Source organism: Cucurbita pepo, chromosome 5 (genome assembly GCF_057944985.1).
Source record: "Cucurbita pepo subsp. pepo isolate OVF chromosome 5, ASM5794498v1, whole genome shotgun sequence".
In the NCBI taxonomy this organism is placed as follows: domain Eukaryota; kingdom Viridiplantae; phylum Streptophyta; class Magnoliopsida; order Cucurbitales; family Cucurbitaceae; genus Cucurbita; species Cucurbita pepo.
Window position 1 is genome coordinate 15,252,151 of NC_141802.1, and position 118,487 is coordinate 15,370,637.

The following is a 118,487-nucleotide window of genomic DNA, read 5'->3' on the forward strand; positions in this document are numbered from 1 at the left end:
CTTATTGGGATCGTCCTTGCTTAACGAATTCTCTTGTATCATCGAGTTGGAATTTTGAATTTTTCTTGAAGCTCTTCAATGGCAGATTGGATTGGGGGAATGGTTTCAGGGCACTTTCAACACTCTATTCATTCATAGAATTTGTGAGTAATCTTGTTTAGAAGTTGTAGGAACAAGTTTAAAAGGAAATGGTGGAGAACTACTCTCGAATTTGAAAAAAATCCGAGAGTAGGAGACTCAAAATCTAAACGCCTATAACTTACGATTGGGAGCTCAACCTTGCTTGTTTCTTGTTCCAAACTATTGCCTCAACTTCAGACTTGAGAAGCTTAAACCGACATTGAGAGCTCCAGAATCGTCGTGATTTGGAGATTGAACTTTCTGGATAATCTGTCGAAAATATCTACTCCGATCAGAGCCTTACTGACCTTGGTTTTGAATCCTAGCCGTTGGATGTGATGATCTGTGAGTGTTCTAAAATATATCCAATTTTGGAGGAGATCCAATGGTTGAGAGTCGAGATTAGATGGATTTTGTGAAGATGGTCACCGTTGATCATCTTATTCTTGCTAGAATGGCAGTTTCGTAATTATTCATATCTTCAGGGGTAATGTGGCAATTTGTCACTTTCTGAATATTTTATTATTATTTTTCTTGAAAAATCCATCTACACAAGGAATTAAAAATCCGGAAAGATTCTTGATAATTAGAAAAATGACATTTTTGTCCTTTTAGCTTACTTTTTCCTTTCCAATCAAAGACCTTAAATCCTTCCATCTTCGGGTATAGAAATGACTTCTTAAGACCCTGTACTTACTTAATCCTCTTAATTTCTTTTCTTGGATCCTTTGAGTCTTACATGGGTGACTTATTCTTATTGGAGCTAATTTCCTTCGTTTTTGGGGTGTTACAATTGTACTAAAGTGGAGGATGGGAATTTGTGTATGTGTTTTAAGTACTTAATGGATGTTATCGCCCCGTAGAGCATGTGTACCATATGCATGATTTTACTGTACAATAAACCCAAATGATTGATGTATGATTCTCCCTTTAGACTGTAAGTAGTTTGGCTAGACAATGACCTAGGATGGAAAGCTCTAGTAGTTCGAGCACATTAGAATCTTAAGAGACGATCAAAGGATGTAGCCATAGTGCTTCGAATCGAACCAGACTTGAGGATTAAAAACTGAGAAACCTGAAGACGTGAATCCATGTCAAGACCATCAAATTGCCCTAGGATTCTAGAAGACCACAACAGCAACCCTATTAGATAAAGGTAGTTGCCTAGGTTGATAGCAACCGGTGCAGTGTTGCATAGCTTCCACTTTTCTTTCCACTCCAGTATGGTATCATTGAGCTAGACATGAGGCTAATTAGAAATGTGTGACTTGATAGTTCGCTTGGATTACCCAACATGGTGGATCCTTTCTATGGGTGGGCGTTGATCATGTAGGTAATCAGGCTAGCACGTGTAAGGGGGTAGTTCCCCTCAACCTTGGGCAACTACATGGCCTGTGGGACAGGTTCGCCAACTAACCTCTTATGGATGAGGAGCAGGCTAGCACACACCATGCTATCTCAACTTGATAGAGAGAGTTCTTCGAGGTAGCATCTCAACACTAGATATCGGTTACTACTACGCATAGGTTAAGCTAACGACCCAAGTCTGCGAACATAGGAGCTCTCCACCTAGAGCCTAGAGTAAAGTTTGTGGTCACCTGCTATGTCAAGGATGGGTGAGAACCTACAAGTAGGTTGTTTACTCGGTATATTTATATTCTCATCTTCTGGTCAAGGTGGAAGAACGTTTAAGAGCTGTGTGGTCATAGGGTAAGTCGTTTTGGAGCGTTAGTCCATTTTTTGTATTTATTATTATTTTTTTGTACTGGTTTTGTAATTGAATCTCGAACCTTTTTACCTCGTTTCTATAAATTTGAAAGGACCCCCTGTAATTGGATTTTATTTTGATTTAAATTTTTAGTAGTGTCTATTTTGATTTGAATTTTATTAATTTCTCATCTTTTATTTTATTTTGATTTAAATTTTATTAATTTTTCATCTTTTATTTTATTTTACTTTTTTTTCTAATTACTTTTGATCTTTGTCTTTTTAATGAGTTCGAGATTTGAAGTCTAAATAACTTGAATGACTATAAAAAATTCTTAAATATCTAAAAAGTGTTGCAGATTTGATTTAATTTGTCGCTCTTTATTATGATAATAATGATGCAAAGATTAATATTAAGGAGATTATAAAATATCAATGTATAGGAATGATATCGAAAGAAAAAGTATACTATTTTGAGTGCATGCTTTACTCAAAGAAATTCATAGTTAAGCGTGTTTTACTTAGAGAAATTCTATGTGGGTGACCAAATGAGACGTCCTTGAAAGTCAGAACCACGAAACTAAAGACTTAAGCTGGTCCCATAAATACACAACGAAGACCGTAAACTTAATATGACACTCATACAGATGAACACGATTTTCCACAATGGTATGATACTGTCCACTCCGAGCATAAGCTCTCTTGGCTTTGCTCTGGGTTTCCTCAAAAGCCCTCGTACCAATGGAGAGAGTAGTATTCGTTGATTATAAACCCATGATCATTCCATAAGTCACTTTAGATCTCACATTATGCAGAATATCATAATAACATGTATTTTCTCACCTAGATGGGGCCTCCGTGGGATGCAGACTCATGCTATGTAGCACAGGGGACGCGGAGAAATGGTAGAGCCACGATATCACATTTCAAATCTTAGTCGAAATTCTAATAAATATATGTTTTATAATTTGTTGAATGCTCAACATTATTATTACTATTTTAACGATTCTTCAAGAATCTATGATAAAGTAAAATAAAAAATACAATTAGTTGAATATTGGAACATATATTCTCAAATTTATTGGTCGAACTAAAATCTGATTTCTTTTTCTAGAAATTAATTAGGCGGCGGCGAGGACTTGGTCTTTGAACTACTAGTGAGTGACAAGTTCGAAGAAATTTCGAGGAAGAGTCCTTAGAATTCCAAGGTGGGCGTGCTTGAAACCCCGCCAACAACAAAATCCACGGAAAATAAAATTCAACACCGCGTATGTGGAAGACTATGATTCCAATTTAGATAATTGTTTATAAGCGACTATTGACCACTCGCCCCATTTTGATTAGGTTTCCTTTTCTTTCTTCACCCATGTTGTTCGCCGAGATCCCCTCCTGCTCCTCCATCTTCTGCTTCTTCACGATTTTTTTATAGTCTCTTTGCGGCGGCTGACTTCCGATCCTCCAGATCATTCTCTTTCTTGGGATTTCATTGGATTTCGTTGGATTTCATCTGGGTTTCGTTGGATTTCATCTGGGTTTCGTTGGATTTCATCTGGGTTTTGTTGGATCTTCTCGATTCTTCTCTCAATTTGAGGTACCTTGTTCATTTTGATTTGAAGTCGACTGCTCTTTTTACTTCTAAGATAGGGATTTTTGTGTTTTAATAATCCTTCTGCTTGACTGAAAACTTGTGACGGGATTTCGGAATTGCTTGTTCTTTTAGATCTTGTAAACTTGATTGCTCGATTCTAGTTCTGTTTTTGAGTTTCGAGCTTATTCTTGTGTTAGCTGAAGGATAGAGTAGTGGAATTGAGAGATTTGTTGTGGTCAATTATTGTCTGGAAATGATGGGAGGACAATCTAGCAAGAACAGATCAGGTGGCGGTGTTGCTTCTTCAGCTCCTTCCGTTCTCATCAATGTTGATTCTCACTATGCAGCTGCACTTAGTTCATATGAAACCGAGTGTGAAAATAATCCAGATTTGCAGGCCTTCGATGATAAAGTGCACGAACGGACGAACCGGGCTCTCAATTCGCTAGCCACTGGAATTGGGCCGAGTTCTCTGTCGTTGGATGTGCTCATGGAGATCCCTGAATTTTTACTGGAAATGAATGAAGATGCGGTTAAGTTGATCCTTGCAAGTAAAGAGGATGTATGGAGCAACAAGGAGTTGTTTGAGCTTGTGGATGCATTCTTCGATAACAGTCTCAAAACATTGCGTTTCTGTACGGCGTTGGAGAATTGTCTACGACGCACTCGGGATAGCGAACTCATCATTAAAGTTGCTATCAATCAATTTGAAAGTGGTGAGAATGGAGATGATGAGAGATATGTAAAGACAATTGAAGAGTTGAAGAAGTTTCAGGAGGTTGGGAATCCCTTTGCTCAGGAATTTGTTCAGCTGTTTGTGCCATTATACAAACAGCATTTGTCCATGTTAAAGAAGTTGCAACATCAGAAGAAGAAGCTTGATAAGAAATATCGCACCATGAAAACATGGAAGAAACTTACAAATGTCTTTCTGGTTACTCTATTTGCATCCGTTCTCGTTTTCTCTGTTGTAGCAGCTGCAATGTCTGCACCTCCCGTAGTGATTGCGTTAACTGCTGCACTGGTTGTTCCGATGGGCCCGGTCGGGAAATGGTGTAACACGCTCTGGAATCGGTACTTGAGCCACATCAAAGCAGAGAAGCAAGTTATCAACTCTGTGCAAGCTCACACTTCCATAGTTCTAACGGACTTTGAGAACATTCGATTGCTTGTGCAAAAGTTATCGATTCAGTTAGGTTTGTTGTTGCAGAATACCGATCTCGGCATCAGGGAACAGGGTGCTATGCAACTTGTAATAGATGAGATCAAGAAAAACCTTCAAGGGTTTGATGAGACCATAGAGAAGTTGAGTGTACATGCTTCTAAATGCAGCACAGACGTAACAAAAGCAAGAACAGTAATTATTCAGAAAATAGCAATGCATCATAACAGCTGATAGCTCGATCGGATTTCGTTTCTGAGTCTCATCAGATGCTCGTATGCTACTCGATCAGCATATAACAATAGGGAAGGAAGAGTGAGACGGGCCATAAACGAATGATACACTACTCATCTTATACTTGAAAGATCGAGTCTCGTCGAAGTGAGCTCACTCGTTTGATCGAGTATTTATTTAGGTACGCTTTGAACATGTGATTCAGAGAGATTAGTTACTTATTTATGTCCTTTCTATATGGATGTTGGTTGATGCATGTAACTGTGACCAAGGCACCAAGAGGTGTGGGAATGTATAATAACTTCATCTCTTTGTTCTTCCGTATTCAGAAATATTCGAGTAATATGGTACTGTTGACTGCTTTTGAGATTATGATTATCGCTCGATGTTTTGAGAACTTTATGGATTGAGTTGATTGGAACGATATAGAGACCCTGATGGTTGGCTACATCGAATCAAGCAAATATTTAGAAGGAGATGCTCTCTCGTGGCATCGATGGGTTCGGGACGGCAAAACATCGATGGGTTCGGGATGGTAAAGACTAATTCAAAGTCATTGGTCTTCAATTTTTAGGACTTTTAAATAGTCTTCGGTCTAGCTTTTGAAGTCTCCAAATCTTTGAGGGATCTACCAAAGATAGTTCTAACTTCCTCCATCTCTGCAATGGTAAGCATTTTCTCGCACATTCGATTTTCGTTCGACTGTTTTTTTCATTCGATTTTGATGTGAAACCTAATGACTTGAACCAAGGTTAGTTTGTGAAATTTTTTTAACTTTGGAACATCAAATGAATAAAAACAGGAGCGATCAAGGTACACACTACTAAGTAGCCATTTGAAATTCTCACGAGCAATACTTGTAGAGATTGCTAGCATATGAGCATGAATTGTCTTATATAGCTAAAAATACATGTGTTTGCATGAATTGTCTTATATAACTAAAAATACATGTGTTCATGAGATTTTAGAATTTTATGCTATATAAGATGAATTTTGCTACGCTAGGAACTCTGGATTAAGATTGAGAAATGATTTATATATTTGTCAGAACATACATGAAAAAATTGAGATACGATTCAAGACGGTCACAAACCAATTTTTGAGCTATTCAGAGCATGGATCGTGACATAGGTTGGCTCAATGGAGTAAAAACATGGTAAAAAATTTCACTTTTAGAATAAGAGAGTAAAAAATTTTAAGTTTAAATACTTCAAAAGGAACAAAATTCAAAATAGAATTGGGACAAAATTGACATGAAACCGGTAGAGGCTTTGATCGGCTCTCTATGGCACCATCTTCAAATCTGCTCCCGTCCTCGACTACATCTAGTTATTACCAAAAAAAATGGGTAAAAACTAGAGTAAGTACCTTGCTTGAAGTCTCTTGATCGTGTCCATAATGGATGCTAAGGTACTATACTCTATACGGACCTTGGTCCTAAGTCATGGGTTTTGAGCTCATAATGTTTGATGAGTCTAGTGCTTAGCCTTGAGTTATGCACTTATATATTCCTTCGTCTTTGGATAGGTTTACATAGAATGTATCTCATTGAGCGGTAACACCTAAGAATTTAAAGGTTTTCAAAGGAGGTACATTACGCGGGAAACCAGAAATAATAATAAATAGAAAAATAATAATAAAAAACAAATTGGAAAAGGAAAATGAGAAATCCAATTTTTACCAAACTTTCCCCATTTTTTAACATTTTATGAAGTAAAATTTTGAAGGTGCTCAAGAACATAAAAATGGTCAAGAAGGGTAGATAATTTTTGGAAAAATTTTGGATTTTTCAAGTAAAATAATATTTAAATAATAAAAATGGCAAATTATCAAAATGCCTCTGAAAGATTGGATAATTACAGAAATGCCACTCTGAACAAAATCAGGATGTCTACGGTGGCCTCTTGCACAAAACGCTTCAAAGCTCAAATTTCAGCTGTTGGATCTCCTCCAAAATTGAGGAAGATCTAGAACACTCACAGATCATCACATCCAACAGTTAGAATTCAAAATATAGGTCGATAAAGCTTGGTCGGAGGATATAATTCCGACGAATGATCCAAAAAACTCAAGGATGAAATTGTGATGATTCTCTAAATTATGAAGTGGGGGCAACTAATAGGAACAAGAAACGAGCTCAATTGAGACCTTAGTCGAGTGTTAAGAGCGTTTAGATTTTGGGTATAGTATTCCCGAAATTATTCCAAATTCAGAAGCTTGCTCCTACACGTTCTAAAGAGGATTGCCCAGAGGTTTGGTAAAGGAAGGAAGCTTTGAAAGTGCCCCTATCCTATTCCCCCAACTCTATCCGCCATTGCAGGAACTCCAAGGAATACTTAAAATCCAATCTAAGGCTATAGGCATATTCGTTGGACAAATCATATACCGAGTGATTTCTGCACACTTAAGGATCATTTTTGAAGAAGGTCGCGAGGGAGACGACCTTAGGAACAAGTGTAATCGAAGAAATTCGATATCGGTTAAGTTTTGGGAAAGAAATTCAAATTGTTGCTTACGGCCCTTAATGCCCAAAATTGATGTTTCCAATAATTTGAGGGGACTAAATGGAGCATGTTTGATGAAGGAGTGAAGGACTAATATGATCTAGTTCGAGTTGCTCAATAGAAGGAAAAATGGTTGAGTTGCAAACTGAGGGAAGGAACTCAAAATTTGCCTCAACTACGCCTAGACAGCTTCTAAGAATTATCCCCTTAGTTTAAGAAAGTATAAGGAAGATCTTTGGTGAAGGAGGTGTGGCTTGATAGTGCCTACATTGTCGTAACTAATAAAAAAAAACCTCCTGGGTTTACTCCAACGACAAAACGAGTTTTCCCCTGGTTTTGGACGTTTGTAACTTACACTGTAATTCACGAGTAGGTGAGATATCTATCTCAAACTCTTCCTTGACAGTTTATCTTTAAGTTTCATGAAGGAATCGAGGGGAGAAATGCTTTGAAATGGGTTGGTAGACTCCATTTTCAGACGGAGGAGCAACGCCACGCAACGTCTTCTTCCCCTGTGGGAGGAAGAAGACGATGATGTGGCTAGTTCAACTGAACCGGCCGCATCAACCCTAAAACCAACCCCCTTTAGTTTTTCATCAAATTAAACCCCATTCTAGTCAGTTCTCACAAAAGTCTCAATGGTTCAAGAAACTAGACTCATTAAGGAAGCTACTATAGAAAATTCGGAGGAAAACGAGTACTGGAAGCTCAAGAAACAGGATCCCGAACACCGGACAAGAGGTAAGTAGCCACCTTGAACTTTTCTCAAGAAATACTTGTAGAAATCACATGGATTTATATATTAACCCTAAAAAAAGTATGAATTAAGGTTACATGAAAGAAAAATCGAAAAACCGTGAGTCAAGACCCCAAACCAGTCAAATTGCTCGTGATTTAGGTAATGCTAAAATAACCCGCTAAATGAACCCCACTGCTTACGAAATTTTAATGTTGTGCATATTATGACATGTTGAGATTATGTATGAAATTTGGTGGTCATTTGATAAAGTTAAGTAGGAAAACCAAGTAACGGTAAAAAAAAATGACCATAATGCCCATAAGGAAGACTACCTATGGTTTAAGCCCTAAACGCCCTCCTAATATTATGAAATATTGCACGAATCCTTATCTCTGGAGGTTGTATAAGGTAGTGAAATCATTATGTAGCTAAACCAAGATATGGAAAAAAAAAAAAGAAAAAAACGTTCATCACGATCCATACGACTTTACGCTCTATGACGACTAACGAGGTATCCATGAAACGAGAGATTTCTCACATGTACCCTTGGTCGCTAATAAGATTCTACGTGCACAAGATCTCGTTGGGCTATTCCTAAGAAGAACTCTTAAGTTCCAAGCTCGACCCAAGACATTATGCATAAAACCTAGGATCACCAAGAACCCAAGAAAAACACATAGGTGAATGAAAATAACGTACTTAACAAGTTGCTTGGATCCATGCCCGAAGTAACCATTATCTCCTATTCCTCTTTAGGTTGGATGCCCAGCTATATGTACCATGAGTAGGATGCCATGATGGGCCTAATATTTCTCGAGATGCCCTGCGTCACAATTTGCCGGCAGGTGCACTCATGGGAGCAAATTAGGGGTTACTTTGGAAAAATACTTTCAGGGCTAGTATATGATGCATGCTATGATAACCCTCTAAAGTTTAGTTCTGGAAAACGGAACAAGAAGTAAAATCCTAGCACAAGGTCACAATTAAGAGCCTACAATAGGCTACTTACTGAGTTTTAATCACTCCATGTTTATCATTTTTGTCAGGTAACTAGGAGCTCGTCGTGGATGGGAGCAGACTTTGGAGTGAGGGTCATGGATCAACCCTGTCTTTTAACTTACTATATTTTGTGTTAACCTTTTGTGTCTGCTTTTTATTTTGTGTTTTCGAACTAGCCTATATGTTTACTACTTTATTATATTTATTATATTACTAGTATGTATGTAAAAACTTATGTTTAACTATGTTTTTAAATAAATAAATAATTCCGGTCTTTACATGAGTTATTCACTTCCACTCCATACTCAATGCATAACACTAGTTTTAGTCCTAAAACAAACACCGGGAGGACCTACTAGGTCACATGGTTGATAAACAAAATGAACCCAAGCATAAAAGGTATGTGTGTAAGATTTAGATTAAGATTCAAAATCTAAATTTGGCACATAGTTGCCCCAACATTCCCTTGCCTTCTTTGGAGTCTGCATTCTAACATCCTATAATAGCACGGCATCCTCCTGCTATCCTACAAATGAATCTTAGCACATCCGACCAAAGTGAAAGAACATATGATCATGATATACCATGTATAAGACGAGTCTATGTAGCAAGGTGACTTACAAAATAAGATGAGAGTCTAAGTAGAGTTGTATCTCGGGTTTAGGGTTTAGGGTTTTAAAAAAAAAAATCCCCCTCTATCTCATAGTATAGGCCTTATAGAACGAATTTTGGTCAAGTTCTTCAATTTGGTAGTTAAAGCCCTAGGTCTATGGGTCTCTTTTAACGCCAAAAGTCAACTTATTGGATAGAACAATATAGATACCCTACTCAAACTCAAGGATGTCTTGCTTTGCACGATTTCATATCCTAGACTATCTTGATGGAGACGCAGGAAAATGTCAAGCTAACTATATCAGTCCTCGTCACGACTCATTCTCCAAACAATTTGAAGATTGGGTTGTGCCAGAAAACCTTTAGGAAGTTTCCCGTATTTTTTTTCATTGATACATTTTACATTAGGGAGTCATTGAAAACGTATTTTTTAGGTTAGTTTTCAAGTCGTTAAGATTCAAAACTTGCCCTTTTTGTCTTCAAATTTAAAAAATAAAGCATGTTATATCAGTATCTTTTGGAATATAAGCAACATACGGAAAGAAAAATAGGAAAGAAGAGTAACACAACGCTCTACGAATAGTTACCTATTAGAGACGTCCACAGGGAGGGATAGGGATAGAGAAGCCTTTGCCATCTCATCTCCGCCACCTATTTCATTCTCATCTCCGTGCAATTCTCCATTTATTTTTACGGGAATCAAGGCAGAATTGTTTATAATTCTCGTTGGTTAAAAAAAATGAATTAATAATAGTTTATAATTGAACCAAAATTCAACGATATGTGTAACCAAAAGGCAATTGTATTAATTGGATAATTGAATCATACTCTCCACTCCTTTATTAAACCTAAATTATATAGTCTCTCATCTCATTATTGATTTCATTTCAGCCGTGGATTTCCAAACCAAGTTTGTTAAAGTACCCACGTGACACTGTCAGAGCTTTGTGTGTTGAATGCTATTTGAAGACAGAAGCGCAGAGGATCTAGGGGTGGGGGAAAGCCAACAGTGAAGAGATCATGAAGCTCCCAAATTTAGGCTTCTGCTGCTTCTTCTTCTTCTTCTTCATCTTGTTTGCGTTCCAAACAGCTTCTCCCACATTCCCGGAAGCCTCCACCATACCACTGCCTAACTGCTTTGCCTTTTTCTTGTTCGGAGATTCCTATGTCGACGCCGGAAATAACAACTACATCAACACCACTGCTGACTTTCAGGCCAACTTTCCGCCCTACGGCGAAACCTTCTTCCACCTCCCCACCGGCAGGTTTACCGATGGCCGTACTATTCCAGATTTTTTAGGTATACATTCCCCGATCGATATATTTCTCAAAATAAACGAAAGACGAAACATAAATCTTCTTTTTTTATGAGCTTCTAAACTTCACTTACTAGAATAAGTCACGGATAAATGTGTTACTAATTGTCAGTATACTCGGTAGAATAAGTTATAACTTATGGATCAGTACGATGGATAATAGTTTAGACCAAATTTTGTGGTTGTGGACTAAGATCGTTAGTAATTCTTGATTTAGTAGAAAGTTTAGAGAGCTAGTAAAATACTCATCAGATGTATGTTTTTTTACAACAATAAAAAGAATTGAAGAGCTAAAGCTTTGTTTGCTCCAAAAGATCTTTATTACCTTTGTTACTTTGTCTCTTTTATTTGTTTGGACGTAATTATGATCGGGTCACATCCAATACTCAAACCTTTTAATTTGTGTTATATTATTTTAGAATACATTTTCGAAAAATGAGAATCAAATAAAGACAATATGAAATAATTGATTTGACATATGGTTATAATGTGTGTGTTTTTTTTTTTTTTTTTTTTTTTTTGTAGCCGAGTATGCAGGCTTGCCTTTGATTCCGCCATATTTAGATCCTCACAACGATTTCTATGACAACGGCGTGAATTTTGCATCGAGTGGAAGTGGTGCTTTAGCTGAGAGTCACGAGGGATCGGTTCGAATAACTTCATCAAACTTGTGATTGATTTGGTTTTAAATTGAATTGAATAGAATAGAATATTTCTTAGTATTGAATCAATGGTTTTTTCAGGCCATAGGACTTCAAACTCAGATGAAGTTTTTCAAAAACGTGATGAAATCACTACGAAAGAAGCTGGGGAATGCCTCAGCTCAAACCCTCATCTCAAACTCGGTTTTTCTCTTCAACTTTGGAGGAAATGATTATCTAAATCCTTTCGACATAAGTTACGACATATTTAACACCTCAAGCGCTCAAGAACAGTTCGTGAATATGGTGGTAGGAAATATAACGATAGCGCTTAAGGTAAGCTTACATGTCTTGATATGTCTTGATATGCAGTGATTTAATGATACATCAACTGCTCTTAAATAGGAAGTATACAAGTACGGAGGAAGGAAATTTGGGTTTATGACAGTGCCTCCGTTAGGTCATATGCCAAGTTCGAGAATAAAAAGGAGTGTCCAATTTTTCGAAGAGGCTTCTTCAATAACAAGGCTACACAACCAGCTTCTTCCCGATGCCTTACAAAAACTTGGCATCCAACTCGAAGGATTTAAATACGCTTTTGCAGATACCCACACTCTACTTCTTCAAAGAATTTTAAATCCTATCAAATACGGTAACTAATTTTTGGTTATCTATTAGACGTTTTTTGAAATTTAGACACTAAATAGGTATAAATTGGATGAAGGTTTCAAGGTAGCGGAGACAGCATGTTGTGGGAGCGGGGCGTTCAGAGGGTTTTATAATTGTGGAAGAAACGTTGAAGGTTTACCATTTACGCATTGTGACAATCTGGAAGATTATATATTCTTTGATTCCTTTCATCCTACTGAAAAACTGTTCAAGCAGCTCGCGGAACTTATATGGAGCGGAGATGCTCAAATTGTTAAGCCCTACAACTTCAAACAACTCTTTGAGTGTGATTCAATGTTGGCTTCTTATTGAGATTCTTACGATGACTTGTCTTTTTTTTTTATTTGTTTAAGGTGTCTAGTCCCAATGGTTGAGATTGTCTAGTCGAATAAAGACGTTTCTTTTAGGATGGTTAGAGTATTCTTAGCTCTTTCTTTTAACTAGCAATATTTATGGTTTGTTTCTATTTCTCTTATTATTGTCTATGAAACTCGATTTTTCAATTAGTTTTCCTCATTTTTATCATTTTCATAACTTAAGATTTTGGGGTCAAAATGAATTGTTTTCTTTGGTAAAGTTATAGATTGAAGATGCATCTACACCCTAGTATTTTTCTTGAATTTTAAACATCATAAGAGACTAAGTTATGAGCGTCGGAAGTAGGTACGTTACCTCTTTCTTCTGTTCTTGAATGGATTGTGGAGGCTCTATTTTCAGTTCGCGTTTTTCAGCCAAGTTTTTTCACAGATCTTGTGGAGAATCCTACCTAGAAGAACACATTGAAATCTTAGGCCTCGATTGGTAAGAGAGATCTCGAATTTGAGGAAGAAGTCGGTAAAATTACCAAACACTTTTGTTTCGTTGAGAATCCTCGGTTCTTGGTGGAAGAATGAGTTTTGGTCGCTCCAATCTTCTTCTTCCTTTCAAAAAGGGCCTCTTGCGTCAAGATCTTGGTCGGAAATAGACTCCGGTGGTAGTTTCGAAGGTGTTCTCTAGTGGTCGATTTTTGCTTCCGACTTTCTCTCTCTTTCTTTTTTTCTTTGCACGTGCTAGCTTCCATTTGGACTCCTATACTGACTGGAGAGTCAAAATGACCTATTTTTCTCTTGGTTGACTTTGATCGATTTTTTTTTTAAAGTGTTACAAACTCTCCCCTCCTTAGAAACTTTCGTCCTCGAAAGTAGGCATCTCTTGAAAGAGGTCAGGATAGGCAATCCTCACGTCTTCTTCTCATCCCAGGTTGCTTCCTTATTACGATGGTTCCCACAAGACTTTTACCAAGGGAATGACCTTGCTGCACAATCTCCTAGTAAGTCAGATCTTTCCGAATGGGAAGATTTTCATGTCCTATCACATGGGTAGGGTTGGCGTGTACTTTCGTAGCATGAATACGTGAAACCCATTGTGCACGACGATGAAGTTCGGTGGAAATGCAAAATGGCCTATAAATCTTGGGGTCAACTTGCCCTCCTCCCCAAACTTCAACACCCTCTCATGGGTTTTACTTTTAGGTAAACATGATCACTAGGTCTTCTATACGCGAATCTGCATAGCTCTTCTATCGATTCTGTGCAATAAGTATCCTCTGCTTAATTTTTTGTACCGCTACGTTGGTGACCTGAACCAACTCTGGTCCCAACAATTGCTGCATGCCTACCTCTTCCCAAAATACCAGTGTTCGACACCTACACTCATAGAGTGCCTCGAATGGGACCATTTGAATGGTCACTTGATAACTTTTATTGTAGGCAAATTCCATCGAAGGTAGGTGTTTGTCCTAGCATCAAGAGAAATCCATGACACATGCTCGCAACATGTTCTCTAAGATCTAATTTAGTCTTCGAGTCTGTCCATCCCTCTAAGGGTGAAATGTTGTGCTAAACCTTAACTGCATTCTCAACGCCTTCTGAAGACTTCCAAAACTGTACGGTGAACCTGGTGTCCCAATCTAGCACAATAGAAACTGGTACTCCATGCAGGAAAACTACTTCTCTGACATATAACTGAACCCATCAATCCACTCTATATGTGGTCTGGCTTGAAATGAAGTGAGTTGTCTTGGTTAGCCTGTCTATAACCAACTAGATTAAGTTAAAACTCTGCTTGGTCTTTAGCAAACTCGAAATAAAATCTATACATACTACTTCCCTTTCTATTGGACCTTCACATGTTGGCAAGTCAAGCATTGACTTATGAAATCTACTATATCCTTCTTCATCCCTAGCCACCAATAACATCCTTTCAGGTCCTGGTACATCTTCGTACTCCCAACGTGGAACATATAAGTTGTATCATGAGCTTCAATCATAATCTCTTTTAGAATTTTCTCATCTCAGGTTACACATATGCGCTTTTGCCACAGCAAGCCCCTATCTGAGAAGATTGAAAACCCGCTTGACAAGATTGGAAACCCGTTGGTCTCTCTGTATGTCTCATTTCACACTTTGCTGAGGTGCTCGTCATTTTTTTGGACGTCAATGATTTATTCTCGTAAGGTGGGTTGCACGGTCATCTGTGCTATGAGAGCGGTACCACCTCTGGCTACAACCTCGATTTCAGCCCTCTTCATCTTGTAACTTTCTCTTGCTTGGTAATCATTGCAAAAATATAGAATCTCAACATCATAATCCTTTACCAATTTCAACCCCTGCTCAATGCATCAGCTACAACGTTAGCTTTATTTGGATGGTATAAAATCTCAACATCGTAATCTTTTACCAATTCCAACCTTTTTTTTTTTTTTTTTTTTGTCTCATATTAAGTTCCTTCTGCCTAAAGGTACTTGAGGCTCTTATGATCAGTGTATACTTGCACTTTCGCTCCATATAGGTAATGTGGCAACGTCTTTAATGCAAACACTACTACTGCTAATTTCAGATCATGAGTAGGGTAATTTCGTTCATACTCCTTCAGTTGTCTTGAAGCATAAGCTATCATCTTACCCTTTTGCATAAGCATGCACCCTAGACCTTTATTTGAGGTGTCCCTGTACACTGTGAGGTTGTCTGACCCATTTGGTATTGTGAGAACTATTGTTGTCACCTACTTTTCCTTAAGCTCCCGGAAATTCTGTTCACATGCTAGTGTCCATATGAAGGCTTGCCCTTCTTAGTTAACTGTGTAAGTGCTTCAGAGATCTTGAAAAAATCCTATATAAATCTTTTATAATATTCAGCTAGTCCCACAAAACTTCAACTTTAGTGACTATGGTCAGTCTTGAGCAATGCCCTAGAGAGTTTTCGTGCATCGCTAATAACTTTGAAAAAGTAGAGTTATATCAAGTCTTTTTGTAATTAATTTTACTCTCATATTCACAATTTGCTCATTAATTGCTCCATTTATTCTAATAGTATACATGAAATAGTCCATTGAGGTTTAATATAAAAAGAAATCAATTTGCATAAATCGAGTTTAATTTTACATTTCATTGAGTTATTGGGTAAAATTCCAGAACATTTATGTTGAACCATGATGTTGTAGCAAATCGAGAAACAACACTGTTGGCAAATCTGGAACAAATTGCTAACTCTGATGCTGAAGCAATTCGGAAATCAAATTTTCGGGGATGACATGGAAATTTTAATCCACATCAGCCGTCCACATGGATCTTTGACAACCCAATTAGAAACATCCTTACATGGAAACTTTTATCCTTTCTCAGCCCTAAATGAGAAGGAGCAAACATCATAAAAGAAAAAGGATACCTAGAAAACAGATTTTCAGATTAGACAGCCGCTAAGAAAACCCAGCAACGGTTGATAACAAAAGGAGAAGAAGGCCAAGAAGAATTGATTTGGGCAAAGAGGTGGACGTGAGAGAAGTGAAGAGAATTTCCATTGAAGAACACCAACAAAACTAGATGACTCTCTATTTTTCTTACCCTAATAAGTACCCGTGTTTTATCATATTCTTCGAATTATTATTATTATTATTATTATTATTTGGAACACATCTATTAATTTGTTTTAGGGTTTTTTAAAAAAGAGATTAGAAATAGAGGATGAGATAAGAATTAACAAGTTTTGGCTCATTTCTTACTCTGTTTTTGCATAAATATTCAATATTTCCTTCATTATTTACCTTCCTTCTGCTGCATAATAAGATTTGCAGAGATGGAACTTCGCGTATGTTCTTATCTTTAGGTATGAAACTGTTTGTATGTGCCCAACTCTGTTCTTCCCTAAAATACTTCGCATAACTCTTCCAATTGTGTATATCAATTGCGACTTGAAGAAATGGCGACTTCGCTATCTGCAACGGCGCTCACTCTGAATCTCGCCCACAATAATATCTGTACTGGATTCAGAGCACGAACACGTCCTCCTTTATTTCCAGGTACGTTCACCCTTCCCCTCATTTTCCCTTGCATTTTGATTCATTGAGTAAACGAAAACCCTGTTTTCATAGGCTTCATTAGAGAAGGAATTGCTCACGAAAATCAAGTTCCAGTAGTTAGGTTAGCTGTGAAATCTCAATTAAGTGTTCATACAACCAGTACTAAGATTCAGGGTAAAGGAAGAACGAAAAATCCACTTCTGAGTGAGGGACGAGATGAGGATGAGAAAATGGGAGACATATGTCCTGGTTGTGGAGTTTTTATGCAAGATGAGGATCCAAACCTTCCTGGATATTATCAGAAAAGGAAGGTTTCAGTCACGGAACCAATAGAAGATGATTTCTATGGAATTATAGAGAATGAGGATGATGCCATGTTTGAAGAAGAAGACAGTGATGGAGAAGAAATTGTTGATGAATTTGATTGGGATTCAGATGAATGGGAGGCTAAAATCATGGAGGAAGAAGAAAGTGATTTGGATTTGGATGGTTTTGCTCCTGCTGATGTGGGATATGGAAACATTACAGAGGAAACGGTGAAGCGAGCCGAGAAGAAGAGGATATCTAAGTCAGAAAAGAAGAAGAGAGCTAGAGAGGCTGAGAAAGAGAGAGAAGAGGTAACAGTTTGTGCAAGGTGCCATTCATTGAGGAATTATGGGCAGGTAAAGAACCAAGCTGCTGAGAATTTGATACCTGATTTTGATTTTGATAGATTGATAGCCAATCGTTTGATGAAATCCACATCAAATTTGAATAATGTTGTTGTTATGGTTGTTGATTGTGTTGATTTCGATGGTTCTTTCCCAAAGAGGGCAGCAAAATCGTTGTTTAAGGCTCTGGAAGGGAATAAGAACAACCCAAAGATTAGTAAAAAGCTGCCAAAGCTTGTTCTTGTGGCTACAAAGGTTGACCTCCTCCCCTCACAGATTTCACCCACAAGGCTTGATAGATGGGTTAGGCACCGTGCTAAGGCTGCAGGGGCTCCTAAATTGGCTGGAGTCTATTTGGTTAGTGCTCGTAAAGATGTTGGTGTGAGAAATCTATTGTCCTTCATCAAAGAATTGGCTGGTCCACGAGGCAATGTGTGGGTTATTGGTGCTCAGAATGCAGGGAAGTCTACTCTCATTAACACATTTGCAAAGAAAGAAGGGGCTAAAGTGACAAAGCTTACAGAAGCTCCAATTCCGGGGACGACCCTCGGGATTTTGAGAATTGCGGGGATTTTGTCAGCCAAGGCAAAGTTGTTTGACACTCCTGGTCTTCTACATCCTTATCTAGCGTCCATGAGATTGGATAGGGAAGAACAAAAGATGGTCGAAATCCGAAAGGAGCTCCAACCGAGGACTTATCGAGTGAAGGCAAGTATATACCTCTTCTAAATGAAAACATGGATTTATTCTATCATCTACATGACCATATCCATTTAGTACTTTCACTAGTGAAAATTTATGACTCTACAATGGCTTATTAACCCATATTTGACAGAGATTTTGAGTCCACGTTATGTTCTAAATGATAGCATGTTAGATATTCAAAATTCCTCTCCATTATACCGTAGCTATTTCAGTTACTGCTTCAAAATAGTTGGATAGGCCCGAGTTTGTATGCAAATTTAGCATGTTTTCAGGTTTATGGCATGTTAGTTTGAACTATTCATTTGAGTTGTCTATAATGTTATATGCAAATGGTAGACAAGTATCAAATTATAGAATGACTTGGTAGTGGTTGTTCACTAGATTTGAGGATGCTTGAGTATTGATTATAATGTTGTGCAGGTAGGACAGGCCGTGCATGTTGGTGGTTTGGTAAGACTTGACCTCAGCCAAGCTTCAGTACAGACAATTTATGTTACAGTTTGGGCATCACCAAATGTTTCTCTTCACTTGGGGAAGATTGAAAATGCCGATGAGATATGGAAGAAACATGCAGGTGTAAGGTTGCAGGTAATCTAAATGCCTTTATTTCACTCCAATTCCATGCACTTATTCCCGCTGGCACTCGTTCCCTTCTCTAAACGATGTGGGACTCCACCAAATCCACCCCCTTCGGGGTCCAGCACCTTTGCTGGCACATCGCCTCATGTTCACCCCCTTCGAGGCTCAACCTCCTTGCTGGCACATCGCCCGGTGTCTGGCTCTAATAACATTTATAACATCCCAGACCCACCGCTAGCAGATATTGTCCTCTTTGGGCTTTCCCTCAAGGTTTTTAAAAGGCATTTGCTAGGGATGGGTTTCCACACTCTTGTAAAGAATGTTTCGTTCTCCTCCCTAACCAATGTGGGATCTCACACTTCATTTCTCTAGCCATTTCTCTAGCCATGTCTGTTGCTCTGCTGAAGTATTGTTTTGGCACCATCACTCGTAAACATAGCCATATTAGTGAAAGAGAAACCAAGTCTTGTCTATTTGATGATTGCAGTTTGAATATTTTCGTTTTGTTTTTCCCTGTCAGCCACCCATCGGCGTAGACCGTGCTTCTGAAATTGGCAAATGGGATGAGAGAGAGATAAAAGTGTGTGGCAGCAGTTGGGACGTCAATAGCATTGATATTTCAATAGCAGGTTTAGGCTGGTTTTCTTTGGGTCTCAAAGGTGAAGCAACCTTGACATTGTGGATAGATAATGGGATAGAAGTAAGTTTGAGAGAACCATTGGTTCTTGATCGAGCACCGTTCCTCGAGAGGCCCGGTTTCTGGCTACCAAAAGCCATATCCAATAGCATTGGCAATGAAACAAAACTTGATGCACAGAGGAGAAAAGCCTTAGAGGAGGAGGAGAGTGTGGAGGTTTCTACATGAGAGAAGGTACGCGTGTTCGAGCTCGAGGCTCCGAGGAGGTTGTTTGAGATTTTGAACTTGAAGTTTGTTCAATCAATGAGCTTTTATATACCTAGGAGAAGATGATAGTGTAAAATCGTCAAAAAAAGTGTATGAGTAGCATAGAAAAGTTGCCTTTGATTTTGCCAGATTTGCATCCTCACAACAATCTCTACTTCCAACACAGTTTGTCAATATGGTGTAGAGAGAACGATTGTTATTTTATTAGCGTGATGCAACAAATTACCTAATTGATAGCGTTTTGAGCTCTACAAATTATACAAACTTTATATTGAATACAAAATAAACAATTCAACTCCCAACAAAAAAAGTCTTATGAGTAAATTTGTTTTTCAAGGCCTAAACATGAACGCAAGAAAGAGGAGGGAAGTGGAAGCCCTATAGAAATTCATTATTTAAAAGATTCATTATTTAAACTTTTTAACTCTGAAATTGGTTGAAAGAATTTTTCCTTTAAAAAAACAATATTTGAGGCTAAACAAATTCGAACCACTCCCCTCTTGATTAATAATATATATGCTATGCTCACTTTCACTCCATTAACCAATTTACCTAATAGAAATTGACAAAGAATAGGTACAATTTTGTACCTTTGGGAAAATTTTAAAATTAAAAATGAAACTTCTCCGTACAATAGAGCCAACTAAAGTGTAATCTGTTAGTTGAACATGATTCTCCACAATAGCATGATATTGTCCACTTTGAGCATAAGCTCTCTCTCTCTCTTTCGTGGTTTTACTTTGTGCTTCCCCAAAAAGCCTCATACCAATGGAGAGTATTCTTTGATTATAAACTCATGATCATTTCCTAAATTAGCCAAGGTGACAACCATATTTATAAGAAACATGGAACTAAGAAACGTGATACATTTTCTATGATTCACTACACTAAATGATCATACCCTTTTGCGAGATTAAGAAATATGGGTCAAGACTTGGGATGAATCAAGCTTTGATAGAGAATATTCTCCATAAATAATGAAAAAATCGAATTTGTAATTGCACCTGAAAACAGAAGAAAAATGCTCAACTTTTATAAGGAAAAAATGAAACGAAAATATCAGCTTCTTCACTTCATTGCTGCCATGAAAGTAGTAAAGCTTCTATTATACCTGAATACCTATTGTTTTTGTGGTTGTCAAAATGCACAAGAACCATTTTCTCTCTCCAAAAAGATGCTGATTTGTTCCAGTACCTGAGAGTACATAGTAGTATAAACGTGTACGAGTTAAAAATTGTTAGGAATAAAAATAGGACTCATAGTCAAAATGCTCGAGTTAGTTGCAGCGTAAACTATAATGTTTATGCAGAGAGAGAGAGAGAGAGAGAGAGAGAGAGACCTCGATTGCTATGGCCATAGGTGTGACATTACATACATCTTTAGTGCCCAGTTTCGCTGCAAGTTCTGCACAACTCAAGCACTCAGCTTATGTTCGGAATGGCTTTTGGAAAAAATAACTTTTAAATGAAAGCAGCAGTTCTTCTGTGCGAAAGAAAAACTAAAGAGATTACTTTTTGATATTGCAAACCCAAAACCATTGAGCTGTTGACATTAAGCTTAGAAAGAATAAGACATTATTTTAGTTCTTTTTTGTACTTCCACAGGTCATGATGAATAAAAACATCAAGGAAAGATGTCTTACTTCGGCAGCAAACTCTCACTTCAGCTTTGGCATATGCTTCACCCCTCTCTTCTAGGAGAGTAGATAAACGGACGACGGTCTGTAGATGACAGGAATTAAATAACAAATTTATTCGAGACTGAATTTTAAAACTAATCTCAAGAGATTCTTCTCAAGAGAAAACAGAAACAAGCACTGAAAAGCATACTTTTGAGTATGCATCAGTTGAATCATGATGCAAAAGGGGGCGAGAACGGGTTCCTACAGCTGAAATCCTCTTAACCAAGGCTTCCAAAGGCACATCCAACCAGACACTGATCCCTTTATTCATATGTTTCCTGGAAATTTAAGAACAAAGGTTCGGCCAGATGATACTGAAAACTTAAGTACAACTGAAAAGATGTAACCACTTGTATCTAACTAGTCTCTCTTCTTTACCAGTTTATCGTTCTTGTAACGACACCTCCGCCTGTGGAAATAACAAACTGATGCATCAAAGATAACTTCCTCAATGCCTCCGTCTGCAGGAATCAAGATAAGTTAGATTCACTGTTATGTCAATAAGCTAAGATTTTGTTTTGGAGTTCATAAATGCATAGAATAGAGCATCCCTTGTGGCAACAATGTTTCAATGGTGAGAAATTCAAGTATTACACATTCCGGGTCTATCAAAATGTAATGGCCAAGTGGCAATGACCTTTTCGTGGTATAACTTTAAAATGAAAGAATAGAAAACAAAGTAATGATAGTTATCATAGAGCATTATGGCCATCATATTTACTTTGACCTTCGAGGCTAGTATGAGGTTTAGTTTAAGCAAGAACTAAAAAGAAATTCTTGAATGATTAAGATCACTTTCATCAATTCTAGATACTACATAACACTTCAAAAGTAGTCTGAAGTACAAATCCAAGTGTACCACGGGACAAACAATTGAGATAACCTCATCAGTCAAGAGAGAAAGAAAATCTCGATCAGAATCCATGTTTGGAGATGAACCTAACAGCTAAAAACCTTTACAAGATAATCGATGGGTGCATTTGAGAGAGAGGCAGAGAGAGGTAAAATAATGAATAAACAGCATAAACTTTGAGCATAGTAGTTAACAGACAACATAAATTATGTCAAAATGTAACAAATGATTTGGCAGTTATGCGTCTATACTGACCTCTTTTTCTCTAAAGAAGTCTTCCCCATAGACATTGAAAATTTCAGCTACAGAAATTCCAACGTCTTCTTCAACCAATGAATCACTGTGGCATCCAAAATATAAAATATCACAAGTGATCAGTAAGGAAATATATCGTCATAGTATGTGGTTACGCATGGACAAGAAAAATTAATCACAGAAGCCAGAAACTAGCATAAAAATCCAAGATCCACAGTTCTTTCTTTCATTAATGGAGGAAATAAAATTAAAACAGGGTCCAGTGATTTTTCTGCATCTGTTGCATCTTCAATGATATTGTAATTTTACAGCTGCATTTTACTCAGCTTCACTTGTCAATAAAACTTGGAAGATAAATTTAATTATAAAATTTAAAGAACGTAAATCTTTCGCTTGCTATGAAATCAAGATGCAAAGAAGAATAACAGATTTTGACAGAAAGTTTGTAAAAACTGCACAAACAGCTTTAAGACAAACCTATCAGCAAAGGAGTAACCGAGTGCATTGGACAGGACATTCCCCACAGTCGTTTTTCCCGAGCCCATCATTCCTGCACTTCATAGATACAATTTTGAACATCTAATTTCATAAGCTCAAACGTAATGAAGTGCTCCAAGAAAGAAACTCACCAACAAGATATATACAGCGCCCATCTAAATATGACTCAATCTCCCGGCACTTCCTCTGCAATTTTGAATATGACTCAATCACACAATGCAAGAAAGCAGTGAAAACCTCTAGCAAAATAAGAATGAAAAAGAGGAAACCCATACCTGTATAGCCAAAGATTCATCAAAAGAAGCAAAATGGTTTCCAGATTCCAACACTGAAAAAACGCAAAATCGAAAATCTTATTAGAAATGTAGTCCCTGACTATATTCAAGTTTCCATGTATATGTATGTATGTATGTATGCCACAAATTACAGGCTAATCCTTCTAATGAGAGCTTAAAACATTGTGTAAAAAATACTTCACAGTGGGAGCAAATGGGAAAAATGTAATCAAGTTGAAATGAAATTGTCATTTTATAACACACTTAATAAAGGTGCTCCAAGTTTCTCAAGTACACCGTGCAAATTTTATCAATCGGAGAAACATTAATTGTATCACGGGTAAAGATGAGGAACTTCATGTGTTTTTGGAGATTCCATACGCATATATATATATATACCAAGTAAATGCTAATCAAAATTCTAGGAGCTAAGCTATAATTGGCTTTTACCGACTTCTACAGAATACCATCGAATTAACAGATACACGTTTCTTTAGCTTTAAGATGAGAAAATTGAATATATGGGCTATAGATTGCAAACAGAAAACCTGTAGAGTTCTCGTAAGAGCAGGCAATGTTCAAAGCAACTGTTCTGCGACGAGCTGAAGGTCTCGACAATTGTAAATTGAATGAAAATGGCACCCGCAAGATGTGCTGCTCCGCGAATCGCCGAGAAGATTGTAGCGAACCCTTGGGCTTTGCAACAATACTGCTGGAATGGATCCATGGAGAAAACTGGAAGTGCTGCGTAACCGTGGCCTCCATTCTTGTTGACATGAGAGGTTGATTTACCAAATTACAACAACAATGAGTAGCAGTTGGAAAATGATACAAGAATAGAGTCGCTGCAAGGCCGGAGGAAGTCAGGTTAGATTCTCAATCCATTCATCTCCAAAACAAAACCACAACCAAAAAAAGTGGCGTAAAACAAACAATAACTATTTCCTACAGAAATCGCAGAAAGCAGTTCGTAAGATGAAACAAATTCAAAAACCGAAAGAAACAACTCAGAAAACGAAATCAAACGGAAAAACAAACACACGCACACAAAAACAAATAAACTGAGTTCATTTTTTAAAACTTCGGATTATAGCGGTGAAATGAACGTACCGAAGTTGAAACAATGATTTGAACAGGTTGAACGCAGAGAAGATGGTGGAGGTCGGATATCTGTGACGACACTCCTCTGGTTCAGAACGACTGGGTGGCTCAGCCGCAAGGCCAGAAACTTGGTTTATATGTGGTGCTACTTCGTATATTGAACGTGGGACCATGCGGTTGAGAGAGAAGAGTTTTATAATAAAATTATAATTTTGTTTGAATTTTGGAATTTTTAGATTAATTTATCTCGACTTAAATTAATAAAAATATCTCCAAAAATGTTTTAATACTACTTATAAATTTTTTTTAAAACTACCTCGCTGCAATGGTAGAAGCAATGACATTGAGCTCTTACGTGTTCTTACTATTGGGGTTAGGTAAAACAAAACACACATACGTGATGACACATATCTTTCAAAACAACATAGCATAGCACGTCAAAGCAATTAAGTGTTGTAACTAAACCTCTGTGCTGTAAATCCGTCATTAGAGGGAGTGTGGGACCACGTAGATAACCTAGTAGTTGACAAGCACACAGGGTCGCACCCTCACACCTAGAATGAGTTTATGGCTGAGTTAACCTTCCATGGATTACATTTAGAGCAACTAGACGTCATACTGTCTTAACAGATTTGATGAGGTAGCACATCAACCCAAGATATTGGTCATTCACGGTTGTGGCTATGCAAGCTGACTAAGTCTAACAATAGTAAACTAGTTCACCCGATGAATGAGATTTACCGCCTAGTATATCTACGGTGCTAGAAATGGATGAACAACCTTCAAACCTAGCGTGGGTTTGTGCTAGACATGAAATATGCTCAAAACTTCAAAGTCATCCCAAAAGTTCAGTAGAAGTAGAACTAGGTGTGAAATCCCTAAAGCCCAAAGAAAAGCCTTGGGTAACTTACTAGCTAGCAACAGAGCTGATGACAGCCTACAAATAGGTTGATTACTTAATATTTTTATACTCGCCCCTTTCCTCACTTTTTTCAAGTGTTCGCTAACTACTGGTCGAGGTGGAGGAGTATTCAGAAACTACGTGGTCAAAGAGGGGTGGTCCGAGGGTGTTAGTAAAGTTGGTTTATTTTTGGTCTTTTATATTTTTCTTGAAATTGTATCCAAACCCATTTTTCATTTGTAATAAACTTGAACAACACGATTCTATAATTAGATTTTGATTTGTTTTTATTTTTTATGTTAGTCTAGTCCCGTTTGCAAGTTACTGCCCATGGAGGAGCCACAGAGCACGTCATAACATAATTTCCCATATGCCATATTTTATGATTGTTATGACGTGAATTATATTATGTAATGTTATGATTTATGTTATGTTATGTTGTCATGACTACGTGATCGTTTATTATAACTTATGTTATGCTATGATATGTCATGCATACCATATTAGCTTGATTGTTTTCGAGAATGTGAAATGTTGATATACCAAGAATGTACAATTTGCAATTTGCATGTTATATAATTTCAAGCTACGGGTACCTCGTGCATTTTTTGTGTCATATGCATCGAAATATTTTTTCGTTATGACTATTACGAATGCGTACCTTACGATATTTATATTCGTCATGATGTTATGATACGATTTGTGTACACCATAATACTATGCAGGCTCCTTTTCCTCTGTGGCTCGAGCAATGTGAGTGTGCGCTAGCTGAAGGGCAACCCCAAGGGTATGTATATGCTAGCTTGGTGGGTCCATGTGCACATAATGTGGGTTATGTGTAGAGAAGTACTACACATCCTTAACCCGAATTAGAAAGCATAGTTCAAGTCTATAAAATAATTTTTATGAAAGAATAGGTCCCCATGATTGCTTGTGTATGCATTTTTTGACCCAACGGTGGAGTCACTTATTGAGTATTTCTCAGGATACTCAATTCGTGTGCTAATCTTATTTTTCAGGTAAAGGTAAGACATCTCTCTACAGTTGACGACTTTGCGATGACGGCTATGTGATCAAAGATAAGGTAATTACATGCGTGTTGTTTTCTTTGTAGCCCTTAGGGTAGACCGGGACAATTAATTTTAATTTTTATTGTTTTATTAAAATATTTGTTCATTGATTATGAACGTGTAAGTCAATGACTTCGTAATAAAATATTTTTAATGAATTTTTCGTGCATTATAGATATGTTATGCATGTAGTGGCAACCTTAATCTCAATAGAAAATTAGAGTCGTTATAGTTAGCATCATAACTCTAGCCTTATAAATTCACTAGACTAGCCGACGACAAAGGCTCATCATGCTTCCATGGTCCCACTGTAGACTTGCTTCAAATGAGAATGACCAAGTAGGCTTGGAAGACTGCAAGATCCTATGCTACATAAATATGAAATTAAAGTATTGTTATGATTAAAAAAAGATTTACGAGCTATACCATGAAATTCGAACATTGTATACTTGATTGACATGAACTGTGATATGTAATATTATGACTGCTACGTTATGTTATGTCATGTCATGTCATAACTACGTGATGATGTATTATGACCTATTTTATGCTATGATATGTCATGCACACCATGCTAGTATGATTATTTTCGAGACTGTGAAATGTTGATATGCCAAGAATATATTCATGAAAATGTCTCTGAAAAAACAAACCTATGATCGGCATGTTATATGATTTGAAGCTACGAAGACCTTATACATCTTTGTTTGTTATATGCATCATAATCTTTTTCCATCATGATTAGTATGGATGCGTACCTTCCAACATTTATTTCCACCATGATGCTATGAAACAGTATTGTGTACACTACAATATTATGCGAGCTTCTTTCCCTCGGAGGCTCAGATAGTGTGAGTGCACTAGTTGAAGGATGCTATGCATGTAGTGACAATCTTGATTAAAAAAACTTGACCAAAGTGGGACAATGACATGAAATAAAGAGGGACAATGACCAAAGTGGATATGTTTGGGTAATAGGTTTGCAATAATGTTCATGTTCCTCCAAAAATGGTAATGGAGAAGCTTCTACGTAGCCCCTACTTTTCAACATCTACGCTCAATTATTTAGATCAATAGTTCTCGAATTGGAGAGAATAGACACGAAAGGTGAATAAGGCTACTTTTTCGTCCATTTAAAATATGGAAGCCAATTGTTGAGAATTATTGGGAGTGAGTCCCACATTGATTAATTTAGTGGAAGATAGCTATCTCCATTGGTACGGGAAACCCAAAACAAAACTATGAGTGACTTAATAATATTATACCATGGTAGAGGGTCTGTTTATTTAGTAATTATTTAAAAGTTATAATTTTATTTTTAAATTTTTTTTTTGTTAGTTATTTAACAACTCTTAAAATGTATATTTCATGTCCCGTCAAACTATATATATTATATATATTTAATTATTTATTCTATCATAACTCTTAAAAATAATTTTTCAAAATATATATAGAAATTAAGTTAAAATTTAATTTTTAATATCTAAATTTCTTAAATGTTAATTCTTTATATTTTTAATATCTAAATTTCTAATATTTTTTAAAATTAAAATTAGTTAAAAATTGTGAATATTTCCACATTGGCAACACTACCAACTACACATAGGCACATGGTCTGAATTAATAATAATAAATAATAAATAAATGTTGAGCTTGTTATTTAATTATTTCTAAAAATAGGGTGGGTCAAGAGTATTTATTTGAATTTTGTAGTGTTATCAGCCAGCCTGGCATCCTGTCCATTTGGCGGCCACGTGGAAATATCTCCTCCTCAATCTTTTTTTTTTTTTTCATTTAATGCAATGGTAATTTTAATGTAGAAGTAGACATCAATATCGTTTCCTGGTTGTCGAGGGCCAGAAATCAATAATTTCAATATTATATTATATATTTTCATACACGACCAAGGAGACACTATACACTGACTGGCCAACAACTATATTGACTGCTCATGTTGGAGAATGTATTAAAACCATTTATAGCATTTGGGAAGACCTTGAAGATTTGAGCAATTCTCTAACTTGTCATAGATCCTATCGAGGTTTTGAATTTGTTCACCATGAAGGGTGTCTCGTTTATGTGGATTGAAGCATGAAGCGAGTTTCCAAGATTTGAAACACAACTTAGTGTCGTCTAGTGCTCACGTTTCAGAGGGTTCATGAGGTTTTGTAATTTATAGTGACACTCCCAAAAAAGAGTTGGGGTGTGTATTGATGCGGCATGGGAAGGTGGCCTATGCATCGCATGAGTTGAAGGATTACGAGCTAAATTGCCTCACTTGTGACTTGGAATTAGCTGCGGTAGTTTTTGCACTAAAGATTTGGTGACACTACCCATATAGAGACAAGACTTGGATATGTACCGACCAAAAGAGTTTGAAGTACTTCTTCATCCAATAAAGAGTTGAACATGAGATAACGAAGGTGGCTAGAATTGGTCAAGGATTATGTCAATGGTGATTGTGTGTGTCAGCGGTTGAAAAACCGAAACAAGAGATACTAACGGAGACCTATAACTCCTTGTTCTCCATGCATCCAGGTAGCACAAATGTACTAGGATCTTAAACCGTATTTTTGGTAGCGCAACATGAAGGAGGACATAGCAGAGTTTGTAAGTAAATGTCTTGTATACAGGCAAGTGAAAGCATCAAAACAAAGAACGACAGGACTATTGCAATTCCTAAGCATGCCGAAATGAAAATGGGAGAATATAGCTATGAATTTTATCGCAGATCAACCCAAGACATTGAAAGAGTATACAGTATCACCTACAACAATAATTTTCAAGCTACTATCGAAATAGCACGGTTCGAAGTTTTATATGAAAAATGGTGTAGGTCTCCATTGTGTTAGGACGAGGTAGGTGAACGAAAATTGCTAGGACCAGATTTAGTATAAGCTAATGATGCAAAAGATCATAGCAAGGATGCGTGCAACTCGAAGTAGATATAAGAGTTATGTCAATGTGAGGGTAGGAACTTGAAATTTAAGGTAGGTGGCAAAGTGTTCTTGAAGGTGGCTTCGATGAAAGGTATCTTGAGGTTCAAATAGAAAGGCAAGTTGAGCTTACACTTCACTATGCGGAACTGCTACCGGGAAAATCATGAAAACTCACCCAACCTCACACCCATAATTGAGCATTTTTCTATATTCTCCCACTCAATACTTTGCAGCATACACACTCCCGACAAAGAGAGAAAACTCCACGCACTCAGAGCGTACAGATCATCGTCACAAGACCCGTCGACGCGTCCCCATTTCTTGAGTCAGTTATTGTAAAGTGACCGAAAACGATTTGCTATGTCATGTATCGACATGTTCTTCCAGTGCGTCTTCGATCTAGAAAATTAGGATTTTATCCCTAGGTTTTTAGATTATGTAGACCGATCTACGATCTTGGTCTAGCATACTTTCATGATCCATCAACAAACATACCATTAATGTAAGGTATGCATTTTAAAGATAATAACTGGTTTTGTTAGATGATGTATGTTGTTGATCGATTAGAATAATGCAAAGTTTAGCATGCTATGTTTGTTATGTTTGTATGTTGAAATGAGGGGTATATAATATATGTTAAGATATAGACTTAGTATGTTATGTGTTGAATATAGATTATATCACCTAGAAGTCGAGGAAGAGGGCGTAAAGGACGACCCCCTGCCAGGGGTAGAAGAAGTCTCATCCGCGAGAGATCAGTAAATCGACTTGATGAAGTAGTGCCACCTCCACTGCCAGTGAAGCCTCATGTCGCACGTGATCATACAACTGCTCTAATGTGTGATCATACAACTGCTCTAACGTTTCTTCATCAATCAGTGAGGCAAGAAACGTGTGAGACTTCAAAAGATATGACCCTTGTACCTTTAATGGGACCGCGTTGGATCCAACAGTAGTACATATGTGATTAACCTCAATAGAAACAGTGTTCAGGTTCACTAATTTCTCAGACGATCAAAAGTCATGTGCATTGTTTATGCTGCAAGACTATATAGAGTTATGGTAGGAGTCCAAACTTAAAACATTAGATAAAATTGAGAATATCTGTTGGTAGATAAAATTGAATCTCAAACAAACTTAAAACATTAGATAGTATAATATATTTTCTCCTATTTTTAGAGTTAGTAGTACTTGTATTCTATTTAATTATTGTGAACATTAATGAAAATACCTCCGATCCCACCTATTTCTAATTCTTAACGTGATATCAAAGCCTCATTTTTAACAATCCGGAACTAAGAGACCGATAATGGGGTGTATCAAAGCTATGCGGCTACCGAGAGACCACTGTATCAAGTTGGGAGTTGTTTTTTTATTATTATCATCATTGTATTATGATTTTACTTAGTTTCTATCTAAAACTAAAAGGCTAGAGCATCATACTAAATAAATCATCACCATGAGTATCTCACATTTTAATTAGATGATATAAATCAATGTCTACTAATAAGAAATTAGAAAATAAAAACATCATCAAATTAATTAACAGTTTCTTTTCTAAATAAATATTATATTCCTATGCAATTCATTGCAAAAAAAATTAATATATTTGTAATTACATTCTATTAAGAATGCATATTACATACCCACAAGAAAAGGTTCAACATTTTCTTATTTTTTTCTCCTTTTTTTTTTTTTCAGTGAAAAGTAGGTTAGGAGCAAGAAATAAAGAAATACAAAAGAAGAATTATATATCTATCTAGCTTCAATTAAAGGAGTTCCTTGTTCATATAGTAACTCACAAACCAAATGTGAAAACAAAAAAACCTGAGAGAAACCAACACAGCATTAGTCAAGATTGGTGAACTTCGAGCTTGTGGTCATGCTTTCACACAACAGTTGAAGTAGCTTAGTATGCTCTTCCTTGTCTGATAGGAAACACCATAAAACAAAAGTTGTAAGACAGAATAAAGTTTGTGATCATGCTTTGACACAAACAGTTCAACCATATGTTGTCTGCAAACCAAATCACATGCATTCTATGTATTCAACTATCAGTATCCACAAGTTGTATAATAAATGTAAAGGTAGAAATACAAAATTGCAATTAGAAAAGGATGCAAAATCGCTCCACAATGTTGAGGATTGTTGGGAGGGGAGTCCCACGTTGGCTAATTTAGGAAATTGTCATTGATTTATAAGTAAGGAATACATCCCCATTGGTACAAGGCCTTTTAGAGAAGCTCAAATCAAAGTCATGAGAGCTTATGCTCAAAGTGGACAATATCCTACCTTCGTGGTTTGAGATTCCTAACATGAACACTATGGGGCTCAACTTCCTCTTCACTCATTAGTCGAACATTTCCTAACTTTATGTCAACCTATCATGAGTACTACATCATACTGTACCAACCAACTAGGGGGTTTTGCCAAGATGGAGGAGGTTCGAGACTTCATGATTTAACATTGTTTGAACAAGATGTTACCAACTGTTTCAATTAATTGTGTGATTAACTATGATTATTAAAAAAAGATTTCTATTAAATTTTCTAATGAAATAATTTTAATCTGTTTTATTATTAGCTGATTAACAAATTGTTTTTAAAAGGAGTTCTTGATATTTTAACTTAATATAATTGTGAACTGGTTAGTAATTACAATGAAACAATAAATTATATTAATATTAAATATTATACTACACACAATTAAACAACTAATAAACCCACACCCACAGTTAATCTACTACAATTAAACTAACTTAATTATAGCACAACTACTTAATCAAAAAGCTAGGTTCTATTTTCCATCTCAGTTGACTTTTAAAAGAAATTATTTTTTAAATTCATTTAATGGTAATTTAACAGCTACTAAGCCTTGGGCAGGGTGGTAATCTTTATTAAAAAAAGAAAAAAGAAAAAAGAAAAAAAAGGCTTTTAGATCAAGTGACATTAGGGATTGAGCTTTATTTTTTCTAACAATAGCATATTGAATAAATTATTGAGGGGGGCGGAGTATGCGCTATCACGAGGAAAAAGGAGATGCTTAAAGTAGAAAGCTGCAAAAGAAGGGGAAAAAAAGCAAGTAATGAGCGAAGGAATCTTACCGTTGGGGAGTTGGTGTTTGAATGATTCAATTGATGATTCTCATGAGCATGAAAATGAGATGCGTTTGTGGTGGTGGTGGTGGTGGTGGAAGTGGCTGATGAGGCCATCAGTTGCTCCTCATTGCCAATGCTTGCCCTTGACAAATCCCTTTTGTGCTGTTTCCTATTTTCCCTTATTTTTGAGAAATCAACCGAATAATCAGGCACCTCTCTCTTTTGCTCCCAATCTCCAAATTGTGGAACACTCAGCCATGGAGCCACTTTCTGCATCCAAATTTAAACCACTCAAAATCATACCTAACAACAACCATCCAATATCAAATTCATAATATCAAAACTATTGCACTTTGCTACAAGACAATCCAGAACCAAACAGCCAAAACAATGCCAAATCTAACCTCAATAAAGGGATTTCCAACACGCCATAAATCTACTTATAAATGGTGTTCTTTAACTTGTAGAAAATTTTACATTAAGGGGATATTCAATTTCATAGCTCAATTTAATAAGACTAGAGTTTTAAGGTTAAATTCTGACACAATAGTGAAGTATGGAGGTAACTAGTTAGTGATATGTTTACGCGTTTCGGTACAGGCCCACTATCAATAATGTAACCCACTAGTTTGTTATCAGTTTGATTTCATGTGATTGGACGGACTATTGCTTCGACTTGCCCCACTTTCTCTCTTCTCTGCGCCAAAATCGAGCAGTTCTTAGGATCAAAAGCTCAGGCAAACAAGCTTTTATTTCATGTTTTTTATCCAGAAACTCCTTCCTATCCATTAAACATACTGAAATTGCTTTCAATAACTAATTATTCAAGTCTTAGATGGACTCCAGAATTCGTCGATTTTGATGTGTGAGAGCGGAGTAACATCAGAAATGAATCAAACAAATCATGGAGAAACGGAAGGGGAAAGTTCACAGAGGAAAGATTCTGAGCACGAAAGGCACACGAATTTCGCTGGAGGAGAAAGTAATTGAAATTTGAAGTAGAGAAATCGGAAGCAGCAGAAACTGCAGAGCTTCAATAATGCATTTGGGGAAAAGGTAATATTCAATATCGAGTCTCAGAAATTTGAATTAAAAACAGAGAACACAATAAACTTTACCAAGAGCTCAACCATTCTATGGAAGCCGATGTTTTCGTATGGTACAAAATCAAGGAATACGCTCTGTTTCGTTTCCAAGAAAGTGCATCAAAATGACTATATAAAGAGTCTCCAATGTGTTCTAAATAACTAAGAGCGGAGTGAACTGTGCAATTAAGTGACAATAAAATCCTTCTACTCATAAACTGAATTCATCAAATCCTCTAAGATTTTCTTAATCTGCACACTCAAGAAGAAGGAGAAGAGATCAACATCATCGTCGTTCACTTCCACAATCTTTTCGCGCAACAGAGAAACCAAAAATGAGTGAAATCATAAGCATGAGTTCAAGAATTACCTCTTTGCGATCCTCCATGAGATTGATCTCAAAACCTTGGGGAATTTGTTTGTATGATTGAAGAAAACAACCGAGAGAGAGAGAGAGAGAGAGAGAGAGAGAGAGAGAGAGCGGTAATCTAAAATGAAAACTGAGAGAGTAATGAACTGAAAAACACACCGAAAGCTGTATGGACCTACGTTCCGTACATTTGAGACAGATGACCAATATTTAATTTCAACGAAATGTTAACCACAAACAATGAAAAACTATTATATGTATGTTTGGTATTTTAAAATTTTAAAAAATAAATAAATAAATCAGGTGAATTCATAGTAAATAAAATAATATAGAACACAAAATGAAATAGGTATATCGCGACCAAGTGGTACAATTCTTAAGGTCATAATGTATAATAAGAGAGGAAACGCTCGGGGAGGAGGGAATTATGCCAAAGGGGGGAAACACTCATCTCTTCCTTAGAGCGTTTTGGCTTAGGTTGGTCTAACCTCGTGCTTGAGGACCTTGGAAGAGTTTTGGTGGGGGAACCACGATGAGTTTAGTTTGCGTGTAGATTCAACCATATGTATCATCCTTTCTTAACAGTTTTGCCCAAATTCTTCAACTTTGCTTAATAATTCTAGAGGAAGACGCTCTATGGAGAGATATCAAAGTAGGACTAGAAGGTATGATTCATTAGTATTTTTTTTTTAATTTATTATGCTCATATCTTCCTCCCTCTATAATTTTCTATAATTCTTATAAAATTGCCTTTAACTTGAAGAATATTAGAAGATTGGACAATAGAGAGTGTGTCAAGTTGCTATTGCAAGAATTCAATGGGCGAAACAGAACGGGTAAGTGCGAACGGAAGAAGACCCACTGTCTCGAGATAAGGGACGATCGGTCGAAGTGGATTCGATCTAACTCGGTTTGACTGGACACACTCATTTTGATTGGTTTGACCATTTTTTAACGCACTTTGAGGCTCACCTTTTCTTTTAATTTCGGATTGATTTGAGAAGTTTAAACAATTAGTATTTTAAGGACTCAGAAAATTATCCAAAAGAGATTGCACCTCATGACTTTAGGTTAAGTTATGCTTGCAGTATGTTTGAATGCATGTTGTTAAGATGCTTGGTTTTTCTGAAGGTAAAACGAACTCTAAACTGAATGAAAATGAAAACATAACTATATATCCATCTTTAAGCCACTATAGTCTGTACCTTAGGATGATAAATTCATCTATGAGATGCTCAATACTATTATACAAGGATAATTAGGAGTTTTAAGAGTTCACCCACTAACCCTAATCGTGAACTCAACTCAGTTGCCGAAAGCTCGGATGACATTTTAGAACTGGCTATGATTTATATGTGCTCTTCGGAGACGAGTAGAATCACCCATGATCTAGTAAAAAATCATGTTTAAGATAACGAAGTAGTTGGTTAAGGGAATCACGCATGTGTATAATGAACATAGGATAGACTTAAGTGGCATATTAAGATCACATAAAGTGTCCTAACACCCAATAATTCCAGTGGTAACCTAAGAATTTTTCAAAAAACATCTTTTAAATGGAATAGAAATGGTACCAAAAATAGGTTCATTCCAAAACCTTCTAAGCCATCATTCACAAAGTAACTCTCAATTTAAGGGTTAGGATCAATCTAAATATTATGAAGGAAAAGAACTAAGAATCTGAAGCTGGAGAAACCTCCACTACTTACATCATGACACTCTACCCAGTTCTAGTACAACAACACGTCTCCACTGTATAATAAGCCAATTCAGGTGAATGTCAGTTCTTGACTTGTTCTATTCCTACACCCATGAGACGTGAACTTCAAAAAAGGAATATCTATTCACCAGCAAATGCTGAAACAGTCAGATCCAAGACACCAGAAATATGTTAGCAACGACGAATGCATTTGAACGTCAAAAGTGACTCGAATGAGGTTTAAGCTGATATGCAATATAACCATGCTCTTGAAATATCTACAACTCAAAGCAATCCTCAATTCTAAAACAGTGATTGAATCAGAAATGCAAAAGGGGTCAATATAACAGATCAATATAAAAGGTTGTAGAATAATACAAAAGGGAAATGGAAACAAGATCCTAGATGATGTAACATGAAAATTGTGAGTTCTGAAAGGGTCAATATAACCAGATCAATACAAAAGGGAAATGGAAACAAATTAGTCATGCAAACCATTATTCCTTCACAAAAACGACCTTATTTCACGAGTAGCTTTTACAAACTGCAAGCCAACAAGATACTGAACTACCTACAATTACATTCTATTCCAAGATAATCATAGGTTATAGGTTATAAAGAAAATATTGAACTCAACAAACTCATTAGATAAACAATCTATGTCAGGGTGACCACCAAAAGCCAATTCTCAAATTCAGTAGAAAGAAAAACTTACAATGAAGTTAACATATAATCCCTCACAAGCATCCTATACAAAGTATAATAAGTACACAATAAATGTTTTTTCAGGTCAAATTGTTCCAATTCCTCGGCCCTTAGCACTGCAAAATGAATTCCAGGCTTAACTAAGCAAAATACAAGAATTTACCTTACAGTGGAGACAACCTGCAAAATAGTAGTTCTTAATTCCAACCGAGCAACCTGATTAACGTTAACTACCATATGCACACTCCATAGCATGAACAATATCAGCTCCAGACCTCAGCTAGCTCAGTAGTAAGGAAAATATAAAAAGCTAAATGAAAATTGACATTTGTGGATCAAAGAACAGTCTAACAAACATTTAAAATCAGAAACCTCTTCAGTACAATAACAATAGCTCCTTGCTTCCAAAAAGGAAGTAACATATGTGAAGGGAATAAAGATGAACTAAACATGAAAACAATTTGGAGATGCAGATCTCAGATCTGGATTTCAATATCGTAAAGAAAAACACAGACTAAAACAACCCATGTTTTACAGCTCCCCAAAGCATAAAAAAATTAGCTATGAACCAAGATAACCAATTTCGAACAATAAGATAAGAAATCTAAATAGTAATCGGGTATTAAACTCTTGCAAAGTATAGAATTTTAGTTGGAATAATAGTTACCAAAATCAATGAAAGAGAATTAACCATAACTTAACTGTCTTGGGCAAGATCTATTAAAACTATTGGAACAAAAGAGTTTGAAATATTTTTTGTCAACCATTGAGCTAGAGTTTACACAATTTTACTTGAAAGTACTAAAACTGATCCAAATATTTAAAACAAATCTTGAATAGATCAAAAACTACAGATTTAAAATGGAGCTTAAATGAACAGGGTCGAAAACGTCATTTGCATCAGCTCCTTAAACTTCAGAGAATCACCTGATCAGTACAAAAATACTGACGCACATATGAGTGAGATCTGCACAATGAATAAGAAGGCATGAAAAAATAATTTCAGAAAACAAATTTTTTAGAACATCCTTTTCAAATTGTTTAATATAGCTATTTAAATTCAGGATATCACGTGGAGAAGAAAGAGGTCTTTGACATTAGAAAATTTCCTTTAGTTATGTGAAGTGAGTCAAAACTATCAGAAATAAAGATAAAGTATTTATCAGATGTCAAAGAGAGAATTTAATTTCAGAAAAGCATTTAGTAGAGAAACAAAAGTATTACTGACTATAAAAGAACTTGAGTCGACATTTGTGAAGCAAAACAAATTGTGGCAACACATGAAAATGGGGGGGGGGGGGGGGGGGGGGGGGCGGAGTATAGTACTAAAACATGAGAAATGAATTGGTTTATAGCATGCTAATGTGACCAAAATGTTAGTTCTCAAAGAAAATGGAGGAAAAGACACAGAAGGAACTGAAGAAAAAGAAGAAGAAAGCATTAACTTTAACATTTGAAGCTTTGAATTGAAAGAAGCAAAAGCTTCTCCCTACAATTTTACAAACGAATTTAAAGCATTCTATTACAATCCTGTATGGAAAGCTTGGAAAAGGACTCTAAATGCTGCTAAATAATGGATCGTAGTTAAATAGTACTTGCATATAAAACAGTGCAACTCTAGAAAGCTTTCAACGCCAAAAAGTAAGAGATCAATTACATCATCCTATTATACTAGCATCAAACAGTTAGAAAAATCATTAATCAACTTAGGTTTTGGATCAATTCCAAGAACTAAAATGCAACAGAATGATACTACCAGAACTAATATGCAACACATACAAACCTAAAATAACCACATAAAAACACGTTGATAAAATCAAAATGCAATTAAAAAAAATGCTACAGAACTAAAATACATACAATTAGCTTATCACAAAAATCCCATAGCTACTACCTTACGTCTATGAATTCAGGTGAAAATATTACTTAATGAAATCAGCCTACATACAACCAAGGAAAACAGATGCCACATTGTTAACACCATAAAGTCCTGTCATCAACTTTAGTATTTTAACGAACCAATCTTTTTCTCTATGAATAACTACTTTTTGTTTAATTTAAGGTCTTATCATTCTATAAATATCCTTCACAGCTCCATTATTTAAAGATTTGTTAGTAGAAAAGTCAATGCAGTAAATATTATATAAAACAAAAAATTGAGTACAAAGAGAGTGAAACAGTACCGAATCGAGGCACTAGTGCCCCATATAACCGCCAGGACCACCATACTGTCCAACTCCATGCTGCCCTCCCCTTACGGTTCCACCCTGTCCCATCTGTTGGTTTGGATATCCACCCTGCACACCGCTTTGACTTCCATATCCAATTACACCAGGACTTATATTTGCTTGACTACCATACCCACTTTGTACTCCAGGTCCGCCGCCTTGCACAGCTGGATTCAGCCCTGCAGCAGATCCGAGCGTCCCTAACAAATTAGTTAGTCCTAACCCAGCACCCTGACTCGCCAGCAAAGCAGTCAGGGCCTGGCCAAGAGCTGGGTTCAATGCTTGAGGAGGTCCTTGGTTGTAACCAACACCAGGCCCTGCAGGTGCCATCAGGTGCCCTGATCCAGATGCCGCCCCACCTGCATAATTCGGATTCTTATTCCTCTGAAACGGAGCATTTTGTACATGATGCTGGTGCTGAGACTTCCCTGGCTTGGGACCGTCGATGGCCCTCTGGCAATGCAACATATGACCCTCAAAGTTCTTGTGGGGCTCCTCCAAAGCCCTCTTAGCACTTTCTATCGTCTTGTACACAAATAGACAGAAACCTTTAGGCTTGCCTGTCACCTTGTCAAGCCCCAATGGTCCTTCATCAACTTCACCGAACTGGGAAAAGAAAGTTAGCAACTTCTGGGGGTCTACATCAGCTCCAACATTGCTCACATAAATCTTCCTCTGAGTATATTCCGAAGCAGGTGGTGCTTGAGGGGTTACTACCGCCGCACTCGACGATGGAACAGGCCCAACCGAAGCCAACTGACAGGCAGTCATCCTATTGCCAATCTTCTTCTGGGGTTCCTTCAGTGCTTTTCGAGCCCCACTACGCTTCTTGAAGAGGATGAAACCGTAACCCTTGGACTTCCCAGAGACCTTATCACACACAGCTTTGGAGTCCTCAATCTCCCCATATTGCTTAAACACGTTGTTCAAAGTTTCCGTATTGGTATCCCATCCGAGCCCGTGAACAAAAATCTTGCGGTGGGATGGGTCCGCATCAGCAACCATTCGAATTCTTCCATCCACATCCGCGTGCTTCTCAGCCGCTTCACGCAGCAGATTTATAAGCTGGTCCTTGCTGAAAGGCTCCAAGAGCTTTTGAATGGGCTCATCGTCGTCGTCAGCAGCAGCAGCAGTAGCAGTAGTTGTAGCAGCAGCTGAGGAGGATGAAACAATAGGGGTCTGATGGTGGTTATCGACAGTAGTCTCATCGCCTTCATCTTCCTCCTCCTCCTCCTCCTCCTCGTCATCATCATCCTCCTCGTTTTCATCTTGATCGCCATCATCTTCTTCCTCGACCACTTCGTATTCCGCTAGATCCTCATGAACGACGTCCTTAACGGGTTCATCTTGGGGCTTGTTCTCGTCGAGTTCAGCTTGAGCTTGCTGTTGGAGCTTTTTGGGAGGCTCGGCAGGCTCGGAGGATTTGGAGGAGTCGAGCTTTCGCTTTCTAGCCATGGAGGAGTAGAAGAAACACCGAGGAGGAGGTTTGAGGGGGTCTAGGGTTTTGCAGAGAACAGAGAAACAAAGCAAGCGGGTAGGATGCGGCACCAATGTAGATGATAAGAGGATTAGGTCTTGAGATCAGATATTGAGATATTACCAACTTTGGGCCTCTAGAAATTAGGCCCAAGCCCAAGCCCAATTCTTTCTTTGAGATAAGGGATAATATCGTCATTCTCGCATGTTTTGTCCTCACGGGTATACATCTTATGAAAGTTTCCATCCAACCTATAATCGCTCTAAGAAAAATATGTTAGTCTTTCTTAGTTATCCTGTCATTAAGATCACTCTCATTCAGATATGATCTTAGTTTATTTATATACCTCTCATTTCCTTGAGTGTCACGTGCCCACTAGTTTTCACCTTGCTTCATTCTCGAACCCCACATCTTACTAGAAGATACTAAAAGAAGTATCACTTTGATACCATTTCTAAGGACTCATGTCCAAGATTCTGAATTCGCATTTGACATCTTATGACATCGGCAGTCCCCTAGATCTTCTAGATATGGTCACTTTACTTGCTCCTCACTTCTAAAAGTGAAGACTGTCCCCACAAACTAACATAAGTTATTCTAGCATTCTCACTCACGTGCTTCCTAGAAAAATTCCCGGGAGAATACCAACATAAAATTTCTCCAACTTTAACTCTCTAAGTACATGATTAAAATTGGCTTTTGGAAATTTTGTAGTTCACGAGGTTTGTAATCTTAAGATCATCTTAATCATCTACATCTTCTAGAATGGAATTTGATTAAACGGAAAGTCTCTGTACTCAGAAACAGCTCTCGATACTTCTCTTTTATCTCGTCCTCTCGTTCGCATGTAGCCTCTTCTATTGGTTGGTTTCTCCACCACACCTTGACAATGCAATGTTTTTGGTGGGTAGAGTCTTTACCTTACGAGCCAAAACTTCCAACGGCTTTTTCTCATAGCTTAAGTCTTCTACCACATCCAGAGTCTCATAATCTTGAAGAAAATGAACTCTTCATCTACGTAGCGGAAGCATTGGGAACCAATTGCAACAACTATTCCAACTGAGGTCGGCTGATTATGCCGCACAGAGTAAATAAAAGCTTTAATGACGATAATTAGCTACTATATAAATGTAATCTGATGTTTATCTTGCATGATTGATGTCTTGGTTTATATCACCTTTTTGTCTTTTGATTATGTCCATAGATGCAACTAAGGTATCACACTCTAAAACCTAATAGTAAGGCACATCCATGAGCGTAATTCTATTATGAAGATCTAAGTTTTGAGGCCTTAGATCCATTTATTACCTAAACAATATCTAAGTTTTGAGGCCTTAATCCATTTATTACCTAAACAATTTGTCATGGAATTAAATGTTCATAAACTAACTTTAACTTCACTTTTAAGAGTAACATTATAAAAATAAAATAGTTGAAAAAAAAAAATACAACACCCCACAAGTTTTCATCGGTACGTTGGGTCCTTGTTTTCACTTGGAAGAATGTAAAATGTGATTTGAGTATTTAAAAGTACTTAGTAAGTGACTCTACCGTTGGAGTCAAAAAATGCAATCATAAGCAATATGCTTCATTATGTGACCTACTTTTCGTGCGGATTACTTAAGCTCTACATTTTTTTTTCCAGGTAGGACAGGATGTATAGCACTTATCAACATATGGTTCACGCTTGTGTGGATCAACCCATTAGGCAGGCTCGATACATACCTGTTAAGCTCTACGAAAATCCACCCCTACGCTACCACCTTCCCGATATTGTTACTCGTTTATCACCACCCTTCCTCATTAAAGTAAGCTTTGATCAATAATTATTAAACTCAGCACTCCTCCATTCCTCGCATCACCTATTGGTGGTATTTCTCCTGCCTCTCAACACACGATGGTTTGTGAAAGAACGATTTCATTCCCTTGCTTGTTCTAAACATAACTTGAGAACACAAAATAGCGCAAGGAACAAAAGAAAACGATTTTGAAAGTTGAGCACCGAATAAAAATGTATCTGAACCTTCAACAAATGTATTTATCCTATACATACTCGTGTGTCTAAACCATAATAAAAAGCAATTTTGTGATGCAAGGAAACAAACAGTTGATCGGGAAGAATGGGCCGTAGTTGTTTTATAGCATATCATTAAACATACAATGAATCAAAGCACCAGTTACAGAGACGGAACCCTGAAGCCATGAAAGAATTAATGAACTAATTTTATATCAACCAAAGTGCAGACAACTCATAAAGGTATATTTATAGCATGCCACAGCCACTGCTAATGTCCAACCTCGTCATTTGACCGATCATACGTTAATATCTGAGCGCTTTGATCGGGTAGAACTGTTTGTCTCCTGGGAGGCTGAAAGAGCAAATTTTGGAAGGTTGTAGTTTTCAGAAGCCGAAAATGGCTGCTGGGGATAAAGTGTTGGCGGTGGAGTAAGATTGCGCTGTGCCGGGAGCGGAGGAAGTGTGTTGTACTTGTACGTTTCATTGGTTAAACTGCAATTAGTTTGAACATCAGTACAATAAGCTACGACCCAGAGTCAATGTAATGCACATAAAGGAAGAGATCTTATGGAATCCCACAAGCATTCCAGCAGTTCGATCACACAGAAGAATTTGCATACGCTCTTCTTTCAGCCATTTTGGTAAACTAACTATATCATAATTAAATAAGATTCACAAATAGAAACAAAGTTGGAACTCAAGGCTGACTGGTTTCATACTAAATATTCAAGTATGTTTGAGAATGCCTTACGGTGGGTTAATCCACCCTCTCAAATTAGAAACTACGTCCTTCTACAACCTATAAAAATTGTCCTTTTGTTCAACAGTTGAGGTCTGAAAAACAAGCTAATGTATATCCAATCAATCAGACGTAATCATTTTATCTATGGAGATGGTTGCAAAACCAAAAATTCTTTTCATTGTCTCATACACCTCGAGTTACTCTCTTCTAATTAAAGGCACACATATCTCATGCAGCCACTAAACGTACAGAACTGGTCGAAAAAAAATTCTCACCCAAGGTTTGTGGTGTTGAGAACAAACGTATATGATTAAAAAATAAAAAAACAAAAAAAAACTCAGCAAGGTTATTGTAACATATACAGAAAAAAATAAATGGATAAACCAGACAAGAATCTTGCTAACAAATAGTATTGGAATTATCTTGCTATTAGATAAACGGCCTCTAATATAAAAAAAAGAAGCATTTTTCTGAAAAAAGTACCTAGCACGACTGTAGGACTGGTCTTCATCACTGATACCATCATCTAGACGCTGTACAGATTTTGGAACTGAAGACATGGACCAAGTGTTTGCTTCTGGTAAACTATCTGAGAAATATCTTCTCCGGATGAGCTGGAAAAAGAAAATCAACACATTGGATTATCGGGAGAAAGGAGCTATAATTTACAGGTAAAAGAAGAGCAGTAAACAAGATAATAGTAATAGAAAAGCTGACCATGCGGAAAAATTTGGTCACAGCTTCCTTGTCATATCTAGCCTCTTTGGCAGCCTGTGTCAAGAACATCCACCACAAGACTAATGAAAATTGAAATAGTAATGTACTGTTCGCAGCTTCAGAGTTCCATATTTTGCATACAATCAGAAGGAATTGGGTGCTATTTTTACTAGGACATTCACTAGTCAGTTAAGTTAACCAAGCTCACAGAAGTTGGATCATTATTATAACAGACGAAATTATCTACCAAATAATCCCAAACTCTTCAACAGATAAGTTGGGAAAATAGGGAAGTATAGAACACGTGAATGAAATGGAACCATGTTATCAATAAAAGAATTCAAAGCTATTACCCACAATCTACAATCTTAAAAACATACTAGTAATCAATTAAGATAAAGTTTGAGAAATATGAGGAAGAAACAATAATTCTTACAGCAATAAGTCCTCCACCGCCAGGGAAACTTTCAGTTAATGGAATTTCCTCACTGAAGGGAAGTAGACCCTGCTTCTCAACCCACTGGCGAGCAGCATCAACTAGATTGCCACTACTTCCTCTTGTACCCTCTTTAGCAGCAATATCCGCTTTGTTACCAATAACAATAAAAGGAACAGGAAGGCCACCAGGGCCTCCAGATCCTAAGGGAGCCGAAAATGTCCCAACTGTTGCAATCTCTACTGCCCACTTCTGTAGGCTTGATTTTGTTCTTCTCTGGGAAAGATCATGAACAAAAATGACACCTGTATACAAAATAAAAGAAAAGGGGATACAAATTAAACTTTAGGAAAACGAAGAAATTTAAGGAAGTGAAATTACCAAGAAAAAAAAAGGAGGGAGACAAGCCAATCCCCAAGCTAAGTTACAAAAAAAAACCTTTTCAAATGTCAATAAGAGAGATTAAACTATTAAGTATTAGAAGGGACATAAAATTTCCACCGTGAAAGTGCTACAAAGTGATTTCCTTGAACTCAAGGTCAATATACAACCTAGATTGAAAAGGTCCTATTCAAGTAAGGCCACACAACAAAGAGATTCTATTCAAGTAAGATGGTAGCTTCAAAGTGATATAACCCAAATGACCTTTTCTTGAAATTTGCTGAAGACTCAAATGTTTCTCTCGAGCCATAAAATCCAAAAGAGAAAGCTCTCAATAATTGACGAACAAGACATTCTTCTCTTTTGATAGGGTGGCCTCCTAAAATTGAGGATAGATCATAGAAGGTAGTTGATGTTGAAGGTCAGAGCCCCACCTGCCAACTATGGCTGATGAAGCAAGAAGTTCACAAAATTCCAGCAAGGCAGAAAGTGTTAGAAAGACATCCAGGACGTCCAGGACCCTTTTACATAGAGGACACCATTGGATGAGCTCAATAAAAATTACCTTCTTTTGAGTACTTCTAATACTTGCAATCCAAGCAGTGTTTTAAAAGACTTGAGGTGCACACCTAAGTGCAAGGAGTCACAATTGCCCTCTTTCGAGACTTGCAACGCGATCATGTGGCATTTACTCTTGCCCTCGAGTAATTAGATCGCAAGTGAGCCAAGGACACAAATGGCTTACGGTTTAGCTTTCACCCCTTTCTTGGAAAACAAGGTTTAAAGAACATTTTAGAAAACAATTTGAGAAAGCAAATATCATAAGCTAGCAATCAATAAGGGACAATAACAATGATAGCATATAACCCAGGTAGAAAGATTTAACGACTAGTCGTATCCCTCTATAGTATATCTAAAGCAAATTGCCTTTGGCGGGTGTAACCACCAAAAGTGGTGATGAGTCATATGTTAACGAAATTATAAGGAAAATAAATAACTATGCTAGAATGAAAAACATACATTGAAAGCAAGGTAAAAAAAGTTGGAAATGAGTATGCGGTCACAGGCAACACACCCTGGACAAGCATGATTGTGACATTTTCTCACATTTAGTTGGTTGACGTCCTTGTCAACTGGCTATGCTTGAACTCAACAATGGGAATATCAAGTCTTCAACACGTTCTCAGATTATAGGGAGTCCCTTCCATCATACAAGGAACTCTTGCACAACTCTTTTCGACTGGTTGAGCCGTTGTGTCTTCTAAGCTAGGATCTCTTCAACAATATTCTTCATTGCAATAGGAGGTCATGTCACCTCGCTGCACCCTATGCTGTCTAGATAGGGATGGTAGGCTTTCAAGTTACTTACATGAATGTGAAGGAGAATTTTCATCCATGAAGACAATTGAATTTCATATGATGTCTTTCCGACCATCTAATAACTTTGATTGGTCCTCCATATTTTCTCACATGACGTTGATCCATATTTCCTAGGAATCGAAATTGTTTTGATTTCAACTTGGTTAAAACTTTGTCTCCAGCATAGAATTCTAGTGGCCTGCAGTCCTGATCAGCCCATTTTTCATCCATCAAGATGTTTTCTCTAGGTAAGCATGAACTACCTCTAAGGTTTGTCTCGACTCTTCGATGAAGTTGTGGGGTTCGAGACTCTTTCCAGCACAAGAGTGATCGATGACATTAGGCATGAGTGGTTGTCTACCACACACGATCTCAAAGGATGTCTTTCCTGTCAGAGAACTTCTTTGGTAGTTGAAGCTAAACTGAACAATATCAAACATTTGGACTCTATTCTTCTATCGAGCATTGATGAAGTGATGTAAGTATTCTTTGAGCAAATTGATGCAAGTATTCTTTGAGCAGATTGTTAACCCTTTTGGATTGCCAATCAGTTCGATGGAAGTAAATTGAGGAAACATTCAAATTTGATCCCAATAGCCTATACAATTATGTCTTGAAAGTTCCAAGGAATCTTCCATCTTGGTCATTGATTATACTAACAGGTACGCCCCACAACTTGACAGCATTCTTTAAAAATAATTGGCTTGTCATCTCAGCCAAACACGACATAGAGGTCAAGATAAACGTGAAGTACATTGAAAATCTATCCGCATTCACAAGAATCGCCTCAAACTCTCCAACCTAGAGAAGGTGAGTGATAAAGTAGAGGGATACACTTTTCCATGAAAGGGAAACAACAATCTTGCAATCTTGGCTCTTTCAACTTTGTCCTGCAACTGCATAATATCATTCCGAAGATTTGGCCAGTAGTACCTTTGTTTAAGTAACGCAAAGTTTGTTGCCTACTCAGGTTCTCCAAGCAAGGAACATACAAGTGGTTGCCTCTAGTGAGAAGTAAGTCATTTTTGGTCTAGAACTAGCGAGTTTTTCCCTTTTTGGCTAGCTAGTTAGATCATAGCTTGGGCAACTGAGTCTTTGGACAAATGTTCTTTGATGTTGTATTGTATCATACCACTTAAAATGAGCAAGAATGCACAGGGCTGCATGTCTACCTTTTCAACTAAGAGCATCTATTTCTTAGTTCACCCGATTGGGCTTGTGCTCAAATTGAAAATCAAAGTTTGCAATAAACTTCTGTCGACAAGCCTATTTAGAGGCCCACTTGGACTAGTTCAATTATTTAGAAGTGGCATATCGAATTATTGTCTGTCATGGCTACAGATTTGACTCCAAGGAGATACTGTCTCCCAATCTGACAACAACCGTCAACATCTCTTTCTCAGAGACAGCATGCCTCCTTTCAGCATCATTCAACTTTCTACTCACATATACAATGGGTTGCCCGTCTTTAAGTAAGATGCCAACCAAGACATAATGTGATGCATCCATCTCAATTTCAAAGGGTCTTGTTCGTCGACAATTCCGAGTATTAGCCCCTCCATCATGGCTTTCTTCAGGTTCTCGAAATAAACTTGACATTCTGGAGTCCAACTCAACTTGTAATCTTTCTTCAATAACTCAATTAAGGGTCTTGTCTGATAATAACTCTATTTTGTCTTGGAATCGATCGTTACTAAGATCAAACAAACGTTTTGTTGTCGCACAGGTAGTAGAAAGATCTCGAACGCTTTGTTCATATAGTTTTGACTCAAACATGGCTTCAACCCCTCAAGAAAAAAAACATAAAACTGTCTTTCTCGGACATATCATGTATGTCCAACATCAATCCTAAAATTTGTTTAACGAAGTCTCATATATTTCCTGCATGTTTCAGTTCTCTCGATTTTTGTCTTGCTAGTATCTCAACATAGAAACAACTCTGAGCAAAGCCTTGTTTTAATCTCTCCCAAGTGTCAACAATACATCGACCATCCAGGATATCTATGTACGAGGATTTTAACCACAACTTTGCATTATCAACTAGATGCATTGTCACAAACATAACCTTTGTTTCCTCCGTCACGGTATAGTAGCTCGAGAATACTATTTAAGGTCAAAGATAAAGCTCTCTAGAGCCTTTGGATCTTAAACAACTCTGAGCAAAGCCTTGTTTTAATCTCTCCCAAGTGTCAACAATACATCGACCATCCAGGATATCTATGTACGAGGATTTTAACCACAACTTTGCATTATCAACTAGATGCATTGTCACAAACATAACCTTTGTTTCCTCCGTCACGGTATAGTAGCTCGAGAATACTATTTAAGGTCAAAGATAAAGCTCTCTAGAGCCTTTGGATCTTGGACCCCACAGAAAGGCTTGGTCTCCAAGACTTTTACCTAGTTAAACTAGTGAGGTTTAGTCTGGTGCTTAGATCCACCACCTCAGCACTGACAACATCAAGGACAACCTTTACGTCTTCATAAAGGTCTCAGACCATATGAACTATTGCTTTTTGGGAATGTTTAAGTCTTTGATACGCTCTTCCATGTAGGCAACAGAGCCCATTGAGATAGCCACACACTCAAAGCAACCAAGTCAAGTGGCTTTGCCTTCTACGGTCTAAACCCTTAACATCAACTCTTGAATGGACATCCTATCTAACGGGCTAGCTACCACATCAATCTTGTCGACTTTATTGGCAATCTCCTTTAGGCGAGATTCCAAATACTGAACATTGTCCGGGACATATTGCAAATAGCACATTTGCTCTTTGATCTTGATCAACCGACTAAAATGGGACTTGCCCAACATCTTAGTTGCGGACATGATTGTCAATTCATTTCTAGGAGTCAACTCGGCTTTAATACCAACTGACACAATCACACTCTTTCAAGACTCGCGACATGAATGTGCAGCACCCACTCTTGCCCACGAGTAAGTTAGCCAACTAAAGCTTGAATTATCGTCGATTCAGTGACACAAATGGCCTATGGTTTAGCCTCCATCACCATTCTTGGAAAATGGGGTTGGAAAAAGTTTTGGAAAGAAATACCAGAAGGAAAACATTATAAGCTAGCAAGATATGAGACAATAACAACATTGATAGCATATAACTCAAGTAGGAAGATTTGACGACTAGTCGTATCCCCCTATAGTACAATTTGAGACAAGTTGTCTTTGGTAGGTGTAAACATCAAAAGTGGTGTGGAGTGATATGCCAACGAAATTACAAAGAAAATAAACATTTGTGCTCAAGTGAAAGACATACAACGAAAACAAGGTAAAAGGGTTCGGAATGGGCATGCAAGCACGAGCAACATGCCATAAATAAGCATGGTTGTGACACTAGGCACAACTCTAGCACGCATGCCTTTTGTTTTACAAAGAGGGCACCATCATGGTGAGATAAAGCTAAAGAAAGGCCCTTTTAAAAAAGATAAAAAAAGGTTAACACTCTTATGGGCGAGTTCAACAAAAATTACCTTTTTTTGGGTACTTATACATGCAACCCATGTGGAGTCCGTGTTTTAAAAGGAACCTTGAGGTGTGAGCCTAGTCACTAGGCATAACTCTAGCACATGCCTTTCATTGAAACCTTGAGGCACTTTAATTAAAAATCATAAGACAATTCCTAATTCTAAACACAAGAACCCTTACATTTATCCTTTTTTCATATTCCCATCACAACCATGTATCACGTTACCATAAAGTCCCCAGATCATGATTTCTATACTATTTCTCCAAGATTCCTCTCCAAACTTTCTATATCCTTTTCTTTGTTATAAATCATTTCTTTCCATTAATGTTTATTTTATTTATTATTATTATTATTTATTATCATTATTTTTTCATAGAAACAATTTTATTGATAAAATGAAATGGTACAAGGGTAAAACCCATCCAAAAGGATTACAAAAAATTTCTCCAGTTTATTAAGCGAGGTTTATGTAGTAGCTATTACAAGAAGACATGTTTTATACCCCGATTAAGAGCATAAAAGGGAGAGGCTTCTAAACTTTGCATGAATGTTTATTATTATATCTACATCTACCTATATATTTATGTTTAAGTTTTTTTTTTTTTTTATAAATAATTTGCTTCACAAAAGGTATTTGATGTACCTTAATCTAATGCCTTATCAGGCTAAGAAACTTCAGAAATATGCCATAAAAACGAGGATAAACCTCCCAAATAGTACCAGTACATTGTCAATCGTTAGTGCTTGAAATTGTATATGCAACATGCTGAAGAATAAGACAAATGAACAAGTTGAAATTTCTGTAACTGATATTTGTAAGAATAAATATGAAAACTGACAGGTACCAAGATCTTACCATTAATCTGAGAATAGAAAAGGGAGCGACAGTCTTTGTAGCGCTCGTGTCCTGACACATCCCAAAGTTCAACAAAGAAATCTCTCTCGGCATCACCTTTTATGCTACTTGAAGAGCTACCAGCATTTCCATAAGTGATATGCTATCAAAATAGTAAATAGAACAACTGATAAATAGTGAATTTACAAGAATAACTGATGCCACTTGAGACAGAAGGCAAGTCTTACCTTAACTCCAACTGTACAGCCAATTGTTTGAGAAGAGCAAGAAATAGAAGAACCGTTTACAATTAGATGAACAAGAGAAGTTTTCCCCACACCTAGAAAAATATTGAAATTCAATTTATCCAGTATAATATGGCCGGAAATTTAGAGGTTCAATAAAGCAGCACTGAACTAAATGATAGAAAGATTATAAATTTTTAATTTTTTTTTTTTTTTATTTTACAACATAAACTAATTACAAGAAATAGACCCAATCCATGTGGTCATAGGTCTTCTTGAAATTAATCTTAGAAATAACACCCTGCTCCTTGCTAACTCTGAATTCATTCGTAATAAAGATCTCCAGGATTTCTCTCCCTTCAACAAAAGTCCACTGAAATTTGATACAATACTGGAAGCCTGAATCTATTAGCCAAAATTCTAACAATTATCACAAAAAGGCTACAAGCCGATAGGTTTAAGATCCTCCACTTTCCTAATGCTCTCTTTCTTAGGGATGAGATGAATAAAAATTGAGGTATCATCGATCATTCCATGGAAGGAATAATAGATTATTAAGAAAAAGTTACTGATGGGATAAAATGCATTTACAATTACAAGTCGGACTATAGAAAATTTGTTGAGTGCAAATCACAACTTACAGAAAATTTTACTCATGAAGAATAAAAAGAGGCAAAAGAAATACACAAATGTGCATATTATATTATACATTTTAAGAAAAATAACAACTAAACAATTTAAATTTATCCTAAACTTCATCCTCCTAACTATTCGCCTTCCCCAAAACATCCCTGTGTTCTCTAGAAAGAGACCCGTACACAACAACTGTAAGAAGTTACATGGTAAGTGACAAGAAAAGAAAACAAACAAAGCACAGAAGTCAGAAATAGGTTTAAAAAAAAACTTATAATTGCAAAAGCTCTGAGACTATTCTTTTCAACTAAAAGTAAACATAAACTTCATTGTGGTCTAAAACTGAAACATAAAGTGAAATTATTACTGAAGAACATAATTAAGGCTACATTTAGATTGCAGAAATATGGGAATCAACCAAGTCTTAGACTTACTCTTGGTGTTCTTTTTCTAAGCATTTTTATAATTATGCCTGTAATAACTCATTCAAGTTGCATTCCTTGTCAGGGGTGGGATGTAAATAAATTGTAAAAATCATTATTGTTGGGCTGGATAGAGGCTGTTCTTCATCATTCTCCACTAGTTCAGTATATCTTATTGTACCTTAGTGAAAAGTGTTTCTGTTTGAAATAAGAAAAGGTATCGTCCATTTCAAGGAAAAGGTACAACAGAAAATTCATTCCAAGTAGGTCAAAGACAATGTTTATAAAGCACAAGGTACGCTATAGTCCTGAAATGTAATAGAATTTTATATATTAAGAAGTATAGTATAATGAATGATAAGATAATGAAAGTTTATTGAAATTTGAGGTTTCGCAGGAGACTGTTGAATTATATGAGCCTCTTTTATAAGAAAAATGAACTAAAGTAATCCTAAACCCTAGAGAACTAGTCTTAATCTCAAATATATTTACTTAGATCTGATGAATATGCTTAGGGTATATGCACTTCCCTCAAAGATAAATTGTATTTTGAAGTGAAAATAGGGCAATAGATTTATTTACCACACATTCCTGATGTGATGAAGTATACATAGAAGCAAACATTTTTATGTCCAAAATTCAGTAAATGACTGTGAGCTATTAGTCTTTCGAATTTATGTCCAGGAACACACACTTGCCAAACCACATGCCATCAAACCACTTTGATTTTGAAAATTTTGAAAGTGCTTACCAATCAAGTTCCCATTCGGACATGGACAATTCCATATTCCAAGTTACTATATCAAGAGGATCAAAATCACTGCCTCACAATTACACATCGTAAACTCTGAACTCAGCTATAGAAATAATTATCTGCCCAAGTAGATTAGCTAAACAGTGAATATGGAAAACAAAAGCAGAGTATCCTCCAGTTATACAAAACGTTTCAGTGGAGCCACCAGCAAAAAAAAAAAAAACTTGAGTAAAAAAAATAATAGGCATTCCATCACAAAACGCAGAAGCAAAGAGACTAGAATGATGCAAGAAATAACCTGAATCACCAACCACAAGCACTCGAACCTGCCCACAGAGAGGACCGCCATTGAGTTCTTTGTTATCCCTATCGCGGTCCTTCCAGAACATGTTTTCTTCCAGACCTTCTAAACCGTATTCACCTCCGAAGAAGAATTCAATAATTAAGTGCCGTCAAACTGACACAACCTCCGCGAAGAACAATTTCTGAGCATATGCACCTCCGAGTTCAATCTGAAATCCATATTACATGAGAACTAAATGCAGATCAAAGCTGAAATAGGAAACCCCATGTCCAAACATCTGTCAAACAGAGTAGATGGCTTCTTCAAGAGGCCCGAAAGCAGAGATCTAGTTGCTGAATCATACAAGAAGCAAGGGTTTGAAAATTTTGAGAGGAACAAAAATGAAGCGAGGATTAAGGATCTAGAGGATGGCGTTGGAAGTGAGATTTTGTTGAGTGAGAGATCTGAAAGAGAAGAAATGTTGAGAGTGCAGTGAGATTTGAGAAGGTTGAGAAGACGAAGAGCGTTAAGCACCGCGCGCGCGCAAGGAGAGAGATGAAATGAAACCGACGAAGGTATTGAGTGTTCGTCCGTTTACAAAACGACGCTTGATCGGGGACACCTTTTTTTCTTTTCTTTTCTTTTCTTTTCTTTTCTTTTTTTTCTTTTCTTTTTTTCTTTCCATTTCTCTTATTTATTTTCGTTACATACTAATTAATAAATCTTCCGACGTTAAAAGTTGATGCAAAAGTAAATAACAAAATCACATCGACATAGTTCATAGCTTCATTTATTTGATCGGTTTTGATATTTTTTTTAATGATTTTTTTTTTTTATGAAAAAAATGTTGTACGAGTTGGGTGGTTTCAGATTAAAAAGTTGTAATTGACCATTACTTTTTTTACGAAGAATTGACTGTAGTTTTTTGCATGTATATCCGTTCTATGATCCTAACCTTCCCATTTTCAATTATTATAGATATTTTCTTTTTCTTTAAATTGTTACATTTTCTCGTTTAAACCCACAAATATTCCTCAATAATGAAAGGGTTTTGAGTAGTGTGATACTTGAGTACATGAATGAATAAAAATTACATTAGAATGAAAGCAATCTAGAGTATAGATGACTAAGAATAGCTTAAAAAGAATGGAAAGTTACTGCCTATATGAACAGGGTGCACTTCCCTTTTTTCTGGCTCAACCATAGGAACTCCCAATTCAATTGGAGCAATTTCATGTTGGGTGACCGTGATTGAGGACAAAATATGTTGGTTTTTGTGGATAGTTTTCACTCTTAGAAGTAAATAACCTGACCATATCGTCGGGGGAATGCTAGGGTCATTGAGTGCCAAATTCAGATTTTGAATCTTGGGTATGGGTCGTTACAAGTAGAAACTTCGAAACCCAATGAAATTATAAAATTAAAAGAATTCTAAAATCCCAAAAGATTCCTTTTTCCCAAGGGTGTGTAATTCAAACTTCCTCGAACGAATATTTTTCAAGTAAAATCCATCATCAAACATTGCCCAAATGCAGTTTTTAAAGTCACACGGTGGAGAAAGCCAATACTAGTTGTTTGGCCAAAAACCTCAAATGAAGCATGTCCGTCCAAACTATTAAAATTGCACCAAAACAAAGTGTACGGCAAAAGTTCATTTTGAAGGTCCAGTTGAATTGGGTTTGCTTGTCCAAAATGCGTTCGATCATAGCCATATTCGCTAACAAACAAATGAAATGGGTTTGATGCTTCCATTACAAATTCAACAGGGTCTACGAAACCATTAACAATATTTGTAAAAATATTGTTAAGAGGTTGTTGTGTAAATTTACTCTCGGAATCTCGAGTAAAAGAATACAAGTACACTTCAAAAACTGACTTATTGTCTAAGGTGCTTACATTCAAGGGCTTTCCTTTTAAGGATAGAAAATCATTGTCATAATTTAGGCCAGAAACAATCACTAAAGTTCTCCCCACTTTTCATTTTTACTTTGTTCTCGCTTGGTATCCTCTTTATTTTAGTGCGGTGAAAGGGATAACCATACCCTTGCTCATATATATATACTATTTATTGAGTTCAAACTTGTTCAAAGTTTGGAGATCCAAATTAGGCAATAGATAATCAGAATGTGTATTGGGTCAATGCGTTCGAAAGAGCCATTTGCATCCGATGAATAGTGCCGATTGTTGCAAGCAAAGAAATCAGGGGTTAGGTGAGACATGTGCCGATCAAGTGTTAAATTGTGCACAACACAAATCCATATAGGTGGACGGCGTTACTGTAAGTGAGGTAGTTGAGTTGAGTTAAGTTGGGGAGAGCTCGAGAGAATGGTTGCTCACAGCGAAAAAGCGCTCCATGAAGCAAGTACACGTGTTTCCCTTGAGCCATCACCTGAAACCTAAGGTGGATGGCTTTACAAAAGTTGTCGAGACCAGCATCCGCTCAAGAGAGAGCCTCCGACTGTACATGGTTGACGAAGAGAATGAAGTTGCGACAAGACTAGAGAAGTGTCAGTAAAGCGTTTACCATAGGATGGTAACCTAGTTAAAAAGTTGGTTAAAGTGTAGTATCAACATGAGGCTGTGTTACAAACTTCTAGACCTTTCTTTCGTAAAGGGTTGTGGCCATGATGAGAAAATATCGTGAGTCACATGCCCACCTTGCCACTAAAGGGATGTGTCTATGACAAGAAAATGTTGTGATATAGATCTTCGTATGACTCAGAGAAAACAATAGTTGAGGCCAAAGTGCCACGTCTAGGGTGCGGTCCTCCTTGCTCAGACGGGAAACATCAATACTAGTTTTCCCATGGTTTGCCTGGTGAATCTTGGGCTAAGATCGAGAAGTAGGCGAGTAAGGTCCATGGTTGGATAGACAACCATTGGGCAATTGTGTTTTTTCGTTCTTATGCTGCGAGTCTCAAAAACCGTGAGAAAGCCCGACAGTGGATTAGCCCATAAGTAGTGCACAATTTTCTGTACTCATTCTAGGGTGTGATAAAGTTTAGCCAGTCAAGTAAGCAGCCAACATGATATTTGCATCATCATCAAGACGATGCCGAGATTAAGTGGGGGAGAGTGTCACCGGTTAATTCATCTACTTAAGGGAACTAGTTATCTACTTACCCTATAGGGGAATAAGTAAATTCAGGAGTCACATGTCACCGGTTAACTCTCTATTAGGCATATGTAATCTTGTGAAATATTAATCTTCTTAATTAACGTTTTTATAAAAAAGATATTAAATATTTCGTGGTCTAGCCTTATACAAACATATTGTATTAGATACCCTACTCACATGTCTCCACATGAATGATTTGGATCAAATTATTTGTAATAATTACAAAGTAAGTCGTATCAATAGTATTATCAGGAAAAAGAACCAAACCTAACGCATGTCAAGCCTTAAGGTTATTACTCGAACATGATCCTCATGTATGTCAACTACATATGTTTCAAGATTACATTAATAACCTTAGATTTTTCATGCAATACATAATATTAAATTATAAATAAAATAATCTAAATAGTTAAATAGTTAAATAATTAAATACAAATCTTTAGAGCATAAATCCCGAGAATGTCACAACATCACTATTTAGATACTAGGTTTTAATCCCCACACACGGACAAACAAGGTGGCGACCATTCGGCCACGTGAGGGTTGATATAAATAGGTGTCATGATGCGATTGAGAAGGACGACACATCATCCAACATACTAAGAGTGTGCATTAAAGCAAAGTTGAGGCATAAACAAGGTTGAAGAGAACGAGGCAACACGAGTGTCAAAGGCAAGCTCGGAGAGGACTAGGTAGTGCCCTTGGTCATAACCTCAGAAGTTGGCATTTCAATGAGTTTCGGTATACGGCTCTAGAGTTAAGTCTCTCTATATAAAAAATGAAAAGTAAAAAATTTGGTGCCAATCGAATATCCGACGGAGGTTCCACGAGGCCCTATGACTGCTCGCAAAAATGACTTCTACTCTAAAAGGATTATAAATTCTTCAAAATATACTATGGAGGGATGGATCACACCACCCTGTGACACATATGTGTATCACATGGTGCCATATATGACACCCAAATCTTATCATTTCTGAAAAAAGAGGGAAAAAGAAACGATTGACGAACTATGGGATGATTAAAGCAACTCAAGGAAGCGTGTCTATGGAAGCTCAGTGGTTTGTGAATTCAGGAACTAGGGTTGGAAATGGATGGCCTCTGAACCGCCATTTCCAGAGAAATCGGAAAGCCGCTCATTCCGTTACTCTGTCGATGCCCAGCCGCCGCCGAGTTGTTTCTCGTCGGCGGCTCACCGTTACGGCGGCGGCGGTTGCGGAGGCGAACAAGAGTGCGACGAAGGCGGAAACTCCGGTGAGGATAGTGGCGATTGTTGGTGAAGGAAGCATTAGTCCCTTAAAATCCACTCCCTGGGAAGAAGTTATGCTTCATACCGTCAGTACTCATTCTCAATCTCTTGATCTTCTTTCTTTCTTGCACTTTTCTCTGAATTTTTTTAACTTTCGATTAGAGAATCCAGTTTTTTGTTGAAAATTTCTTTATATTAAGCCTCGTTTACATGTTAAAATGGAATTCAAACCTAATTTTAAATTTTAGAAACCGAAAACTTAAATTGGAATTGCTATTAAACAGGTTCTTAGTATCTCGTTTACATGTTATTTGTGTAAAATTTAACCTAACCATCAACAAACTTCGTTTTGTTCTGAATAGCATGTTCATGTGCATACAATGTTTCTCTGTCCATATCCATAGTCGAAGATAAAGACAATTAAGAAACTACTTTACTTGATGGCTCCGCTCCAGCATTCCCCTGCATTTCCTCCCTTCAACATGGTCACATTGCCGAAGACGATCCCCACAAAACCAACATGGGTCTTTTTAGCATGCTTTGTTTGGTGCCTCACTCACATGCATCACATGCATCTAGGAAAATTTCCAAGTAAGACTTGCTTAAATTTGGAATTCCTAAGATTGAGCCACCGAAAAGGAAGGTACACTTATTGGTATAGCTAGTAACTTCAATTTCTTTTAAGCCTTTCTTAGTCATTCTATTATCAGGATTGCTCTCATTTGGATGTGGTTTTTGTTCATTCATCTACCCCTCCTTTACTCAGGTGTCACACGCCGATGTTCTTTCTCTTCATCTATTGTTTATTGTTGTGTTTTTGCTGTGCTTATATCCATAAATGCTATAGTGTCAAGATTAGTTTCATTTTTGTTGAGAAGTGGAAGAAGATGAAAATAAACCAGAAAAGAAGCATTGTCTTTATTTAGCAACCTCACCAACTTTGCTTACCGGTTTCTATGATGCTCTTTATAAACAGGCAAAACGACTAAAATGGATCGACGAAAGCTACAAAATGCACGTCTTTGCTGATAGGTTCTGTGATGCAACTCATCCAGACACCAAAAACATTCAAATCGTTTGCAATGCGGATATTTTGGTCATTGTTGCTGTCACGAGTAAAGATTCAGTTGTATGGATACAAACGAACTGCAAAAACGTCCAAAATATAATCTGCTTCGACTCTGCAACAGAGTTCGTTAACAAATTAGGGGGGTTATCCTTCCCCAGTGAAACCGAAAGAAATGTACTGGGAAACATTTTTGGAAATTCTCAGGTGTTGGAGAAAAGAAAGAAATCTGAGGAAGTAGTGCAGACCGTATTTGAGGCTTGGGATCGTCGTAATTCGGACGATATACGGTTCTGTTTGTTGGTAATAATCAATGCATATATAAAGCCTGTTCCTATATTGAAGAATCTAAGATCAAAAGGCTTTTCAACTCTAAACTGCATGGTAAAGAATTGTGGAAGGCAAATATTAAATTGCTTGATGGATCCTAATTGTAGGAAAGCTCTTCAATGCTTGAATAAGTGCAGCCCTGTGGATCAAGTGTGCAACTACAGGTGTATTGCTTCCTATGAAAGTCCAAATCTTGAAGCATTTTCATTATGTGTGCTGCAAAAGAACAATTGTCTCGAGTTGGATGCAAAAGTTCCCGAAAAGCCTTACGTGTCTCCAATGGAGAAATTTCGAGGGAAGGACCTATGTCACGAAACAGCGGAGGATCTTTTTGTTGGTTGGTTAGGGAATTTGGAGTGGAGTTGGCGTGTGGTAGCTGGGCAGAACCCAGCTTATGATCAATTTCCATGTCAATACCAACTGTTTTACAGGGGGAAAGCGAGAGGATCGTTCTGGTACGAGCCTGTTTTCATGGTGAAAACATTGGAAGGAAAGATGGTGTGGAGGCGACGAAGATATCGAGTAAAGAGGGGACAAACTGCAGGGACATTCTTGTTCAGTGTGCTGGATAATGGTGTTGTTTCAAATGAGTTTTGGAGTATTGTGGATGTATGTGATGATCTATCTTGGGGTTTGTTTCATTATAAAGGCGCTGCTCGAGCTGCGGGACAGTCGTATACGGGCGCTGTTCTTGTGAGTCCAGATGGTTCATACCCTCAGAATGATCATCAAAAAGAGAGAGTGGTTGCTGCTTTGGAGAAATGTGGAATTAAAGAGTGGGAGCTCTTTGCAGTTGATAACTGTTCATGTATTGATCCTCCTCTTGGAATTCCAGACGGTTCAACTTTGCATTCTGTGATTCAGGTTAAATGAAACTATGAGAGGGAAACACCAATTATTCTTTTACCCATTAAAACCTTAGGCAATGGCTTCCAACAACCCTTATGGACTAGAATCTCTCAAATAACTCCCGAAAATTTGAAACTTTCGAAAATTTGATCTAACCACTAGATTGAAGAATAAGATTTTGAAGAACTCCAAAACGATAAGGAATCACCTCAATTCAAAATTAGATTCCGATTACCTTTTAAAGTCAAACTTAGATAATAGTAAAGTACGTAACCTAAACAGAAAAGACTTACATAGAAATCCGTTGCAATTTCGTCATTTCAAAAGTTTTAACTTTCATACTTCATAACCATAACTAGTTAGTCATTAGGTAAAAGTAACCATATCTAGATTTCGATTATTTCTAATGAATTTGTAACCATCTAAGAATAAATGAAGCTTGCTTGAATTATCTTTGTTACATAAATGAAGTTTGATTATTTCGAATGTAACGAGTTGAATTTTAATGAACAACTTTACTTAATGCACTCGACTTTATCTTGGAGTAAGTTAAACAACATTTTTCGTACTTTCTTTGAAGTTTATATTATATGTGATTTAAGTTAAACAAAAAAAATCTAAGAGACACGTTAACAAAATATGTGGATATTGGAAAATTGAGGTAATGCAAAGTCTTAACAAATTGAGGTAATGCAAAGTCTTAATTGGTTTGGTGCAGTGAAGATATTGACAATCGTTTGAGAATGAAATTTTTAATTGACCAGATCAGTCTGCAAGGGAGAGATTTGTTAGGTATGAGACTAGTATTTATTATTTTTATTATTATTATTATTATTATTATTATTATTATTATTATTATTATTATTATTAATGTCCTTTCTCAGGTTGCCCACGTGAAGATTCTCTCTCCTGCCAACTCAGCAAGTTCGTTACAAAGGAATGATTGTCATTTTTTTTTTTCGCGCGTAGCTGAAGAGTTTGAGTCAACTTTTGTTCACCGTAAAAGGGATTTAGTGCAAAAGAAAAAGGAGAGAGCTCCCTGTTCTTACTCTCCTTCTACTGTTCATCGTTCTTGGGCTGGGAAGTGAACATTTATTGAGTTAGTTATTTCTTTCTCCTCTCTCGCATAATCTGTATTCGGTGTTCGTTTGATTGATTGACGTTGCTTGGTTCACTATATTTTGATTATTTGCTTTTCCATCAGTTTTCGGTCTCAGTTCTTCTTATCACGTTCTTTTCTTCTTCTTTTTTCAGTTTCATTTTGATTTTGATTCTGATAGTTGTGTCGACGATGATCTTTGCTTCATGATTCTCATTTCCGATGCCTTTTCATGCGCCAAACTCACCTTCACTGCTCCTACCCTATCTGATTCTTATGATTTCTTGCGGATAATTTCTCTCAAGTATGTGATTAACCGTACTAATTTCAAGAAACAGAGGAAATTTTTCTTTATCTTCGAGCCCCTGCATTTTAGGACTTTTTTGTTTTGTTTCGTTAATTAAATGGAAAAGCAATCTTACATATGAATTGAATGAGAATAGAGCGAGTAGACTCATGAATTTGATGAGATTGTTAGCCCTAACGGACTATTTTACCATAATAATTCACAGACTCTGAATTATTTGTGTTCGTTTTTCATGCTCTAAGCTACTCCTAATGAACGTTTCAGAAACTAGGAAGCATTTCGTCATAAAACAAGAATAAAAGAAAGGACGCTCCTCTTCCTCACAGGTTGGTTCTGAATGCTATAAACGAATTGCATTTTCACAAAACTAAGGCTGATGTAGTTTCTTTAATTTTCTGGAATTGCATTTCTTTTTAGATGAAGAACATTGTGGGAATCTTAGCGAGTAGGGAGATTTCCACAAACACAAAAAAGATAACCGAGTCTCAACGTAGACTTCATTCCTGGTAACTTTACACAACGCTGTGTTCCATAATTTTCTCTCTTTAAATAATGATAACCTGCCCTTTCTAATACTACCATGTATTACAATGGATATTTTAGTGTGGAAGAATATACATTGAAGCACTGCTCAACTGTTACAATTTTTCATTCCACTACTATACCACAGGGTATAATAGAATTTTTTCAGGGTGGTGATCTATTTTACTGCAGAAGGTAACATTTTCTTTACTGTAAAATAGTTTATGATTGGTCAATCGATATAATGATTCTATTTTGAATATACTTGCAGTGCTATATTGGAAGATAATCCAAAAGTATTCGAATGGATAACTTCATGCCAGCTTCCAGTGAGATCAATTATTAAATTTGATGAATCAAATTGGAATTTCGTTCAGGCCGTAAGCTTTGTTTTTTAATTGCTTCTATTTTATTTCGAACGATTATTAATAATAATCACGACTAATAATAAGTTTATTCGTCAGGATTATAAAACCGTGCTACAACCAAAACATTTGATGCTATTATCCTCAAGTTTGTCCCTTTTGGGAAGGAATAGGATTTCATTTATTGGGCATTCAAACAGCCTCTAAGTACAGAAATAACATAAACTCTAGACCCAAACATAACAAACTGGACTAAAGACTTGAATAAGCAATAACAAGAATTATTCAGCATTGTTTCTAGCATCATTTGTGCGAAATTGACATTTTGCCTTTTTTTTCTTCTTCTTCTTCTTCTTCATGATATAACTTCTCAGCTTCAGTGGCATCAAAATGCATCAATTTCAACTCATCTGGCCCTAATATTTATGACGGGTGAAGTAGCTGTTATTGAAAATGCGGGACATGAATGCCATTATATCACATCTAGTATTCACTTTTAGCACCTTATTCCTTTTTCTTTTTATTATTTCAACTTTAGAGAAGTTATAAACAACGGTCTGCAGAAATGGATCTCAATTCAATAAAAAAGATAACGGCTAACACTTCCCTGCACTGTGAACTTAAGTTAGATAACTGCATCTTCTGTAACAAACTTCAACATCTAATTATTTCTGTACATACTTTTTAAATAGCTTGTATTTTCCTATAAATATCATTTAACGAATTATCGTTGTGTAGGACCTACACTGATTGATAGATCCATCTCTTTACATGCTGAAGAAGAAATTCTTGCTTTTACAATAGATAAGGAGGTGAAGTTTTTACCTTCACACATTCATAATTTTAGTTTTATATATCTAAATAATTTTAGTTTAATCGTGGTTCAATAATCGCAGTTACATATTTGGAGATATAACCAGGATAATCATTCTCATGCTATACTAAGTGCATCTGGAACAATTAAAAAAGTCCAATTCCACCCGTTGGGTGCGCCATACATATTGACCGCTGAGGTAAATCATTTGAATTTAAAATGCAGTGTCATTTTTTTAGTATATTATATAACTTGATATAAAAATATGCATGCAGGTGAATAATTGTAAAAACCTCAAACGTAGCGTGCTAATTACGTTTAGATCTTATCATCCAGAAGGGTCAAATGATATACTTTTGACCACTACATCTACTGCACCAGGTGACAACAAGAATTTCATTACCAAGTACCACTAATATACAACGGTGGTTTCTTATTAGCCTACATTTGTTTTTTAGATTTTTCAATCGTTGTGGATGAAAGTGCTGAGGCTGCATCAACATTCCGGATTCGTCGAAAAGTTACTAATTTTTGTCCATTGACTATTGAGATGAACCCTCTTATTACCTTCAATCCACCCGCAAGCGAGAGCTTGATTATGGAGGAACAAACTGTGGTGGAATGCCTCCGTGTTGTGGGACTGAAGATTTGGCAATATGATGCCAAAGCTGACAATGTGCTTGAAAACGAACGTTTATGCATACCAAACGTCGTTCTGAACTGGTATTTTTACACCGCTTATGTGTGTTTCTTTTTATTTAGTTATTTTAGATTAAGTGTGTTGTGGACTTTTGATATGTAGTGAAAGGAGCGCAGACATCTCCCCATGCGGCAAATTCCTGGTAGCTTGTGTTGTTAATCGACAGAAAGCCGACGAGAAGATCTTCAAATTATTTTACGAGCAGCTTGATGATTCTACACTTTGTACGCTCGTATATGATATAAGGGTGTATTCTATAGCAGATTGCAGGTAATACATTTATACATTCTATTGATGAGGCATTTACTTCTTTTAAGCGCTGAATCTTATATTTTTACTATGATATTGTTTGTTTGTTTGCTTGCTTGTGCAATAAATAGTTTTGGTAGAGTTCTTAAAACAAAAGGGATCAAAGCTGGTTATGCGGTGAATGCAATTCAGGTTTGTTGAATATATAACTTTAAAAAATTTTGCATTGATTTTCTCATTGAATAATAAATGCAAGAAATGATTACAGTTCTCTCCAACTTCAAAATACATAGTGGTCGGGTACGGCAGAAGGCATTATTCTCTCAAAGGAATTGGGTGGCCTTGTCCATATACTATATTGGAGGTAATTAATTGTACATTTAAGTAGTATAGCTTCAAATAAATATATATTAGATGGAAGTTTTGAGAGTAGTAACTCAGGTAACTTATAAAGATGATCTTTAAATAAATTACTTTAAAAATGTCAAAATACCAAAGGAATTTTTCTGGCCTGAACTAAAGAAAATGGTAAATGTGAGACGAGAACCAACTCTTGCCCCACCTTAAACCCCTCAACCACCCCCCCTTCACTTCAAGAAACACTAGCATGTTCAAAACATCCACAACACATAAAAGAAGGCAATAGAGCACCCTTGCCTAAGCCCTCTAGAAGCAATCTTATCCATTGATAAGGATGGAAAAGTTTGTAGACCTGAAGTCCAAATTCAATATCTCCATTTAAACTCAAACCTCTTAATCCTTTCGGTCTCTTAAGCACCTATGTGCTCATATTCTCCCTCTAATATTAGCCAATTAGCCAATGTCATGGCTCACTGTCTTTACTAGCTCTACAAGGCTTATGCATGCCCAAACCCTATACACTCCTACTCTAGTGTGTATAACTAAGCCCCCGGACCATAATATAGAAGGAGCATAAACCATCGAAGTCCACCCAACCCAAATTAGAAAAGTGGAAGGCCACTGACCTATGTAGCTACCTTAAGGGCGGGCTTTGAAGATGGTCTATTTTAAAGCATAAGAACAACCCCGAAGCTCCGATAGCTACCAGGGCCACCCACTCCACACTTCTACTTCCATATAAGCTTCTATATAGGACCAACAATACTTCTTCCACTTCGTCTCTTGTAAAATAATTGTTCTTACACCCTCAAAAACCAAACGTCTCGTCTCTTGGCGCAGTCTCGAAGCAAACCTCTCACAAATCTAACAACTTCTTTTTAGTTTGGACGTCTTCACTCAAGCAAGCCTCTCTCACCAAATCTAACAACTTCTTTCTAATGTGGATGTCTTCGAAGAGAATCACCGCTAAATTTCCACAAAACCTTCTCTATATCCACCCATTTTTCCATAAAAGTGGTAGAGAACAAACTTGGGGTGGTTTGAGGATTTTTTTGGACTAACCTAAAGTTTCAGGTTGGTTGGATTAGTAACCAATTATAAATTATTTCAAAACCCAATCTTTTAGTTTTGGGTTGGGTTGCTAGGACTCCGTCAAGAATAAACGATGAAATCGTGTACTAGAGACAAAAATCAAAATGAAGAAAGAACGAAAGTGAGTAACGAGGAACTCAGCTTCTTCACGAGTTTCGGTGAGATGAGCCGTAAAGCGTAAAGTAACGAAGAACGAAAGAAAAAGTTGAGTTGAGCTGTTAAAGAACGAAGAGAAGCAACTGGACGAACGAACGAAAACGAACGAAAAAGAAGAATTAAGAACTAAGAAGAAACGAAGGAGCTGGACAAACAACGAAGCTGCTTGACGATTAGAAGACGAACAAAAAAGGACGGACGAGGAAGACGAACGAAGAACTTACAAGAAACGAAGGAGTTAGGACGATCAAAAGGCGAACGAAGAAGGATGAACGACAATGAAGAATGATGATGCGACTCTGATGGGCTAGGTGGTAGAGGATATGATGCAACCCTGGGTGGCAGAGGAACTAAGTACAGTGTAATGTTAGGTGGTAGAGGTTGGGCTTGGTCCGGTCTCAATCTCAACTGGTTTGGCCCGATCCTTTGTCCATGAACTTGTACCCCTAACTCGAATTGGATCTTTTAAGTTATTAAAAAAAAATTCAACTCAACCTAAAATGCTATTTAACCCAACTCAATTTTTATAATTCGAGTTGGATTGGGTCGGATTCTCGAGTTGAATGTACACCCTTATAAGCAAAATTCGTAATGATAACAATGCAGCTATTAACGATGCAAAGTTGTGGTGGATGTCTAGATACATGGATATTGAAAGTAGTCGATGTGAGAACACTACTCATAGTTCTTTTGAGAGAATATTGAGGTATTAGTGAGAAGGAAATTGAATAAGTTGAAACATGTCAAAAATACTCAAATCTATGTCAAGTAGTTTTGTGGGCTGATGTTAGATATTCGTGATAGGTTTGAGGAAGACAAGGTTTTTTGTTTCGTTGAAGGTCTGAAAATGTGGACAAAGTCAAAACTATATTGACAACAAGTTAGGGCCTTTTGATGTGATAGTGCAATGGTTGTTTGATCTTAACAATAATCAATCTCGAAGATGTTCAGTGGAGTTAAAGTTCCGTCAGTTGAGGTAATAGAAATTATCGACCTAACTCATAAAAAATGGAGAATGTGACAGATTTGAAATTGGAGAGAGGGCATGTGAATCCTCCCATAGAGAGGTAGAAAACTACGGTGGAGACTACCAACTAGAACAATTACAGTAAGGGGTCTTCATATGTAAACGGGTCCATCAAGAACTTGAATGCCCACAAAGGGAGGATAAAAGCCTTCAAGTCAGCTGTCTTACTTTCTCAGAAATTGCAAAGATAAATTGAATCAAGTTGGGAACTAGGAGTGGACAAACAATTGTAGATGGATGACTCCGTGTTAAGAAAAGTTCACCATATATTATGAACACTATCAACCTAAAGAGATTCATTGTCAGGAATTAGTTGGTGACTTCCTATTATGGACACTATCAACTTTGAGAGATTCATTATTAGAAATTAGTGGGTGACTTCCTAATGCTAATAGGCTCCATAATACTATTATCATTTTGGAGGAAGCGATTCTCGTGTCGGTAAACCACTACAAGTTCATGATTAAAGGATAGTTGGAGATCTCCTAATCATCTCCACACAACATCTCAAGGGCACATTAGAACACTACTTTGTCACGTACCAACTCATAATCATAGGCTCTGAATTAGATATTTGTCAATTAAATCAAATTCACTATTAAAGATTAATTAACCGCCTTTCAATAACCATCACATCGTGCAATCATGGTAGAGTATTCCCTATAACATTGTCAATTGCTAAAGCTAGCATGCAAACCCTTTCCAATAGAGACAAGGTACAAGTTATTTGGCGAACTCTTAACTGTCTTTACATAGTAATAAATTCTCGTAGCTTGTTTGGGATATAATTAAGTCAAAGCATCATGCTTTGCTACTAGCTCATAGTTCATATAATTTATTGATTCTATCCATATCCTATCCTTAATTACATAGTAGTTCAACCAATTGGATCAAAATTGGATTCCTAAAATCAATTGCACATTAGCATAAGCTATAAGAAGAACTTGAATAGTAATCCAAGTTGGCTTTTCCAGCAGAGTCGGCTTGTTTATGGTTCCAATTTCATTTAAATCCTTGAATGAATACATATCTATAAAATCCTCGAAATAAAGGCATTTTCACTATCTAACATGATGATGCTTCCAAGCTCAGATTTACAGGATTTCAGATATGAAGCTTATAAGAAGCATCAGTAGTCATACAGCGGTGATCAATGTGGCACGCTTTCATCCCAAGCCTGGAGAAGGTGTAGTCTATTGCACAAAGGTATGTGCACAAATGACTTTACATCTAGTGTAGTTATATATATTTTTTGTATGTTGGATGTTAAATACTAACTTATTTAGATTTTTTTTTTTCTTTTCTAGGAATTGAAGGGAGGCAGAATTATTGCCCTCAAAGGTTACCCAGAAAATGAAGAGAACTAAATTGAGATGATACTTCGTTTCCATTCCTCCTCAAGGACTAGATTGGCGTTGGACCCCAAGACTGGTATTAGTCCCTAGTTGTTCTGATTGATTGATTTTTGTTTTTTTGTTTTTTTGTCGAGCTGTTTAGATTGGTATTAGACCCCTAGTTATTCATTCACCCCTAGTTGTTCATTCATCCGGTAGGTATATTTTTGTAAAAAAACTGAGAGCTACGATACCATCTTAAGAATAAAAAATAGAAATAGATTCTGCCACACAAAATAGAATTTAAGTACCAACAAAAAGGATATTAACAAGACTTAAGAACACTTGTTTGAAATTTAAATCATTCAACAGACAAGATCGATCATGTCTAGCTTGAATGATTCTAAATATGCCATCTAAATTTAGCCCTAACGATAAAAAAATCACTGGGAAAGTAAAATTTAGATTACCAGGGTGATCAAATATCTCAAGACAAGGAACACTTGTTTGAGATTCGAATCACTCCACAAACAAGATTGATCATGTCAAAGTTGAATGATTCTACGTACCACCTAACTACATTGAATTGCAAAGAAACCAAGATTGATCATGTCAAGTTGAATCAAGATTGATCATGTCAAGTTGAATGATTCTAGGTACAATCTAACTCCATAGAATTGCAAAGAAACTCAGTAATCCACTAAACATAGAATTGCAAATAAACTTATTATTGGCTAAAGAATCACAAATGCTATTTTTACTACATTTTTCAAGTCTGTTTTATAGAGATAACATACATAATTTTATATTACTACATTTTCCAAGGCGGTTTTGCAAAGATAAGATACAAGATTTTATATAGCCTCAAAATAAAAATCCTTAACAAGGCATTTCAAGAGTTGTAACTATATTTTATAACCATAATTAGCTACTATGTATACTTTATAGGCATAATTAACGACTACGTAAATAAGCCTTAAAATACATTAAATAAATATTATAACTCTAAATTATGATTTACCGAGAATTTATAACAATAGAACTTTAGCATGAATTGAAATATCTTTTAACAATATTTTCTTTACCTCTTCATTGAAGTTTTGCGTATCCCTTCTATTATTCTCATTGATTTACACACAAAAATTGAAAACAGTCGGACTACTTAAATAAAACCTCTACCACATGCATGACGTGACATTTCTATATGGAAATATTCATTTAAAATCATTTACAAAATAATGTCATGGACTTATACGTTTGTATTAAAAGTTTTAAAACAAAACAACGAAAAAGATGAAACATAAATACATTAAAGAGAAAATTGAAAACAATGCCCTAATCTAACTTAAGATCTACGAAATAAAATACAACTAGTTTAACACAAGTTTTATGGTTTTCAATGCAATGCCACCGTCAACCGTACATGGGTGCCTTTCCTTTATCTAGAGTATAAGTATAGCACAAGGCTTGAGTATTGAAATAACTCAGTAAGACCCTACTATTGAGGTCAAGGAAAGTAAACACATGCAATATGAATGGGAGCTATCATTTAAAACCGTCTTTCTCTTAGGCGACTTTCCAGTCCGGACAAATTGGATGTGTATTTACTTCTTTACACACCCCCCACATGTGCGAGCATGGACCTACCATGCGGGCTCGCACACCTCCTGGGCCTTCTAGTCAGGCTAGCGTCTATGGTGCTGTTGTTGGACACCTAGACGGAATAATGACCGTCATAGCATCATGAATATGATGATCATTTCCATTTCATAGTGTACACGTCCATACTCATTATAAAATGGAAGTATCCCGATGCATGTGAACGTACATTTATACATGAAGTCCCAACATTTTCCATTGTAATTAAATCATGCAAGACAATCCCCATTGTTTTCTAATATACTATACTCGGTAATATGCGTACATAAAATCTTACAAAATTATCTCATTCATGGCATAACCTTCAAATCATATCATTCTTATCTTAAAACATATCATAGTATGTCATAACATAATATCACCTAACTTAATCATGTCACATATGACATTTCATAACATATCATAATTCATCGTAGCATAATATGACATTTCATTTATACCATAATATTACTTGACATATCTTACATATCATATAACTAAACATATCATATCATCAAACATATCAAACATATCACACATATGATACGTGTAGGGTTATTGAGCATGTGTTATCATATATGACAATTCTTCCAACCAAATCCATAGTAGAACCACTTACTTGGTTGACCTCAGCCAAAGTTCTATCTTATTTTTTAATTTGGCTTGACTTTATCCCTCAAAGTTTGTTTTCAACCTATGCGGAGACGCTTCACCATATTAGTAATATTCATCTAATTCCTTCAATAATTTCAATTCCTATCTTAATTTAACTTAAAATGAGTAATCGAGAATTATACTGACCTTAAATCCTTTCAAAAATTTCAAAATAAGCTTTGGAAGGGTAAAAAAGGTAGGACTATCAAACATACCAACCCGAGCTATTTCTATCGTTTTCCAGCTGCAGGAGTGGTGGAGCCGCACACGGGTCGCATGCGTTTGTAAGTCATGGGTCACATATGTATGTTCAAGCACATCGGAGTATTTCTCCTTATGATGAGTACAGATGCGTACGTTATGAAAAGGAAAATGATCATCATGTTTAACATGGATGCTATGACAGTCACTATTTTTTCTGGGTGTCCGGCAACATCGCTAGCCTGACCAGAAGGAGGCTTGAGGGTGTATGAACCGCCTGGTGGGTCCATATTCGCAAATTTGGGCCATCTGTTGAGTAGTAAATACACATCCGATGACTCGGACTGGAAAGCCATCTAAGAGAATACGACTTTAAATGATAAGTCTCATTCATGTTACCTGTGTTTGTTTTCTCTGACCCTAATAGTAGGGTCGCTTACGAGTATTTCTTAAAATATTCAAGTCTTGTGCTCTTTTATATTTAAGGTAAAGGCAAGATACCTCTGTACAGTTGACGGTGGTGATACGGTAAAGACCTTGGAACCTGTATTAGGATAATTGCATTTTTACTTTGTTGATCGTAGGTTAGTTTAAGGCATCATTTTATATCTTTTCTTTGGCTTTACTTTATTTTGCATGGAACATTTTTCATTGTTTTATTATAAGATTCTTACGCAAACGTATAAGTCCATGTCATCGTATTTATGAAACTATTTTTGAACATTTCAACATAAAAAGATTATGTCATGCATACAATATCGGCTCTAGTTTTACTTTGTTCATCTTAAAAATCTCAAACGGTAATCCATCTCCATAAATATCTATAAAACTTTAACCATGATCGTAATGTCTCGTCCAAACTGTGATTCAGTACTTTTAAATCACCTCATAACTTTTATACTTTTGATTTTGATGTCATCTTTACTCAAGTCGTAGGACATTGTTGTTACCGTGATCAGCAGTTCCTGAGGACTTGAGAAACTGAAGTTTGCTGAATTCGAGATGTAGTTTTCAGCAAAAGTATTCACAAATTCAAGTTGGATGTGTAAGATTCAAAATTGTGTTGCTCCTTCATCTACTGAGGCTGAGTACGTGGCAATAGCTAAAGCGGGAAAGAAGATGATATGGATGACAGACGATCTAAAAGAATTAGATAAGAAGCAGTGCGAGAAGATTCTTCATGCAGATAGTCAGAGTTCCATATAGTTGGTAAAGAACCCGATCTATCAAAGACAAAACAAATCAGAAGACGATACCACTTCCCTCACAAGTTAGTAGCAGATGGCAATATATTTGGAGAAGATAAAAGGTGCAAAGAATCCAGAAAACATGTTGACAAAATGTGTTGATGTCGGAAAATTGAGGTTGTGTAAAGCCTCAAACTCGTAAGGTTTCTAGTTCATAAACTGGTTTGTAATGGATACTTCAATATTCCAAGACTTTCAAGGTCTCTTTCCGGAATAAGTATTAACAAAAGAACGGAAATTGAAGGGAAAGAGAGATCAAACCTTCTCGGTTGCCCTCATTCTCGCATTCTCGTTCAAATGGGGGAAGAGATCTCAGACACGATTAAGAGCATACAAGTAGATTACTTACAGAGTCTTTATAATCATTCAAGTTCTCTCATGTTTTTCAGGTAGCAAGGAATTGATCGATTATGGATGTTTAAAATTTTAAGTTGTTTTGTTCTACAAGGCTCATACTATTCAAATTTTAAACAAAATAAATTTATGTTTTGTTTTAGATGAAAAAAAAAAAAAAAAAAAAAAACTTGACCATCATTTTTACTTAATCTTTTTATGTTTTCAATTATGTTTACTTAATTGTGACTCGAGATAGAAAATTGAGCTGTGACAATGACTTTCTAATAATGACTACCAATAAACACAACTTGTCCTATAATGCATACGAGTGCAGATATATAGTTAATGAATGAAAATTTATTAATTAAAGAGTTCAATCAATTAATTTTGTGTTATTGGAGCTTATAATCTATAGATGCTCAAGTAATTTTGAATTTGTAAATAAAATGTATTTATGTTTTGTTTTAAATGAAAAATCTTTTGTGTTTTTATATGTTTTACTTTGGTGTGACTCGAGATAGAAAATTGAGGTGTGATAATTGACTAGCTGATAATGATTATATTAATGAACACAACTTGTCCTACGATAAATGAGAGTGCAACTCCTTATCCTACAATATATAAGAGTACAACTCTAGGTCTACAGTATATGTATTAGTTTTGTATAAAGAGGAGTTAATTACTTTGATTCAAGGGTTTTTATTCGAATAAAACTATTAAGGTTGTCTTATCAATAAATAAAACCTTTGACCTAATTTATGTTCGAGTTTTATAGGATGATAAAAGAGAAAAAAAAAAGAAAAAAAACGAGAGAAATTGGATTTGTGCAAGAATAGCCTCGACAGCTGCAGGTTGGATAATTTAATAAATTGTCATATAATTTGAAATATATATATATATACAAATCTTTAGGATAGGGGTCGGATTACATTTACACTACATTTTGCAGCACACATCAAGGCCATTACAGCAGCCATGAACGCGAAAACCACCTCCCAACCATCTTCAGGTTATTTCTCTTCTTTCCAACATCTAATTTGTGCATGTAAATCAATTTTGATGAAGTTCATTCACTGTTGGATTCTCGCGCTTCTTCAACTTCCAATTTTCCTCGCTGTTTTTGGCATTTTGCTTCACTTCTTTTCAATTACATCTTCCCGTTTCGCACTCGAACTTCTGTGCTGCAATTTCGTTATCGATTCTTTAACTTGTGTATGCCTTTGTTCTGTTCAGAAGAATTGATTTCATGTTGGGCTAATGTTGGAATTTGGTCTCAGTTTTTGGTTGAACACTGGAATATATGTTAACGTAGATTTTGCTACCTTAATTTGTTTGATTTTTTAAATTTATGGGTTCATATATAAATGTAAGGCTTTTGAGTTTGCAAATGTTAGGGGTGCAAACGTTGCTCCTCATCAGTTAGAAATAGGAAGTTTTTGGGTGTATAATTAAGTATAATATTGCAATTAGTATATGGCTTTTGTTTCTTGGGTGTGGAGTTTAGAAGTAAATGATCCCATTGTAGATAAATGAGTTCATTGTCCTAACAGCTACCTCTAATGTGCACTTACCTGACTACTTCCTTTTGGAGTTTACATAATTTACTTTTTCGTTTAAACAATGAATGGAAGAGTGTGTTCGTTTTCCTTTGTTTTTTCCGCTTCTTAAGTCACTATAATGTTTAATATTGGAGTGACTATAATTTTTTCGCTTCTCACTTAGCTAACTTCGTAAATGACTATAATGCTTACTCTGTTGATTCATTATTTTTTAAATAAAACAAGACAAGAGACCCAGTTCAATCCAATGGTAAGAAGGTGTGGTTGAATTGGATCATTGCGTTAGTTGAAATTTTTGGAATGTACGTAACTTGTAACGTTGGTTTGGATCTCGATAATCTGTTGGTGTCCTGACCAAACCCTATAATCCCATTCAGTGGACTTGAGGGCTCTTCATTAGTATCTTCAAATTTCAATTTTATAATATATAGTTTATGTGTTCTTCAATGTATTTGGATGATTTTTCTTTAATTTTAGATTGCTACATGGTTCATTTAATGCAGTCACTCTTTGGATTCTAGCTTATTATTATTCAGACTAATGTTGTTCTTTCTAAAGTGATATTAGAGTTTTTAATTCTTAATATTTTAGTGATAGGTTCTTATCAGAAATTAAACAATGCATACAACTTTCTCGTGTTGTGCCTTCGACTCACTTTTACACCACTGCAGTGATTATTTTCTGCTGTAAGATATGTTGAATTTTTGAACAGTGTATATGTGTACTTTCCAGATGCATCTGATAGGCAATTGAAATTACCTCCAGTTGATTCAAGAAAAGTCTTTGCATCTGTCAGCATGAAGGAAGAAAAGCCATTTGATTTTCTGCGTACTGTATTTGGTAAGCGAAAACTTCTCTTTCTGAAGGGAATTTGAGTGATAAATTTGATTGTAGGTTCAGCATGGTCTACAATCACTTCCTTTTACTCTTTTGTTACTGTCCTGTAGGATGCTCTGAAATTTTGAATTTATTAATATGATGATTTGTTGAAAAATTAATATTCTCATCTTGAAGCATGTGATTTTATAAAATTTAAAGTAAGAAACAACGTGAAGAAGTTATGTTGAATTGGCTTGGAGTCAAATGAAAGTGTTGATTGAGATTCTAACAAAATCCTATTTGGTTGCTGAATTGTGCTATATAAAACTCATGGAATATGAATATTTATTAATCCCATTTGATGCTTGATGGTAAAGGTAACACGTTAGGATAGCATATAGGCTAATCCAGAGCACATTACAGCTGATGTTTTGTTTTCTTAGTTAACATTTTCATCTTTCATCTACCATTTGTTTATTTCTTTCACACAAGACATTTCAAAGAAATTTGTGAATTTTGCAGAGGGTGTCATAGCAGGAGGTACAGCGGGTGTGGTTGTTGAGACAGCTTTATACCCCATTGATACAATAAAGACACGGCTACAGGCATGCAACCTTACCTAATTGATATGCAGTGTTTCAGTGGCTGTATACTAGGGATTATAAAATCATATTACATAGCTACTTAATATAAGGATTTCTGCTAAAACGATTAATAAATAGTTGCTGGTGCTGAATCAATTCCCTATGGCACAGTAAATTTGAACCTCTTTGAAAGCCATCGAACTGATAGTTTGCTTTCATTTTTCCTTTATGGTTCGTTTGCCCATGTATTATTATTTCATCATTTATTTTGAGATGATGAAGGTATGGCTAAATTTAAGATATTGATTGCTTAGGGGATGTAGATTTAGGTCTAAAGGAATTATATTTAGAATGGCTGCTAACTTTTTCCACTGGAAGTTCATACAGGCTGTGCGTGGAGGAGGACAGATAGTATTGAAGGGGCTTTATGCCGGTTTGGGTGGAAACATTGCTGGTGTGTTGCCGTAAGTACCTTCTAAAGGGTATTAATTCCAAGTAACTTCTAAGATTTTTAGCAACAAACTATTATTATGGTTCACTCCATTGTTATAAGTTCCATTTTATGTTATTGATTCAGGAAGCAAAATGATAATTCCTCTATGTTTTGGGCGAGTTTCATTTATGTGACTTTAGATTTTCATCAACACATATCATTTTTCACGATCCAAATTTAAAGTCCAATAAGTGTACTGCGCATATCAGGACTCAGTCCATTATGGTCTTCCGAAATCCGGGACCAGCTATTGTACCAAGTCTTCAGGCTTCAAACTTCCCATCTCCTACCATTTTATCTCAAAATCTAACTTAAGATACTTTTCTTGGTTAAGATTGAAAACAGCTAGGGCCAAGACAAAGAGAAGGAAGTTCCTTAAGCTTTGTTATTTTGTGAGCTACTTGCTTCTCTTTTGTTATCCTTGCCGGAAGGGATCCCTAAGAAAGCATTCATAACTCCACTGTTGGCCACTAAGTGCTTTCAGAAAAGATTTTCAGGACAATATTGGAAACAGATGCATATATGTGTGCATGTGCACGCGTATATATATGTTCTTCCTGCATTCATTAGAATGAGTTTACTTACCAATTATCATACAATACCCTACATAATTTTTCTAGTATTTTTAATTCTTGGTGCGTGGTTCTTGGTTATTTAATAATTATTCTTTATGTGCAGGGCTTCTGCTTTATTTGTTGGCGTGTATGAACCTACCAAGCAGAAATTGCTAAGGACTTTTCCTGAAAACCTTAGTGCAGTCGCACATTTTGTAAGTGGTAAACAATTTCATATAATTGTCTTGTCAAAAAAAAAAAAAAAAAAAAAAAAAAAGGAAAGAAAGAAAGAAAAAAGAAAAGAAAAGAAAAGAAAAACCTTTAATTTGTAGAACATGATTTATTGGACCATGCAACACGTCAGATTGATTAAAAGTCTGTATAGTCTTTTTTTTTCCTTCTTCTTTTGAGTTTGTTTGAACAGTCATCATGTTAGGATTACATCACCACTGAAATTGAGGATCATACATATTTCATACTCTGCTTCGGTATATAATTATAAGGCTTATAGTTGCCTAAATAGTTTAGATTTGGTTGCTGCATATTGCAGTTGGCTGGTGCAATAGGAGGTATTGCTGCTTCTCTGATTCGTGTTCCAACAGAGGTAAATAAATGTGCGCACACACACACACACACACACACATATTTTCCAATGATTTTATTTAATGACCAATTGATGTAACTTAGGTTGTTAAACAACGGATGCAAACTGGACAATTTGCATCAGCTCCAGATGCTGTGCGCTTAATTGCAAGAAAAGAAGGTTTTAAAGGACTCTATGCAGTGTGTAACTCTCCTTCTCTATAACAATTTTTGATGTTGCTATTGTAGAGATTTTTTTTTTTTTTTGTTTCTGTATAGTTGAAGAATAGATATAAAAAGGAGAAACAATCTTAGAAGAAATCTCGTCATCTTCATTAACTAGCAAACAAAGAAATTATAATTTATTGTTCAACCTTTTTTTACTGAAAATAAGCGAAAAATACTAGATTTTTTTTTTTTTTTTTTTTTTTTTTTTTTTTTTTTTTTTTTTTTTTGTCATTGACCAAAGAAAAAGAAGCCAACATTCAAACCTTACCAAATTAAGAATGAAGGCAAAAAAGATAAAAAATCTAAAAGGACTCAACTAAAGTTGCAGTTGCACATCATTCACCGAGGACAACGAGGTCTCTTCCTTTACAGGGCTATAATGGGAAGGGACAATTTTGTACGAGTGGTTATATTTCAGGATATAAAAAGAAATGGAAATGCTAAAGAAGAAACTAATGTTATAAGTGAGACTTTCCTTCTAAAGTTTGGTTTGTGAAATTCTTGAAAATGCTATTAAAGTTTTGCCTGTAATTTTTTCCCTTGGTTATCATTGTAGGGATATGGATCTTTTCTATTGAGAGACTTACCTTTTGATGCAATTCAATTTTGCATTTATGAGCAGCTACGGATAGGTTATAAGCTGGCGGTAAGCTTTTGTTTCATTATGTTGAAATCAATGTTATAAGTTCATTGGACAAAAATTATTCAAGTTCTTCCTTGGTGCATGAGTTGGAAAGTCTCACCATTTCACTGAATGCAAATGTTCTATTTCTCTCTGTGGGCTTATTTTTGTTATCTGCCACTTTTCTTCTCTTTTTTTTTTTTTTTTTTTCAATAATTTGAAATTTAAACAAATTATTGTAAAAAATTTCCGGGTGCAGCATATTTTTCCTTGTTAATAATTGGGGCCAAAAAGCTAATTGGAAAATATCCAAACTCACTTGGTGGGAGCTACTAATTGATTTGACCTATTTTCCAACAGGCAAAGCGAGATTTGAATGATCCTGAAAATGCTATAATTGGAGCTTTTGCAGGTAATTACTGTCAGGACCATATAGTCATGCATAATTCAGATATTGATACTTTAACAAGATAATAGTATTGATATTCCTTTATTTCTTCGTTTTAGATTTTTTTGTTGTACTACTCTTTTATTTTCTATCATTCAAGACAAAATGATTGGCTTAGTATTCCATCTTTTCTTCTGAAGAAACATGAATCAAGAGGTTGACGAATGCACTAAGATGCTTGATATACTTTTGAATGTGAATAGGCCATGTAGACTTGGCACTGCAATTTAAATGTTAAACTAAGGCGAAGTGTTTCCTGAAGTAGCTATTTGGTTTCCTGAATTCAGTGGCAAAGCACAATATCTATGTATTTTTTTAAATGCATTTATAAGCTTAAAATTTCCCAAAGCATTCTGATCAGCCTTGGGAGTTATGGCGTATGGGAGGATCAAAACCATTAATATGAACTAAAAGAGGCACCATCCTGCTTCTGCCTGTATCAAAATAATTGTTTGCAAAAGAGTGGAGAGCCCTCGTTAATTTACTCCCATTTTATTAGGAATTTAAAGAATGGGCAGGTATATCACCTTAACTGGGCTTCTTTTCCTACAATGGATAAATTCCTTTTGTTACTGTTTTCTCCCTTTTGCAAAGGGAAATTCTGTAGCTCTAGAAATGCAGTTGCTGTCAACCTGTGGGAGGTTTGCAGAACATAATTAGATGTAATTTTAACAATGGCAGGGAGAGATAGAGATGTGGAATTGTGTAAGATTAGGTGGACCTCCCAAACACAAACGCTAGCACCCTCAATTTATATCAATTCTAGGGTTCAATCTTCCATTTACACAGTCATGTATCTTTCTGCTCTCAGGAATATATTCCTCTTGGAAGGTTCTTGGTTGCTCACTAATGAAGCTGAGTTCTTAAGTTTCAGCAATCTTCTTTAATCTGTCAAAATCTCATCAACAGCTTGTGATTTGAAGACTTCTTTTTGGGGTTTCAAATACATCTATAGAGCCTCCTAACCTAATCAAATAATGTAAAAAAAAATATTCACATTCTATCACTACCACTGGTGCTAGGGTCTTCTAGTTCTCAGTCTAATATCCTCAAGAACTGATAAAACTGAAAGGCTTTTACTGTCAGGCATAGGTAACTTTGTTTTTATTACTGCAGCACATAAATGATGGGCATTTCTTCAACTTGAAATCTACTTCATTAGCAACTTAATTGTTCAGTTACTGGTATTAACCTGGGTACTAGTTTACAAGTTCTGAATGAGTTATTGGTTGTACAAATTACAAAAATTCATATGCCTGCCTACCTTTGATTATTACGTAGGTGCATTAACTGGAGCTATAACCACTCCCCTTGACGTCATTAAGACAAGATTGATGGTTCAAGTAAGATAAATTTCTTTCCTGCCTTACATTCTTTTAATTTTAGTTTCAAGCTAAAACTTTTCCATTTTATTTATTTCTATTTTTTTAGGGATCTGCAAACCAATACAAGGGGATTATTGACTGCGTCCAAACGATTGTCAGGGAGGAAGGACCTCCTGCTCTTTTGAAGGTATGGATTTTAGAGTGAGTTCAGGAGTGCTCCCATGATGGATAATTTTCATAGAAAAATGTTTTTAGTTGGCTAAAATAAAAACAGTTTTCAAAGTAAAATGATGTATAGGGATCCAGATAAAAGTGAAAAATGTCATTTCCTTGTAGTATCTAGACGTTAGCATATACGAGTCGTGATGTTTAGAAGACACACAAGGGTTATACACTAGAAGTTTTGTTCATATATTTAGGTATTGCAGGGTATCGGACCTCGGGTGCTATGGATAGGCATTGGTGGTTCGATCTTCTTCAGCGTCCTTGAAAGCACGAAACGATTACTGGCAGGGAGGCGTCCCACTGCTCGTGAAGATCCAAAGCAAGACTAGTAAGCTCTCATAACTTCCAAAATCTAGAATTAGTCATGGCTAGTGCTTGTTCCTTTAATTTATGAGATCATGATGATACCAATGAAATGGATAATGAGATGTAGACTTGTTGATTCTTTGTAGAACAGTGACTGAACAACACTGAAAAATAATGAATCAGTTTTCCCCAAAATGGGCTGTTTTGTTTGGTGGCCTACACATGTTCTTGGGTGTGTCAAAACAGGGAAGTGATAGGTTAAGGGTAAAAAGGTTACTATAGTAATGTCACATGGACACCAAACAATGAGCTAAAAGTGTGCGTCTCCTCGACACATAATTTTGTGTGTGTCGATACAAATAATGAATCAAAAGAATCGAAAGTGTGCATCTCCGTGACACACGAAAGTGTGCATCTCCTCGACTTAAAACAGAGGTCAATGCAGTTTAGTTATTATTTTCAATTCTTATTGAATAACTTCTCTTAGGCGGCTTTTCAATCCAAACAAATTGGATGTGTGTTTACTTCTTTACACATGATCTACATGTGCGAGCATGGGTCCACTAGGTGGACTCACACACCCTTGGGCCTGCTAATCGAGCTAGTGCTCTAGTGTTGCTGCCGGCACCCGAAGAAAATAACGACCGTCGTAGCATCATGATAAACATGATGATCATTTCCATTTCATAGTATACACGTCCGTTCTCATCATAAAAGATCATAAAAGATAAGTATCCCGATGCACGTGAACATACAATTATGCGTGAGGTCCCAATATTTTCCATTGTAATTAAATCATGCAAGATAACCTTCATTCCTTTCTCACATATTATATTCGGTAATGTGCATACGTAAAATCTTATAAAATCTTTTCTTTCATAGAATAACCTATAAATCATATCTTAGGGATTGTGCATCGTAAATCTTCTTATCTCAAAACATATCATTGCATGTCATAACATATCATGACCTAAAACAATCATGTCACAGTATATCATGGCATTTCATTGCATATCATGATTCATCGTAACATAATATGACATTTCATTTATACCCTAATGTTACTTGACATATCTTGGCATATTATATAGCGAAACATATCATATCATCAAACATATCAAACATATGACCCGTGCTGGGCCATTAGGTATGTATCATCGTACATAAAACAATTCTTCCAACCAAATCAATAGTAGAGCCACTTACTTGGTTGGCTTAGGCCGAAACTATTACGCCCCCTTGATGCTAGCATAACGTTGCTCTCTAAAATTTAATTCTACCTCACGAGTCTCACAATCATAAATTAGAATTCTATTATGGAAATTAAACTTTTAAATTAGCTAAACCTAATTTCACATAAAATAATTTAAACTAGCTAAAAACTAGTCATATTAACCTTGAACGCTTCCGAAGAGTTGAAACTAGTAGGAAATAGTCCGAGCGTATCAGACCCAAGTCGAATCAGGTGAAATGTCCGCCTAGAGTCGTGAGAAAGTGTATTCTATAATTAATTTCAAACCGTTTAAAGTGGGATGAAAGGAAGTACCACATTCTCAATCTAATGATGTGAAACAACTTCATTTTATTTTTCTAATTTTGGGTTGAAGGCATACAAATAGAAAATATTATCTAAAATACATTTAATGGTTAACCTCATTTTTAAATTATTTTAAAATGAAATTTCTGAAAACATATTAATTTGTACTTATAAATATGGGGAAAGCCTCTTTCTTTTCTCAGATTCAGGGTAAATGTTGACAAACGATAATCATATTAACGATTAACTATAATCATTAACTTATGTATCTTAATTTTTTGTTTACTTTATTGTTACTATTTCTATAATATTTTTTAATAAGTTCCTAGCTTTCCTAATTAAAAATGAAATATAATAAATCATTGTAGATAAAAATTTAGGATGTACATTGAACTCGTATCCAAACTGATCCAACCAGAATTATAAAGTTTGGGTTGGATTAAATAGAAACTTGAATCAGATTGATTATCTAGGACCCAATCTGGTTCAGGCTCGACACCTATTTAATGTGCAAAGAAGTGTGTCAACCTAACATAATCTGAATGCACTAAAAAAAAGAGCGAGTTGTCAGGCCCAACCCACGTTCTTCTTGCTCGGCCCACTACCCCGCGTACAATACACTCTTTATGGCCTATGTGCCCAACTTGATTACTCAAGTTTCCTTTTCTTTCCCTCCTTTGATGTGACATAGACAGGCCACTCGCAGTCTACATCAGTATTTCTTCGTTCTTCCCACAATCGCTACTTGAATACACTCTCTCGCCACTCACTCGGTTCAAATTTTTTTTTTTCGAACAACCTAAAACCTAATTGGAACCCTACCCGAAATAATTAAAGGGTTGGATTGGGTTGAGTTGTGAAATAATTTCGAGTTGGGTTAGGTTACCAATCTAACCAACCCGAACTTTTGAATTGGCCGAAAAAAATTCCTGAACCAAACTCGAATCGGCCCATGTACACCCGTAATAAAAACCTCTATTTGTGACTAGCAATCATCCTTATATATATTCATATTCCCAAAAAAACATAGAAATCAATTAAAAGAACATGGAAAAAAAAGGGGGGAAAATGAATGAACTCATGGATTAAATTATGATTGGCTACCTAATTGAGAAATTTCACCAAAAAAAAAAAAAAAAAAAAACAAAAACAAAAAAAACAAAAAAATTTGAAAAAGAAGAAAGAAAAAGGAGGGAATAGTTAGAAAAGTGATAAAATAAGATAATGATGGGTGTTTTATGGACATTGGTATTAGCCATTATTATTACTATGCCCGAATCATGTGACATCATCGCCTCATGAGCTTCGCGCAACCCCCTCCCTTTCTTCTCCTAAAACCCTAATTTCTTTACGTTCTTCAGTTGGCCGTATCAGTCACCGGGGCAAACCAACCCTCCTCCAAGAAGAATCGTGCTATGCCCCTAATCCCTATAGATGAAAGGAGTTGCCTAGTGATCCCTAGGTTGCAACACGTCTAGTCATTAATTCCTCGCGCCTCTGCCACCGTTTCTAGGACTGATTGCACTGAATTCTAGAACATGATTGTTATTAAATACTAACAATTTTCAAAATGATATAACGATTGTAAGCATAGTTTTCATTATATTACTAATTGAACTGATCGCTTAAAAGATAACAATTTCTGCCCTTTTTGGTGTGAAATTATTAATAATGATTTATAAGCATCATGTTTGGGATACCCTTTACAACTATATTGAGCCTTTTTATTGTATGAATGGGAATAATCATTTTCATAATTATGTGTGAATTATGTGAAAATTATATAAATCCTCCCAATTAAATAATTTTGAAAAAAAAAGTAAATGCACCAAAAACGGATAATAATGTGATGAGGGCTTGATTTTAAATTAGAGAAGTGGTGGGGTGTAAAAAAAGAAAAGTGAAGAATTTAGGGACGCAAAAGGTAAATAACTTTTTAAATTTTTATGATAAAAAAAAAAAAAAGACATAAAAGTCAATTGAGGATTGGGCAATCTTTTAAAAATATATGTTTCATAATGATATATAAATTCACTGGTGATTCATCATCATTGCCTCTCTATATTTCATATTTCTTTCCACAAAATGGGACAAAACTATAACTATTATAAATCCTAATCATGCGTTTTCTTATGGAATTATTTCGGTCAAAATTACCTTTTTACCCTTTTGTAACGATTCGATACTTGATGGTCTCGGTATAGCCCTGCATCTCATACGATATAGTTACTTTACTTACTCTTCGTTTCTAAGACTGAAAATTATTCCCACATACCAACACGAGAGCATACTTAACCTTATAGTTCTTATAATTGAATCACTGAAAAGTTAGAGTAAATTTGGAGTTAATAGCAAGTTTTTGAGACGTTTAATGTCTATTTTTAAGAAATATATGAGTTTGTAATACGCATGTTTTTGTTCTTTCACTTAAAATGACGTTAGCATACATATGATAGTAAGCTGAAATTGATCTAGAGTTTTAGAAAGTCAAATCATTACAATATCGAGTTCCTATTCTGTTTATGAATGAAGTGTAGGAAGAGATAACGGAGAAATCGTTGCTCTAGAATTTTTAGTAATTGAATTTACCCACTTTTGGACTTTTAAATATTGAATTCAAAACAAGTTTACATTTGATCGGTGTTCAGATAAATTTAGGTTAACGAATCTGGTAATACGTAAGCATTCATTCCATGTGAAAGTCGTTTCATAGAGTTACAAAACCTATCAACAATAGACGTGTAGAATTAGTATCGACAAAATTTATCAATAATGCAATAAATTAACAATGTAGTTTATATTAAGCACATTCCTCGATACACTTTATCACCTATATATGTATATATGTATATATGTATATATGTATATATGTATGTGTGTGTATATATATATTCGAACGGGCTCCTTTCATTATCTGTTGGGCAACTGAAGGTGGAAAAAGTAAAAGAGAAAACAAGGGTTGTATCTCAAACAAAACCAAACAAAGAGAGTGAGTACTAATGTCGTGTCTTTAAGTGGATTGTCGTGTATAGTTGACCTTCAAATTCAACAGTGAAAATTCCACTAAGAACAATGGGACAAGAGTTTTTATGCTTTTGAGGTGTGGGAAAACAGTGTGACAAAATCAACCCTCCAAGTATCCAAACCACCAAACTACCTTAACAATGGAACTACGACCTAAATGCAGAACTTATCTAGTGTGACTTTATTGCCTCAGCTAATCTCGTGATCATATTATTATAATCGAAAATGCAATCACATGCAACATGTTTCATGACTAATAGGACCTATTTTTTCAGACGGTTACTTACACACAATTCAAATGCATGGTAATTCTCTCTACACTACACACGATTCACGCATATAATACCCTCTAAAGAAGTAAGCCTTGCTCATGAGATATACAACATGCATAAGGTCCCACATTAAAAATCATTGTTCAATGAAATGATGCACATAATACTTCCTTACATTCGTGACGACATAAAATTCTCATAAAACATATATACATATTCGTGATATTTCATTCATGCTTATCATACATGGTACATTATGAAGATCTAACATGGTCGTATTAAGCTAGAAAACATTGATTAGCAAACGAGAAGTACATACGGTACAACAATTCATTAGAATATTATATCATAAATAATAACACATAAATAGGTCAAAGGTTACGTGTTATTCATACATCAATTCTTTTATCTAACTTAGCATTAGGCATCCCAACCGTAAGCTCTTAACACTATTTACCTTTATGAAAAAAATTAAAAAATTTATACGTCAATATATAGACAAAATCAAGGGTAATTTTTAAAATCTTTTGATATGGAAATAGGTAAAGGAAGGATGTAAAGGCATTGAGGTATATTATAAAATGGCACCCAAATTCCTTTTCTCTTGTCACCTTCTTTCCCCTTTACAATTCCCAAAAACACACACAAAAATGGGTTCTAAATCCCAAATCCTATTAAACCCACAAGCTTTGCTTGAAGATGAAGAACATGAACAAGCATCAACTCAACATCAAATGGAATTCTTCTCTTTCCCTTCAAACTTCAACGTTTCTCATCTTCCTTCAATCCCCCAACACCAAACCCTTTCTCCTTCCACTCCCTTTCTTCACCCTAACCTCTCTCAAACCCTAAACTCCTCTTATTTTCCTACTCCACACCTTCTTTCCTTGCAAACCTCCACTCCAAATCCATGGTGAGTACACTCCAACCTTGTTTTTGTGTTTCTATTTGGTTTGTTTTTGATTTGATGTGTGTTTTTGAAGGGCATTTGGGAAGAGAAATGAGTATCATTTGGGATTGGGAGTATCAACCATGAAGATGAAGAGGATGAAAGGAAGAAGAAAAGTGAGAGAGCCAAGATTCTCATTCAAGACCATGACCGATGTCGATGTTCTTGATGATGGTTACAAATGGCGCAAGTACGGTCAGAAAGTCGTCAAAAACACACATCATCCTAGGTAAAAACCTAAACTAAATCTGTATTATTCCACATCGGTTGGAGAGGAGAACGAAACACCCTTTATAAAGGTGTAGAAACCTCAACCTAGTAGACACATTTTAAAAACCTTGAAGGAAATCCCAAAAGAGAAAACCCAAAGAGGACGATATCTGCTAACGGTGAGCCTAAATCGTTACAAATGGTATCAGAGCCATACACCGGGTCATGTGCCAGCGAGGAAGTGTGCCAGTAAGGACACTAGGTCTCGAAGGAGGGTAGATTTGGTGGGGTCCCACATCGATTGAAGAAAGAAATGAGTGCCAGCGAGGACGCTGGGCCCTATAGGAGGTGGATTGTGATATCCCACATCGGTTGGGGAGGAGAATGAAACACCATTTATAAGAGTGTGAAAACCTCTCCCGAAACCCTAAAAAAGACCATACGATGGAGCTGGTACAAAATCAATGTTTTTTTTGAAAAAAAAAAAAAAGTTGAATTTGAATTTGAATTTGGATTCACTGCTACAAACATCTCTCTCACGCGCAAATGTATGTTGTCATCATTATTTTCAAAATGGTGGGCAGAAAGAAGTAATTATAAGCCTTCAAAACCATCAACAACTAAACAAGTAATGATGAAGTTCAGAATGTTTTTCTTTTCCTTTTTACACCCAAATCTCAGTTACAATAATAATAATAATAATAATAATAATAATAATATCTCGATTTTTTAACACAAATTTGTCCTGTCTCCTTCAATGCAGAAGCTATTATCGTTGTACACAAGATGATTGTAGGGTTAAGAAACGAGTAGAGAGATTAGATGAAGATCCAAGAATGGTGATAACAACATATGAAGGACGACACATTCATTCTCCTTCCCATGATACTCAAGACTCCGAACCTCATACCCATCTCAACAATTTCTTTTGGTACCCTCTCTCTCTCTCTTTCTTTAATTTTTGAAGAAATAAGGAAAGTAAATGTGGATGAACACTTGCAATTTTGTGGGTCAATTTTATATGTTTAGATGAACAAAAGTTTGGTTTATTGCAGGTAATAATGAAGCAAAAGAGGTGGTGGAAAAAGAAGCAAAGAGATATGCTTTTGATTTGGTATTATTTTGTTTTAGTTTGGGTTTTTTTTAGGGTAATTTTCATGTAATAGCTTTGGTTCTTTTGTCCATCTCTTATCTTCCCTTCATGTGTTCATAATGTAAGGGAAAAGAGATGGAAATGAACCTTAGTCATGTCTTGTTTTGTATTTCACCCTTTTTTCTTTCTTTTTTCCCACTCTATTTGGTGTATATTGTGTTTTTTACTTATCAAATGGGAGAAGAAAAGAAACTATAGGGCTTTCTTTGATTCAACAAGTTCTTAAATACCATTTAGAGTCCATATCGGTGAAGAAGGATGCTCTAATATCTAATATCATGTTAAGAATGAGCAAATAAATGGGATCGAAAGTGCATTCATATTCCTTAAGTTGTTGGGAGGTATATGACATTAACTTTGTCCTTCTGCATCAACATGCATCTCAATCCTTCCTCTAAGACATCGTTGTACACTTGAGATTACTTGAGCCATCTAGCGTTAATATGGAATGAACCCAAGGAAAAGTTTTGGAACGGATTATCTTGATAATCAAGATCAAGAGTAAAGAAAACTCGTGATTCAAATCACTCCATAAGAGGTTTGATCAATACTACTTGAATGATTCTATTATGCAAATTCTAAACATAAGAATTTGTAAGGTAAAAATTTAGCCCTCAACAAAGTTAAAATTGAAACTCTATTATTTTAAATTAAAAAAATGTGATATCTACTCGGAAAGAAGAGAAGACTTTATATAGCCTTTGACAACCTTAACGTATGACACATAAACTCCATATAAATTTGGCTAGTTCATGAGGAATACCGATAACCTCTATATTAAAATGGGTAGTTAATGATAGAATATGGTAACCTAGGTGAGTCACCATATAATTAACTCATATTAAAAACTAACTTAAATATGAAAAATAAATATTTAAATTATAATTAAATAATGCAATAAATGAAATTGGCTTATTAACATCCTTGCACTAGTTCCATAAATTCAACTATGAGTTCGTTAAATATAAATTAAAGTGCATTTAATGCATCTCTATCTATCCTTGCACTAGTTCCATAAATTCAACTATGAGTTCGTTAAATGTAAATTAAAGTGCATTTAATGCATCTCTATCTTGAAGCTTTTGAACTCAACTTTGCACAACATATAAGGAAAATCTCCCACGTCTTCTAAAATTTCCTTTTACGAGTTCACCCTAACTTGGAAATAAATGTACAAAACTTTCACTTTTAGTGATTGAGGTTGACCTGGCCATCTCATGAGAGCCTCTATTTTAACCCAAATTTACTATAATCCCTTTATTTGATAAAACATGTATAGAACTAGTCATATAATTGATGCACCAATAAGACATTTTTAAGATGAACCTAATGAACCATATCCATCTTGGAGTACACAAGTATATCATCAATGATGAACGTATCGAAAAAGTCCTTGAACACCTGACTCATCAAATCAATAAATATTATAGAGGCATTTGTCTGACGGAAGGACATAACGATGAATTCATAAGGCCCATAATGGCTTTTGAAGACGACTTTTGATATGTTTTCCTCTCTAATCCTCATTTGGTGATAACTTGATCTAAAATCATTTATCTTTGATAGAGGGTACTTGTTCTTGACATATCTCGTTTAACTCTCACTAATCTACACACAAATGCATAGATCCATTTATCCATCTATCCATATTTATTCTTCACGAACAGCACAAGAGCTATCCAAAGTGATTCATAGAAACGTATAAACCCTTAATCAAACAACTCCTATAATTATTCTTTCAGTTTCTTATGTTTAATTGGCGTCATTTTGTGGGGTGTCTTAGAGATCAACGTGATTCCTGGTTCAAACTTAATTATAAAACTAACAAAGGAAACCATAGCAACCCGTCTAAAAACACATCCTCGAACTCCTGACAACTAGTAATGAGGATATAGTTCTTCATGCATTACTGATATCCATCACCCTAGCTAGAAGTATCTAATCAACTTCTTGCCTTTCAAAGCAGTTAAACTCTCCGGGGTATTCTTGGAGCTAATCTCCTTGTAGGTGAAACTTTCCCCTATTGAAGGTTTAAAACTCAATGCATGGGCATTACAATCTAAAAAGGTGTGATTCTCTACTAGCTAGTCCATCCCTAGGATGAATTGAAATTATGTATACTTAGAAAAATTAGCGTCACACCAAGGACTCACCTTGAACATGTCACACTGCCGGCTTTGATCCAATGAGTAGCTAATAACATCTTGTCTGCAAGAGTGGATACGAAGAACATGAACGGTAAGCGTTCTACGTGAGTATGTTCAGCAAATCTCTCTAAGATAAAAGAGTGTGTAAAACCAAAGTCGAATAACTCATATGTTAAATAATCAAATATAGGTAGGATACCTGTAACAACTACGTCAAGATAGTTTTAGACATATGAGGTGTGAGAATCAAGATCCCCAATGTCATCGAGTAAGTAAGTAGCCACTTTGAACGTTTAAAAAAAAAAAAAATTGTAGGAATTGCTTGGATTGACCTAAATCTTAGGATAAATAAGAATTAAAGAAAAATGAAAGATCTAAGCTAAGAATCAGTAAAAATATAAACCAAGCTTTTTTTCTCAAAAATTATAACGCTTTAAAATAACCTACTAAATGACTTCAACCGCTTACGAATTTTAAATAAATGGCCTAATATCAAAAAGTTTGAAGGATATAAGAGCATGTTTACCAAGAATAAGAGTAAAATGACCAAAATGTCTCTATATATCAGTAAGTTAATTCATGGCCTAAATGATTTTCGAATGACTTAAAGATTTTATATAAGGCCTATTTTTCAAGGGTAAAAATGACTAGATAAGATATCAATGTAAATGGAGTAAGTTTATTACCTAAATTAAGATGGGTGGAAAAAGACCTAAATACCCTTAATTATGTGAAATTTTACATAAGACTAAATCATGCTAATTCAAGACATTATGGATGACCGTTAGAACGTGTTTAAGGTATAAAGCAAGACTTGGATGGAAAATAATGACAATACCCTTTAATGACCCTTTTATAAAAAGATAAAGGTAATATGATATTGTGAAAGACCTATAAATATTATTATGAAAGGTTTCTATGGTTATGACTCGTATGATCGGTCCAATATGATTACATGTTTTTCCCACCGATGCCTTAACCATGTTTTTTTGTAGGATGTTTGCTTTGCATAATGTCATGACTTAGACTAAGTAGACAGATGAAACCTTGGATATAGGTATCCAAACCATGTTGTAGAGGAAACACGAAATCTTGGACTTATATAAGAACTCATACTATGTTGCAGGAGATGCATGAAACTTGAGACATAGGCTATATCATTAGGGATGCATGAATCCACAAGTAGAGACCAAGTTCATGTTGTTCATCAACCATAGGATCCATAAGGTCTCTCAAAGAATATCTAAGGGAAGGGCTAGGTCTAGTGCAATGCATGGTGTATGATCTGGATAAAAGTGTAATACTCTAGTATCCATCACAAACATGATTAAAAGCCTAAAATTACGCTACTTATTAAGTTTATATTCATTTTAATTTTTACATGTTCTTTCATGTAATGACTCGAAGTTGGAGTATTACTTTGTTTGATTGACGGTCTATTACTTTGTTTTTTTTGTTCCATTCGATTCTTTACTTTCATGTCGATTTCTTGTAATAGGAGTATCCATCTAATTGGACATGGCTTTGCATCATTCTTGTTCATCAAGTATTTCACCGCCCGGTGATCAATATCCAATCTAACATTAAGCTGACCAGAAATTTAGTTTTGTACGGTCGAAGCAAACACATTGATAATCGTTTCCACTTCCTCCATGATTTAAGTAAAGATTGAACTGTGATGCAAAATTGTCATACTAAGCAAGTGACTGATATCATGATAAAATCTTTGACTCGAGTTGTGTTTGAGAAGTTACGCATGTTGCTTGATGTCTGTCAAGATCTTGAAGTTTGATCTAAAGACTGCGTCATTAGTCTATGGGAGGGAATGTTGAAAAAAATTTAGTTGCTTTTTATGTTTTAGTTCCTGAAATATCAAATCATTGATATGATCTTATGCGTATATCTGATCATAGATATGATCTTATGAAATATCAAATCATTGATATGATCTTATGCGGATATCTGATCATAGATATGATCTTATGACAAATTCTTTATTTTGACATGAGATTAAGATTTTATTTTTATTTGCTGTTAAGCATTGTATTGCTATAAATATAGTCATCTTTCACATAATAAAGTAATAAAGTATTAAATTATTGAATATTCTTCCTTCTGCAAACTTATCTTCATTAAATTTAACACACAGAAAATAAAAGACGGTTATCTTTACATATCTTCATTAAATTTAATACAGAAAATGAAAGACTTGTGAGAACCATGTTAATATGATCCATTTTGGATATTTCAAGAAAATTTAGATGAAATCCACTAACCTATGACATACATACCTAAATTACGTCAAGAGTTGAATTTCGGGACTAGGTAGGAGAGAGACAAGTTGTACAACCCATTCAAAACGACGAATATTGTCTTATGCTGCAAGACAATATTTCAAATGATGATATTGTTACTGATGACATAGAAACGAGGAAAAACATTATACAAATATATGTTGCTCTATGACCATTGAAGACAAAAAGTGAAGAAAGTGAAAAAGAGAAAAACTCGTAAGGAAGAAATATTTAACACGTATATAGAGATTAAAAAGAAAGAAAGAGAGTTCTATCACTATTGTAAGGAGAATAATGTATCATATACTGATTTTCATCCTAACAAGGAACACTTAGTGTATCTATTTTTTCTATTGAACTCTTGCACGAAATTAAAATGTTTATTGTAATGCAAAATTCAATTATTGTTCTGAACCCAAGCCAACATTGATCCCATAGAAAAAACAAGACCATGGGCTACATTGGGACACTTTCATTTTACTTTAATGTTTATTAGAATATAAATATATCTAATAAATGGTATGTCAATTGACATACCATTTATTAGATGATGTGATTTCATTAAATATAATCTAATTTTAACAAATTTACAATACTATATGCATGGATTTGGACTATAATTATTTATTTATAAAAGAATTCATAATCCAAAACAAAAAAAATTAAAGATGCGTGATGTTTTTCCAACAAGAACATGAAGGGTCACTTAAGGTTGTTTCAAAATGGAAGGAGTAGCCTCGCAAATGATAAAAGTATAGGGATGTGGCCTTGTTTGAGTGATCCATTTGGAAATTGGGTTATGGTGTCCATTTGTTCGACAAAAACAAAATTAGGTACGAGAAAAAAGGGCACAAGGAAGCTACGTTTGTCCAACAAAAGGGCACAACATCATGTGATTATGCTTTCACTATGTTTGTTTTACATGAACCAATGAACCACTGAAAGAGATGGATTGGATAGCAAGTATTTGGCAGCCATCAACAAGTTGTTGAGTTGCATTGTTCTTGAAGCTTCCCATTTTTATCTAATGGAATCTCAAATATAATACCTTTTATGAACTATCCAAAGTTCATAGGTTGCATTCCAAAACTAACATACCTATCATGGAAAATCCATAAGTCATGGGCTCAATGTCTAACCCGTCATCCATATTGTCTCACCAGCAACTTTATAAAGTAGCGCCTCAACTTAGGACTAGTTTTTCATGACATGGGCAAAGCAAGCTACTCTAAGTCAACAAAACAATATAGTTAGTTCACCCACATTTAAGATTCTCCGTCTCGTAGATCTGTGGCACAAAAAATGGGTGAGCCACTTTCGAACCAAGAGTGAAGTTTATGAGCAGTTAGAGAACCGCTTGGAACTCTAAGGCCTCTTCAGATGCTCTGATAGCAATAGAGCTAGACCTAACTTCCTAGAGCCTAGGGTAAAACTTGTGGTATGCACTAGGTTAAGGATGCAACGAGAGCCTACGAGTAGGTTGCTTATTGAGTATTATGCAACAAGAGCCTACGAGTAGGTTGCTTATTGAGTATTTTTATACTCATTCCTTTCTCCTTTCTTTTTCAGGTGTACGCAGACTGCCGATTGAGGTGGGGAACATTCAAGAGTTGTGCAGTCATAGAGTGGATCGTTTTGGAGCATCAATTTGCTTTTATGTTTAGAGTCATTTGTAATTGATATGGTAATTGTATCTCGATCTCGTTTTTCCCTTTGAAATAAATTTAAACATGGTCTTATAGTCGTTTGTATTTAATTTTGGTGTTATCTATCTTTATTTCAAGCTCTCCAATGGAACAAAGAATTGCGTTCTGGGTTTAGGTGTCGACCGAGGAAGAAAATTCAAAATTAGCCTCAACCACGTTAAGTCGTCTTCTCAAGTCCATTCCTCTAGCTTAAGTGAAGTATAAGGAAGACTTCTGATGAAGGAAGCATGGCCTAATAATGCATGTATCGTCCTACTCAATAACTGCACCCTCTGAGTTTACTCTAGTGAGAAACTAAGTTTCCTCTCAACTTTGGACCATCATAATTTACATTGTAGTCCACGAACGGCCCATGTCGATGGAAGACGATGATGGGGCCGGTTTAGCTGAATCGCCCATGTCGACCCAAATTTCTATCCCTCCTTGGTTTTCATCAAATTGGACCCCTCTATGGCTGGTTCTCACAAATTTCTCAATGGTTCCAGAAACTAGATACACTAAAGAAGCTACCAAAGAAAATTTGGAGGAAATCGGGTACCAAAAGTTCAAGAAACGAGACTCCAAACATCGGACAAGAGGTAAGTAGCCATATTTGGCTTTTCTTAAGAAATACTTGTAGGGATCGCTTGGATAACTATATGAACCTTAAATTAGGTATAAAGAACACATCTGGTTATATCTACACTATAAATCAAATAGTAGTGAGTTGGACGTCCAGGATTCATAAATTTTTTGCTCTTTCATCTACTAATACTGAGTATGTGGTAATAACTGAAGCTGGAAAGGAGATCATATGGATGACAAACTTTCTAGAAGAATTATGAAAGAAGCAGCACGAGAAGATTCTTTATATAGATAGTCAAGGTGTCATACAACTGGTGAGAAACTCAGTCTATCATTCAAAGACAACACATTAGAAGACGATATCATTTCACTCGCAGGCTAGTGGAAAAAAGTGATATATGTTTAGAGAAGATAGAGGGTGCAGAGAATCCAGCAGACATATTGACAAAATGTGTTGATGTTGGAAAATTGAGGTCGTGCAAATCACTAATTAGTCACGTACAGTGAAGATATGAATGTTGAGATTGAAATTCTTGGTTGACTAAATCAATCAATGGTTGAATTATGGATTTTGCTCCTTATTTCTAGTTTATTTAATGGTTACAGGTAGTAAGTCACTATTTATAGCAAAAAGCAAAAATATGGTAGAAATATCGTAAATTATATATAGTATACGGTTACTTAAAACTATATATATAGTGAACTGGATCATATATATATATATATATCCTTAGACAGTGCTTTCACAACGTACTTTCTACTTTTGAAAGTTATTGATATAAGCTTTAGCTAATATTCTTCTTGCATTTTCTCCCTCCTATTCTTATTTGTTCTAGATCGAGTATGTGTTGTTGTGCGGTCTTAACAACATCGACCCATTGACAATTATTAGATGTTATTCTTTGTAGCGTCTCATAAGCTTCATTGAATGTCTTGGACAAAATAGCTCTATTGGCGAAAGCATCCACAACTTGTTAGCAATATTCAATCAATTGTAGAAAATCTTCATTTGAATACAATGAGGCGAGGTAATCCATGATAAGGACACTTTCTAAGTTTCGCTTAGTGTTTCATCTTCAGCGAAAAGCAACAATCTCATTTCTAAACCTAATGTTTCTAATTGGTGGAAAATACTTAACAAGAATTTCTCTACTAGACTATACCAAAAATTAATTGTTTATATGCTAAAGTATTCAACCATGATTTAGCATTATTCCTCAAAGAATAGGGAAATAAGCTCAATCTAATCATGTCTCTATCTACTTATTTGAATCCAAATGACTCACTAATGCCTAAAAATGGCTTTAGATGTAGGCGAAGGACTTCTCATGGTAGTCCATGATATTTGGTCACGGGCTTTAACTCAAAAGTAGTTGTTTGCATTTCGGGTCTAATAATGTACGAATTTAGCTCTTCCACAGTTGGGTGTGCATATGCTCTGAACTTTTTCTTTGTCATCTACTAAATGAATAGCATTAGCAGTGATCCTCTATTGATTAGTCATTCGTGCTGGATTTTCAAACTTCTGATTTAGTTAGGCTCCAAGGTTTATTTGCTCTTTACGCGGTCATTCTTTATTACTCTTGCGACTTTCACCTAAAGTCTCTCTATCTCAGGATCCAAAATAAATTTAAATTCATAGGTTGGTTCATACAGTCAATTATGCGGCATTCAGCCGCAAAAAATTCTGCATAAATAAATTCAATAATAGAAAATTCAGCTTACTATGACTTCTTCTCGGATCCAACTCACTATAATCTACCACACTAACTAAATTAAGTTCTTGCAATGGAACGAGAGTATTAGAGAGAATTTGATTGCTCCATGTCTTCTTTCAAATAAGAGAACACTTCTAGATGTAAAATGGTCAACTAAACAAACATGTATAGTTTTAATAACTCTCTAATAAACTAAAATTACACGTCAATCTATTTAAACTACATAAAGCTTTCTCCTCCCTCTAAAGTTATCATGTAAAATTGGTAGAATAAGAATAGCGTCTCTCTTCCTTCCCTTTTGGCAGCTCTCTTTTCTTTTTAGGTAAACTTTTTCTTATATATTCTTCATTACTTCCCATTTAGGGTTGAAAAGGACTAAACGTTCACTTAGGATGTTCCTAATTGGGTAATCAATGACCCACATGGTTCGATGATTTGGATTATAATTTTCATGTCATCCTCGAAAAATTTGTTTTTCGTATTGCTTCAGCGTTAGGGTCAGCAATTTGTTTCCAGATTTATCAGTAGGGTTGTTTCCAAATTTGCTACAACATCATGGTTCAGCATAAATGTTATGAAATTCTACCAAATAACTCAATTTATAAATGTGTTATTAGACTCGATTTATGCAAATTGACTTTCTTTTCATGTTGAACCACAATGGACTATTTCATGCTTACAAATTAAAATAAATGGAGCAATTAATTAGAAAATGGTTTGTATGAGTGTAAAATTAACTAAAAAACTGATATAACTCTACTTTTGGAGAGTTGTCAGTAATTAGTTACGTAAATCGAGTTCTATCACCCGAGTATCATTCTTAAACTCATATCAAAGTTCTTGGTGCAGCGGAATCTTTCAAATATTTGCAGATAACACATATATCATGTTTATCATTTTAGCTCAGTCCAATGTCCTAAACATACATTCTTTTTAGAAATATAAGGTAGTTCATACTCGCATGCTAGCAATAACTTCCAAACCTCGAAGGGTCTATGGGATGTAAGAGAATCGCTTGATACTTTGAGGTCTTCCTAAAAGATGACTACATGTAGTAAAGAAATATAGAGTAAACTGAACCATATATATACCCTTAGTCAGTGCTCTGAAAAATGTATTTCATGGATTCTTTGTATTTCTCTTCCGGTACACAGTTGAAGTCATAAATATAAACCTCTAGTTGATATTCCTCCTTGCATTTTTCTCACTCCTATTTTTTGTGTTCATCTAGATCGAGTATGTGTGTTGTTGTGCAATCTTAACAACTAGTATCCGAGCTATGCAAGATTCACTGCGATCTGTGAAGATGGTAAGATCAAAGATTGGAATTGAGAAGTTTGATGGATCCTATTTTAATTTTTGAAATATGCATATTGAAAATTATCTATACTGGAAAGATCTTCGTGAACTTTTATTGGGGTGAAGTCGGATACCATGACCACGGAGCAATGAAAACTCAAGGATCGCAAGACTCCAGGGTTGATCTAGTTGACGCTGTCCAGAAACGTGACATTCAACATCATATATATATATATATATATTATTATTATTATTATATTACATCAATAGTGTACTTTCATTTCCTATGTCCAAATTATGTCTTCAAAATATGAAGAGAAAGAGAAATATTAAAGCTATATAATGGTAGAAAATATGATATCATTTAAAAAGCATATTACAACCCTCCCTCCACACATGTAATAAACCAAAATATTTAAATTTTCACTTATTAGTTCTGCTAATTATGGATTGGACGGTTTTTGGTGGCCGGGGTATAATCCATCGTCACCAAGTCATTGGCGTTTTTCAATCCTCCCCCACGGACTATGTCGAGCGGATCCCCCTCGCTATGCCTCATCTTTTCAAGCAAACTCCGTCCACCCAAAGAGCCTAAAACACCACGCATAGCGAATTTTTAAAGCAAGAAAATGTTAGTTGAAGAAGACAAAGATGATATTTATGATAAACCGTAATTCAAAGCTAAATATCCTTGACATTAGTTACCTGTGGTTGTGATGGAGAGAATGAAAAGACAGAGGAGGGACAGTAGCCGAAGGAGGCGATAGCATGAAAGTTTCGATGCCTTCGAAACCATGTTTTTGCGGTATGAAATTATGAACCCGTCTTTTTTTGCTACTTCGGGAGGGTTTTTGCTCGGATTAATTTACTTTTCTTTTTTCTCAAAAATTTGCCTTATATAGAACTTGGATTTTGTCTCCATGTATAAAAAAAAAATATATATAATAATAATAATTGTAATAATCATGTTGGGTTTAAATGGCCAGTACCTCCAATCATACATTTTCAGATGTCTATGTTTTCTTGGCAATTAGTAACCAATCAGTACAACTCTCTCTCTCTCACACAAAATATTGATATTTTCGTATCTACTCATAATTCTATTTATTTATCTTGCTTTTTATATTTCAAAACTACGAGATCCCATTCCGTTAGAGAAGATAACGAAACAACTCATATAAAAATATCGAAACCTCTTCCTATCGTTTTAAAAATCAAGAGACGAAGCCCGAAAGAAAAATCCCAAAGAGGATAATATTTGCTAGCAGAGACCGACACCCGGCAATGTGCCAGTAAGGATGCTGTACCTCAAAGGGAGTGCATTTGGTGGGTGTCCCTCATCGGTTGGAGAAAGGAACGAGTATCAGCAAGGACGTTGGGTCATGAATGGGGATAAATTGTGAGATCTCACATCAATTAAAAAGAAGAACGAAATACCATTTATAAGTTGTGTGAAAACTTCTCCCGAACAGACTCATTTTTAAAAAGTTTGAGGAAAAGTCTAAAAAAAAACAAGGAAGAATCTTACTTCCAACTTGGTTGTACTGTTCTATATAAGTTGTCGTGTTTTTATTTATTTATTTTTTATTATTATTTAAAAAAGTGAAATGGAAATTGGAATGATGTTCCCTTGTTCCTATGTAGCTTTCGAGAAAACTAATAAAAGAAAAAAAAGACAGTGTGACCATTCATCTTCAGTATAGGAGGTTTTATTGTGTTGTAAGAATCGACACGTAGAGACAACTAGGGAACAACTTCAACCTTTTAGGATTTTCTTAGGGCACAACACGAATCTATATATATAAACCAACACTATACATTCCTTTTTAAACCCTTTCGAGATCTCACGTCAGTTAGAAAGAAAAATGAAGCATTCTTTATAAGTTGTGAAAACTTCTCTTTAACAGACGTGTTTGGAGAAGAAACTCGAACGAAAAAGTCCAGACAAGACAATATTTACTATCAGACCGACTTGAATATAACTAAAGAAGTAAGGGCCGAATCTAACAAAAATGGGATGTATGGTAGGTAAGGCCTAGGAAAAGGCAAGGTAGGGCAAAGGGGACAAAGACATTACAACAACATAGTAAATGCCTTCAATTATGCAAACCAGGGGATTCTAGAAAAAGAAAGGTGGGGTAACATGTAAAAAGTGAGTTTTTATAGGTAAATTTTGAGGGGTCAAAAGTTTTTCACTGCTTCAAATTAATTTAAACAATTTATTAATACTATAATTAATGAAATGAAGATGTATATAAAAACCAAATATGTATAGTACTTCTCTACATATGGTTCACGCATGTGCACATAACCCACTAGATGACCTCGTATACGTACCCTCTAGCCTGACTACGAGCTAGGACATACAAATACTAATGGAAACCGTAGAAAGAAAGGAGTGTGTATCATATCATAGTATACTTGTTTGTATGCAACATACCGGAGAAGTAATCCATACTCATGACATATACTATGCATGAGGTCCCGCATTTATACGGCGCATGTCTTTTGGCCCATGCACGTGTCGTACCATATGATTGTTTAATATGTGTGTATTATGTTATTTGATGCTATGAAGTATATATCATAAGTTATGCTATGAGATGTTTATGTTATGTTATGGATCTTGTTGTGACTTCCATGTCATATGATATATAATGCTTCTATACGATATGTCATGCACACTATGTTAATCTGAGTACGGTTAGGATTATGAGATACTGAAGTGCCACGTATGTATTCATAAAAGTTTATAAAAGAATGAATGTATGATCTGCATCATGCATTTATGTCATGATTTAAAACTGTGACGATCTCATGCATTTTTTTATGTCATGTGCATCGGGATACTTTCGTGTTATAATGAGTACAAACGCGTACATTTCGATCTGAACATACGCCATGATAATTATTCTAGCCATTTCCCTCAGTGGCTTCGGCAGCGTGAGCATACGCAAGCTAAAGGGCAGGCCTAGGGAATACGTATATGCCCACCTGGTCAGTCCATGTGCAGGTATGTGGCTCGTGTATAGAGAAGTACTACACATCTAATTTTATCCTGGACTGGAAACGAGAGTTCAAGGTCATTAAATATTTTTGTTCAAGGATACGTCTCACAATGATTGCTACTCTTATTTTTTCAAGTAAAGGTAAGATAGCTCTTGTATACATAATGGTGTAGCAACAGAGGTCATGGGATCGAAGCTAGGATAGTTGCTTTTATATTTATATTGTAGCCCTTAGGTTAGATCATGACGTTTTCATTACTTTGAGTTTTTGTTATTTTGATTTTGCTATTTTCTTGATGATTACTCGTATTTGAAATGGATTTTATGAATGTTTAAATCATTTACAAAATGTTTTAAATGAATTTTTTTTGTGCATATTAGACATGTCATGCATGCAGTGGCAACTTATTAGAATAGATTTGGTATCCTAAACAGGTAAATTGAGGTAGGAATTTATTGTTGTCTTGCTTTATACGATCGGTTCTTAGCTTAAATTTTTTTAAAAGGCATATACTTATGCCTAAGTTTGACATCAAATTACGAGAATGAAATTTAATTCTCGAAGACCCAATTACCACACCCATTTGCAGGTACGTTGCTTTTCATTGCATCAAGGTTAATTATTAACACTCAAATTTGTAGTTCATTTGTGAACTTATGTGTTGTTGTACACATTGGGGTTTCTTTTTCGATCCTTAACGTAACATTAAACTTTGAAAATTAAACGTGGGCTACGACAAATAGAACAGGCTAGTTAGGCTAGTGCATGGTGACTTTCTCTTAGTGGTGTTAGGTAGAATTACTCAACGTAATAGTGACTTATCTAAGTGGTAATGGTAGAAAATATCATATCATTTAAAAACCATACTACAACCCTCCTTCCACATACATACATACAGATATATATATATATATATATCCAAATTACAAAATATTTAATTTTTCACTTATAAGTTTGGGTTATTATGGACTGGAGGGCTTGGCCCAGCTGGAGTATAATCCATCGCCCCCAAGTCATGGGCGTTTTCCAAAGCTCCTCCATGGCTTATGGTGGTGAGCTGATCCTCCTCGCTATGCCTCGTCTTTTCAAGCAAACTCGGTGCACCGAAAGACCCTAAAACATCATGCACAGCAAAGTTTTAAAAACTATGATACCTATGATACACTGTAATTCAAAATTAAATATCTTTAACATGGGTTACCTGGAGTTGTGACGAGGAGAATGAAAAGAAAGAGGAGGGGCAGTAGTTGAAGGAGGCGAACGCATGAAAGTGTTGATGCCTTCGAAACCATGTTTTTGCAAGCAACCCGTCTTTGCTCGGTGTAAGTTGAGTTTATTTTTATGAAGAATTTGGGTTATATAGAGCTTGGATTGTGTCTCCATGTGTATATTTATATAAAGGGCAACCCTTGTATGCTCTGTGTAAGTTGACTTTCCTTTTATGAAGAATTTGGCTTATATAGAGCTTGGATTGTCTCCATGTATATAAAAAAGAAAAAACTAATAATAATTTTTATAATTGTGTTGTGTGTTGCAGGATTTTGGTTTCTATATGTAACGTTAAAGTTAAAAAAAGGAAAGAAGTTTTCAAAAAATGAAAAATGGCACCATTAACCAACCATAACGTTCGCTTAAAACCCTCAACGACCTCCCTCGTTCACGCATCTATCTCTATAACATTTTATTTCAACATTATGCATGTGTCATGTTCTCGAATTGCGATGTCATCATCATGTGCATAGGGATGATGTGATGTCCCACATTGATTGGAGAGGAGAACAAAACATCATTTATAAAGGTGTGGAAACCTTTACTAGCATAAGCGTTTTAAAGCCTTGAGGGGAAGCTTGAAAGGGAAAACTCAAAGAGGACAATATTGGCTAGTGGTGGGCTTGGGCGAATGTATATGTACACACAAAATGCATGAGTGGGCAGTAACTATTAGTGGGCAGTAACCCAAGAACAAAGTTTATAGATATATTAGTCTAAGGTTTGTTAGTTAGAATATGCAATATGTTTCGTTGTGATCTAGATTTAGCTTCTTGCGTTTAAAACATTTGCAACAAAACTTATGAACATGTGCTTCATCTTCGACCAAAGGAAGTGTTTATGCAACATCTTATCAACTTCATTAATCCTAACATATCCCAAGGCCCAGCTTCTTTCAAAAGCAAATCTTTTCTACAAATATATATATATATATATATATATATTTTTTTTTATTAGACAAGATGCATAAATAGTTCTGAAATCTTCGTCATCTCTATATAATTCTATAGTATGCTCAAATCCAAAAATTTAGAAGTAAAGAGATCGTACCTTTTAGGTAACATATCAGCTACCATATTATTCTTACCTTGCTTAGATTTGATAACATACGAAAATGTTTCAATAAATTCCACTCCCTTTGTCTACGGTTCAGTTTGCATTCTCTCTGTCCTTTTCGTTTTTCTCACTATTTTTCTTTCTTGCAGGTGTCTTGGAGATGACTAAAGGTCGGGTTTGGTTTTCGTGGTGACCCCGACGTCGGGCGCGCTTCGTGGGTCGTGTGCAAACGAAAACTCCGGCGTTCACCGGGGTTTTCGGTCTCGCCGACAACCACAATTTTTTTTTTTTTTTTTTTTTAAATATCTGATCCGTTACACACAACTATTTTTTTAAAGTTTATAAAGTTTAGGTATTAGAACAAAAGTAGCAATTTTGAGGGCATTTTCTATATTTTAACCTAATTTTGTATATATATAAAACAACATATATCCAAATCGTTTACTTTCATTTCCTATTTCCAAATTATGTCTTCAAATATGAAGAGAAAGAGAATAAAAATATTAAAGCTATATAATGGTTGAAAATATCATATCATTTAAAGAGCATATTACAACCCTCCCTCCACACATGTAATAAACCAAAATACAGTGAAGATATATATATATATATATACCAAATATTTTAAACTTTCACTTATTAGTTTTGTTATGGACTGGATGGTTTGGCTTGGGTGGAGTATAATCCATCGCCAGGAAGCCATGGGCGTTTTCCAATGCTCCTCCATGGCTTATGACAAGCTGATCTTCCTCGCCCTGCCCCGTCTTTTCAAGCAAACTCCGTGCACCCAAAGACCCTATGTTAAGGATATTTAGTAATAAATTATATTTTCCCGTATATATTATATTTGATATTTTATTATAAGGCAAATATCTAATATTTGCCTTAATACCATAGGTATCTTTCCATTTATTGTTATTTCCATATCCTTGTAATTTATTTGATTATAAATAAGATAACTTTCACACCATTTAGGTAGGGTGGATTAATCAAACATTTACACCCTAAAACACCATGCATAACGAAGTTTTAAAGATATGGTAACTATGGTAAACCTTAATTCAAAGCTAAATATTCTTAACATTCGTTACTTGGAATTGTGTGGAGGAGAATGAAAAGAAAGAGGAGGGCGAGTTGCGGAAGGAGGGTTGATGCGCCCGAGACCATGTTTTTGCAAGCAACCCTTGTTTGGTGTGTGTAGTGTGATTTTCTTTTCATGAAGAATTTGGCTTATATAGACCTTGGATTGTGTCTCCCAAGGTCTATATTAGAACAGCCAAAAATTTCGGCATTAACCAACCATAACCTCTCCTTAAAACCCTCATATCACTTTATTTCAACGGTCTACGCTCGAAGATTAGAGAAGGAAAAATGGTATACCCAATCCAACACCACACGGGCCGCTACGTGACGCCTCATCTCGACTCGGCTCAACATGTTACCGGCACGGCGCTCTATCGGTTCAGCTTGATGGCTTGACAGCTCGGCTTCTCGTCTTAAGTGGCTTAGTATACAAATAATATATAGTTTCCTAAGTTTTCAATCCTTTTAAGCAATTTTGAACTTTATTATTTAAGGCATTTCGACTCCTATTTACTAAGTTTACTTAGTTTTAGGACTTAGGTTAGAAATAATCACCAGGTTTAGTTAAGCTAAAATATTAATATGTCCTGTTTACGTAATGTGAATTTATATAGGTAGGAATTGAACATTGGAAGCATAGTTTAGAAGCAACTACCAAGTAATTAGTAACTTCGGCTAAGGCCTATAACTAGTGACCTTAGTGTTGGAGTATAACTAATTGATGTATAATATATGCTCTGTGTCTTCTGCATGTATCATATTAAATGTGTCATGTGATGTTTGCCATATAGACATGATGCATATATGAAATATGTTACGGAGGAAAGAAGAAAGAAAATGAAATAAATGTTATGTTTTGAATAAAAATCATGGGACCTCATGCATGTATGTATGTCATGTGCATCATGATATTTTCTCTTTATGATATGTTATATTTAGTACAAACGAGTACATTCGATATTTATGTTTGTCATGTTATCATGCAGGTCTTTCCTTTTCTAAGGCATCCGATGATGTGTAATGCGTTGTGTCCGACCAAGTCATACCCAAGAGGTACGTATACGAGCTTGTCTAGTGGGCCCATGTACACGTACATGGGTTGTGTGTGGAAAAGTATCATGCATCCAACCCTACCAGAACTGGAAAGAGCCCAAGGTCATATTACGGTTTTACAAGATATGTTTCATTTGTGTATTGTGTGTGATTGCATTACTAACCCCCAACAATGGGGTGACTTCCTGAATATTTCTTAAAATACTCAAGCCACGTACTACCCTATATTTTTCAGGTAAAGGAAAAGCTCTCATACACCGATGACAATGAATATTGGAAAAGCCATGGAAATTGCTATAATGTTCCCTTCTTCTTTTGGCGGGAAAAACAAGAAAACGTGTCATGTTCCATGGTCCCTCAGGTATGTCATACTTAGACCTTAGGGGTGTTTAGGGATTCTAGCTCTTTATCGCTCTAGCTCTAGAGCCTTAATCTTAAGATAAAACATTAATGCATGTTTTGTTAGGAAGATATTCCTATCAATAATCTAAAGCATATAAACATAATTTAAACATTCATGCATACTCAATAGGGAGATAACACCCATTCAAGTACCGTGCAAATCATTAAAATTGGCATGCATCATAAATTCTCACTTTGCTTTGGACTTCCCCAAAACGGCTCGTACTAATGGAGAGATATCATTTGATTATAAACTCATGAACATTCTCTAAATTAGCGGATGTGGGACTTTCATCATCCAATATGTTTGACCTCTCATCATAGAAGGGGACGTCCCTTAGGGTTGATTTTGACTATTTTTTCTAATTTTTTTACCATTTTATTTTATATTGTTTCAGATTTCCTATGATTTTTCTCAACATTAACAACTTAAAAAAAAAAAAAAAAAAAAAATTAAATTAAATTATTTTGAGTTTTTAATAAATACCATTAACAACTAAAAAAATTAATTCTTAATTATTGACTTATCTATATAAGAGGAAGGGCATAATTGTAAAACACTAAAGTTAACATAGACTTTTCAAAAAAAGGAGAGGCGCTTTTGGAAAGGAAACAGCAGCAACACAAAGAGTACAAAGATTCCAAATACAACCAATCATAGTTCGCCATCTGGCAAATTAGACTCACCCACCTTCTTCAACATACCCGCGCCTGTTGCTCTTCATCTACCTTTCTTTCTCCGGCACTGCGCTTCCCAGAGCGGCACAAATACTCTAGCAGCCTTCTTCTGGTTTGTTCTGATTTTTTACTTCTATTTTTTTCGCATTTCGCACTGTATGCTCTCTAATTTATTAGCTCCATCTTAATTTCCCCCAATTTCTTTGATTTTGAGCATACCCCATTTCTTAGATCGCATTTTTTCTGTATTTTCTTAATGGGATTGTTTCAAGGCAGTTTGATTATGCTTATACCTACTTATCTGCATTTGTAAGGATCTTCTTTCAATCTTTCGTCCCTTTTTCCAGCTTGATTTATCGACTGCTCTATCGGTCATGGACGGAAAGGAAACGAACAGAAATTCATCACTAGTATGTGTTGTTATTTTGCTGTTTGATTATGCTTCTTGTTATTTTGCTGTTTGATTATGCTTCTTCCTTGTCCAGCTCGATTCATCCACTGCCCTCTCGGACTTGGGAAGCGAAAAAATAAGGAGAAATTCATCACTAGTATGTGTCCCCATAATGGCTGATTCACCTCATTTGATGATTGCTGATACACACAAGGCAAAGATTAGTGGTGCTGATCTTGTTGAGATACGATTAGATAGTTTGAAGATTTTCAATCCTCAAGAAGATCTCAAGACTATTATAAAAGAATGTCCATTACCTACTTTATTTACTTACAGGTTTTTCTTCACTGGAATCTCTCTTTGATTAAACTTTACTTTCTAATCTAACTTCGCCATAAGTAAATGAGATTTTATTGATACAATCAATTCTGTTTCTGAAGACCTAGTTAATGAAAGCGAACTGGAAAAGTACTAATTAATATCTTAAAATTGATTGTGAATTTGGAATTAGTGTTCATCGAATTCATTTGTATGCCATTTTTTATTGCTGATACTATTGTGTTTAGCATCTGATACAGGAAAGCCTTTTCCTTGTATATATGAATGAAGTACTGAAGGATAAAAGCTAAGCAACTTAGGATTGAAGTGTCTAACTTGAAGCGTGTTAGACGAACACGACTCTCCACAATGGTATGATATTGTCCACTTTGAGCATAAGCTCTCATGGCTTTGCTTTGGGCTTCCCAAAAGGCCTCATACCAATGGAGTTAGTATTCCTCACTTATAAACCCATGATCATTCCCTAAATTAGTCGATGTGGGACTTCCATCATCCAACACCTCCCCTCGAACAAAGTGCGCCTCCCCTTAATCGAGGCTCGACTCCTTTGGAGTCTTAGTCATTTTTGACTGCCTTCGAGGAGGGGCTTGGCTCCTTTTCTTTAGGAGTTCTTTGTTCGATATTTGAGGATTTGAGGATTTATCAATCTATTGGCACGACTAAGTTTAGGGCATGGCTCTGATACCATGTTAGACGAACACGACTCTCCACAATGGTATGATATTGTCCACTTTGAGCATAAGCTCTCATGGCTTTGCTTTGGGCTTCCCAAAAGGCCTCATACCAATGGAGTTAGTATTCCTCACTTATAAACCCATGATCATTCCCTAAATTAGTCGATGTGGGACTTCCATCATCCAACAAAGCGAAGCCATACACTAATACTGAAGAGTTTCCAGCACTTTTTAAGTTGAAATAAGAATGTGTTTCGTTAGCCAAATGGGTTTGAAGGTTCATTAAACAAGGTCATTCTCTTTGGCATAAACTTATTGTGAAAATAATTCTGGAGTGGCTATTCTGATTGGTTTATTGGTCCTTTCTAGTATAATAGTTCATGTAGCTGTAGGCTTTTAATTGTTGAACTCCGAAATTTAGTTCTCGATTTCTCTAAACTTTCACTTGGTGGTGCTTTTCGAATCAAAATCTTGGAGGCATCTGTGAAATATGAAGTTCCACTGATAAATCTGTTTCCTCTTTGGACAATATGGATGGTAGTAAAGGACTTATCCATAATTCAAAATTGGAACTTTGGAGGTAATGACTAGGCTTTGAATCCTGGAAGAGATTTTAATGATTGGGAAATGAAAGATTGGGATCACCTGTTGCAGAAAAAAATTTAAGGTATAAAATCTTGGGGACTTTGGAAGATTCTGGTCTCATTCCAGTAAAATCCATTCTCTAGAGTTTCAGCGGGGACCTATGTAATCAGTACACTGTTCTTATAAAGTTATTTAACTGCAATGTCTTCTTGTGGCTCTAACTTTGGATGGCATTAATACTATGGATCAAGTCTAGCAGATGCGACCGTATCTCTCTGTCCCCTAACTAATGCATTGTGATGAAAAAAGAAAGAAAGAAAGAGAATAAAGAGTTAATTGACTATTCCATCATTGTTCTTTCTTGGCTATTTGGTAGATCAATAATCTTTTGTACTTTTCATTTTAGTTAAGCTATTAAAAGTCTTTAAGGCACAGAAAAATAAATAGGAATTCTGTTTTGCTTCGTTCGTTCTTCTAGGTGGATTAGTCCATCTTCATCAGTTTTTTGTGCCTTCTTCTCCTGTAACTGATTGTTCTCTGGGATCGTAGCCATTGGCAAGACCATTTTATGATTCGAAGGCTAGATTTTTGTTAGTTTTATCACTTCTGCTTTTGGAAATTTCATCTTTTCAACCAAATGCAAGGCGTTTGTTATTGAAAAAGTTGTCATGCAAGCCATTGAGACTATATAGGGATTTTCTAGATGAGATCTTCATGTCAAAAGCTTTGGGCTATGCTGGAAAATTCAAATTTGTGGTTGTGTTTATCCACCAATTACTCTATCATCATGGGAGGCCTCGGGGGAAAGATTACAATGTCTATTGGCCTTCGCCAAGGTGACCCATTATCACTTTTCCTTTTCATTTTAATTGTTGACTGGTTTTGGGAGGACCCATGGATTGATGATAGAGCTCTCAAATTCTCTTTCCCAAGGATCTGTAATATAATAACTACAAAAGAAAGTTTGGTTTATCTGTATTGGTCTGAGTCTTCAAGAGATTGGCTTTTATGCCTGTTGGAAAAAATATGACTGATGAGGAAGCTCTTGGATCCGTGACATTACAAAAATGTGTTAGAGCAAACTAGGCCGTTTCATGAAGGAGCCTCTAAGTCATGGCCTCTCCAAAATGATGGCTGTTTCTTAGGCCTTTAACCCACTTTTGAGTGATGATAGTGCCCTGTTGATATTGTGATGACTAAAGCCATCTGGAAAGCTAAGCTGCCAAAAAAAGTGAAGATTTCCTTACGGGTTCTCGTCCTAGGGAAACTTAACAAAGGGGTTTGCTCCAAATGAGATGGCCAAATTGCTTCTTATCCCCGAATTGGTGTGTCGTGCAGAATGAATGGGGAAAACCAACATCTTTTCTTCTCTTGTTTGTTGGCTAGCACAATTTGGCCCAAGAATTTGACGTTGTTTGGCTTGAGTTGGCGTTTGTTTAATAGAGTTGATGACACTCTTTTCTAGTTGATTTTTGAAACTCCCTTCCAGTAGTCGTACCATTGTGGCATCTTTGTGGAAGATGTGGAATGAGAGAAACCAGAGGGTCTTCAAAGAGAAAGCATGCGGCTTCAACCAGCTATGAGAGTTCACTCGACTGTTTGTCACCACTGGTGTTCTGTCTCTCAATCATTTTGTCATTAAGATCTTGTTCACATTTCAGCCAGTTGGGAGTCATTTTTGTAACTGTGGGAATTTCTCATGTCCCTTGTGTGTGTTCTTTTCAGCAATGTATGCTCCTTGGCACTCTCCTCTCTTTTAATTTATGAAATGAGTGCATTAAGACACGAAGGTTTGCAAAACTCAAATAGTTTCGAAGTGTAATTCTAGTTTGTAAAATGTAAATGTTTTTTAGCACAAGGTTTGTAGTTTCATGAATTATTTGTTTTTTTTTTTTTTCCTAGACCAAAGTGGGAAGGTGGTCAATATGATGGTGACGAAAATCAACGGCTTGAGGTACTTCGATTAGCCATGGAGTTGGGGGCTGATTACGTGGATGTGGAACTCCAGGTTACTTTCCTACTGCTAAAATAGCATTTTTGTATTCAACCGCAACGGGTTTCATAGTTCTTTGGCTAACTTGTGGTTGTGTTCTAACTGATAGAAATTTAAGCGGCTGTTAATATGCAAGTTTCTTATACTAAAAAAAGAAAGGGTAGTTTAAGCAAATCGAGCATCCTACATCCTTTGTCTAGACACGAGTAGGTGCTTGGAGACCTTTCGCTCTTAGCTCGTTGCTGGATAAAAATGGATTGCATGTTTGGAGGCAGAGACATGCTATCGTATGCTGAGCTTGAGGGATACCTCGAATTGGTTATGCCAAGCAGGGGTGCACCATGTCTAGTCTTGAGCAGTGTGATCCCAAGTTGACAAATATTCATGGGTGAATGGTTGTTCAAGGCGTCTTCTCAACTATCAATTGCTGTATTGAGCAACTAGGTTGAAAATAGTTCATGCAATATCTTGATCTTAGAAACATCAAATGCTTGTACAATTCAAAGCAGGAAGAAAAAGAAAAAGAAAAAAGAAAAAAGAATAAAATGTTCCTTGCTGGAATGAACTTTTTCAAATCTTTGATATTTGTTTGGTCTAATGCAGCAATGGCACTCCTTTGATATTTGTTTTGTTATCCACTCTCATATTGTAGGTTGCTCGTGGGTTCAACGACTCCATTCGTGGAAAGAAGCCAGAAAAGTTGAAAGTTATTGTTTCCTCTCACAATTATCAAGAAACTCCATCTTTAGATGATCTTAGTAAGCTTGTTGCAAGAATTCAAGAAAGTGGAGCTGATATTGTGAAGATTGCAACGACTGCCTTGGATATCACCGACGTGTCACGCATTATTCACATAATTGTGCATTCACAAGTAAGCATCACATGCTTTGATTCACAGGGTAAGTTTCTTGTATGTTATTAAGGCAATATTCATTATAGCCTGTTTGAATTCAGGTTCCAGTAATAGGGCTTGTAATGGGAGAAAGAGGCTTGATTTCACGGATACTTTGTGCTAAATATGGTGGGTATCTTACTTTTGCTACCCTCAAGGCCGGAATTGTTTCTGCTCCTGGACAACCCACAATTGAAGACCTTTTAAATTTATACAATTTCAGACAGATAGGTCCTGATACAAAAGTTTTTGGAATCATTGGAAAGCCAGTGGCCCACAGCAAATCACCCATGTTATTCAACGAGACATTCAAGTCGATAGGTTTCAATGGTGTTTATGTACATTTTTTGGTGGATGACATAGTAAACTTTCTCCAGACTTACTCGTCCTTCGACTTCGCTGGATTCAGGTTCATTGCTTTATAAAGAGCATACTAATGGTTTTTCTTGTTCTATAAAATAGAGTGGACAACAATGATTCTCGTAAATATATTTGAAATGCAGCTGTACAATTCCACATAAAGAGGCTGCAGCAAAGTTCTGTGATTGGGTTGATCCAGTGGCTAAGGTAATTGAGTTGCTGTTGAAATCAAAGTTTGGCTGGTTGCCTATTTTCTTATAGTGTACGTTTTGTTCGACACATTAGTCAATTGGTGCTGTTAATTGCATTGTAAGAAGAGACGATGGAAAATTCGAAGGTTATAACACGGATTATGTCGGTGCTATTTCTGCTATTGAAGATAAACTACGAGGTGTGTGTGATCTGCTTCGCCATCTTTTCCAGTTTCATTTATAGTTCATATCTTTGATCCATTCTTAACTTAGCAGATCCCCACAGTAGTAGCCCTCAATCTGGCTCACCCTTGTCTGGCAAGCTATTTGTTGTGATTGGTGCTGGTGGAGCAGGCAAGGCGCTTGCGTACGGTGCGAAAGAGAAAGGAGCTAAAGTTGTGATTGCCAATCGTACATATGGTTAGCTTATATCTTTCACATCATTTTCTTTCTTCTGTTGAAAATCTGATGGCTTTCTTAACAATCATCTCGGTAGCTCATAGTTTTAGAGCTATCACGTTTCGTTTAGAGCTATCATGTTTCGCGAGAATCATGTTTGTTTCATATCCTTTTGAGTACTTATCTAACCTACTGTTACAAATTTTGACATTTTCCTGTATTGTGCTTATAGAACGAGCAAAAGAACTTGCGGTAACCATCGGAGTCGATGCCGTTACTCTTGCTGATTTGGATAATTTCCATCCAGAGACAAAAATGATTCTCGCAAACACAACGTCTGTAGGAATGCAACCAAAAGTCGATGAAACGCCGATTCCCAAGGTATGTAGCTACCAATGATGTGCGTGTGTGATTGAGTTACGCACTTAGATTGTTCTCACACAACAAATGATTGTTACTTTATAAATTTTATTGATGAACAATTTTAGCTTCAATTATAGTTCAATCTGTTTGATTTGCAGCATGCTCTGAAAAATTACTCACTGGTGTTCGATGCTGTTTACACGCCGGTGATGACGAGACTGTTGAAGGAAGCTGAAGAATCCGGGGCGAAGATCGTTACTGGCGTGGAGATGTTTGTTGGACAGGCATATGAACAATACGAGAGGTTTACTGGGTTGCCTGGTAAGTTGTAGCCAAAATGATTGAACTTAGTTTTCTAATATATGTTTATATGTTCTTATAACCTTTGTTAATCTGCAGCACCCAAGGAGCTGTTCAGGAAGATTCTGAAAATCTAGTCCAAAATTTAGTATTGTGGCTGAGCTTCTTTTCTTAGTGTTGTTAATGAAAACTTAGTTGAATGAGGGAGGACATAATTTTATTTATTTGAAGGAGCTAACATGAATGCATTTTTATGCTCCCACGGCTTTGCATTTGCACAAATAATTGATCATGTTGTCATTCTATGGAATTATAACTTCATTTGCTTCTAATAAACTTTTGTTTGGAATGATCATTAGCTCAAGAATTGATTATCTTTTTGAACTTTGTATGCAAGTAATAACTTTAGATGCTTATTACTTTTGTTTCGTCCGTGCCCATGTGTGTGGGCCTTGTGTATCCAATTTTGTTCGGACCGAAAAGTAGAGACTAAAGGCATGATGTTTTATGATTGCATTTCCTGACTCAAACAATGGAGCTACTTGCTAAATCTTTTTTTTTTTCTAAGTAAAGGCAAGAGATTCTTCTGCTGTTGTTGTGGAAGCCATGTAATGAAGTTAGGTTAGATGATGGCGCTGTGGTGGTGTCCAAGGGAATCATTTTTGTTCATCTAAGACTCATATTATGAGAGTTTGTATGATGCTCACTGTATAGAAATATCAAGTTGGCTTAAGAGTTTATTTTGTTACACCTTTTTTTTACCATTATTAAACTACTAGGTTCAAGATACACACTACTGCAAACTAGTTTAAGAACCTTCTCGAATTTCTAGTTGATGAAAATTATATAAGTTATGGGTATTAATGAGTCAAAAGACCTCACGGTCACTCATAATGACCATGTTAAAACTTAGATGAATTCTATGAATCATTATATATATATATTTTTAATCATATACTTAAGAGAATCCTTGTTTCTGAAAGCATACATTTTGAGAGAACTATTTTGTCAAAAATATACAATGAAGCATATGAGATCGAAAGAACAACATCTAGCAACTATCAGTGAGATAATGTGAGGAGCAGTCTAGGAAAGAAGACAAGAGGAATACTATAAGTCGATGCTTTGACCTCTAGCAACGCTCAATTAGCCTATGGGGCTAATATTCTACAGATTTTAGCGTTGGAGCAAGACTTAATGACCAAAGCACCAATCCAGGCACCAGTTGTACTGACTCAACCAATAGCTAGATCGTGTATATATTATAGAGAGAAACACACTTTCGACTAGTGTTCAAGTAATCTAGCCTCTATTTTTTATTTGGAAAACCAGGTTAATCAAGAAAACCAGAAGACTAACCCGCTTTTCAAATACTTACAACCCATGGCGGAGGAACCATCCAAACTTCTCGTGGAAGGAAACTAGTTAAGCTCACAACATAGTTTCATAACATAGCACAAACATATCATCGTATAATTCATATCATAGCATAAATCGTCACATAATGTATCACACATCAAACATTATAACATCATAAAATATGACATGTGCAGAGGCCTCATAGTACATATCGTTTATACAACATACAAGTCATCAAACCAAAACCATGGTTTTCCAACAATCAAATTACTTAGTTGGCCTAAGCCAAAGTCACTATGCTCCCTTGATACTAGCTTAAAACTGCACCTTACAATCTAATCCCACATAAGGAGTCTCACAGTCATAATTTAGAATTTTATCATGAAAATTACCTCACCTAATTTGCATAAAATAATCTAAACGTAGCTCTAAATAATTTAAATTGTCGAAATAGTAGTCATACTAACCTTAAATACCTCTGAAATAGTAAAAATTAGCTCTCGAAGAGTAAAATGGTAGGTAATGGTATGAACATATCAAACTTGAGCTGGTTCGGTCGAGAAGCCGAGTTGGAGCGTTAAAACATGAATTCTCCAATTGGCTCCTAATCGCCAAAGTGGGATGAAATGGAGGAATATTGTTGGACTCATTAACCTAAGGGACCTTCCTTTTATATTAGAGTCCAACTCTCCCTTTTATACTTATGCCTGAGCTTGCAATGAATTAAAGAGTAAAATTGTAATAACCAAAAACATAAGACTAGGTACACAGATGGAACCGTAAGTGAACCTCTTGGGGGTGAGCTTACACCTTTAGATTAGGCACGTTTAGGGTATGAGACTTTGAACATTTTTATACTCATTCTTCCTCCACTTTGTTTTTCAAGTTGATTGTAGATGGTTGATCGTGGGCGTGAGTTTGGAGGGCCATGCAACTGTAAATGGAATCCTTAAATCGGTGTCTTATATTTACTACTTATGTGTCTTTGCTTTGATTTACTTGTAATCGTGGAAACCTTTTTTATTTTGGGATTTATGTGTAATCTTCAAAAAGTAGGTCGTTTGTCCCCTCCATTGTATATGTTACCTTAGGTTCATATATATAATCTTTTTATCGATTCAAGAACCGAACATATGTTTATGTATGTTCTGGTTCGGAATGAATTAAGTTGTTGATTGACCCCGTTTACATCAGGTTTGGAAATAGACCAAGAGGGCCCACCCATCTGAACATCACCACCTCACCCACGTGATATGTGAGATTTCGTTGGTGATTCTTTCAGGTACGTGGCTCGACACTTTTTTACTTATTTCTCTATTAATTCCATCTCTTATGTGAAGGTGATGTAGACCCCACTTGTGTTGCCTTCCCCCTTCCTTCATTTAATGCCCTAATTAATATCTCATTTCATTAATAACCAGAATTAACTCAATTTAAAAAATTTATGGGTTTTATAAGAGTTGTGTAGATTAAAAGAATTTAAGGACGAGGGTTGGAGAAATGGAGGTTTGGGCTCTCCAAGGATTTGGTGTTCGTTACTATTTTACCAGAGATGCTTACTTATAAACCTAATGATACTCCAGAATCTTTTCTATTGCTCGTTTGAGAATTACGATGTTTGGTTTTGGAACTGAATCGTTTGCTTGTATCTAAGAAGAACTTCTAGATTAACCGGCTCGGAACAATTAGATTGAATCTAAAAAATGTCGCAAAATACCTACAAATACCGGAGTAATTAGCTTTTAAAAAATGAAAAAGATCAATATTTAAGGAAATATAAAAATCCACTATGAATGAAAAGTGTTTGAAATGGGTGTTTGGGTTTGGCCTACAAATCTTGTATGCCTCTAAGCTGTTCCCTTCTTTCCCACACACCTTGTTTGAGATCCAAAAAATGTTTTGTAGTTAAAGAAAGGACCAAAAATTATGGTGCCAAACATTTTCTCACCTGAATTATAAATTTGGAGCTTAGTGTCGATAGTCTTCACCGTTAAGAAAGTTCTGACCGACATTGCTTTGGTTGCAAATTCGCTATCTATTCATCACTTTGATCATTTGTGACTTTGAAGAAAGCAACCTCATGGTCGTGGAGGGAGTTGTGGATATTTTGATTCGTAGAGTAAATGCTTTGTTGAATCACTTGTTCATGACTTGATAACTCGGAAATGGGTTGGGAATACAATTACAAAACAAAATATAAAAATTGACTGACGCTCCGAAACAACCCTCTATGTGATTGTGCAGCTCTTGAATGCTCCTCCACCTCGACCCATAGCCTACAAACACTAGACAAAAGAAGTGAAAAGGGGTGAATATTAAAATAGTCAGTAACAACCAACTTTCATTGCATCCTTAACCTAATAGGTATCCACGGGCTTTTCTCTAGGCTTTAGGAAAGTCGACCTAGGTTCTATTGCTATTTGAGCATCTAAGATGCCTCGAAGTTCTGAGTAGTTCTTTGATATGAATCTTATCCTTAGGGGTTAGTATATGTTTTTCAACCTTTATGTTATTTGACTTAGGAAGCTTGCTTTGCTTACCTAATAAAGTTTTGATGGAGCAATATGATGTCTGCTAATCTAAACATCATCCATGGAAGTTAGCTAACGAACCCTCCCACATGACCATAAAGTCACTTAGGTTTAGGAGGTGTAGCCCCTGTGTATCGGGTAACTTCATGGTCAACCTATGTTATCCCACAACCCCGACTTAGGAATGAGTTTACAACACAGAGATCTTGTTCAATAGACCGAGCGTATTAGAATCATGAGAGACAATCATATGGTGTGGCTATATTGCTTCTGACCAATCGAGGCTAGTAGTTACCATATTGTCCCAACATATTAGAGAGAGAGTTTTTTGAGGTAGCACCTCAACATCAAAGATCGTTTACCACTGTGTAGGCTAAGCTAGCTACCCAAGACCGTGCACAGTAAGAATAGTACCGCTAAAGTCTAGAGTAAAGTCTGTGGTCTCATGCTAGGTCAAGGATGTGATAAGAGCCTAACACATAGGTTGCTTATTGAATATATTTGTATACTCATTTCTTTTTCCTTTCTTTTTTTTCAAGTGTTCGCAGGCTATTAGTCGAGGTGGAAGAGCATTCAAGATCTGTGTGATTATAGAGGAAGTCGTTCCGAAGCGTCAACCCGTCTCTGTGTTTAATCTTTTGTATTTTGTTATAATAATTTTGAATAGTATCGCCTTATAATTCTATTTAATTTTGTGTGGTTTGCCTTAATTTAATTTTAATCTTACCATATTTTCTTATTTTGTTTCATTTTCCTTTTATTTTTATTTATTTTTGTTTATTTTCGTCCTTATAGTCTTGATCCTGGTTTCGAGACCTTGAACTTCGGGTGGGGAAAACTAAAGTGTGACGATAAACAAATATCACCTCTCTCACTAGCTCGAGATGAACTTCACTTATAGTTATATTATAAACAAATTATTCATTAGAGAATAATGGTACTTAGGATGAAAGAAGTAATTACAGAAGTACAATAAACTTTCGACTCAATTGTAATTACGAACAATCAGTGATTGATTGATTTGTTTATAATGATTATATCAATGGACACAACTTATCTTACAATGCATGAATAACCTATAATTAATTAATTAAAATTGATTAATTAAAGAGTTTAATTAATTAATTTTATATTCAAACTCCCCCTTCTGAGCTCATACTAACATTAAAAGAATCAATTTAATTAAAAAAAAAAAAAAAAAAAAAAAGTAACGTAACTCTGTGATAGAGGATATAGAAGAATGTCGGGACTATCAAATATCGAATCTTAGGCATGTGATCTTCTTCCCTCAGTCTCTGGGTATCGATGGGAGCTCAAATTCTTTGCTCAATCTTCATTATTATTTTTTCACAGTCTCCGTGTAACGATCGAGTAGAGATGAGAAATTTGGTTTATATTCATAAATTCAATATTTCCAGTTCACAAATTATTATGTAGGCCAAGCTTTTGGCTATCATTTAAGTATTATCTCGTGTCGGCAAGATCTTAGGTCACTGAATACTTAACACTTTCTCACAACTTAACACTCCACATTGCCTCAAATATCAATTACAAAAGGCCATCACTTTCATTACAAGACACTCATAAAACATTGATATAGACTCTCAACACCATAACTTTTGTTCTCTTTTGAATCATACAAATTTGAGGCTGCTCCACATGTGCCTTTCTACTCACCTCTCTTTTCAACACTCTATAAAATCAACTCCTTAACTTCAATTCCTTCAAACACGCCAAAACAAAACACTCGTAAGCGTCCAATGGCTCCATGCAAACGCCTCGTCCTCGTCCTCCTCGTCCTCCTCGTTCTTCTACGTTGCTTCTCGAACACAGCTATAGGTATCTTTCTCTATCTAATTAATTCATTACAATAAATTCAAGATCCGTTATTCTTTAAAACAAATCAAGGAGCACTCTTTTTAACACTAAAAATGTCACCATATTGAATTCTTTGTACAAAGTTCGAATCGGGTCGTTTTGTTTTTCAATCGAATCGTTGATTTGTTGTTTGCAGAAGCAAGAAGTTTGGGAGTGGCTGAGATTAAGAAGGATGATCATAGTCTGAAAGTTGATGATGAAGAACATTTTATGAGCACCGATGATTTGGTGGCTATGGATTATACTCAGGCTTCCAAGAAGCCTCCAATCCACAACTGAGATTTGACTTGTATAAAAGTCAAAGTCAAAGTCAACGAGTTCTATTTTATTTTTAATTTGTATCATATATATTTATGTCTGTGTTTTTCTTTTTTTGTTAAAATGAAGCTTCGAGTAATGAGTTATACAGAAATGGAATATACATATGAAGAAAACATGACACAATGGGGTTTAATGCATGTGCATGTGTCTCAACATCTAATCTTTGTCTCTTTTTTTTTTTTTTAGGTTCAGTTGAATAATTGTGAACACAAATTCATTTCCGAGACCCGATCCTACTCCTTTGTTCTATCTAAAATCATTTAATGAATTTTAAATTTGTAACACGTAGGTCAAGTAGATACATAGTTTTTCTCTAATGGCCCTTTATTTTTCAAGCTTCCGAACTTTTATTGAGAGATTTAGAGGGTGAATTTCATACTGGTAGAAGGAAAAAGTGTTAGGGATGCTCGGAGACCTACATAAAATAAAATAAAATAAAATAAAATAAAATCTGGATCAAAGTCAACAAGGGGCAAAATGGCACGCTTAACATTTTGAGGGGTCTTGACCTCATTTGGACAGTCCTAAAAGAAAAAGGAAAAAGGAAGAAGATGCCCTACCGCAAATAAAGTTCGAGGTTGGTCAGAAGATCCTCAAAATAAGTAATCCTTGGAGATAGGAGATTGATTTTGAGAGTTAGACGTCCGACACCCTTCAACGACACAATGTCTTGGGTTAGGCTAACCCAAACTAAATTTGATCTTAGATCCCTGCGCGACCTGGCTCATACCCATAGTCAAACCCGTCAACTCGGACCTATGTGGGATGCACACACTGGGGCTAACTTCAACATGTTGAATCCCCGTTTGTCAATTTTTTCGTGTCATCTTTAATACCAACCTTTTTTTTTTATGTGAATTGGGTTTAACTAGAGGAAGTTCAGAATTCTTGGCCATCTCTTTGGCGAGGAAACGTATTCGGGAAGGTACACGACAAATCTGTAAGTAACCACACAGTCTTTAGAAAGTAATACCTGTAGAAATTGCTTGGATATACATGCACGTTAGTAAAACCAATATTAGGACGCTAGTTTCGGTCTAACCTATGTCTAAATAATTTAGTGAATTACGGAAATGAATTCTCTAGATTCTGAAAACTTAATGATTGGCCAAACTTTTATGTACATGATCATGCTGAATGTAATAACCGAAGAAAAAAAAAAAAAAAAAAAAAACTTTGCCCCACATTGTTAAAGGTGAGAAGTGGGGGGTTGGCCTGTACGGTACGAGGGAAGTGAGGGGGGTTTTCCTTTCCAATTTTTTAACGAAGTCCTTTAAGTCCTTAAAATTACTTCTTAGCACATGGAAATGACTTACTTAACCCTTGTTCTTGATTAATCTCTTAATTTCTTTCCTTCCATCCTTCGGGTCTTACATGGGTGGTTTCCCTTCATTGTTAGGGCTACATAAGTAATGGATGCCGGAAGAACTTGCTCGAGCAAGAATTCCACAACTTTTGCATGTACGTGTAGAGCATTAATTATTGGAATTTATGTCCTAAAATCTAGTATTTAATTTTTAATAATAATTTTGATTATTTTATCTGTAATTTAATATTGTCTATTATATATAAAAAAAAAATCCAAAATTATATTGTAATCGTGAAACGTAAGTGATTAACATACAAGAGTATCATGTTCAAATAATAACTTAGAGGGTCTATAGTAGATTGATAAAGTTAGGTGTTTTACCGTGGTAACATTATTGATACAATTCATTTTGTAATTATTACAAATGATTTAATCTAAACTGTTCATATGAAGACATGTGAGTGAGGTATCCTGTACAATAAGTTTGTACAATACTAGACCATAAATATTTAATTTCTATTTATAAATCCGTTAATTATGAAGATTAATATTTCACACGATAATCATGTGTCATTCCATCTTAATCTTGATCAAGTTATGAACCTTGTTGTGAGGGTTTGTCCTTTGATTTGCATAACCGATTCAATATCTACCATTTCTGGGATTTATAAAATAAGGAGCCGGGAACATTTGACAAAATGGAATTCGCTTCTTTCC

At 35.9% G+C, this 118,487-nt stretch overlaps 12 protein-coding genes and 1 long non-coding RNA gene across 15 annotated transcripts; 8 read left to right on the plus strand and 5 right to left on the minus strand.

The window, feature by feature from the left end:
* Window positions 1–3,079: 3,079 nt before the first annotated feature.
* Window positions 3,080–5,183, plus strand: LOC111795472 (UPF0496 protein At2g18630). Its single transcript, XM_023677921.2, has 2 exons — window positions 3,080–3,418; window positions 3,613–5,183. The coding sequence occupies exon 2, from the start codon at window positions 3,669–3,671 to the stop codon at window positions 4,809–4,811; it is 1,143 nt and encodes a 380-aa protein (XP_023533689.1). The 5' UTR covers window positions 3,080–3,418; window positions 3,613–3,668; the 3' UTR covers window positions 4,812–5,183.
* A 5,412-nt stretch (window positions 5,184–10,595) lies between these two features.
* On the plus strand, window positions 10,596–12,816 carry LOC111794853 (GDSL lipase). The gene is made up of 5 exons (XM_023677017.2): window positions 10,596–10,965; window positions 11,507–11,628; window positions 11,725–11,958; window positions 12,028–12,274; window positions 12,347–12,816. Exons 1-5 carry the CDS (start codon window positions 10,686–10,688, stop codon window positions 12,601–12,603), a joined length of 1,140 nt encoding a protein of 379 aa, XP_023532785.2. The 5' UTR covers window positions 10,596–10,685; the 3' UTR covers window positions 12,604–12,816.
* Window positions 12,817–16,301: 3,485 nt separating this feature from the next.
* BPG2 (P-loop containing nucleoside triphosphate hydrolases superfamily protein) lies at window positions 16,302–19,591 on the plus strand. The gene is made up of 4 exons (XM_087123689.1): window positions 16,302–16,626; window positions 16,699–17,988; window positions 18,406–18,569; window positions 19,081–19,591. The coding sequence occupies exons 1-4, from the start codon at window positions 16,527–16,529 to the stop codon at window positions 19,423–19,425; spliced, it is 1,899 nt and encodes a 632-aa protein (XP_086979815.1). The 5' UTR covers window positions 16,302–16,526; the 3' UTR covers window positions 19,426–19,591.
* Window positions 19,592–20,026: 435 nt separating this feature from the next.
* LOC111795234 (shikimate kinase, chloroplastic) lies at window positions 20,027–24,297 on the minus strand. Its single transcript, XM_023677532.2, has 12 exons — window positions 24,137–24,297; window positions 23,575–23,871; window positions 23,027–23,079; window positions 22,883–22,937; window positions 22,731–22,803; window positions 22,254–22,338; window positions 21,524–21,606; window positions 21,294–21,423; window positions 21,107–21,185; window positions 20,804–20,868; window positions 20,576–20,658; window positions 20,027–20,468 (listed from the first exon to the last, which is right to left on the minus strand). Exons 2-11 carry the CDS (start codon window positions 23,801–23,803, stop codon window positions 20,602–20,604), a joined length of 909 nt encoding a protein of 302 aa, XP_023533300.2. The 5' UTR covers window positions 23,804–23,871; window positions 24,137–24,297; the 3' UTR covers window positions 20,027–20,468; window positions 20,576–20,601.
* Window positions 24,298–30,763: 6,466 nt separating this feature from the next.
* On the minus strand, window positions 30,764–33,754 carry LOC111795235 (uncharacterized). The gene is made up of 3 exons (XM_023677533.2): window positions 33,590–33,754; window positions 32,141–32,404; window positions 30,764–30,965 (listed from the first exon to the last, which is right to left on the minus strand). Exons 1-3 carry the CDS (start codon window positions 33,605–33,607, stop codon window positions 30,918–30,920), a joined length of 330 nt encoding a protein of 109 aa, XP_023533301.2. The 5' UTR covers window positions 33,608–33,754; the 3' UTR covers window positions 30,764–30,917.
* A 2,932-nt stretch (window positions 33,755–36,686) lies between these two features.
* On the minus strand, window positions 36,687–39,790 carry LOC111795236 (UBP1-associated protein 2A). The gene is made up of 2 exons (XM_023677534.2): window positions 38,177–39,790; window positions 36,687–36,960 (listed from the first exon to the last, which is right to left on the minus strand). The coding sequence occupies exon 1, from the start codon at window positions 39,674–39,676 to the stop codon at window positions 38,189–38,191; it is 1,488 nt and encodes a 495-aa protein (XP_023533302.2). The 5' UTR covers window positions 39,677–39,790; the 3' UTR covers window positions 36,687–36,960; window positions 38,177–38,188.
* A 1,902-nt stretch (window positions 39,791–41,692) lies between these two features.
* On the minus strand, window positions 41,693–52,634 carry LOC111795237 (small GTPase LIP1). Its single transcript, XM_023677535.2, has 7 exons — window positions 52,020–52,634; window positions 49,916–50,007; window positions 49,689–49,830; window positions 43,611–43,915; window positions 43,175–43,228; window positions 42,941–43,071; window positions 41,693–42,207 (listed from the first exon to the last, which is right to left on the minus strand). The coding sequence occupies exons 1-7, from the start codon at window positions 52,108–52,110 to the stop codon at window positions 42,012–42,014; spliced, it is 1,011 nt and encodes a 336-aa protein (XP_023533303.1). The 5' UTR covers window positions 52,111–52,634; the 3' UTR covers window positions 41,693–42,011.
* Window positions 52,635–56,038: 3,404 nt separating this feature from the next.
* LOC111794588 (violaxanthin de-epoxidase-like protein) lies at window positions 56,039–58,671 on the plus strand. The gene is made up of 2 exons (XM_023676638.2): window positions 56,039–56,457; window positions 57,348–58,671. The coding sequence occupies exons 1-2, from the start codon at window positions 56,140–56,142 to the stop codon at window positions 58,638–58,640; spliced, it is 1,611 nt and encodes a 536-aa protein (XP_023532406.1). The 5' UTR covers window positions 56,039–56,139; the 3' UTR covers window positions 58,641–58,671.
* A 672-nt stretch (window positions 58,672–59,343) lies between these two features.
* LOC111796064 (uncharacterized) lies at window positions 59,344–66,923 on the plus strand. 3 transcript variants are annotated; one of them, XM_087123781.1, is made up of 15 exons: window positions 59,344–59,715; window positions 60,287–60,348; window positions 60,440–60,528; window positions 60,626–60,739; window positions 60,816–60,924; window positions 61,284–61,395; window positions 61,648–61,721; window positions 61,806–61,922; window positions 61,999–62,104; window positions 62,182–62,446; window positions 62,526–62,693; window positions 62,804–62,864; window positions 62,941–63,036; window positions 66,400–66,513; window positions 66,615–66,923. In XM_087123781.1, exons 3-15 carry the CDS (start codon window positions 60,440–60,442, stop codon window positions 66,672–66,674), a joined length of 1,485 nt encoding a protein of 494 aa, XP_086979907.1. In that variant the 5' UTR covers window positions 59,344–59,715; window positions 60,287–60,348; the 3' UTR covers window positions 66,675–66,923. The 3 variants fall into 3 exon arrangements, with proteins under 3 accessions (XP_086979907.1, XP_086979908.1, XP_023534521.1); XM_087123782.1 differs by lacking the exon at window positions 59,344–59,715 and adding an exon at window positions 59,780–60,019 and having other exon boundaries at window positions 60,265–60,348; XM_023678753.2 differs by lacking the exon at window positions 59,344–59,715 and adding an exon at window positions 59,780–60,019.
* Window positions 66,924–71,619: 4,696 nt separating this feature from the next.
* Window positions 71,620–78,681, plus strand: SAMC1 (S-adenosylmethionine carrier 1). Its single transcript, XM_023679012.2, has 12 exons — window positions 71,620–71,726; window positions 73,009–73,116; window positions 73,618–73,700; window positions 74,067–74,143; window positions 74,851–74,941; window positions 75,277–75,330; window positions 75,414–75,509; window positions 76,093–76,182; window positions 76,519–76,570; window positions 77,888–77,949; window positions 78,038–78,118; window positions 78,360–78,681. Exons 1-12 carry the CDS (start codon window positions 71,693–71,695, stop codon window positions 78,483–78,485), a joined length of 954 nt encoding a protein of 317 aa, XP_023534780.2. The 5' UTR covers window positions 71,620–71,692; the 3' UTR covers window positions 78,486–78,681.
* A 5,160-nt stretch (window positions 78,682–83,841) lies between these two features.
* Window positions 83,842–85,818, plus strand: LOC111795089 (putative WRKY transcription factor 13). The gene is made up of 4 exons (XM_023677331.2): window positions 83,842–84,208; window positions 84,279–84,473; window positions 85,218–85,385; window positions 85,510–85,818. Exons 1-4 carry the CDS (start codon window positions 83,877–83,879, stop codon window positions 85,511–85,513), a joined length of 699 nt encoding a protein of 232 aa, XP_023533099.2. The 5' UTR covers window positions 83,842–83,876; the 3' UTR covers window positions 85,514–85,818.
* Window positions 85,819–99,162: 13,344 nt separating this feature from the next.
* On the minus strand, window positions 99,163–99,745 carry LOC111796071 (uncharacterized). The gene is made up of 2 exons (XR_002815283.2): window positions 99,546–99,745; window positions 99,163–99,457 (listed from the first exon to the last, which is right to left on the minus strand). It is a non-coding gene; the product is annotated as an uncharacterized LOC111796071 (long non-coding RNA).
* Window positions 99,746–103,847: 4,102 nt separating this feature from the next.
* Window positions 103,848–110,727, plus strand: LOC111795483 (bifunctional 3-dehydroquinate dehydratase/shikimate dehydrogenase, chloroplastic). The gene is made up of 12 exons (XM_023677933.2): window positions 103,848–103,997; window positions 104,233–104,295; window positions 104,371–104,612; window positions 107,777–107,882; window positions 108,520–108,738; window positions 108,822–109,168; window positions 109,263–109,326; window positions 109,405–109,510; window positions 109,587–109,730; window positions 109,942–110,090; window positions 110,231–110,393; window positions 110,472–110,727. Exons 2-12 carry the CDS (start codon window positions 104,260–104,262, stop codon window positions 110,507–110,509), a joined length of 1,614 nt encoding a protein of 537 aa, XP_023533701.2. The 5' UTR covers window positions 103,848–103,997; window positions 104,233–104,259; the 3' UTR covers window positions 110,510–110,727.
* The last annotated feature ends 7,760 nt before the right edge of the window (window positions 110,728–118,487 follow it).

Bases quoted from the DNA above. Each gene is read 5' to 3' on its own strand.
- LOC111795236 (XM_023677534.2), bottom strand. From the start codon at position 39,676: ATGGCTAGAAAGCGAAAGCTCGACTCCTCCAAATCCTCCGAGCCTGCC.
- LOC111795234 (XM_023677532.2), bottom strand. From the start codon at position 23,803: ATGTCAACAAGAATGGAGGCCACGGTTACGCAGCACTTCCAGTTTTCT. The intron at 22,339-22,730 runs GTTTGTCTTAAA...TGGATGCCACAG, and splicing joins GGTTACTCCTTTGCTGATAG to TGATTCATTGGTTGAAGAAG. The intron at 21,186-21,293 runs GTATGCTTTTCA...TGTCATCTACAG, and splicing joins CAACTGATGCATACTCAAAA to ACCGTCGTCCGTTTATCTAC.
- LOC111795089 (XM_023677331.2), top strand. From the start codon at position 83,877: ATGGCACCCAAATTCCTTTTCTCTTGTCACCTTCTTTCCCCTTTACAA. The intron at 84,209-84,278 runs GTGAGTACACTC...GTGTTTTTGAAG, and splicing joins ACCTCCACTCCAAATCCATG to GGCATTTGGGAAGAGAAATG. The intron at 84,474-85,217 runs GTAAAAACCTAA...CCTTCAATGCAG, and splicing joins AAAAACACACATCATCCTAG to AAGCTATTATCGTTGTACAC.
- SAMC1 (XM_023679012.2), top strand. From the start codon at position 71,693: ATGAACGCGAAAACCACCTCCCAACCATCTTCAG. The intron at 76,183-76,518 runs GTAAGCTTTTGT...ATTTTCCAACAG, and splicing joins GGATAGGTTATAAGCTGGCG to GCAAAGCGAGATTTGAATGA. The intron at 77,950-78,037 runs GTAAGATAAATT...CTATTTTTTTAG, and splicing joins AGACAAGATTGATGGTTCAA to GGATCTGCAAACCAATACAA.
- LOC111794853 (XM_023677017.2), top strand. From the start codon at position 10,686: ATGAAGCTCCCAAATTTAGGCTTCTGCTGCTTCTTCTTCTTCTTCTTC. The intron at 10,966-11,506 runs GTATACATTCCC...TTTTTTTTGTAG, and splicing joins TACTATTCCAGATTTTTTAG to CCGAGTATGCAGGCTTGCCT. The intron at 11,629-11,724 runs GTTCGAATAACT...TGGTTTTTTCAG, and splicing joins CTGAGAGTCACGAGGGATCG to GCCATAGGACTTCAAACTCA.
- BPG2 (XM_087123689.1), top strand. From the start codon at position 16,527: ATGGCGACTTCGCTATCTGCAACGGCGCTCACTCTGAATCTCGCCCAC. The intron at 16,627-16,698 runs GTACGTTCACCC...CTGTTTTCATAG, and splicing joins ACGTCCTCCTTTATTTCCAG to GCTTCATTAGAGAAGGAATT. The intron at 18,570-19,080 runs GTAATCTAAATG...TTTCCCTGTCAG, and splicing joins ATGCAGGTGTAAGGTTGCAG to CCACCCATCGGCGTAGACCG.
- LOC111795235 (XM_023677533.2), bottom strand. The intron at 30,966-32,140 runs GTAAGATTCCTT...GTTTCCTATCAG, and splicing joins CAAACACCAACTCCCCAACG to ACAAGGAAGAGCATACTAAG.
- LOC111796064 (XM_087123781.1), top strand. From the start codon at position 60,440: ATGAAGAACATTGTGGGAATCTTAGCGAGTAGGGAGATTTCCACAAAC. The intron at 62,447-62,525 runs GTATTTTTACAC...TTTGATATGTAG, and splicing joins CCAAACGTCGTTCTGAACTG to TGAAAGGAGCGCAGACATCT. The intron at 63,037-66,399 runs GTAATTAATTGT...TTCCAAGCTCAG, and splicing joins GTCCATATACTATATTGGAG to ATTTACAGGATTTCAGATAT.
- LOC111795483 (XM_023677933.2), top strand. From the start codon at position 104,260: ATGGACGGAAAGGAAACGAACAGAAATTCATCACTA. The intron at 104,613-107,776 runs GTTTTTCTTCAC...TTTTTTTCCTAG, and splicing joins CCTACTTTATTTACTTACAG to ACCAAAGTGGGAAGGTGGTC. The intron at 109,511-109,586 runs GTGTGTGTGATC...TTAACTTAGCAG, and splicing joins TATTGAAGATAAACTACGAG to ATCCCCACAGTAGTAGCCCT.
- LOC111795237 (XM_023677535.2), bottom strand. From the start codon at position 52,110: ATGTTCTGGAAGGACCGCGATAGGGATAACAAAGAACTCAATGGCGGT. The intron at 43,229-43,610 runs GTAAGAATTATT...TTCTTGACACAG, and splicing joins GCGGTGGAGGACTTATTGCT to GCTGCCAAAGAGGCTAGATA. The intron at 42,208-42,940 runs GTACTTTTTTCA...AACTAATTGCAG, and splicing joins CAGTCCTACAGTCGTGCTAG to TTTAACCAATGAAACGTACA.
- LOC111795472 (XM_023677921.2), top strand. From the start codon at position 3,669: ATGATGGGAGGACAATCTAGCAAGAACAGATCAGGTGGCGGTGTTGCT.
- LOC111794588 (XM_023676638.2), top strand. From the start codon at position 56,140: ATGATTAAAGCAACTCAAGGAAGCGTGTCTATGGAAGCTCAGTGGTTT. The intron at 56,458-57,347 runs GTCAGTACTCAT...CTTTATAAACAG, and splicing joins AAGAAGTTATGCTTCATACC to GCAAAACGACTAAAATGGAT.